Source organism: Emys orbicularis, chromosome 2, assembly GCF_028017835.1.
Source record: "Emys orbicularis isolate rEmyOrb1 chromosome 2, rEmyOrb1.hap1, whole genome shotgun sequence".
Lineage (NCBI taxonomy): Eukaryota > Metazoa > Chordata > Testudines > Emydidae > Emys > Emys orbicularis.
Genome location: NC_088684.1, coordinates 285,040,688 through 285,184,866, shown reverse-complemented (window position 1 = coordinate 285,184,866; position 144,179 = coordinate 285,040,688). Strand labels below are relative to the sequence as shown.

At 42.9% G+C, this 144,179-nt stretch overlaps 1 protein-coding gene across 1 annotated transcript; it reads left to right on the top strand.

Moving 5' to 3' along the window:
* The first annotated feature begins 38,156 nt into the window (after positions 1 to 38,156).
* LOC135873865 (sodium channel protein type 5 subunit alpha-like) lies at positions 38,157 to 142,928 on the top strand. Its single transcript, XM_065398475.1, is given in 27 exon segments — positions 38,157 to 38,399; positions 39,662 to 39,780; positions 40,436 to 40,558; positions 43,383 to 43,511; positions 50,448 to 50,539; positions 51,531 to 51,752; positions 63,484 to 63,547; positions 66,246 to 66,387; positions 67,326 to 67,523; positions 68,888 to 69,070; positions 69,889 to 70,080; positions 70,082 to 70,123; positions 71,321 to 71,447; positions 77,387 to 77,625; positions 77,986 to 78,180; positions 80,616 to 80,969; positions 84,582 to 85,025; positions 98,241 to 98,361; positions 114,001 to 114,155; positions 122,672 to 122,845; positions 123,385 to 123,507; positions 128,130 to 128,408; positions 129,190 to 129,247; positions 137,896 to 138,033; positions 138,696 to 138,796; positions 139,194 to 139,464; positions 141,703 to 142,928. Coding segments are annotated over 27 exon segments (5,754 nt in total).
* Positions 142,929 to 144,179: the final 1,251 nt, after the last annotated feature.

The following is a 144,179-nucleotide window of genomic DNA, read 5'->3' as shown; positions in this document are numbered from 1 at the left end:
CAGGTTCCAGCCGCTAGCCCTGATTGGCTCCTCCAATAAACCTTCCCCTAATTGGCTGGCACTACAAGCCTTTTCCTTATGGGCTACCTCCTGTGCAGCCTCACCGGGGTTGCTTTAACCCTTTACATACCAATGGGGGGCAGCCGCCCCATCACACTGCTACTGAAAAGCGAATTGCAGAGAAACTTGCAAGGAGTATCCCACAGGTGTACAGCGATCAGCTGGGTGACAAAGAAAAGGGTTGGCTTCAGTTTGACTGACAAGCTTACAAAAAGGAGTATGATATCTATGGCACTCTTCCTCCAGAACACATTGGAGAAAGAGGAGGATCTTACCCTTACTACAGGAAGCACAGGTTAGAGTCTTCAGAAGTGAGTTACGGCTTCTTTTTAAGATAAGAAATGCTTTATGTTGAGGTCTCTGGCTTTGGTCTGTCCTTCCTCAGTGACCAGTAATAATGCGTTCTTCTGTTTTAAAGATCAGAGAGCTATTATGGGCAGAACTTCCACTGAATAATTAAACAGCAGTGGTGTATGGGGAAAAAGGTTAATTATGAGTTGCAAAGTTCAAGTAACATTGACTATGAATATATATATTGTTATGGGACCAGATTATTAGCTGAGTTCAATTAAATTGTGGGTTGTATCTGCTGTACCTTCCTTTCTTTGTGTGAAATTCACCCCAGGACCTAGAGTCTGCACAACATCCTGTGCATCACTCAGGCCTTGGCTACACTCGGGACTTCACAGCGCTGCTGCTGTGAAGCGCGAGTGTAGTCGCGCCGCCAGCGCTGCGAGAGAGCTCTCGCAGCGCTGTATGTACTCCACCTCTCCGAGGGGAATAGCTTGCAGCACTGCGAGCAAGCGTGCAGCGCTGCAGGCTCTGATTACACTGGCGCTTTATAGCGCTGTACTCGCTGAGCTCGGGGGTGTTTTTTCACACCCCTGAGCGCAGCAAGTTGCAGCGCTGTACAGCGTAAGTGTAGCCAAGGCCTTCAGGCCAATGGATAAGTTGCAACATTGCATAAAGCTCACGTGTGAACTGCCGTGATCCTGCTGCTACCATGTACAGGACTGTCCCTCATTGCACAGTTAAGGCATTTTATGGTCTGCTCTAAATTAGGCCAGCTGCAAGTATCTTCAGGTGAGTCAAAACTACAGCCAGTGATTGATTGGGGTTCAGGGACATTCCAACCACGCTGCTTTTTTCCACATTTGTATTGCAGAAGTGCCTAGAGGCCTCAGCCAGATTGGGACCTATTGTGCTAGGCACCATACAAACACATACTAAATGACAGGCTCTGCCCCAAAGAGCTTAAACACTAAAAGACAAGACAAAACAGGTGGATGAGAATAACAAAGAGGAGGTCAGGGCAGGGGAGGTGAGGTAACAAAAATCATAGGAAAGACATATTTCTTAGTTGGAAACAGAAATAATCACTTGCTTACTTGTTTTTTCCCCCCCAGCTATGCTGGCAGCAGGAAGGAGGAGCAGCATAAGATCCTCTGAACTAATTTTCTGCCACCTGAGGATCCCCTTTGCTGGGAATGATCTTGGACTGGATCTATGGGATCAGATAGTGAGGTGCAAAACGGCTTTATCCCATGTGAGAATTTCTCCAAGAATCGCCACTTGGTGAATGAAAGGAGGAATTAATAGAGTGTGTTGTTATTCATGAGAATGTCCATAGAAGTTACGACCAGATCAGTTTGTCATATTCAGAAAACACCCAGCACAGTCCTGGAGCGTGTTGAGAGTTTGTTGGATACAGGTGGCTCTCAAGATCAGGTTGTGCTACAGGGCGGGATTCGCATGGTCTGATTCTGCAACTTGCTGAGTATTCTCAGTTCACCATAACAAGGCCATCATTTACCATACATATTTACAGCAGGAAATAAATGCAGTGTCTCAGATACTGCTGAGTGGTAATGCTTAACATAAGAACCCGCATACTGGGTCAAACCAAAGGTCCATCTAGCCCAGTATCCTGTCTTCTGACAGTGGCCAATGCCAGGTGCCCCTGAGGGAATGAACAGAACAGACAATCATCAAGTGGCCCATTCCCAGCTTCTGGCAATGCTTAGCAAATTTGCAGCTGGAAGCAGGTTTGGGGGACTGTGAGTGAAATGGGAGGAAATCTAAAGTAAGGATGTGCATGGCAAAGGACATTAGAGGAATCTACATAGGGCAGGAAGGAATATACAGGTCAGAAGTAGGTGAGGAAGGAAGTTTGGGGCATTGTTCTTGTGGTAGGAGGCTGGGGAAAGACTGCAGTTTGGAAGGCCTTTTGGGAAACTGTTCTTTGGATGAAAGAGTATTTGCAACTGGGAAGGAAGTTTGGGGCATTGGGATGGGAGGGAATATGCAGTTGGGAGGTGGGTTGGGCCCCCTGGATCATAAATGCAAATGCTAAATGTTCTCATTTCATTTTCTGTTTTGTTTTCTATACATTTATAGTACTGAACGAAGGGAAGATAATCTTTCAATGTAGTGCCATTCCTGCCTGGTGTATATATAATCCTTTCCATCCAGTCAGAAAAGCAGCAATTAAAATTTTGGTGTATTCATATCCTTTCAGTTGACTGTCCTCCTTCTGCATTGTATGATACAAGCTGATGTGGGTATGAGTTTATCTGGCTCTCCTTTGAGTGATTTTGCACCTGTACATTCCACGATAGGTGTATGTGTACCCAGTACACTCACGTCGGAAACTTTTGCTAGTAGTGCTGTGGAGCATTGCACATGCTACATCAACATGCTCTCAGCTCTCTCCCTCTCTCTCTCCCTTTCTTCTCACTGTCTGGCAAGGATTAGAACTTCCTGTTTTTCTTTGAGTCATAGTTCTTAGCTTGTGTTTTTCAAGAGTTGTTTAGGTTTGTTTAGACTGTAAATTTAGTCCCTTAGTGGGGTTTTTTTTGTTTCGTATAACCAGGGAAGAGAGAGCATGGATACAACTTCTCTGCACTTCATGGATCCCCAGCTGCCCATAGCAGCCTTTTTGGGCCATAGGCAGCCAGATACAACTGATAGCTTGCCTTAGGCTGCTCTAAGTTTTACCAGTGGCTGAAGTGGTCTCTGGCCAGCCCTAGGGTTGCAACAGTGACATAAACTCACCTTGTCCCCATGAACCTTGTGGTATTATGCAAAGCACGTTTTAACCAGACTAAATAATCTGGCTATTGGGTCAACCAAAAGAATCAGAGCAATTATTTTGCAAAGCACCAGCAGCTTTATCTGTTTTGCTGTTAAAAACTCTTGAAGGGACAGAAGAGAAACTGGGACCTGGACCCCAAGTACTTACTTAGGTTAACCAACTGATAAGTTGATGGTCCAGTCAGGATCAGAAGGGACTAGTGTTAGCAGTGACACATTTTGGATATGATGCTGTTGAAGAGAAGTTCTACAGGAATGAGACTGTTTAGTAGATTGTTAGAAACAAATAAATTAAAAGCATAGAGAAGAAACCACGAAGTATTTGAAGAGAAGCTGGAAGGGAGCGAAATGCTGTAGTTAAAGGAATTAGTCTCACCCTTTAATGCAACTTTTGAAATTTCTTGAGTTTCTTTCTATTAAAGCACAAGTTGCTTGCTTTTTTTTTAAACTTTACCTGTTACATTCTAATTTGATGTAAAATTTGTGATCCTTGCTTTTATATTTTTTTTTTCTATTTTTAGATTTGAGTTGCTGGTTCTGCTATAATGTGAGTTCTTCAGGAAGGGGCCGTGTGTATCTTGGTGCGTTGTGTAAATCACTGTGTAAGCTTATGGTGCAGTATAAATGCTGCATAAGACATCAGAGCCTCATTCAGACACAGAGTCCTGTGGAATTTTGTGGAATATTTGATTCAAATCTGTAATGCGCAGAAAATTAGATTTGGTTTGAGTTCAGTCAATATTTACAAAGTAGTAGTAGTTTGCTTAAAATTTTGTCATATCTGCAAACTTTTCAAAATTTATAAATAAGCTTTAGTAGTAACATCTTTCGGAGTGTAAACTATTTGGGCCAGCCCTGTTTTTTCCAGGTTCATGTATCAGATAGTGAACCTGCAAGCAGGCATCTTGCCAAATCAGATTGATATTAGCAGGGCTTGACTCTGTTTGGGCCTTATCTGCTGTACCTTCCTTTCTTTGTGTGAAATTCACCCCAGGACCTAGAGTCTGCACAACATCCTGTGCATCACTTAAGGCCAATGGATAAGTTGCAAAGTTGCATAAAGCTTTTTATACCAGGCCTCATGTCTCAGGTGCTCTCTTTCTACTACACCCCAGTGGTAGGCACCATGGGCTCTGATGACCTTAGGGGGAGCAGTGTGACTCATCTTCCATCAGGAGGGCAGATTTAATCTCAGTCAAATCCTCAGCTTGTTGCTTCAGCTCACCATAATCACCTAAAGCATAACAATAAGCACATAATACATTATTTAATAATAAGAATTGTGGCTAAACAGCACTTATGCACAGTCTTCAATAGTTGTTTGCATCCATTTAGGAATCTGAGACGATGCCAAGTGATATCAAAGATGCAATTCGCTTCCCTCTATGTAATACAAAGGGTGACGGATTAGAGTGTGCAAATTACCAAGGGATCTCCTGTCTGTCTAATCCAGGTAAAGCCTTGGCAAGAGTCCTCAATCAGCTTCTACAACACTGTGTCAAATTTCTTTGTGAGAGGCACTTGGATACCTCGGTGATAAGTGCTTTATAAATGCTTGGATTCTCTGTCACTGAGTGGTTTCAGAGTACCACTGATGTGTTTTTTATTTTCTTCCAACTCCAGAAAAGGTAAGTGAAGAATAACTAACATCATGCAGTAAAGGTAAAATAATAGCTGTGATTTTATTATTTATTGTTTTCCACTGTTCAGTTTTTAGGTCCTCTTCAGCTGAGTACTATTTAATATTCTCAGTTATTTGATATTCAGCTGAATACAGTACTACAATACGTAAATTAAAATTTAGCTGATAAACATGAGGAGAGAGAAGGGCATTATGAACGTTTTCATGTGGGAAGTACCTGTCCCTTACTTTGAGCTTGGTTTTCTCGAGGCCATAGAATAAGGCCAAATCCCCATGTCATGATATTTGCAGGGAAGGCAGCTTACTCACTCCACCTTCTGGAGCTAGAGATCATAGAAGCGTTTTACTGTTCCTGGCCTCTTACATCTTAAAGTGTCCCATGAAATGCAATGATTAATTCTAAAGTCCTTGATCGCCTGAGAGGAGGAAGGATGGCATCTCACTGTCCCCAAACACTGAGAAAAGGGGGAGAGGTCTCAAAAATCCTACAAGGAGACTTACAGACCTACCAGTCCTTTCTCTGATGGCAGGACCAGCACTCCTACCAGCTGCGTATAGCAGTCCAGTATCGATGAGTGGACCCTGAAAGCCTTTGGAGGACCTTGCTTTTTGAGACCAGATGTTAAAGGGAAATAGAAAACCACAGGGACACCCAATCATTTCAAGAAGACCTGACACTAGATAGAAGGGGATAATAATGCGTGGATACTAGTGAGGAAAAGTCAAATGGCTTGTAGTGCTGGGGCTGTTGGTTTTTTTTTTTTTTTTAAGGATAATTCAGATAAGCATTCAATTCTTAGATGCTTACCTGTGCCTGAACTCTAAATCTTTGGAAGTTTCCCCATCATCAAGTATAGTCCGGTTAATAAGCTATTTAATTAGAAAAACAAGGGTAAATGTACCTGTATATGTGTGTGCATGCACATTTGTATAATGTGTATTTATAATGTGTGTGTGTGTGTATATCTATTTATATACATATTCAGATAGAGATTTGCCGTAGATTTAAACTCCAGTAAATAGCTCTCATGAATGGTCCCTGTTGAAATGTAATGGAGCCTTCAAATCACCAATGTTGAGTCAATTTGAATTTCTGGTGAGGATAGAAATGTTAGTTTTAAATACTAGTAACTCAGGACTTCACACAGTTTGTTGGAAAATGATTGTAGCTGACAAAGTACAGATATTTTTAGTGTTAAGAACCTAACAAATTTCAGAAACAAGAACAGACCTTATAGCTCAACAGGTCACAATCTTCTGGTTCCATCAGTTAAAAATAGTGAAGTTGTGGATATCATCAGAAAAGAGGGTAAAATGAATGCTGAAACAAATCCTAGATATCTTCCATTTTGTTTGTTGGTTTTAAAAATGATTTTTAGGAATGTTTTCCAAGAGGCAGTTGGAGGCATTCCTTTTAGCAGAGTCTAATTATGCACTGGCTTCATCTTAACAATATCTATCAAAGTGTCTCGGATGCTTTCATGTTTGCAATATATTGCTTTGTCAGACCCCTGAGAAGGGAAGATTCGGGCACCCCAGAGTTATCTTCTTAAGTAGGTGTTGAGCAAATTACCCCATTACATTTCGGCATGCATTAGTCCATTACAGAGCTGGAGATTCCTTTGTGTAACCAATTGGTTCCAATGTGTACTTATACTAGTCATTTACTGTAATCCCATAAAGAGCATTCCTATTATCCTGTATTTAAAAGATAATGAATTTTACAGGAGTGTTATTTTTAAAAAATCATTTGATAAAAGGAAATATTATCTTCTATTTGGCAAAAGCAATTAACTGATTCTTTAATAACACTAAACCCAATTATTTGGTGGCATGGAGGACATTTTTTCTTAATTTTTTAAAACTTGTGTTTAGCTGTCTAACAATAAATGTAGTTACTTACGAACAAGAAAAATCTGCATTTCTTGATTTCAATGTTAGAACAATCATGCACTGAGGAGGCAAATGACTTCATGACTATGTAATCTAATTGGTTTTTTCCATCTCTTTCATAAGAACATAAGAACATAAGAACGGCCGAACCGGGTCAGACCAAAGGTCCATCTAGCCCAGTATCCTGTCTACCGACAGTGGCCAATGCCAGGTGCCCCAGAGGGAGTGGACCAACAGGCAATGATCAAGTGATCTCTCTCCTGCCATCCAACTCCATCCTCTGACAAACAGAGGCTAGGGACACCATTCCTTACCCGTCCTGGCTAATAGCCATTAATGGACTTAACCACCATGAATTTATCCAGTTCTCTTTTAAACGCTGTTATAGTCCTAGCCTTCACAACCTCCTCAGGTAAGGAGTTCCACAAGTTGACTGTGCGCTGTGTGAAGAAGAACTTCCTTGTATTTGTTTTAAACCTGCTGCCTATTAATTTCATTTGGTGACCCCTAGTTCTTGTATTATGGGAATAAGTAAATAACTTTTCCTTATCCACTTTCTCCACATCACTCATGATTTTATATACCTCTATCATATCCCCCCTTAGTCTCCTATTTTCCAAGCTGAAGAGTCCTAGCTTCTTTAATCTCTCCTCATATGGGACCTGTTCCAAATCCCTAATCATTTTAGTTGCCCTTTTCTGAACCTTTTCTAGTGCCAGTATATCTTTTTTGAGATGAGGAGACCACATCTGTACGCAGTATTCGAGATGTGGGCGTACCATCGATTTATATAAGGGCAATAATATATTCTCAGTCTTATTCTCTATCCCCTTTTTAATGATCCCTAACATCCTGTTTGCTTTTTTGACCGCCTCTGCACACTGCACGGACATCTTCAGAGAACTATCCACGATGACTCCAAGATCTTTTTCCTGACTTCTTGTAGCTAAATTAGCCCCCATTATATTGTATGTATAGTTGGGGTTATTTTTTCCAATGTGCATTACTTTACATTTATCCACATTAAATTTCATTTGCCATTTTGTTGCCCAGTCACTTAGTTTTGTGAGATCTTTTTGAAGTTCATCACAGTCTGCTTTGGTCTTAACTATCTTGAGCAGTTTAGTATCCTCTGCAAACTTTGCCACCTCACTGTTTACCCCTTTCTCCAGATCATTTATAAATAAGTTGAATAGGATTGGTCCGAGGACTGACCCTTGGGGAACACCACTAGTTACCCCTCTCCATTCTGAGAATTTACCATTAATTCCTACCCTTTGTTCCCTGTCTTTTAACCAGTTCTCAATCCATGAAAGAACCTTCCCTTTTATCCCATGACAATTTAATTTACATAAGAGCGTTTGGTGAGGGACCTTGTCAAAGACTTTCTGGAAATCTAAGTACACTATGTCCACTGGATCCCCCTTGTCCACATGTTTGTTGACCCCTTCAAAGAACTCTAATAGATTAGTAAGACACGATTTCCCTTTACAGAAACCATGTTGACTATTGCTCAACAGTTTGTTTTTCTATGTGTCTGACAATTTTATTCTTAACTATTGTTTCGACTAATTTGCCCAGTACCGACGTTAGACTTACCAGTCTGTAATTGCCGGGATCACCTCTAGAGCCTTTTTAAAATATTGGCGTTACATTAGCTAACTTCTAGTCATTGGGTACAGAAGCCGATTTAAAGGACAGGTTAAAACCTTAGTTAATAGTTCCGCAACTTCACATTTGAATTCTTTCAGAACTTTTGGGTGAATGCCATCTGGTCCCGGTGACTTGTTAATGTTAAGTTTATCAATTAATTCCAAAACCTCTGATTCTTTTAGAAAAGCCCAGTTATCCTTTTCATTGTCTTTTTTCTCACCTAGAGCATTTCATTCTTGGATGTTAAGTATGGCAAAGAGGCACACATAACTCCCACATACTGTCATTGCAGTTATCCATGATTGATTCATCTTGTATAAGAGGTGTACAGCAATGAGATTTTCCTCTGGAAAGAAGTAGATCTTTTTGTAGCATAATTTTGTATGGATTATGTTCTGAAATTTTTAATTCCTTTTGCAGTCTCTTGACTTGAATGGGAGCAGGATCTGGCATATGTAATATGTCTCTCTCATATTATATCTATCTATCTAATATGAGACACACATACTTGGACTGGTAAGACCAACTGCATCTAAACAACCAGCCATAGTTATCTATTCGGTTGGGACTTACTGTGATTCCCAAAATACGTTCATCTTAGAATGAGTGGGTGCAGCTGCAGTATCATTATTTGAGTTAGTTACATATTTAGTTTTAAAACTACCATAAAATGGTGCACAGGTGAGAATTTCAAACGGAGGGTTTTACGTGCAGGAAAAGTGTCAGGTGTGATCAGTGCTCAGATTGAGTGAAAAATGAAACTATTTATGAAATAAGGAACTTATTGAATGCTGTCCAACTCCCTCATATTAATACTGTTGCATCTGAGTGGGAGGAGGGGATACAGAATATATCTTCATATGGTTCTAAATCAAAATATGCATGGGAACAAAATACTAGTACAAATTAGACATATCAAGGAGGAAGGAAACCTGCTTTTATGGCGGGTTAATATAAAAGTGAAAAATAATTTGTTATCTTCATTTAACCTAAACAGTATTCTCTCTTCCATTCAGAAATATAAAGTATCTGCTCCCTCTTCTTAAGTCTTCTTTTATCTCCCTAAATTTTCTATTCCTATTCCTCCTCCTCACCTGAGTTAGAGGGCTTTAACAGAAATGTTAATACAACTACAGCATTAACGAGGACAAGAAGATTTGACCTCCCTAATTTTGAAATATGAATTGAGTACTTTCTATACTGGGCCTCACAGTCTTGGTTAAAATCTTTGAAATTTGGCTTTATTCTCCTCTCACTTATATAAGCATGAATCGATATTAACTCCATTTAATTTAATGAAGTTACACCATTGTAAAACTAGTGAAACTGAGGAGTGAATCAAGGCCATTATTTTGTTAAGTGGAGGAGTAATTTTTTCCTCATGTATGCAATAGAGAATGAATAAATCATATAAATTAAATGTACAGAGCTTGACTCCCCACTCGTTTACTTTGGGATTATGCTGATTTACACTTGAATTACATTGGTGGGAAACTGATTCACCACTGGGTTACTCCAATCTCACAGGCAGTGAAGGTCAAATAGTGTTTCCTCTGCCCACCCTCTCCTCACTTCATAGTAAAATCAAAATCCATCCAAATTTTTATGAAAGTCAGATGTTGTCTACTGTGAGCCTGTTCTCTTCTCATGAAGATCATAGAGGCAGATAAAACTCTTGACTTAATTGAAGGTACTCGTGATAATTCCACCCAAGTGAGAGAGTAATCAGGCTTCTGTGTTTTCATAGATTCATAGATTCTAGGACTGGAAGGGACCTCGAGAGGTCATCGAGTCCAGTCCCCTGCCCACATGGCAGGACCAAATACTGTCTAGACCATCCCTGATAGACATTTATCTAACCTACTCTTAAATATCTCCAGAGATGGAGATTCCACAACCTCCCTAGGCAATTTATTCCAGTGTTTAACCACCCTGACAGTTAGGAACTTTTTCCTAATGTCCAACCTAGACCTCCCTTGCTGCAGTTTAAGCCCATTGCTTCTTGTTCTATCCTCAGAGGCTAAGGTGAACAAGTTTTCTCCCTCCTCCTTATGACACCCTTTTAGATACCTGAAAACTGCTATCATGTCCCCTCTCAGTCTTCTCTTTTCCAAACTAAACAAACCCAATTCTTTCAGCCTTCCTTCATAGGTCATGTTCTCAAGACCTTTAATCATTCTTGTTGCTCTTCTCTGGACCCTTTCCAATTTCTCCACATCTTTCTTGAAATGCGGTGCCCAGAACTGGACACAATACTCCAGCTGAGGCCTAACCAGAGCAGAGTAGAGTATGCTTCTTCATAAAAAGAAAAAAAAAAAAAACCCTACAATTTGGTTATACATTTTCCTGAGGGTGCTATTAGAATGGTTTCTTAGTAATGTGTGTGTTTTTGTTTGATTAAGTCAATAAATAAATCAAAGACTAAACAGCCAATGACTGATATTGTCAGGGCAAACCCGTAGATTTACTTAATCCTAGTTGGTACTAGCAATGCTCACTTCACTACTGTAACTCAACATTGTTTAGTTAGACCACCAAGAGGAGAAAAATGGAACTTCTACTTAGGTAGATGATAAGCAAATTTTCCTGCTGTTTGAAATGTGCATTAGACCATTTAGCTGAAGATTACTGTATATAACAGAATGGTTTCAATATGAACTTACAATGGAAGTCATTTCCTGTTATTCTGTAATACCAACTATCCATTTAAGAGTTTGGATTTTACATCAGTGCAATTTCTTATTTAATTCTCTGATAGAAGGAAATGAGAATCCTTTATACTAGCTCTTTATTTTGACAAAGATGCCAATTAACTACTTTATACAATTAGACTCCACTATTATGTGGACTGAAAAATGGCTTGGATTTTCCTCTTAAAGGAAAACCACAATATAATGTATTATAAAAGCTATTCTAGTCTCTGTAAAAACAATGAGGAGTCCTTGTGGCACCTTAGAGACTAACAAATTTATTTGGGCATAAGCTTTTGTGGGCTAAAACCCACTTTATGAGATGCAAGGAGTGGAAAATACAATAGGCAGGTATAAATACAGAGCACATGAAAAGATGGGAGTTGCCTTACCAAGTGGGGGGGGGGGGGGGTCAGTGCTAACAAGTCAATTCAATTAAGGTGGAAGTGGCCTGTTCTCAACAGTTGACAGGAAGTGGTGAATCCCAAGGGAGGAAAAATCACTTTTGTAGTGCTGATGAGGCCAATGTAATCAAGGTGGCCCATTTCAAACAGTTGACAAGAAGGTGAGAGTATCAGCAGAGAGAAATTACAAAAACTAATTGTTGTTTTTGATGATACAAACTAACAGGGCTACCACTCTGAAATCTAGTCTCTGTGTAATTATAAATCACTGCAAATCACATAGGGCTATAATTCCTCTGGGAATGAACCTCCCAGCTTGGTCACACAGATTTCTGGTGGTGTAGGGCTCATGCTCGCATGCTAAAAATAGCTGTGTAGGTGGTGGTTTGAAGTAAGGTCTTGGGCTGGAGCTTGGGCTCTGAATCTGAGCAGCAGCAGCATGTATATAGCCATTTTTAGTGCGCTAGTGTGAGCCCTGCTACCACAAGTCTGTGGACCTGGGACTAGCAGGCTTACTCCCAGATGCAGTGAAGACATACTCTAAATGCTTTTGTAAATCATTCCCCAGCCTTTAAAATGGGTGAGGAATCCCCTTTTAAGTTGATGCTTATTATGCTAACCTTGACTTATGAGTGTTTCCCCATGGTACAGCAGCCCTCTTTCCCCCAAGGGGTGTGCAGAGTTCAGTGAGGAGGCTGGAAGTTGTGTGGATAGACCGGATCCCTGTAATGTCAGGACCCTATGTATTTTGGGTGGAATCTCTGTGCCAGTTCTATGGGATTGAAGGCAACTCCCACAACAACATTGAACAGAACAATAAGGTGGAACATCTGTGATATCAGACTCACTGAGTTTTCTGTTTTCTACAAGGAATAACCCACATGGGGTACAGTTTGATCCTTTATTTGCTCTGTTTTAAATGTGAATTCAAACTTTGTTTGAAGAACTTTCTATTTCACTTAAACTACTGTGCTATGATATGCCCACAGAAGTTGCAAAATCCCATTTTTGCCAGATATCTCTCTTAGAAATTAGAAATTCCAGTGTTTGCAAGTAAGAAGCTCTTTGTTTTTATTTTAAATGTAGGTATACCTGTTACAGTATCCAAGAGTTTTCTTGATTAAATATTATACAGTTCTACAGTGAAAGCCTGAAATCTGTCAAAGAATTGTAAATGGAAATGTTGGACATAACAGTGGAAGAGAAAGAACATAGTATTGAAAACTCCCATTTCTGAAAGTTACTTGAGAAACTATACCTTACATTTTACTAAAACTTTCCACATATACCTCATCTCTCAAGTATTACAACCTCACCTTCCGCATAAAGTCTAATTGCTCTAGTTATGACTGCTGTATCTTTGTGAGACAAAGAACATGACATAATTGTGGTTTATTTCATGATCAGAATGTTCACATCTTTCCAGATATAGCTCATGCTAACCAATCCTACTGTATATCCTTAAAAATGGATTTTATTGAAATAGAATTTACTATGATGTTTCTCGCTAATGTCTAGGCTATCTGGAAAGACCTGAAGTTTATCTTTAAGGATTTTGATGCCATATTTTTCAGAACTGCTTGCAAACGCTTTCAGTGAGGTGCATGTCTAATTTGCTCTCACAGTTAGCACAGTTGCATTCACAACTTTAGTAATTGCAGGAGCAAATGACTAGTTAGACACGGTTACAATAGTGATGAGAGTCATATAAAAACCTAGATAGGTAGTGTGTGCGGTTGATCCACTTATGTGTAATTCCCCATTTTCTTATTATACCTACTCCTTGTTAGTTCTAAAATTAAATTGTAAATTCTTCATAGCAGGAACTTTCTATCCATACTACGAAGTGCCTAACTTGCTGTAAAAAATTTAATACAACAGATAAACTGTATATACAACCATCAGCAAACATAAGGAATTAAACTGTCAGATTAAAGAGAACTAGAAACTGGAATTCCTCGGTACTAGAATAATAAATGTTTTTTAAAATCTCTGTTCATTACCCCAAGGTTCTTGCTACACTAGGGAGGACAATAATTACGAGGCCTTTGAATCCAGTCATTTCAATTGAATATGTGGTTTTCTTGTAATTCACACTATTTAACGTGTAATAGGTGCTATCCTTTTTAGATGGTGAACAAATATAATATATAACAGTGAAATGTTTCTCTTATTTAAGTATTAATTTATCTTGGATTCTGATATCCATTAAGAGCCACCCAGTATTTATTTTGGCTATTTAGATTAAGCCATTTTCTATGCCCTATCCACTCTAAGGTATATTGCTTAGTCTTTTAGTGCTTTTGGATCACCTTTATGTAGTTGCACTCTGCACTCATTATTATTTTGCAAAGCCTATCCAAATGTTTTCTTTCCATAGTGGAAATCTTTTTTGCCACCTCTTGTTTTTGCAAGGATAAGTTTATCAAAGCAGCATTTACATTCTCCACATTTCAGTTTTCATTAACCCTAACATACATTTCCTGCTAGCCTTGTTTCAATGGTACATGCTTCCTCCCTTCATTTACCATCATAATTATTTATTTGAGGTCTAAGATTCTTCTCTTTTTACACTGATGGCGGGGAGAAAAACAAGGTGGAAGTAGAGTGGGAGAGCATAGAAATGGGGAGTCAAAGTGCTCACACACTATGGTTGGGGATTCAAAAGATGAGCTTGGGTGAAACAAGTCAAGGTGGGAAAGGGTCGAATCAAAAGATCAGTTGCTGCTCATGATCTTCTCCTCCTAAATCTGGTGGATTTCCAAAAGAGAACTGCATTGGAGTTAATTCTGCAACAGATAGCATTAAATCTTGATCCACATTTCTAATCCCTTTGGTGGATGGGGCACAGGTGGACAGGGCATAGGTGCAATGGAGAGAGAAAATGACATTGTAGCGCATGGGTGGCTGTGCTGCCAGGAGGTAGAGGAATGCCAGGAATTATTGCAGAAGGGAAAAGCTTGCCTGGAAGTGGACCAGGGTTTTTTCACATTTCCACTCTACTTTTCACACAGATTCTGATGATCAGTGGGCGATTGTGGCTCACAGGCCTGTCCTTTCCAGAAGACTTTAAATATCTCACCCTTTGAGAGGATCATGTGACTCTCATTCTTTGAGGTGAAACTTATGGAGGTTTAAATGTTGCTTAGTTTTCCCCTTCTAATGGGTAGTTCCTAGGGATGGATAATTCAGCACCTAGTTTTTTCCTTCAAAATATGCACAAATAGAGAAATACAGATGTAATGAAACATGATAAAGTATATGTTCTTTAAAAATGTATTGGAACATCTTTTAATTATTAAGAGCTAGCTTGTTTATTTCAACACAGTCTTGAGAAAGAAGTGGTGAGTAATGTGCCCCCCCCCAGATGGATTCCTGGAATGCAGAGTGACTGAGACATGAACGTCTGAGTTTCTTGTCTTCCCCAGCTTGCATGGAGATTGTAGTAATTCTCTGCTGCCTATACCAGTAACACATTCCAATACGCCTTCTCCAGCTCAGCAGCACTGACCTGGGAGGAGGGTAGGGTGAAGCCAAAGTTGCTATTCTTCAGTCCACTCCTCACCCCCATGTGCAAGGGGATGGTAGTTGGCACACACAGGCTGATTTTTAAAGGTGTTTAGGCATTTAAAGATGTGGATAGGTGCCTAGTGGTATTTTCAAAAGTTTCTGGGTGCATAAATGGTATTTATTTCAATGAAACAAGGTGGCTGAGGTAATGTCTTTTATTGGACCAAATTCTGTCGGTGAGAGACAAGCTTTTGAACTTACACAGAGCTTTTCTTCAGATCTGGGAAAGCTACTTACGGTATCACGGTTAAATACAAGGTGGAACAGATGGGCGATAACGTGGTAGGAGACTATTCAAGATGAAGTGGGAGTTAACATTTCTGCAGTCATAGAACAAAGGTTTAATCAGGTATAAATTGTTGTAATGACCCATAAAACCAGTGTCTTCATTGAATCCATGATTTTTAGTCTTTAACAAAGTTACAAATTTAAGTTCTCAGGCTTGTCTTTTGAAGGTATTGTGTAGGTTGCCTTTGAGGATGAGGACAGAGAGAGCAGATATGGAGTGATCGCTTGTGAATAGTGTTCGCCCATGGGTGATGTTTTTGTCTTTTATTATTTTTCTGTGTGAGTTCATTTGAGAGAGTAATGATAGTCTCATTTCACCCACATATTTGTTATTGGGACATCTAGTGCACTGGATGAGGCACACCACATGTTCTGATCAGCATGTGTAGGACCAATGGTTCTTGAAAGGTGTGTTGTGAGGGGTATTGATCATCATAGCAGTGGGGATATGTCTGCAGCTTTTGCATCTTGTTATGGCAGGGTCTAGTGCTGCTTTGAGTTGGGTGTCTGTGGGGAGCTTGCTTATGATGATGAGCTTGGTGATGCAGGGGGTTGTTTGAAGGCCAGAAAAAAAGGGGGGTTGGGAAAGATTCCCCCCCCCCAAGATGTGGTCCTCATTGAGTATGGGTAGTAATTGGTTAATGATACCTCATATGGGTTCCACTGAGGGGTGGCAGGTTATAGTTTAGGGCAGTGGTGGGCAACGTGTGGCCCGTCAGGGTAATCCGCTGGCGGGCCGCAAGACACTGTTTACATTGACCAGCTGCCCGCAGGTCCCAGTGGCTGCGGTTCGCCGTACCCAGCCAATGGGAGCTGCGGGAAGCGGTGGTCAGCACATCCCTGCAGCCTGCGCCGCTTCCCACAGCTCCCATTGGCTGGAAACGGCGAACCGTGGCCACTGGGACCTGCGGGCAGCTGTGCCTGCGGATGGCCAACATAAACACTGTCTCGCGGCCCGCCAGCAGATTACCCTGACGGGCCACCTGCGGGCTGCAGGTTGCCTACCACTGGTTTAGGGTGTGCAGTCAGAGGGCTCTTTTTCCTCCCCTGTATTGAAGCAGGTTCTCTTGGGGTATTTGGATAGCCCATTCCATGATGTGATCTACTTCTTTGATGGAGTGTCCTTCTTTGATAAAGGCGGTTTTCAATGTGTTAAGGCATGTATCACAGACTTTCTCCTCAGTGCATATTCTGTGATATCTGAATGCCTGGCTGTAGATAACAGACTTCTTGGTGTGACTGGGTTGGCTATTGGATGTGTGAATGCAAGTGTGGTGATCTATGGATTTCTTGTATATAGTTGTCTGTAAGGTTCCATTATTGAATGTGATAGTGGCATCCAGGAAGTTGATGCTCGTGTGGGAGTGTTCTAGAGAGAGTTTGATGGTTGAGTGCTAGTTGGTGAAGCTGTGGTGGAAATCTGTGAGGGGGCTTAGTCATCGGTCCAGAGGATGAAAATATTGTCAGTGCATCTCAGGTATAACACTTGTTTTGTGGTGCATTTGTCCAGAAATTCTTTCTTGAGGTGGCCCATGAAGAGGTTGGCATATTGGGGGGCTATCCTAGTACACATGACCCTACCCATGGTTTGGACAAAGTGTGTGTTTGCTATTGAATATAAAATTGTTTTGGGTGAGGTTGAAATGGATGAGTTTGGGGCGCTACCATTACGTAAGAGTTGTGGATCTGGAGTATCATCATGATACACCTGCCTTAGCTGTTGTCACTGTCTCCTAAGTGGCCCATTCATACTCATCTCTCACACAGATCTTGCTGGTTTTGTGAAACAATGTGCTAGATTAGGAGGACCAAGAAGGACCAAACCATGAGCATCAGTGTCAGAAAACTAAGACTTAAAGAAGGAATGAAACAGAATATGTCCAAGCATGTTGCAAGGTTATGTTGGAAGCCCCAGGAGTTTTCTTCACCACCTCTACAGAAGCTGCCAAAATAGCTATTCACAGTGGTAAATTGTGTCATTAGCCCTGACTGCCTGTAGTCCACAGCAGAACCAAGCACTGCATTCTCCATTGTTAAATATTGCTCACATTTTGAAAGGCTTCGATATGGTCCCTTATGATGACATCCAGTTACCAGATTGCTTTCTTCCTTAGGTCAGCATATCCTATTATTTCCTCTGTTTATCAGACACCCTGAAGGAGACCTCATCCAAGACCTGTGAATCAGCCCCCACTTGTTGTTTTTGGTATGAGAGAGTCAAGAGAATGTGGGTCTTCTTCTGACTTAGTGCTTCATCTGGAGAAGAAATCTTCCTTTTCCCTTAAAACATGTAGTAGTCTGACCAATGCTGAAATAATCCACTCTGGATGCACTGGACCTGGCCAACTACGGCTCAGGATAAAACCTTCCATTCCTGAGTGAGCTTATTGAAAAACAAGCCAAAAGTTGCTTCAAGCTCATCTAGCCAAAGCCAATATCCTAGGCCCTGAATAATACAAATTCAGGCCAGGACATTTATGACCGAAACAGTGAGGCACTAATGGATAGTCTCTTGCTGATGATGGATCGAGGTCAGATCTCCATTCTCATATTCTGTAGCCCAGTCTCCCACAATTCTGAAATGTATGGACTATTCCCCTCCTATCTATGGTTTCTAGAGGCTGTTCAAGGCAGTAGCAAAACCTGTGATAGCCGTGCTCCATTCTCTGGCCTGCAATCAGATCTTCTGCCTCCATGGCAGCAGTCAAGTGGCAGTTCATTTTGCCCTGACCTTTTTTTGCCAGCTTATTATCCATTTTGGGGGAGGGCAGTCGTGAGCAGCCTTTCTTCACCCTCTTCTGAATCAAATATTTAACGGTGTGGTCTCAGCCACTCAGAGCTGGCACATCTCCCTGCCAGACGCCTCTGCCCCTGCTCATGCATGGCAGAACTTTTGTGCAAACACCACACTAAACTCAAGCAGTGTTCTGTTTGAGACCGCTTTTGCAGGCTCTTCAAATCACAAATTGTGCCCTGCCTTTTCTCAGTCAGCTGACCCTTGCATTGCTAGGGCACAGAACTCTGAATCAGGCAAGCATGTTGGATTTCCCCCTCCCCCCAAGAAGCCACGATTCCGATACAGAAAGAAAAGCCTGAGCTGGAGATGCAGAGCAGAGCGGAAAGAGACTCCAAAGATGAGGAGGACTTGTCTTTCATCTAGTCCCGGGTGTAAGTTCTGGGGCAGAACAGGACCAAAAAAAAAAAACCCTTAAGGGGGCTCCAGGTCCTCCTCCAAAGTCTAGAATGGGTCCTAAATTCCCTGGGGGAGAAGTAGGAGACATACTAATCTCCCCTTCTTCCCAGCATGAATCAGACAACTCCAGTAATGAAAGCCTATCCCCCAGGATGCGGAAGTGGGAGCCAGAATGGAAGAACACTGAGGGAGACATATCTAGAGGTCTCAAGGTGTTGCATAAAGTGAGACACATAGGACCATACCCGGGCCACAGCTGGGCAGCAAAACTTACCAAGTGGGCCAACAAGGCTAAAGAAGTCCAAGAAGAGCAAAAAGAAAAGAGGTGTTTGTCCCCTGACTCAGATACATCCTTTTCTGCTGAGGAAGGGGAGCTCTCAGATTGAGGCTCTGAGCAGGACATGGGAAAAAATGTAACAAAAGTTTCTCCCCCCTGAAATGTTTGGAACCATGTGCAAAAAGTTTGCATCTACAATCCATATCCAACTTGAGTAGGCACTAGACAACAAAACTACAGTGAAATACCTGCCTTCTAAATCCTCACCTGAGACAGCAATCTCATTGCAATCATCCTTTGAGGATGTGATCAGAGAGGAATGGGAAGGTTAAATACATAAGCAGGCATGCGCTTAGATATTTCAAGTTGGAAGAGTTAAAAAAAATTCACATTACAGATATTCTAAAGGTAGATTCTGCAATAACATCGCTAGCAAAAGATATGGTAATTCCATCAAAAGGGGATTTCTTTCCCAAAAATCCAGATGATAGAAATGTGGAAACCACCCTTAGAAGGGTCTTCGAGGCTTCATCATCCACCCTTAATTGCATCCCTGGAGCCTGCATTCTTCTCAAGAGCCACAATGTACTGGCTGGGTGACCTAAAGGCTGTGAAGGACAGAGACCATCCTGACATCTGGTCTACACTTAAGAAAATGTCCCTAGCAAAAGCTTTTGTGGCAGCTGCCTCAGTGGATGCAATGAGATTTTCAATCAGTGCCGTGACATCTAGCTCAGCAGCCAGACACCATATCTGGCTTCACCCCTGGCAGATAGATGCTCACGCCAAATGAATTCTGTGTTCATCTAAATGAACAGGCTCTTGTCTCTGGGGAAAAATCTAGGCAAAAGAGTGGCAGAAAGTGGTGCCAAACCGAAACAGTCCATCCCCACTCCAATCAGTGCTCTAAGGAGGAACTACAAATTTTGCCACAGACAAAAATGTTCCTTTCATCCATCCATCCTCAGAAAGGTACTAGAGGAAAGATTACAGGTATACCAGGGAAAACCCTGGAACTGGGGAAGGGGTGCAAAAGTCTCTGAGAGCTCACTGTGATACAGTGAATGTGTTTCCACCAAGACCGGAATCTAGGAGGCAGAAATTCCCACTTCTCAGAAGAATGGTCTTGATTGACCACAGACAAGCAGTGTTTAATTTGTGTTAGGGATTACCAAGGCTAAGCCCCGGCACCTTGAGGCTCAACAGTTCATAGCCCAGGCACCTCTGAGCTTGCTGCATCAGTTATGAATGTAAAAAAATTGCTTGAGCTCCAGCACCTAAATGCTTGAGCCCTGGCACCTCTTTCATTACAAATTAAGCACTGCAGACCAGTGAGTGAGAGAGGGAGTGAGTCGCAGATACTCCCTCAAACTAACGACCCCACCACATCACTTCTTTATCCAATCCCCCATCTTGAACAACCACATTGAACGTGAGCTGGTGTTAAACAAAATCTCACATCTCCTGGATATAGGAGCAATAGAAAGGGTTCCCTCAGAAGAAAGATTCTTCAGACTATATTCCATTTTTGTCATTATTCAGAAGCATATGGAGGGAGTGGGGCAGTGGGAGGGGGGAAGGTTAGAGCATTCCTGGATCTCAAGTGAGGTCAGCAAATGGATGAAGTAAACCATTATGGATGGAGACTTTCAGTGGTAGCATCCCTATTCTTGCTGCTTGCTTCTGCAACCTTTAAGTACTACAAAGCTACATTTTTTTTCAATTGCCATGATATTTTTTTCTCTAACTTGAATCTTATTCTTTCAATATACTTTTCAGACTTGGCATTTTGTACTATTTGGACTAATGCATAAGGAGATGGAATAAAATATTCATATATGGAAGTGTTTACAGTCAAAGTGTTTGCAGTACAGACAGGGCGAGCCCACTAGATGCAGAGAAGAGTTTATAAAACAGATTTTGTCTTTGTATTTCCTACCCACTTTATTCAGATTCAGTGCAAACAGTCTGTTTTTCTGTCAAAGACACACTCTCATTTCTGCATGGATAGAATAATATGTTAAAGGAATACTCTGCTAGGAACCTCCCCAACTCTTTGCTTACTCGGGCTACAGCCTTTCCCATGAGATCTCATAAAATCACATCTAAACTCTCCTCCCTCTCTCCTTTCCCCACATATACACACCCCACATGACAATAACACACTCTCTGGAATAAGAGCTTAGCCAGGGTGAAGAGGAATTGCTTATGAGGGAAATAGAGAAGGTGATACCATGAGAGAATTTTCTGATCCTCTGGAGATAACTGGACTGAAACTTTTTTTCTCTTTGAATATAACCTTTGTTTAGAAGATGTGGAAAAGAATGTAAGTCTTACACGCTTAATACACTCTTGTTTCTTCTTGACAACAGGAAGATAAATGCTGGGAACTTTTATCTGCTTAAGAGGAATTCAGGAAGCTAAGCAAAACCTTTCCTCAAGGTGAGTAGTTTGTACAAGACATTAACAGTGAATAGGAGTTAAAGAAAATGTGAATATTTACTTCTCATCTAAGAAGAGAAATGGCATTTTTCCTACTCCAATTTTGGTGTATTTTATGTCTGTGATTTCAGATGATGTGGATAAATTAGGGACAAAGATAACATATACAAGAAGTAGTAGATGGATCAATAATTTTGTATGTGCTCTTATGCTGAGATACTAGATGCATGACTGTTATAAAATAAAGATTCCTTTTGTATATGTTTTACTTCAGAATCCAAGGGCTTCATACAATCTGCAATTATTTCAATAAATTAAAGTTTGATACCTCATTATCTTATCTGAAAATGAATAGGTTTATTTTATTTCATGTTAAACTGACTGAATAACCTTTATATACTGAAAGTGGAAAAAGAATAAATCTTAACATTCTTTAGCCATCTAAACCAAAAGAGAACAAGAAAAGAAGTGGGGCTACTATGCAGTGAGGATGGGGAATAGAGAGGAAGGATAATCAAAGTATGGGCCAAAACATAAACGAATATCTTGCCTCAATTTTCAATAAGGGTGATGATGTATAACATGGGGGCAAAGGCAGAATGGTGAATGGGAATGAATGTATAAAAACTTAAAATTTCCACATCTGAGGTGGAAGCAAAACTCAAAGATCTTAATGAGCTCCAGTCAGGGAGATCATCTCCATCCCAGAATACTGGAAGAATTGGCACATGAAATAGCCAATCCAGGAACAAGGATTATTAATATATCTATCAAATTGAGGAAGGTACAATATGAGTGGAGAATAGCAAATTCAGTACCTATATTTAAGAAAAAAATGTTTTGGGCATTTACAGGCCTGATAATCTGATCTGAATACCATGCAAGGTTTTAGAACTAATTTTGAAGGAAAAAATAGTCAAAGACATGAAGATAAATGGAATAAAATGTCGCATGTGTTTACCAAAAATAGATTGTGCCAGACTTAATTGATATCTATCGTTGATAAGATAACTGATTTTTTTAGACAAGGGAAATCAGTAGATGCAATCTATCTGGACTTTAGTAAAGCATTTGACACAGTAACACATGGAACATTATTAAACTGGAAAAGATGGGGATTAGTACATGAATTGGTAGATAGATAAGGAACTGTCTAAAAGGGAGATGCCAACAGGTTGTGCTGAAAGGAGACGTATTGAATTTGAGGGAGGTTACTAGTGGAGTTTCTCAAGGATTTGTCTTGAGACCAGTCTTATTTAATACTTTCATTAATGATCTTGGGACTGAAAGTAGGAATGGACTATCAAAAGTTGCTAATGAGACAAAGTTGGAAGGCATTATCAATACAGAGGAGGATTAGAATATTCTAGAGGAAGAACTGGATGACCTTGAGGCCTGGAGTAATAAAAATTGAATGAAATGTAACAATATAAAGTACAAAGTCATGCAGTTAGGGACTAATAAGAATTTCTGTTATGAGTGCCTATCAGTTGGAAATGATAGAGGAGGAGAAAGACTTGGGTGTATTAATCGATTGCAGAATGACTGAGCCACCAATGTTATATGGCCATGAAAAATAAAAATGCAATCCTAGGATGTATCAGGTGAGGTATTTCCAATAGAGATAGAGAAATATGAATGCCATTGTACAAGACACTGGTAAGACCTCATCTGAAATATTATGTACAATTCTTATCACCCATGTTCAAGAAAGAAGAATTCAAACTGAAAAATATACAGAGAAGGGCTACGAGGATGATCAGAAGAATGGGGAGTCTACCTTAGGAGAGGAGACTCAAAGAGCTTTGCTTGTTTTAGCCCAGCAAAAAAACAAAACAAAAATAAACAAACAAACAAAAACACTGACGGGATATGATTTCTCTCTATAAATACATCAGGGGGTAAACCAGAGAGGAAGAAGAGCTATTTTAGCTAAAGGACAATGTTAGTGTAAGAACAAATGAGTACAAATTGGCCATGAATATATTTAGGCTGGAAATTAGAAGGTTTCTAATCCTCCACGGGGTGAGACTCTGGGACAGCCTCCCAATATAAGTAAGGCAAATAACCTAAACCAGTTTTAAGATGAAGTTTAAGTTTATGAACTGGGTTATATGATGGGGTTGCCTGCGATAGTAGGGGACTGGACTTAATGACCTGGGAGGCCCCTTCCAGTCACATGTCCCTACTTTAGGGTGGATTTTTTTTTTTAATCAGAAACTTAATTCAGTCTATGTTTTGTTTGTCAAACCAAAAACACTGAATTGGGAGACTTGGAGGATGATGTTTACAGATTGTGGTTTTATCAAGATGACCTGCAGGGCAGTGACTCCAATGAGCCCAGCATTGGTGGAGAAATAAATTAAATAATGGTGAAGCCAAGAGGAAAGCGTCTGAGAATAAACTGGATAGGTGGTGGGATTTGAGCGGGAAAGTGAAGATAAAGTCTTGAAACACATCTAACTGACAGACGCAGGTCTCTTTCCTTTTATCTAGTAGGAGGGATGAAAGGTCGCAAGGTTTGTGTTTGGGGTAGCTAATGGAGCATTTATCCCTATAGCGGAGGCATGTATATATTCAGCTCACCACAGGAACAATGGATAAATCTCTGGAAAGATAGTATTAAGTGGAATAGAAGACTTTGTCAGTCCTAACAACAAGTATGCCTGTAGATGTACCTAACTTGAAGACTTTCAGAGCTGACTGTCATTGGAGCTCCGTTTATGGAGCTTGTGTGCATTTCATAGTCTTAAGTGTTTTGTACTGCTAAATCCTGAATTGTTTTTCAAATGTGATTTTTAACAGATTATTTTCTGGGATGAGGGAGATCAAATGTTTATTTTTAGTCTTGGCTTTTTGCCTAGAATAAGTAAGGCAGGTGGAGACCTGGCAAGCTGGGCCTGGGGAAGCTGCAGCGGTGCCAGCGCGTGCTCCCTCCCAGCCCTCCGGGGCTGGAGAGGCTGCAGCGGCGCCGTGCCATCCATGCACGCTGGCCCATGGGGCCCCCCAAAGCACAGGGCCCAGAGCGGTCGCCCTGATTCGCCGTACCCTAGGGACGGCTCTGCCTAGAGCACTGGTCCTTGACCTATTTACCATTGAGGGCCGCATATGCAACTCTATGTGTTATGTGGGCTGCATCCACACAATAGATACACTACCTGTACATCTACACACCAAAAAAAGGTTTGGTATTTGTTATATGAGAGCAATAGGATTCAAATCAATATATACCACTACCTTGATATAACGCTGTCCTCGGGAGCCAAAAAATCTTACCGCGTTATAGGTGAAACCGCGTTATATCGAACTTCCTTTGATCCACCGGAGTGCGCAGCCCCGCCCCCTCGGAGCACTGCTTTACCGCGTTATATCCGAATTCGTGTTATATCGGGTCGTGTTATATCGAGGTAGCGGTGTATTACCTTTTATTTCAACGTGGGCAAATATCTATCAAGAGCATTTTAAATTAGCAAAATAAGTTAACATTAACTATTAAAATTAATTAATTTTACTGTCTGGATGGCATGGCATGATGTATTCCCACCCTGACTTCTGCGCGGTTGGGCTGAGCGCCCAGAGAGCTCGACTGCAGAGCCTGCCTACAAAGGTGGAGAGCCCTGCCTAGTGCAGAGCTCCCTCCCATGCATCCAGCTCCCCAGACTGCCCCTCCCCAGCCAGGGAATGCTCTCCATCACCCAAACACCTTGGGACTGTCTCCCCATCATCCAGACACCCCCCCCAACACTGGGTTGGAACAGCAGAGACAGGGCAGAATGGCACCCCAGGGACTGTCCCTCCAGAATCAAGTCCACCACCCAGGGACTGCCCCCCAGCAGCCCCCATCAACTGCCCCCAGCACCCCAAGGACAGGCCCCCAGCACTCAACCTCCCCATCCAGAGACTGTGTCCAGTGGTGCAAGTGGAATCCATTTCTTACCGGTATGGGGGGCACGTGACCTCTTCATGGGACCCTCCACATGACTCTGCCCTGCCCCCAGCCCGGGGCCCCCACACTCTCATCCCCTCCCCATAATCCATCCCCCTTACTTGGGGGGAGGGACCTCTGTCATCCTCCTGCTGCGACTTTGGAACCGCAGCAGTGAAAGGAGCAGAACGTGGGGCCACCAGGAGGCCCCATGCCCACAGCTCCTCGGGCGCAGCTGTACCACCCCAGCCCTTCCACGCAGGGTCTCCTACATCTGTACAGCAGCCAGCCCCGCTGGTGGACAGGGCTGGGGAAGTACAGTAGCCGCACCGGAGGAGCTGCCGCTGTGAGGCCGCCCGGTGGCCCCACGTTCTGCTCCTTTCCCCGCTGCAGTTCCTGGGAGAGCTCTGTGCTTCAGGGCTCTTCCGGGAACCACAGTGGGGAAAGGAGCAAAACGCTGGCAGCTCCTCCATCGGCTGGGCTGTTCCACCCCCAGCCCTGTCCTACGGCGCGGCTGCTGCTGGGAACCAGAGGAGACGCAGCTCTGTGGAAGGGCAGGGGACAGGGCTGGGGGTTCTGTCCTGTAGTTCAGGGCTCTCCCGGGAACCTCAGCGGGGAAAGGAGCAGAACATGGGGCCACCGGGCAGCCCCACACCCTCAGCTCCTCCGCCACTGTCTTGCTGGGATATAATTGAAGAATTTTGAATATACTATATATTTCTTGAATCCTGTGAGTGTTAAATACTGATAAGTTTTTACTTAGCAAAAGTTTAGCTACCTTAGAACTCCCCATGAGTGAAAACTATATTTTAGAAATGCTTCTTCTCCCCTTGAAGTCAATAGGAGTTTTGCCACTGTCATCTGTGACAGCAAGATCAAGCCTTTACTTCCTGTGTAGCACCTAACAGTTGCTCAGAGGTCAAGACATTTGCACAAAAATCTGGACCAGAAAGCACACTCTGGCTTGGATTCCCAACTCTGGCCAAGGCACCATCAGCAGGGATTCCAGAGTCCTTTTTGAACCCTACCCCCAATTTTAGGCCAGCCAGGTCCTGCCTGGTCCCTACCCATATATTAGAATACTTTTGCACTAGCTGCTAATAGTCCTCAGGAGAGGATAATATAACAATATTAAATTTAAAGAATTTTTTGCATTTTGAAGGGTGTTTGCTCTCCCCTCCTCTAATATGTTAATAAAGTCTTCAACAAAACAACAACATTAACTGTGAGGAGGCATTTTAAATAATTTTTTAAAAGCCTTTGAGACTGGTAGACTTTTATGGAAGCATTTGTGCTGATGAGCTTTGTGTAATATTTGGCAAATAGCAAAGCAAATGTTGTATTCCCTGTGTGCATTGTACAGAAATGGTGTCATTTCATACATCATTCACAACTCTCATTATCAATACCACAACATCTGAATTATCCTGAACAACAAATAACAAACATGGGTTTGGACTTTAATACATCAGAGCAGGTTTCATTTTAATTTCACAACATTACAGGCTGCACTGATTTCCAAGTCACATACATAATACAAAGTTGTATGTATACAAAGTTGAATGTTAGATATATTGGCCCTGATTCAGGAAAGCACTTAAGCATATGCTTTCCAGAACAGGGGTGTATTTAAGCGTGTACTTAAGTGTTTTTCCTAAACTGGGGCCACTGGCACACATCTCATCCCCCTACATTGGAAAAAAGCTTTCAATTACCAAACAAATTCAACTGCCCAGAACTTTTGATTTGATTTTTTTTTCTCCCTTTGTTTTGGTTTTGTGCCTGACTCTGTACAGTTTCATCCTCCTAGCCTGGTGTTAAAGGCTACAGTTCTAGAATGAAATGCAGCCAACTTTCAAAAAACTGAAATGGTGAAATAGTCATATTATTGATGACCAGGAAGGTTATTTTGGAACACAAGATCTGCAGTTTCTTTACCAGAGCAATCGGGCAACACTACCAGAATATACTGGGGAATCTTCCTGTGGTGTATTCAAAACTATGTTAAAATTGCAAGCTGTCAGTTTAAGTTTCAAGGTGTTTTCTGGTCCTCTTTACAGGCTAAGGGTCTCTGTAGGGAATCACGTGAGCTGGGTCTTCAGCAGTTACTCTGCAAAGATTTCAGCCTAGAACAAGGTGGGTTGAGTTAGACGCCCTTGCCTTAGGGAGCAGCCTGTTTTGTTTCTCTCTGTTTGGTTCTTGTGTGTTAGGGTTCTGGATGCTAAGAAATAAAGGAGTGTTACATTGCAACCTTTCAGAAAGAGTATTTTATATATTTATTATATAAGTTATATCTAACTTCTCTGAATGTATACTGAGCATAATACTTGCCACTGTCCATTTTATATTTATATTTTTTATTAATTTTTTCAAATACAACAAATATACCAAAATACAAGATTCATTATAATACACAAAGTAAGTAAGGAGGGCTAGGATCTGTCTTCAGGGTCTGCATTAATCACAGACCACAAAAAAGTCAGAACAACTTGCTTTGAATTTTTCAGGCATACCCCTTCTGCTGAATGGCAGTCATTCATTAGCTGTGAGAACAGTCATATCACTGAGCCAGGCATCAGTGTTTGGTGGGCATAGACTTTTCCATTTTTGTAGGATTAATTTTTTAGTAACCAAAGCTGCACATTGGAACCATGCCATCTTATTACCAGGTAACCTTCAGGTATCAGGAATATATCCAAGAATGAAACTTAAGGGGGTGGGCTCCAACTTGCATCCAGTATCAAATTGGTCATTTGATCCATCTCAAACCAGAAATTCTTGATACAGGGGAGCTCCCTAAACATATGACTTAATGCAGCATCAAAGGAGTTACATTTCCAACAGTTGTCAGCATTTCTGAGGCCCATTACCACTAGCCTTTATGGGAACCAGTAGATTTAAAAAAAGTGTCTTTTGGTGAATAAGCCATAGTCACAGATCTGTAGTTGATTTAACACTAGATACAATTGTATTCCATTGGGTCTGAGATAGCTGTGTATCCAAATCTCTATTCTAAACAACTCTCAAATTATGGAAGAGATTTTTGGGCCAGAAAATCATAGAAGGATAGCGTTTGCTGAGTAAATCCACGAAGTTTTCTCCAAAATAACAAAAGTTCTGGAATTTTGGAGCTCGCAGTGCTCCCAGGCAGGGATGAGGGGAAAGCAGTGGACGTGTTATTCCTTGACTTTAGCAAAGCTTTTGATATGGTCTCCCACAGTATTCTTGCCAGCAAGTTAAAGTAGTATGGGCTGGATGAATGGACTATAAGGTGGATAGAAAGCTGGCTATATCGTCGGGTTCAACGGGTAGTGATCAATGGCTCCCATGTCTAGTTGGCAGCCGGTATCAAGCGGCGTGCCCCAACGGTCGGTCCTGGGGCCGGTTTTGTTCAATATCTTCTAGGCTGGTAACTATAACACCTATACAAAACTTGAATGAATGATTGTGTGAATGAATATATATATATATATATATATATATATATATATATATATATATATATATATATATATATATGTGTGTGTGTGTGTATAAGGAATAAGTAGTGATAGGAATAAGTAGTCAAACAACATTGTTTACTTTTATCTTTTGCTTTATTATTATATTTACAATAAATGTGGCATCTTTGCCTTATCCCTCTTAATAAGATCCTGCTGGTTTTTATTCTATTGGTATAACACACCTTCATTCCCACCCGCAACCTGATTTCCTTGTTGTGAACGCTGCTAATCAGCGCAAGCAGCAAGGTTTCCAAGGGCCCTCCCCCAAAACAGGGAGGCTAAAAAACTCGACCTTTTTGAGAGAGAGGTCTATTCTATGGGTGGGTTGCAACTCCAAATTTCCAGCCAACAGGCCATCGTCAGTCGGTACCCTTATAATACCTGTTCGGCAATGGCAAAATTTGCAGAGCTCCTCCCCCTAGACTCCCAGGCTGAGTTTTCAGTCTGGTTGAAGAGGGCAGGCTAATCTCCTGAGCTTCCCTCCAGGCTGGACACTGCTGATGCCACCATGAGAAGGGGCTCCTGGCTCCAGGTCTCTGTTCTCCCGTATAAGGTCCAGCAGACCTTACAGGATCTCCCCTTTGAAGGTGTGACTCTGTTTTCTGAGAAGACAGATAAAAGGCTACATAGCCTGAAAGACTCTAGAGCCACCCTCAAATCCTTGGGCCTACACACACCCGCCACGTAGCGGAAGCATTTCAGGCCTCAACCCCCTCTGCAGTTCTACCAACAGAACTGACAGGACAGCTCTCAGAGGAGGAATAGGAGCGGCAGAAAAAGGCCGCACCCGTCCTCAAGCCAGGGCTCTGGCCAACCCAAGCCACTTTCTGGCCCCAAACTGGCCTTTTGAAGGTGCGGTCGAGGACGACGCACCAGAACAAGAACTGGATCTACCCTGCCTTACCTTTTTGTCTCGACTATCCCCTTTCTACCCCCTTTCATGATCCCGTATCACTTTGGACCGCTGGGTGCTCTGCACGATAGAGAGGGGATACTCCTTCCAATTTTGTGTCCTCCCGCCCTTCCACCCCCCTTCCCCATCCCTATACAGGAGGTGCACTTGCTCCTTTCGCTAGGGGCAGTGGAAGAGGTTCCTCAGGAGCAGAAGAGCAAAGTCTTCTATTCCTGGTATTTCCTAATACCGAAAGCCAAGGGCAGGCTCAGACCCATCCTAGACCTGGGAGAACTCAACAGGTTTGTGAAGAAACTCAAGTTCCGTATGATCTCTGTGACCTCCATTATCCCTTTATAGGATCCAGGAGACTGATTTGCCACCCACCCTCGACTTGAAGGACACATACTTTTACATAGCAATAACTCCGTCCTACAGAATATACCCCAGGTTTGTGGTGAACGGCACCCACGACTAGTTCACAGTCCTCCCGTTCGGCCTGTTAGCGGCACCTCGAGTGTTCACCAAGTGCATAGCACTTGTGGCTGCGTTCCTGCGCAGGTGACAGGTGCAGGTGTTCCTGTACCTCAACGATTGGCTGATCAAGAGCCGATCCAGGGCTCAAGTGGAGGCACAAGTCAACTTTATAAGACTGACGTTCGATGAACTGGGCTTTCTTCTCAATATGGATGTAGTGCCCCATCTCCACCCGGTTACCTTCTTTAATGCCAATCTGCTTACAGGTTTTGATGGACAGGTCTGGGTTCTTCTGGATCCTGCCACCCACTCAGCAGGGTGTATCTTCTTTATTTTTTCCTATGAATTTATTTGGCGGTGCCTCCACCCCCCTCGCTCCTTCCTGGCATGGTCACCAGGGCAGCTTGGGAGGAAAATTCTAACCATAGGGTAATCTCCACTTATTTGCCAGATAGTTGGAGACTTCCAAGAAATAACCCAAACACATGCAATATATTCAACACAATAATTATATTAAGCAAGAGACAAATATAACAGGGTAAAACACTATTGTTAGGGTTACCGGTGCCCACGCTGTTAATACCTGTGACTTTCCCCAGTCATGTGACTTGATGTAGCAAATGTAAGATTAGTGTCCCGTTGGTTCGCGTACTTTGTTGGGGCCCTTGATGACCTATGACCACAAAATTCTTCTCTGCAGTGGTTTAGCAGTGTGAGTGACTGGGTTCAGTACAGCCCAAAGGACTCACAAGTGGGAGAGAGTGGTAAATCCCTCCATAGGTTTAGGTTTAATATGCAGCAGGTTGTAAAATCCCCAAACCCTCACTCCCTGGCTTGAGGACACAGTTCAGGGAGCAGGGGGTCCCCCAAAAAACTTCCCTAACTAACTAAAAGATGGTGCACTCATAAACTCCATGAATTATCCTCCGGTTCAGGGATGACTCTGGACTCCTCAGTCACTGCAGAGGGGCTGATCACTGCTGGCAGGGTTCCTCTTCAGGCAGGAATCAGGCTGCTTTGGTCCCAGGATTTCCCCTCACCACAAAGGGGTGCAGGTTACACAACTGTACTAAAATCCAAACTGTAGTCTACTAGCCCAGCATCCAGACACATACACAGCAAGCAGCAGCCCTGAACTAGCAAACAGAGCAGAGCTGACCATGTGGTGACTGGTCTCACCTAGGGAGCTGGAGGGATAACTCAGCCTGGCTGGGGGAGTTTCCCAGCAAAACTCTACAAACTGGGAATCATCAGTGGAGAAGGAAAAGCCCAGTTGAGGGATCTTGCTTTCAGGTCCGTAGAGGCCAGTTTTCAGGGGGAACCCTGCATGCAGGTCTAGGACTCACCAGCTCCCCACACAGCCAGTCCTGCCCTTGCCCTGGCTAGCTACAGACTGACTCCAAAATGGCTTCTCCCCTTTCCTGAACTCCCTGGGAGGGGCATCTCACTCCCTATTGGTTGCCGGGCAGACTCTGAGTTTGCCTTGGCTCCCCCTCCCTGAGCTGCCAGCAGACAGAGCCCCAGGAATCTAGGTAATCTCCTTGTGGGTTACATGGAGAAACTGACTCTGTTCAGCGGATAGAGTTCCTAGGGGCAGTACTGGATTCAACACAGGAAGCGAGGTTTCGGGCTCTGAATGACATCATTCGAAGTCTCAGGCAGTTTCCCACCACCATGGCAAGAAATTGCCTGAGACTGCTAGGACACATGGCGGCTTGTACCTATGTAGTACAGCATGCCAGACTCAGACTTCGACCGCTTCAGTCGTGGCTGGCATTAGTGTACCGGCCAGTCTGGGACAGTTTGGACAGGATAGTAACCCTGCCTTGCCCGGTACTAGACTGCCTCCTGTGGCGGCATGACACCAGGGGAGGGATAGCTCAGTGGTTTGAGCATTGGCCTGCTAAACCCAGGGTTGTGAGCTCAATCCTTGAGGGGGCTATTTAGGGATCTGGGGCAAAATCGGTACTTGGTCCTGCTAATGAAGGCAGGGGACTGGACTCATTGACCTTTCAAGGTCCCTTCCAGTTCTATGGGATAGGTATATCTCCATATATTATTATTATTCATATTATGTGCAAGGATCCCCTTCACCAGCCCTCAGCTGTCCCTCTCGCTAGTGACGGATTTGTTAGCTCTGGGCTAGGGAGCACATTTGGGAGAACTCGGAACACAAAGCCTCTGGTGTCAGGTGGAGCTCAGACTTTCCAAGCCCACTTGATAGGGGGATGTGTATCAGTTATGACAGACAAAACTGGCCCCACCAACACTGGTACTCATCATTCCTGGAAATGTCCGTGGAAGCCCCAGTCACCTTGCCACTCTTCCCAGTCTTACTAACTCAGGATTACAGCTGTCTCCAACACCCGAACCTCAAGTCGCTGCACCTCACGGAGTAGAAACTCCATGGATGAATCCAATGGAGTTCTCTTGCTCAGACCTGGTTAGACAAGTCCTTCTTGGCAGTAGGAAGCCTTCCACCAGGGTTAACTACCTTGCCAAGTGGAAGAGATTTTCAATCTGGTCGGCGCAGCACTGTTCTTCCCCAACGCTCACCCCCGTGCCACTTATATTAGACCAGGGGTGGGCAAACTACGGCTTGCGGGACACATTCGGCCTGCGGGACTGTCCTGCCTGGCCCGTGAGCTCCCGGCCCCTCCCCTGCAGCCATGCCGGCAGCGCTCTGGGCAGCGGGGCTGCGAGCTCCTGCCGAGCAGAGCAGCAGCATGTCTAGCTCCGGCATGGCGGCACGGCATGGTAAGGGGGCCAAGACCGGGGGGGGAGGATTTGGATAAGGGGTGGGGATCCCAGGGGGCAGTCAGGGGACAGGGAGCAGGGGGTGGTTGGATGGGACAGAGGTTCTGCGGGGGGGGGTGTCAAGGGAGGGAGAACAGGGGGGGTTGGATAGGCGTGGGGTCCCGGGGGCCTGTCAGGGGGCGGGGGTGTGAATAGGGATCAGGGGATGGGGAACAAGGGTCGGGTGACTGGGAGCAGGGGCCTTGGATGGGGTGGGGGGTCCCGAGAGGTGGCGGTTAGGAGACAAGGAGCAGGGGCAGTTGGATGGGTTGCAGGTTCTGAGGAGGGCAGTCAGGGGGCGGGAAGTGGGAGGGGCGCTGTTTGGGGTGGCACAGCCTTCCCTACCTGGCCCTCCATACAGTTTTGTAACCCCAATGTAGCCCTCGGGCCAAAAAGTTTGCCCACCCCTGTATTAGACTATCTCCTTTGTCCATTTCAAGCTGCAGAGGCTATCCATGTTATTAATAAGGGTTACTTTGGCCACCATCTCTGCCTTTCATCCAGGAGCAGAGAGCTTCTTGGTCTCTGCTAACCCTATGGTCAGTTGTTTCCTTAAAGGTCTCGACAGGCTATACCCACAGGTCCAACAGCCGGTCCCAGCTTGGGACCTCAATCTGGTCCTTTCCAGACTCATGGGACTGCCCTCTGAACAATGTGGCAATGTGCTCCCTGCTCTATCTCTCTTACAAAGTAGCGTTTCTGGCAGCGATAACCTCAGCCAGAAGGGTATCTGAGCTCAAGGCCCTGACATCAGAGCCCCCCTTACACTGTGTTCTATAAGGACAGAGGTGGTGCTTCAGAGGGAATGAACAGAACAGGCAATCATCGAATGATCCATCTCTTGTCATCCATTCCCAGATTCTGGCAAACAGAGGTTAGGGACACTCAGATCATGGGGTTGCATTCTTGCCCACCCTGGCTAATAGTCATTGATGGACCTATCTTCCATTAACTTATCTAGTTCTTTTTTGAACCCTGTTATTATTTTGGCCTTTACAACATCCCTTGGCAATGAGTTCCACAGGTTCATTGTGCGTTTTGTGAAAAAGTACTTCCTTACGTTTGTTTTAAACCTGCTGCCTATTAATTTCATTGAGTGACCCCCCTAGTTCTTTTGTTATGTGAAGGAGTAAATAACATTTCCTTATTCACTTTCTCCATGCCAGTCAAGATTTTATAGACTTCTATCATATCCCCTCTTAGTTGTCTCTTTTCCGAGCTGAAAAGTCCCCAAATTTTTAATCTCTCCTCTTATGGAAGCTGCTCCATACCCCTAATCATTTTTGTTGCCCTTCTCTGTACCATTTCCAATTGTACTATATCTTTCTTGAGATGCGGTCACCAGATCTGCATGCAGTATTCAAGATGTGGACGTACCATGGATTTATATAGATGCATTATGATATTTTCTGTCTTATTATCTGTCCCTTTCCTAATAGTTCCTAATATTCTGTTAGCTTTTTTGACTGCTGCTGCACATTCAATGGACATTTTCAGAGAACTGTCTACAAAGGCATCACAATCTCTTTCTTGAGTGGTAACAGCTAATTTAGACCCTATAATTTTGTATGAATAGTTGGGATTATGTTTCCAATGTGTGCTACTCTGCATTTATCAACATTGAATTTCACTTGCCATTTTGTTGCCGGGTCACCCAGTTTTGGGAGATCCCTTTGTAACTCTTTGCAGTCTGTTTGGGTTTACCTATCTTAAGTAATTTTGTATTATCTGAAAATTTTGCCACCTCACTGTTTACCCCCTTTTCCAGATCATTTATGACTATATTGCACAGCACTGGCCCCTGTACAGACCCCCTAGGGGACATTTATTCCAATCCTTTGTTTCTTACCTCTTAATCAGTTACTGATCCATGAGAGGACTTTCCATGATTTCCCTTTACAAAAGCCATGTTGAATCTTCCCCAGAAAATCATGTTCATCTATATCCACTGCGTAGTTGGGTGTTCATACCCTGGGAGCCTAAAAGGCATACATACGGGAGCCTGGTGAGTTATAGCAATAGTACCAATGCCACAATCAGTGACAGAATTTGTCAGGTCTTGTGCTATTAAGAAATAGTCCAATCCTGAATATGTTGAATGAGCTTCAGGGAAAAAACAATCTAGTCTCTGGCCATAGGATTTCCCAATCTCCACACATTTCGTTAGCCTAAATCAGCCTGTAGCAAGGGGGCGTTACCTCCCTCAGAGACTGACAAGGAGGGACGGCCATGCAGCTCACACAGCCATGTATGTATGAAATGTTAGTGTTCGTATGCAATGTTGGAGATGATTTATATAGAAATGGGTCTAGTTTTGCTAAAATCTCCAGCTATAATAATAGGATGATGGCCTTGTTATTTTTATTTGACCTTCAGAGCTCAAGCAACCTGCATCCACCTTGGCCACAGAGCTGTATAACAATATTGCCAGCAGTGAACTATTACTACTGCTCATTGGGGTAAGATGTGTTTTACTGTTTTCTGATTGACAGCTCTCTGTAATTATTCCCATACTGCTGTGAGGCAGAATGCTATAGCAAGCAGTAGTACAGATGCTCTTCCCACTTCACTTTTGAAAATGGAAATTAGGCTCTGCAATCACTTAAACACTTTTGAAAATGTTGCGCTCTGTGGATAGAAGATTGAATTACTTTTATCTTGCTTGTTGACTCTTTGCTTGCATAACCTAATTAAGCAAAAAGCCATAACAATATTGGTTCATGCCTCCGAGGCACAGTGAGTTAAAGAGCTTTCAATTTTAGCTTTTATAAGAAAAATACCTCAAATGCCTTTAGTTTTACATGACCAGTATTGATAAAGGCGGGATATGTATAATATTTTGTGTTACATATGTTTTAACTAGTTTTACTATGCTTTCTGGTCTATCTTTATGTCTCGTAGTGTTTTTCTTTTTCTTTTTGTTTTTTAAGTGCCTGGAAAACCAGAATTGATGTTGCAAGGGCAGCTGGACATAAGGAGAAAAGCTGAATATACCCTTTTCCCTCTTGAGCCTACCCCTTTTCTCTCAGCACTCCCTACTCTGTGCTGACAGCTTAGGTTGCCTTTACATTTTTGCTTTGTATGCCCCCTTTACAGGAGATGGAGATAGAACACTGGTATCAACTGGCTCTAAGGTAGTTGGAGTTTGGCAGTTGGGCTCTGACTGTTAGTTCTTAGAATGCCAGACCCTTGCTGTCCATCCATTTCGGGGAAGTGGACTCAGATTGGAGGGAGGGGACAGCAAGAGGGAACTGCCAGGGAATAGAGCTTCAAGGAAGGAACCTGTTATCTCCTTTTCAGGAAAGCAGATTTGCTACTCTTTGGTAGAAATAATGGAGAGAAAGAAACAAGAAAAGAATGTAGAATCGACAAATACGCAGGATAGGAATATGGGCTGAATTCACCATTGGCATAAGTGGACCTAAGTTCCCATTAACTTCAGTAGGAGTTGGATCTACTTACGCCAGGACTGAACTTTGTTCAATAAATATAGGAAAACAGGACACACAGAGTGGGTCTTATGCATTTTCGTCTCTCAGACACAGATACCATCAAGAGGCTACATGGAAAAAGGAAACCATGACTTGAAAGAAACAAACAACAGAATAATTTACAAAGTGATTTGTTGTAAATAAAAGAAAGCCATGTAATTTAAATGTGTGTTTTTTGGAGACATTCTGTACAGTGTAGACGAAGGCTAAAACAGGGGGTTATCTGGCAGTTACAGTTCTTCACCCCATTGTCCAGCAGCTTTATGATCCTGCATCAGAACATTAATATCACCCTACAGGTTGTAATCAACTCCAGCATAAGTACTTGTGAGAAATTTCCATATAGCATTTGTCACAAAGTTCAGTGTGAGGTAGTGGGACCCAGCAAGCTGTGACTCAGTTCTCCATACCATAAACATGGGACTGCTTGGCTCTCCCTTCATTAGAGAGTCTGACTTTTGGTGGTGGTGGGTTATAACTAGAAAATGGCATGAAACAATCCAATCATTGTTTAACAACACTGAAAATGTTATTGTCTGTTTACTACATATTGTAATAGAGTGTGCTCTGTAGTTTGTAACATCATATTCCTATCTGGTCATTGCTGCTGGAAAATAAACCTATTAGCTTGCCAGTATTTGCAATGATTAAAATTGATTTTCTTACATAGGAACTTTGACTTTTGTAAAAAAGATAAGTTATTTGATCTGGGAGGGGGTATTTTGGGGGGTTTTGGTTATTTTTGGATACTTGGTCTTGCTCTAGTTACCACACAATGATATCGGAGATGCTGCATTGTTTCAAATGCTCTCTTAATTGTTAGCAGATATTGTTGTTATTGGTAACCTTCATAGTTATAGCACTTGGAAGAAAATTATTGGTTTCCTGTGTACTGTTATGCTGCATCTCTTCAGGGCATCTTTCAAAGCCTAAATATTCATCCAGGGTTTCTTTGTGGGTCTGAGCAGAGTGGAGAGGTTGTCTATTTCTGTGGAGTTGTGGGTGTTCAGTATTCTTGAACAGTGTGTTTTTCTCAATTGTTTTGTAATATGTGCTTTAACTATTGATGTTGCATGTGCTTAGCATGTTAAGTACACTGCACAAAATGTATAGGTATACTAATGAGTAAGTGTGAACAGTAAATAATGCTGTTCAATTTAGTTACTATGTTTCCATGTTAAGATCTCTGGATAATTCTAGGTGTAATGTATTTTACATTTTAGAAGTATCCATTACTTTTAAGTTAGATGTGTAAGACTTCCTTTCTTTTTCTCTTCTGTTACTTCTTAAGGTTGTAAGAGTTACAAGTACCATGGAGGCTATGTCTTTAATCCGAGCAGGGAGCTCTTTGCAGCGCTTATCAGTAAAGATTCTGGAGAATGTAACTGACAGATTTCAAGAAAAATAATGTGTTAAGTCCTCCTTGGCTGGAAGGACTGTGGCTGAGATGCAAGGCCTCTAGGGCATGTTGAGAGTTTAAAGGAAGAAAAATATATTAGGAGGCGCTCATAGATATGGTTGATCATCCCTAGATCTCTGGAAAATTATTCTGTCAAGAAGTGCTGGTCACCCACAACTCCATTTCATCTATAATATATATCTAAATCCTATCAGTTACATGTAATCTAAAAATAAAACCCTGTAACTTATCAATCAGGAATATAGTGCAATTTACCCCCCACCCCCCATTTTTCTCTAAGGCTGACTGCTACAAAAGTGGAAATACTTACAAGACAATTGGAAAGCTAAATGAGGTTGTTTGTCGTTGACAGCTTACCTTTTTGGTAGTCACTTATCTTGATTCTTCTTTTTTAGTTATTTCCACTACTAGGAGTAAAATCTACTGCAGGAGGAAAAGGATGAAAAGATGGCTGACTTTTCACTACCGTGTTCTAACCATTTCCGCCAGTTCACTCGTGAATCTTTAGCTGCTATTGAGAAGCGAATTGCTGCCAACAAGAAATACAAAGACCACCAACCTAAAGAGAAACCTCGTCCCCAACTTGACCTGCAGGTTTTCCAAAAGCTGCCTACTCTCTATGGGAATCCTCCTCATGAGCTTGTTGGGAAACCACTGGAGGATCTTGACCCTTATTACAATGATCACAAGGTTAGAGACAGCTTGTGCCGAGGGATCTGATTTCATCCCTCCTTGATCATTTGTCAATAGGGAGCCTTTTCTGGTTTAGGAGTCAGAGTGCTAAATTTGGCAGTGCTTCCTTTGAATGATTATATTAAGACAGTTGTATTCAATCAAGTTATAATAAAAAAAAAAGACATCATACTTTGATCACTATGTGATCATGTAATAAAACCTTAGTTTTAAACTCTACTAATCATAGAGAATGAAATTCATCAGCATGAGGCATGTGCACCATTTACATTAGGGGTGGGCAAATGTTTTGGAGACCCAAATGGAGTTATTGGTTTTTATCTAAAGTATCTTCAAGCCTACTAGACCTATATGTAGGCTGAATCAAAGCCACTACATTACATGCTGCCTCTCACTCTATAGGCTGCTAATAATCAGAACCACTTAATACAGTCTCTTTCCCTATGTTACAAATTTTAATAAGGAAATACACCTCTACCTCGATATAACGCTGTCCTCGGGAGCCAAAAAATCTTACCATGTTATAGATGAAACCACATTATATCGAACTTGCTTTGATCCACCGGAGTGCGCAGCCCCGCCCCCCCAGAGCACTGCTTTACTGCGTTATACCCGAATTTGTGTTATATATCGGGTCGTGTTATATCGAGGTAGCGGTGTACTGCCTGTAAGTATACATTTTTTTTCAAACCACCAGTTCTTCCAAGTACAAAATGATTTTTAGAATATATTTTAGATTTTAAAACATGAACCCAGATCTCTCATATCCCGGGCTATTGGCTAGGATGAGTTCCCTAACCCCCAGGCTATTGGCTATACTAGGATGGCTTGCTCTAATTCTCTTTGTTTAAATAATTAAATATCATTGGCACCGAGACTTGTGTCCATGTCTCATGCATTCCAGGTGGGTGCCATGACCACTGGGCAATAAAGTCAGTCTCCCTCTAGCCCAAATACTATTTAATTATTTCTACAAAGTGGAACAGCTCCAACAGGAGGGAGTGAGCAAGGGAGACAAGCTAACTGTAGACGCATTGTTAGGACATTCTACTCAAAGCTAGAGGTAACAAACAAAAGGTAACAAACAAGAATTACGAGGAATCTTTCAGTATAAACAAACAAACAAAAAGAAAGTCAACCATCAAACTTTTACACATAATTATTTGCAGTTCTGCCAACAATACAAACCCTCAGTGTCCACAGTTCACTTTCTGGAGAAGTTTCATTAATTAAGATTATCTCTGTTTTTTTTCTTAAAGACATTTATGGTACTGAACAAAAGGAAAACAATCTTCCGATTTACTGCCACACGTGCCTTGTGTATACTTAGCCCTTTTAATCCGATCAGAAGAGCAGTGATTAAAATTTCGGTACATTCATATCCTTTCAGTTAGTTTTACTTAGTCTAGATTTTTTTATAATGGGTATGAAATAATATGGGTGTAATACTGACTGTGTCATATGTAGAACATATCCTGGATCTAGTCTGTTTCTAAAAGCAATAGTGCACCCGTTTCAGATAATTGTGAATTATTTTAGAAATGACTGTTATTGGTATCTGAAACAGGAAGTGTACAGGGATCCACCTACAGGAAGGAAGGATGGAAACCAGGTAATAGAGGGCCTAATTCTGATCTCACTTATACCTGTGATTAATGCCATTAAAGTCAATGGGCTTGGTTCACTGGGGTGTTTCACCAGTTTTATGCTGCAAAGTTATGCTGGAGTAAAACTGGAGTATCACAGTGGTGAATCAGACCCAAGGGTCTTGATCCAGCCACTGTGGAGATCTAAATACCACCAGTCACGCAGAGCCCTGCAAGGGTGTCCTGCATATCTTGCAGAGGTGTGTGTGATCTTAAGCTCACTCTTGCTGCAGTAAACAGGCCTCAGTGAAGAGGTGGTGCACATGGCTGTGCAACAGTGCAGGGAGGGTGATTCTGTTGAAGATCATCATGGTTTAAACATTTTTTGTATTAGTGGAATGTTTTGTTTACACTGTAATGTTCTTTACCTTAACTCCTGTTACTTACATTGTTCACTATTTTTATTATGTGCACTATTTTAACCAATTGTGTCTTCATGGCTGTATTTGAGACTCCTAGGAAGTCTAATTCTAAGTCATCTTTACCTTCTTCATGGAACAAGTATGTCGAGTAAGTATTTCTGTAGGAATTTATTTTTCCTAATTCTCTAGTTCTAGTTAATTATTTAATTGGTCTAATCTTGTAGTCCTCACACAAGATAATGTCATGTTGGTGTCATTAGGAATTTTGCTTGTGTAAGAATTTCAGGATTACTGCTTTGTGTATATAGGGCCATCTTCTGCTTTCATTTGCTGTACTATAAATCCAGAGTAACTCTTTGGAGTCGCTCTGGATTTTCAGTGGGGTAAATGAAAGCAGAATCAGCCATTTAGTGCCAAAAAAGTGCTAAGTTCTTTTCATTATCTTTTGTCCACATTTAATTGTTCTAAATCCTAAAGTCCTTCCTTAATTTTTACACATTTTTTTTACTGAGGCAAGTCTCCAGTCAATGTCATTGTTGACTAAGAGAGGATAAAGAACAGGAGTACTTGTGGCACCTTAGAGACTAACAAATTTATTAGAGCATAAGCTTTCGTGGGCTACAACCCACTTCTTCGGATGCATGTAGAGTGAAACATATATTGAGGAGATATATATACACACACATACAGAGAGCATGAACAGGTGGGAGTTGTCTTACCAACTCTGAGAGGCCAATTAAGTAAGAGAAAAAAAACTTTTGAAGTGATAATCAAGATGGCTCAGTACAGACAGTTTGATAAGAAGCAAGTTGCTTCTTATCTCTCATACAGAGAGCATGAACAGGTGGGAGTTGTCTTACCAACTCTGAGAGGCCAATTAAGTAAGAGAAAAAAAACTTTTGAAGTGATAATCAAGATGGCTCAGTACAGACAGTTTGATAAGAAGCAACTTGCTTCTTATCAAACTGTCTGTACTGAGCCATCTTGATTATCACTTCAAACGTTTTTTTTCTCTTACTTAATTGGCCTCTCAGAGTTGGTAAGACAACTCCCACCTGTTCATGCTCTCTGTATGTGTGTGTATATATATCTCCTCAATATATGTTTCACTCTACATGCATCAGAAGAAGTGGGTTGTAGCCCACGAAAGCTTATGCTCTAATAAATTTGTTAGTCTCTAAGGTGCCACAAGTACTCCTGTTCTTTTTGCGGATACAGACTAACACGGCTGCTACTCTGAAACCTAAGAGAGGATAAGATCTTGAAATCCTTACTGAATTCGTTTCTGTAATGTTGATTTGTGCACTATTTGCTTTAATAAAATAATCTGTCAGATGCTTCTTGCCTGTGGAACTTTGTTAATAAGGGGCCTTTTCTTCAGCATTGGCCAGATCTCGCAATTTTATCACAAATATCAAAATATTTAGTGTTTTTTTTTCTTAAAGCCTCAACTCCTGATGTCATGTGAAAACCTGAGAATCTCAAACTTCATTTAAAGAAAAGTGTAAACTTCTATCCCTCCCAGTTTCAAAGTTTGAAAACGTGAACCCTAACAACCCCAACATTCACGGCAAAGAACCCACAACCTATTACTTTAAACATTTGTTTTAAGCCAATCACATGACTTGTTGGGGCCTGACTCATGATTTTCAAACACGCTGAGTTGACAATACTGAGTACTCCAATGAGCTCTGTGCAGGAACACATGTTTTCAGGGGCCTGGGACAAAATCTGAAACTGAGCTTCCCCGCCCCCCCCAATCCTTCTAAACAAATATCACTGAGGTGAGGCCCTGGGACATGGGCCGGGGGGAGGGGGGGAGTGTTGGAGAGTGAGCCTTCCCTGCAGTCACCCTGCAGCAGTGTCTCCTCTCCCTCTGGGCATTGCAACCTGGCATGCAGGGTCACAATGCCATTCACTCAAGTTTGGAGCACCAGTCAGTTTGGGTACCCTCTCAAACAGAGGGCTTGTGTCAAACTAGCCCTTTTGCCCCTCTTTGGGCAGCCTCTATGGGGTTGGCGCTCTGTGCCTGCATGAATCCCATTAACATCAGTGCATCTCCCTGTGGGTGCAGGGTTCTGCCTTTGTGGAACACGATGCAGGATCAACATCTAAATTAGTAACTTCACTCTACCAGATCATCGACTTTGCTAACTGTAATATCTAAATAAAACTTTGTGATTTTAATATATATCCCCATTTGAAAACTAGTGTACATCAATATGTTTATCTGCAAGGGGGTCAGAATTTAGACAAAGTAATATATGCTATGGTAATTCAAATGTTTCCCCCTCCCCAGTAAAAAGGGCTACATTGCTGTCAAATAATTCCTGAACATATTTTCTGAATACCAAATACCTTTAAAATTATCTAAGGAGATCTCAATCTTGCTGAAATAAGTGCACTCAGAAAAGCCAGGAGAGCTTTTACTGCTAGTTTCCATTTTAAAGAAAATGCTGCCTTTAAAATTAAAGTCCTGTAAATTTGTATTTCTGTGAGCTTTTTTTCAACATTCTTTAAAGAAAGTGCTACCAGATGCACAAAGTGAACAATATAAAATGCACTGAGCAGCCACTTTGGCATCTTGAACCAGTGAAGATATGGATTATTGTCAAAAAAACTAAAAGTGGACAGTGATTTGGGGTGGTTCAAATTAGGGATGCCCAACCTGAGTCACTTTAAAATTGTAGCAAACAAAAAATGGTCACACGTAAGCAAGTATACCGCAAACACAGATATTGATAGCCACATGCAGACTGCTGGTAGCTAATATTTCAAGTTGCCTGTAGGAGATAAGTCCTGATCCAGTACCCATTGAAATCAATGGGAGCCTTTCCATTAACTTCATTTGGGGGCACTGGGTCAGGTTCTTGGGCAAAGAGACAGCTCAAAGTGAGTAAACTGCATGTGCCACATACCCTCCTCCATTAATTGCTAGTGTTCTCACATTTCTTGGACACTTTACTCCCCAGGTACACTTTCACTGGCATTTACACTTTTGAAGTATTGATAAAAATATTGGCAAGAGGATTCTGTCTGAATGAATTCACTTTCCTTCGAGATCCGTGGAATTGGTTTGATATCAGTGTCATTGCTATGGCGTAAGTAAGAACATGTATATTTTAAAAGGCTATTATGAAGTTTAAATTATTTTTGCTTGTGTTTATTTTCTCTAGAACTTTTCACTAAGGTTTTGTACTGTGCCCTTAAGACACAACATTGTAAGGAGTGATAACTGTATCTAGTGCTCTTGTATTCCCTTTGTTGTATGGTATACGGGATATCAACAGCATGCCAATCCCACAAAAAGAGGGTAAGGGGATTGTACAGAGGGTAAAGATAGAAACATATATGATATATTCAATGCCATCATTTAGCCATCAGTGGCCCCTATTTGTGAAATAGGAAAAGGGTCTGACCTGACAGGAAGTGAGATGTAATATCTATACTGTCATGAAGTATCTGTGTGCCACATATGTGCAGACATCAGGGTAGTCAATGGATTAAATCTGGGATCAGCATCACCAAAAACAGTGTGAGCTTGAACTTTCTGCAATTAGAAAGCAATACAATCAAATTAATTAAGCCACTGTATTACAGGCTCCTCCTATCACACAAGCTTGCCAAGAAGGTCTGCAATCCACAGGAGTTCAAGACCCATATGGGATGTCAAATTTTTCTGTCACTTTCTTTTACAGCATAAGTAACAAGGGGGAGGCAGAAATTGTTACTCCAGGGTTTGATTACTCCCAACTTGCCTGAGTGATGAGAGTTCCAAAGAAAGTGGGCCTTTCAGTCCCTTGTATCTTCATTTCATTTTGTCACAATAAGGCAATAACCAGACAATACTATCATCCATAGTATTTCCAGGTATTTCACTGTAGATAGTATGAAGTGTACTCCATACCAACAGTGACAAGAGCTACTCCCTGCAGAGTTCCTCTGAGCTGTCTGCACAGACAGCTTCTCATTCACTGTGCTCCCAGTGACAACACACTGACTGCAGCCCAGTCAGCAGAGGTGAGATGAGGAACTTCCTACCACACACGGAGACAGCCTCAGGACTTTACAGTTCCATTAAATCCATAGGTCCCTTTTACTAATTCCCAGGACACTATTGACAACCATTCTCAGGGAAGTGTCACCAGCCAAGGCCATGGGTCATGCCACAGTTTCCCCTGTTGGCTATGTAAGTCAGTCCCGAGTCAGACTTCACCTTCAATAACTCCTTGTTCAAGGAAGGACTTTATTCATTAATCACCATTAAATTAAAATACAGAATTCCAGGCTTCAGTTTTCCTCATCAGAGGATGATCTTTCTCACCGTCTCTAATCAGTAATTTGTCATCAGCCCCTCTTGCTTTCCAGACTTTGCTGCTCCACTCCCATCCACTCTGGAGTACAGTCTCGTGTTCTGCTATTTCTCAATGGAGAGCTAATGTCTTAGATACTTACTTCCTCTTCAGGGTGTCTCTGTCAGCACACTCTTTATCTTCCTGCATCCTTCCCAGGCTCAAAATGTAAACCTCTCTGGTCCAGAGGCAGATATCAACTCTGTTCCTGGACCTTGCTGATTGACTAGCTCCCCAGTGTCTCCCTTCTCCCGTGATTCTGACAGTTCTCTTTGGGCTCTTACTGTCTAAGCTGCCATTCAGGGCTTGTCTCTACAGCAGCCTATTTCACCTCCTGTTGGTTCCTCCAGCCTGTTGCAGTCACAGAGCTTCGCTAGAGAGCTTCCTCTTTTTACTGTTCTAGCAGTCTCTGCCAGTGAAGACGTGACTCATTGTAAAGTCTCCAACTCTACCTCCCACTTGGTTGAAAGAACAACAGGTGTGTGGGTGGGTAGGTGAACACGCGTGAGTGTGTGTGTGTGTGTGTGTGTGTGTGTGTGTGTGTGTCAGACAGAGAGAGAGGTGAGAAGCAGAGGTAGCAATAGGCAGGGCTGAGAATCATAGAATATCGGGGTTGGAAGGGACCTCAGGAGGTCATCTAGTCCAACCCCCTGCTCAAAGCAGGACCAATTCCCTAAATCATCCCAGCCAGGGCTTCTTCAAGCCTGACCTTAAAAACCTCTAAGGAAGTAGATTCCACTACCTCCCTAGGTAACCCATTCCAGTGCTTCACCACCCTTCTAGTGAAAAAGTTTTTCCTAATATCCAACCTAAACCTCCTTCACTGCAACTTGAAACCGTTACTCCTTGTTCTGTCATCTGGTACCACTGAGAACAGTCTAGATCAGGGGTCGGCAACCTTTGAGAAGTGGCGTGCCAAGTCTTCATTAATTTAAGCTTTTGCGTGCCAGTAATAAATTTTACATTTACAGGGGCCCCCAGATGGAACCCCAGGCTGGCAGCGGGCTGAGCGGGGCCAGCGGCCAGGACTCCAGCTGGCAGGGGGCCGGGTGGCTGGAACCCCAGACCATCAGAGGGGTGGCGGACAGAACCCCAGACCGGCAGCGGCTCACCCGCTGCCGGTCTGGGGTTCTGCCAGCTCCTGCCAGCCGGGGTCCCGTCCGCCGGCCCCGCTCAGCCCGCTGCCGGCCTGGGGTTCCGTTCACCCAGGCTGGCAATGGGCTGAGTGGGGCCAGTGGCAGGAGCCAGCGGAACACCAGACTGGCAGCAGGTGAGCTGCTGCTGGTCTGGGGTTCTGTCCGCCACCCCGCTCAGCCCGCCGCCGGTCGGAGGTTCCGTCCACTGGCTCCTGCCAGCCAGGGTGCCGACCGCCGGTCCTGCTCAGATCGCGGCCGGCCTGGGGTTCCGTTCACTCAGGCTGGCAGAGCTCTGAGCGGGGCCGGCGGCCTGGACCCCGGCTGGCAGCAGCGTGCCAGTAAAAATCTGCTCGTGTGCCGCCTTTGGCACGCGTGCCGCAGGTTGCCGACCCCTGGTCTAAATCCATCCTCTTTGGAACCCTCTTTCAGGTAGTTGATAGCAGCTATCAAATCCCCCCCCGCATTCTTCTCTTCTGCAGACTAAACAATCCCAGTTCCCTCAGCCTCGCCTCATAAGTCATGTGCTCTAGACCCCTAATCATTTTTGTTGCCCTCCGCTGGACTCTTTCCAATTTTTCCACATCCTTCTTGTAGTGTGGGGTCCAAAACTGGACACAGTACCCCAGATGAGGCCTCACCAATGCCGAATAGAGGGGAATGATCACGTCCCTCGATCTGCTGGCAATGCCCCTACTTATACAGCCCAAAAATGCCATTAGCCTTCTTGGCAACAAGGGGAACACTGTTGACTCATATCCAGCTTCTCATCCACTGTAACCCCTAGGTCCTTTTCTGCAGAACTGCTGCCCAGCCACTCGGTCCCTAGTCTGTAGCAGTGCATGGGATTCTTCCATCCTAAGTGCAGGACTCTGCACTTGTCCTTGTTGAACCTCATCAGATTTCTTTTGGCCCAATCCTCTAATTTGTCCAGGTCCCTCTGTATGCTATCCCTACCCTCCAGTGTATCTACCACTCCTCCCAGTTTAGTGTCATCAGCAAACTTGCTGAGGGTGCAGTCCACGCCATCCTCCAGATCATTAATGAATATATTGAACAAAACCGGCCCCAGGACCGACCCTTAGAGCACTCCGCTTGATACCTGCTGCCAACTAGAGATGGAGCCATTGATCACTACCCATTGAGCCCGACGATCTAGCCAGCTTTCTATCCACCTTATAGTCCATTCATCCAGCCCATACTTTTTTAACTTGCCAGCAACAATACTGTGGGAGACGGTATCAAAAGCAATAACATGTCCACTGCTTTCCCCTCATCCACAGAGCCAGTTATCTCGTCATAGAAGGCAATTAGGTTAGTCAGGCATGACCATTCCTGATCACTTTCCTCTCCTCTAAGTGCATCAGAATTGATTCCTTGAGGACCTGCTCCATGATTTTTCCAGGGACTGGCCTGTAGTTCCCCAGATCCTCCTCCTTCCCTTTTTTAAAGATGGGCACTACATTAGCCTTTTTCCAGTCATCTGGGACCTCCCCCGATTGCCATGAGTTTTCAACGATAATGGCCAATGGCTCTGCAATCACATCCGCTAACTCCTTTAGCACCCTCGGATGCAGCGCATGCAGCCCCATGGACTTGTACTCATCCAGCTTTTCTAAATAGTTCTGAACCACTTCTTTCTCCACAGAGGGCTGGTCACCTCCTCCCCATGCTGTGCTGCCCAGTGCAGTAGTCTGGGAGCTGACCTTGTTTGTGAAGTCAGAGGCAAAAAAGCATTGAGTACATTAGCTTTTTCCACATCCTCTGTCACTAGATTGCCTCCCTCATTCAGTAAGGGGCCCACACTTTCCTTGACTTCCTTCTTGTTGCTAACATACCTGAAGAAACCCTTCTTGTTACTCTTAACATCTCTTGCTAGCTGCAACTCTAAGTGTGATTTGGCCTTCCTGATTTCACTCCTGCATGCCTGAGCAATATTTTTATACTCCTCCCTGGTCATTTGTCCAATCTTCCACTTCTTGTAAGCTTCTTTTTAGTGTTTAAGATCAGCAAGGATTTCACTGTTAAGCCAAGCTGGTCACCTGCCATATTTACTATTCTTTCTACACATCAGGATGGTTTGTTCCTGCAACCTCAATAAGGATTCTTTAAAATACAGCCAGCTCTCCTGGACTCCTTTTCCCCTCATGTTATTCTCCCAGGGGATCCTGCCCATCAGTTTCCTGACGGAGTCAAAGTCTGCTTTTCTGAAGTCCAGGGTCCGAATTCTGCTGCTCTCCTTTCTTCCTTGTGTCAGGATCCTGAACTCGACCATCCCAGGTTCCCATCCACTTTTGCTTCCCCTACTAATTCTTCCCTGTTTGTGAGCAGCAGGTCAAGAAGAGCTCTGCCCATAGTTGGTTCCTCCAGCACTTGCACCAGGAATTGTCCCCTACACTTTCCAAAAACTTCCTGGATTGTCTGCACCGCTGTATTGCTCTTCCAGCAGATATCAGGGTGATTGAAGTCCCCCATGAAAACCAGGGCCTGTGATCTAGTAACTTCTGTTAATTGCCAGAAGAAATCCTCATCCACCTCATTCCCCTGGTCTGGTGGTCTATAGCAGACTCCCACCATATCACCCTGGTTGCTCACACTTCTAAACTTAATCTAGAGACTTTCAGGTTTTTCTGCAGTTTCATACTGGAGCTCTGAGCAGTCATACTGCTCTCTTACATACAGTGCAACTCCTCCACCTTTTCTGCCCTGCCTGTCCTTCCTGAACAGTTTATATCCATCCATGACAGTACTCCAGTCATGTGATTTATCCCACCAGGTCTCTGTTATTCCAATCACATCATAATTCCTTGACTGTGCCAGGACTTCCAGTTCTCCCTGCTTGTTTCCCAGGCTTCTTGCATTTGTGTATAGGCACTTAAGATAACTCGCATTCCACTTCCCCACTTACCTCAGGGCTTTGGTCTCCTTCCCCCGGTGAACCTAGTTTAAAGCCCTCCTCACTAGGTTAACCAGCCTGCTTGCGAAGATGCTCTTCCCTCTCTTCGTTAAGTGGAGCCCGTCTCTGCCTAGCACGCCTTCTTCTTGGAACACCATCCCATGGTCAAAGAATCCAAAGCCTTCTCTCCAACACCACCTGTGTAGCCATTCATTGACTTCCACGATTCGAGATCTCTACCCGGGCCTTTTCCTCCACAGGGAGGATGGACGAGAACACCACTTGCGCCTCAAACTCCTTTATCTTTCTTCCCAGAGCCATGTAGTTTGCAATGATCTGCTCAAGATCATTCTTGGCAGTATCATTGGTGCCCAGGTGGAGAAGCAGGAAGGGGTAGCAATCCGAGGGCTTGATGAGTCTTGGCAGTCTCTCCATCACATCGTGAATCCTAGCTCCTGGCAAGCAGCACACTTCTCAGTTTTCCCAGTTGGGACAGCAGATAGATGACTCAGTCCCCCTGAGGAGAGAGTCCCCGACCACCACCACTCACCTCCTTTTCTTGGGAGCGGTGGTCGGATATCTCCCATCCCTAGGACAGTGCATCTCATGCCTTCCAATCGGTGGAGTCTCCCTTCCCTCAGATGTATCATCTAGTCCACTCTCCGCATTAGTACCTGTGGAGAGAACATGAAAACGGTTGCTCACCTGTATCTGCATTGCTGGTACATGGACACTCCTCTTTCTTCTTCTGGAGGTCACATGCTTCCAAATTTCTTCACCATCCTTCTGTCCCCACTGCGCAGCCTGCTCTGATTCTTCAGAATGTTGTGCCCATAGAAGCATATCCTGACGTCCGTCCAGGAAATCTTCATTTTCTCTTATGCAATGCAGGATTGATACTTGTTTCTCCAGACCTCGAACCTTCTCTTCCAATATGGAGACCAGCTTGTACTTTGTACAGACAAAGTCGCTTCTGTCCTGTGGAAGAAAGACAAACATGGCACATCCTATGCAGGGCACAACAGCTGATCACTCACCATCCATATTACCTTCCTTCTAAGAAAGAAAGAAGACCCAAAGGCTGTGTGTGTGTGTGTGTGTGTGTGTGTGTGTGTAAGATTTGTTTTGTGGATTGGACTGTTTGAGCTGTACTCTGGGAATAGAAGAGACTATTACAGGGTGGAATTGATTCATTTTCTTATAGTGAGGAGAACTGAGGGATTTTTTCCAGGGAGGAACCGTGATGTAGGAGGAATTGATGGATTTATTGTGACCTAGGGAGGAGGCAAACTTTGAAGTATTACTTGGGAATTTGATCAAAAGTAATTATTTTCTCCTTCCTCTGGCCAAAATATTTTTAATAAATATTTTTAATAATTTCTGTGTTGCTGTTTTTGGCTAAATTTAGAAGTTCATGGTATTGTGGGATGTTGGCATCATTCATAACCAAGCCCTAATTTATAAGTATGTGCTATTTGAAGTAATCAGGAAATTGATCCTTGATACATAATACTCAGGATGAGCCCTTGACATTGGGTTTGTTAATGCTCAAGATATTATATGCTCAGAAGGGTTAGCAATTAAGAAAAGTTGTATAAAATATGTCCACGGTTCATTCAATTCAGTAGCATATTTTGTCATGTCTTGATTTTACAGATATGCAGGGGAGTTTAGTAATATAGGCAATGTTTCGATCCTTCGTACATTCAGGGTTCTGAGAGCTTTAAAAACTATTTCAATACTCCCAGGTAAGAAGCCCAGATTTTTGAATATTTTCTGCCAACTGGATTCTCTCCTCCAACCATTTCTTTGGTTTTGCAGGTCTTTTGTCTTTTCTTATCTGAGTGACTTTGTGTTACAGAAACAACTGAATTTGTGGATGTGGGTGACGTCTCAGGATTGTTGGCCCAGTCAGAATAATTTAAGCACTGGAAACAAAAGATTTCAGGTGCCATCTGTTGGAGCAAAATATCTTTTCACAAACCTAGTACTTGTCTCTTGGGTGCACTGGAAACAATCTGCCATTTTATTTATTTTGATTGTTCATGTCTTTAAGCATTTTGCTTGATTTTTATAATATGTGTTATACAGAAGGCTGTTCTAATTGTTCTTGTTTATCATTGTTTTAACTGTGCAATGTCCTTAAAGACTCAGCAGACTTCTGCTTTATAATTAATATTTATTATTATTGGGTCAAATCCTGTTCAGTTTTTACTCATTCCTTAATCAGGCAAATCAATTAGGCATTTGCTGGTTAACAGCTATAATCAAATTGAATATGATTGATGGATCTGGTCCATTGGTCTCTTTCTGGTCCCCTTGTATTATTTTTCTGCATGCATCTAGTGTTTACAAGTCCTCCCAAGGTAGCATCATTGCAAATTTAATTAGCAGGATATTTATTCCCTTTTTTAGATTATGAAAGTCAGATTCTCCCTGGTCCTTGCATGGATGAGGGAACAATTCATGCAGGAAGGACAAAAGGAGCCTTTCCCCCTCCACACACTCCATACTCCCTACAAAAGTGCTAGGGACAATTGCTTAGACTAGATGAAAAACATCTTTTCTTACTTTCATTACTTTTGTTTCATCTGGACTATGTTTGTATTGAAAAGATACATGAACACTGGCCAAGTAACTATGAACTTGTGGCTGCTGTATGTTGTTTTGACTCTCAAAAAGAATGATACATGTGTTTCAGTTTTTTAGTCCTTATACTGCTGAATTTTATCTCTCTAGGACTGAAGGTCATCGTAGGTACACTTATTCAGTCTATTAAGAAACTTGCTGATGTGATGATCCTGACTGCTTTCTGCTTGAGTGTCTTTGCCCTCATAGGCCTCCAGCTCTTTAAAGGCAATTTGAGACATAAGTGTGTCAGGAATTTTAACTCCACCAATGGAACTATTTATTTGGATGACAAAAAATGGGGCTCCTTTGATGAGTTTATTAATGATTCAGGTATGTTGTCCTCTTGTTTCCTTTTAAGATGGTAGATTTTATATATCTTTTGACTCCTGCACTGCAAAATATATTGAAAATACAGATGAACTACAACCACAGCGCAGTGTTAGTCTTTGAAATGCCAGAGTGGTTTGCAAAGGTCCAGGGATGATTTCTGCTATTGGTGCTACAATTCCTTTCTTTTTTTTCACCATCAACCCATTATTGGAAACAATAGTCATCTGTGTTTCCCAGTATGATACCATAGTAACTGAAATGAACATTAGCTCATTCTCTGACGTAATTTACAGAAGTTCGGCCTTGTACAGTGTACTAAGCAGTTATATACATACTGTTTGCTGTACATTTAAGAAGTCTACAGATTTATGTCTTTTGATATGGACTGTGAACAGTTTCAGCTGAACTAAATATTCAGCTAAAATGTGTGTTTTCCTTATAAATAAGTTGTATATCTCTTTATTCCATATGTGTTTCTTGACTACAATTAGTGCTGAAAATATGGATGAATAGAACAGATATCTGAAAACACAAACAAAGCGTCTTCAGAGGAAAGAAAAAATGTAGGTGCATCAAGGGAAGAAAGAGCTTTCTGAAGAAAAAATATCTCAAAATACATGAGAGAAACAACATGAGAAAAATCTTCTGCATGTACTGAATCTGGGGAAAGTTTCACCAGTGAGTGAAATCTCCAAATACACCAGGAAATTTAGACGCAGGAGGAACTATCAATAAGCACTGTGTGTGGAGAAAACTGTACTTGTAAAGGAGAGGTTAAAATACACAAAAGAATCCACCCAGGAGGGATGCCTTTTGCATGCACTGAATGTGAAAGATTTACTGAGATGGGATCTCTCAAAACTCACCAAAGAATTCAGTCAGGAGAAAAATTATTTATATGTATCAGATGTAGGGAAAACTTTAATGGTAAGGGAATTCTCAAAACCCACTGGAAAAATCCACACAGGAACCAAGTCATTTACAAGCATGGAATATAGGAAGGCAATCTCTAAAAATACTAATGAATTCACACAGGAGAGAGATCTTTTTCATGCAATGGATGTGTAAAAGCTTTGACTACAAAGAGGAATTTCAAAATACACAAGAGGAATAACATGAAACAGAAACTACCGACCTAACCCTCATTTTTTTTCTTTTAATTTTAAATGTTCCTTTACAAACATTAACTTTGCTGTGTTGGACATAATTTATATTTCATTGTAGGATACACATTTGTGATTCATAGTGTTGCCCCTCCCCTGAGGTGTGGCTCAAGCCTCCCCGGGGATGCTTACTACTTAGAGTGGCTTCTCCCTTCTCCTTGCATGGGTTGGTCCTGGGCTCTTTATTGTGATGTCTGGTGCCTCCACCCAAGGTGACTCTTCACTGTGCCCAGGGCACAAGGGGTGCTGTCTTTTCGAAAAACGACTAATGCTGCTAATGGCAAAGGAGTATAAAATCCACTACATAATGGCAGAATAAAGCACATCTACACAAAGCAGAGCAAAGAAATGACACACCCCGAAATTATAATATAACAAAGGAGGTCTTTATTCAGAGCAGGAAAATGGCATCTGGGAAAGGAAAGCCTTAGGGTTAACTTATAAGTACTAACACATCAACAAATTTCCCACCTCCCAGCACTCACTACTCTTCTCAAACCACAGCTCCCTCCGTGGCATCTTCCCAGCCAGATGGCATGCTAAGGTTGAGTCCAGAGACAAGTGCTGCAGTGCTGTGAACATTGGCCAGCATAAACAAACAAAAAAGGATCCTCTTAGAGTGTCTTCACCTCTGGAAGGGGCAAGGTCATCTCCTGGCTCTTTAGTCTGGAGTTCTGGGGGGTCTTGGCTGGCCTTTGGTAGACAGTGCTGAGTTGGATCTCTCACACTGTACACACTGCTGTGGATAGGGGTGGAACTGCCTGAAACCATGCACTAGATCCCATGGCAGTTCAATTCCCTTTCCGGGGAGTGGGAGTTAGAGACTTCCTGAGCTGCTGTTCTACTTTTTCAGCTCCTTGTCCTCCCTCCACTGCTTCCCTCCTACTGTATGTTAAACTTGGTCATTTTATGTTATCTTAAAATAAATTGTAATTTTGGGGCCGCAGAGTAGCACAATTTTGGGGGCTAGAGCAGTGCAAAGCAACCAAAGTCTGTTCTAGGTCCAGTACTATTAAATATTTTCATTAACAACTTGGATATTGAAGTGGAGAGCACTTCAGATGACAGAATTAGAATTCAAAATGATCATAGTAAATTGGAGAATTGGTATGAAATCAGTAAGATGAAAGTCAATAAAGTTAAGTGAAAAGTATGACACTTAGGAAGAAAAAAATGAACAAATACAAAATGGGAAATAACTGGCTAAGCAGCAGTACTGCAGAAAAGTAGCTGGGGGGTTACAGTAGATCACAATTGAATATAAGCCAACAGTGTGATGCTGTTCCAAAAAAGTAAAATGTCATTCGGCGATGTATTAACAAGTATATTGTATGTAAGACATGGGAGGTAATTGTCCCACTCTTCTTGGCACTGGTGAGGCCTCAGTTGGAGTACTGTGTCTGGTTTTGTACACCACGCTTTAAGTAAGACGTAAACAAATTGGAGAGGGTCCAGAGGAGAGCAACAAAAATGATGATAGGTTTGGAAAACATGATCTATGAGGAAAGATTGAAAGAATTGGGTATCAATGGTTGTTAACCAGGATGGGCAGGAATGGTGTCCCTAGCCTCTGTTTGCCAGAAGCCTGGGAATGAGCGACAGGGGATGGATCACTTGATGATTACCTGTTCTTTCATTCCCTGTGGGGCACCTAGCACTGGCCACTGTCGGAAGACAAGATACTGGGCTAGATGGACCTTTGGTCTAACCCAGTAGGGCCCTTCTTGTGTTCTTATGTTTTGTCTAGAGAAGAGAAGGCTGAGGGGGTATGTGTGCTAACAGTCTTCAAATATGTAAAAGATTTTACAGTGAGGATGGTGATCAATTGTTCTCCATGTCCACTGAGCGTAGGACAAGAATTAATCGGATTAGTTTTCAACAATAGAAATTCAGGTTAGATATTACGAAAAGCTTTCTAACTATAAGGATAGTTAAGCAGTGCAATAGGTTTCTTGAGAAGGTTGTGGAATCCCCATCCTTGGAAACTTATAAGAACAGGTTAGATCAGAGGTTCCCCAACTTTGGGGCATGCCCCCCTAGGAGGGTGCGGAGGAATGTTCGGAGGGCGCAATGGGGCCTGGGCTAGCCCCCGCAGGGGGGTGGGGAAGGAGCACCAACTAGTCCCACCTGACCCCTAGCCATGCCCCGGCTCCCAGCCCCGCCCCCAGCCTTGGCCCCCGGCCATGGCTCTGTTCCTGGCCGTGGCCCCAGACCCACTCCCAGCTCCAGCCTCAGCCCCCTTACCCCTATTCGTTTTCCTCCTCACCCCTCACCCCCGAGCCGTGGCCCTGCTGCTAGCCCCAGCTCCCCAGGATGGCGTGACCCTGAAAAGTTTGGGGACCACTGGGTTAGACAAACACATGTCAGGGATAGTCTTGATATATTTTATCCTGCCTCAGCATGGGGAAATGGACTTGATGACCTCTTGAAGTCCCTTCCAGCCCTATATTTCTATGATTCTGTATTGGTGAATCTGGCCCTTAACTTGCAATTGACAAGAGGGCTATATTAGTGAGACTGGTACTGTATGAAGGGGATTAGAAATAGTCCAGTCTCCGAGTCTCAATATCTCTGCACTTTAAGGGCTTCCCCTGAGTTCCTGCCTGAGTTCTCCAGCACTTCTACCTCAATGTGCAGTAAAGCCAAAGTAGCAGTGCCTTTCAAGCACTGATGCTCATGCCAACATCCAAACATAGAATCTTTAAGGAGCAGTGACAATTAAACCATGTAATCTACCAGTGAGAACTGTTGTGTCCAGTCTCCTTCATATGACTGAGTCATTACAATCAATAGAATTGTTGCATGCAGATTAGCTGCAGAAAAGGGTGGTGATAGATTGAGTGCATCTTGGTACAGGAAAGTATATGGTACTGAAGGACATTCAACTGTTAGGGGAGCTGGAATCTCCTTTACTTTCTGTTGGGCTAAATATTCAGTCCTCAGTATGGATGCCCAGTGTTTTCTCAGTACTGAGCTCCTCCGTAGAACTCACTGCTAGACTTACATTAGAACCTATCATTCCACCTTCAGCAGCCCCTCCCTTAGAGGTGAAATGTTCATACTCATCCTGTGAGTCTCAGCACAGTGGGGAAGGATTCCATACTTATTCCCCAAGAATCCCTTCTTATGAATTTTATGAATTTGAGAGGGAATCCAGGACTTCATGTAGACCTAGACACCATAAAGTTTGAGGATGCACATATTCTGGTACCTTTTCCCGTGGCCCCCAGTCCTTATATGACTAATGTACCACCATGGCCATATTGGAACTATTGGGGTCCTTATAGTATAAGGCATAACTCCCATGCACTAACCTCCAGGAAGATATCCTCCTTCCCTGTTCAGAGGCAAAACCCTATGATGCCTCAGATGACACCATTGGATCTTCAAACAACAGAGGAACTTTCTGAGGAGGAACAACCTCAGACTGAAGATCTACAAGTATCTGACTATTTTGTCCTTGTCTTCAAGTGAGGTAGTGATCCCCTTTATTTTATCTCATCTGAATGACTACAAGAGCTTCCAAGAACTGCTGAAGCAGATAGCTGAGTCCTCCCAGAATCCATTAGCAGAGATGCAGGAGTCCCACAGAAACTGTTGGACATTCTCCATGCCACAGTGCCAAAGTTTGTGGCACTCCCCATTAAGGAGGTTTCATTGGACCATGCCAGAAATATTTGGCAAACACTTTTGTGTTGATCACTTTCACCTCAAAGAAAGCTGACAAAAGATTTCAGGTGCCATCTGTTGGAGCAAAATATCTTTTCACAAACCTAGTACTTGTCTCTTGGGTGATTGTGGCAGATAATGAGAAAAACAGACAATGCCAACCAAGAATGACTCCTAGTGAAAAGGAACCAAAATGGCTAGATTTCATTGGTCATAAATGTTTCTCATCTGCTAGTTTAAAATTCAGAATTTCAAAGTATCAGAAATAGTTAGCATACACCTCTACCCCGCTATAACGTGACCAGATATAACATGGGTTCGCATATAGCGCGGTAGCAGCGGGGCTCCAGTGGCGCTTTAAAGGGTCCGGGGCTCTGGCTGCTGCGGGGAGCCCCAGGCCCTTTAAATCACCGCCGGAGCCCCGCTGCTGCTACCCCAGGGTTGCGGCAGTGGGGCTCAGCTGGCGATTTAAAGGGCCCGGGCTCCCCACAGCTGCCAGAGCCTGGCGCTCTTTAAATCACCACTGGAGCCCTGCCGCTGCTACCCCGGGGCTGCAGCAGCGGGGCTCGCCGGCGATTTAAAGGGCCCGGGGCTCCGGCTGCTGCGGGGAGTCCTGGGCCCTTTAAATCACCGCCGCAGCCCTGCCACCGCTACCCTTATATAACGGCGTTTCACCAATAATGTAGTCGTGGCTCCCCACGACCACATTATATCGGGGTAGAGGTGTATTATGGTTTTCTCAACTTGGTTGAGAAACTATGGTTTACAACAAATGTATGGATTATGTTTATAAGCTTCCAAAATAAAATAGGGAGGAGTTTAAATCCTTAGTTTTGGCAGGATAACTGATTGCTAGAATGTCCTTATAGGCAGCTCTGGAAACTGTTAAGTCTGCTTCATCAACTAGGCAACATCAGTAGTTATGAAGTGGATGTCTTGTCTCCAAAGTTCAGGCATTCCAACAGAGGTTCAATTAACTGTGGAAGATCTTCCCTTTGTGGTTCAGACCTTTTCAACCCTAAAACCAATGGCACTCTCCACATGTTGAAAGGTCCCCAAGCCACACTTTGCTCTCTTATAGTGTATACATCTGCAACCAAAAGAAAACCAAGGAGACCTCAGAGGTATTCTAAACAGAGAACATCATATGCATTTTCTTTTCCCAGAGAAAAACAACTCCATAAAAAGAGGAAGTGTTTCCAAAGAGAAGAGTTTCTGCATCAGCCACCTCTCAATTCTACCCTGAACCTAGAAACATCGTTTTGACAGGTTGGTCGAGATTCACACCACAACCGTTTTAATAGATCTAGACCCTTCTTCCACTCCATTTGGGAACCATCTACACTTCTTCCCAAAATTATGGGACTCTCTAACAGACTGCAGGAGACTGAAGATGTCTCAGTACATTAGTCCATACAGTCCCATTCTGCACTTGCCCCTCACCCCCTTCTGATGCCTTTTCAGGGACCCCTTTCATAGATTCATAGATTCATAGATTCATAGATTCTAGGACTGGAAGGGACCTCGAGAGGTCATCGAGTCCAGTCCCCTGCCCGCATGGCAGGACCAAATACTGTCTAGACGATCCCTGATAGACATTTATCTAACCTACTCTTAAATATCTCCAGAGATGGAGATTCCACAACCTCCCTAGGCAATTTATTCCAGTGTTTAACCACCCTGACAGTTAGGAACTTTTCCCTAATGTCCAACCTAGACCTCCCTTGATGCAGTTTAAGCCCATTGCTTCTTGTTCTATCCTCAGAGGCTAAGGTGAACAAGTTTTCTCCCTCCTCCTTATGACACCCTTTTAGATACCTGAAAACTGCTATCATGTCCCCTCTCAGTCTTCTCTTTTCCAAACTAAACAAACCCAATTCTTTCAGCCTTCCTTCATAGGTCATGTTCTCAAGACCTTTAATCATTCTTGTTGCTCTTCTCTGGACCCTTTCCAATTTCTCCACATCTTTCTTGAAATGCGGTACCCAGAATAGGACACAATACTCCAGCTGAGGCCTAACCAGAGCAGAGTAGAGCGGAAGAATGACTTCTCGTGTCTTGCTCACAACACACCTGTTAATACATCCCAGAATCATGTTTGCTTTTTTTGCAACAGCATCACACTGTTGACTCATATTTAGCTTGTGGTCCGCTATAACCCCTAGATCCCTTTCTGCCGTACTCCTTCCTAGACAGTCTCTTCCCATTCTGTATGTGTGAAACTGATTTTTTCTTCCTAAGTGGAGCACTTTGCATTTGTCTTTGTTAAACTTCATCCTGTTTAACTCAGACCATTTCTCCAATTTGTCCAGATCATTTTGAATTATGACCCTGTCCTCCAAAGCAGTTGCAATCCCTCCCAGTTTGGTATCATCCGCAAACTTAATAAGCGTACTTTCTATGCCAATATCTAAGTCGTTAATGAAGATATTGAACAGAGCCGGTCCCAAAACAGACCCCTGCGGAACCCCACTCGTTATGCCTTTCCAGCAGGATTGGGAACCATTAATAACAACTCTCTGAGTACGGTTATCCAGCCAGTTATGCACCCACCTTATAGTAGCCCCATCTAAATTGTATTTGCCTAGTTTGTCGATAAGAATATCATGCGAGACCGTATCAAATGCCTTACTAAAGTCCAGGTATACCACATCCACAGCTTCTCCCTTATCCACAAGACTCGTTATCCTATCAAAGAAAGCTATCAGATTGGTTTGACATGATTTGTTCTTTACAAATCCATGCTGGCTGTTCCCTATCACCTTAACACCTTCCAAGTGTTTGCAGATGATTTCCTTAATTACTTGCTCCATTATCTTCCCTGGCACAGAAGTTAAACTAACTGGTCTGTAGTTTCCTGGGTTGTTTTTATTTCCCTTTTTATAGATGGGCACTATATTTGCCCTTTTCCAGTCTTCTGGAATCTCTCCCGTCTCCCATGATTTTCCAAAGATAATAGCTAGAGGCTCAGATACCTCCTCTATTAGCTCCTTGAGTATTCTAGGATGCATTTCATCAGGCCCTGGTGACTTGCAGGCATCTAACTTTTCTAAATGATTTTTAACTTGTTCTTTTTTTATTTTATCTGCTAAACCTACCCCCTTCCCATTAGCATTCACTATGTTAGGCATTCCTTCAGACTTCTCGGTGAAGACCGAAACAAAGAAGTCATTAAGCATCTCTGCCATTTCCAAGTTTCCTGTTACTGTTTCTCCCTCTTCACTAAGCAGTGGGCCTACCCTGTCTTTGGTCTTCCTCTTGCTTCTAATGTATTGATAAAAAGTCTTCTTGTTCCCCTTTATTCCCGTAGCTAGTTTGAGCTCATTTTGTGCCTTTGCCTTTCTAATCTTGCCCCTGCATTCCTGTGTTGTTTGCCTATATTCATCCTTTGTAATCTGTCCTAGTTTCCATTTTTTGTATGACTCCTTTTTATTTTTTAGATCATGCAAGATCTCGTGGTTAAGCCAAGGTGGTCTTTTGCCACATTTTCTATCTTTCCTAACCAGCGGAATAGCTTGCTTTTGGGCCCTTAATAGTGTCCCTTTGAAAAACTGCCAACTCTCCTCAGTTGTTTTTCCCCTCAGTCTTGATTCCCATGGGACCTTACCTATCAGCTCTCTGAGCTTACCAAAATCTGCCTTCCTGAAATCCATTGTCTCTATTTTGCTGTACTCCCTTCTACCCTTCCTTAGAATTGCAAACTCTATGATTTCATGATCACTTTCACCCAAGCTGCCTTCTACTTTCAAATTCTCAACGAGTTCCTCCCTATTTGTTAAAATCAAGTCTAGAACAGCTTCCCCCCTAGTAGCTTTTTCAACCTTCTGAAATAAAAAGTTGTCTGCAATGCAGTCCAAGAATTTGTTGGATAGTCTGTGCCCTGCTGTGTTATTTTCCCAACACAGAAAATATATATATATATATAACACAGAAAGTATATCCGGATAGTTGAAGTCCCCCATCACCACCAAATCTTGGGCTTTGGATGATTTTGTTAGTTGTTTAAAAAAAGCCTCATCCACCTCTTCCACCTGGTTAGGTGGCCTGTAGTAGACTCCTAGCATGACATCACCCTTGTTTTTTACCCCTTTTAGCCTAACCCAGAGACTCTCAACACTTCCATCTCCTATGTCCATCTCTACCTACCAAGTTTCATGAGAGACTATTACAGCAGGAACTTGAAACACTTCTGTCTCTCAGAGCAATAGAAGAGGATCTACAGGAATGCAAAAAGAAAAGTTTCTGCTCGAGTTAGTACCTTATAGTAAAGAAGAAGGAGAGAATGGAATCCAATTTTGGATTTGAGAGGGCTCAACATTTTCATACACCATTTTAAATGCAAACTGTCACATTAGTCTTCATAATTCCATCTCTAGATCCACAAGACTGGTTTGCAGCTTGTGACCTTCAGGTTGCCTTCTTCCATATTTCCATTCATCTGGCACACAAAAAATGCTTAAATTTCCAGATGGGACAGTACAATACACTACTGTATCAGCAGAGACCCTTTGCTCTCTCTTTATAACCAAAGATGCAGTATTCACCAAGGTCTTAACAGTAGTTGCTGCTCATATAAGAAATCAGTGTTAGACAGAGCCTGTCTTCCCCAAGACAAATTTCAAACCATGTCTAGTCTTATTACTCAACTTCAAACAAATCTACAGATAATAGTAAGGACTTGTGTAAGTCTACTCAGACACCTGGTTTCCAGAAGGTTCACTGTGCTGAATGCCAGAGTACACCTAGGCTGCATGCAGGGTTGGCTAAAATCAGTGTATGCACCAAGTTGAGTCCTCAAGATGTTCTTTCCTCACTGAACTGGTGGAAAGATCTTGTGACAGATGCATCACTTCTGGGATGGGGAATACATCTGGATCACATGGCAAGTGGACTCTTGAGAAGACTCTTTTACATATAAACTTATTGGAATTCAGTGGTTTACAAGGCATGGAATTCTTACCTCTGATTAAGGATTGTCTACCCAAATTATGACCAACAACATGACTCATGTTTTATAAAAAGAGAGAGGTTGGGGGGAAGGAAGCATGATCATCCTGCCTTATGCCAAGAGGTGGTTTGATTATGGATTGATGCATTTGACACTAGATATCTCTAACTGCAGTTCACCTTCCAGGTCTGCTAACATTCTGGCAGACAATTTGAGCAGGCATTTCTCCTCAGATCATGACTGGACAAAGTTCCTTTGATTCCCAGGGTACTCGGAAAGATCAAGCAAGGCACTGCCAGTGTCATCTAGATAGCTCCCACCTGGCTGAGGTAGTTTTGGTACCTGGAGCTGGTACTATTACTGATCCTTTCTCTAAGACCTTTACTTCAAACAGCAGATGTGATATCCCAAGACAATGGGAACATCCGTCGTCCATCTCATTGCATGGCTAATGGATGGGTGTCAGATATAGAAAGATCTTTTTTTTTTCAGATGTCCTGAACATTCTGATAAATAGTAGAAAAAAATCCACCAGAGAAATCTACACTCCTAAGCAGAAAAGATTTACAACAGGGTACATATAGTACCAGTTATGCCCTGTTAACAGAAAGATACCTATCTTGGGCTATTTACTATCTCTAAGGAACTCTGGACTTTTGATTAGTTCTGATAAAGTACACGTGGCAGCCACCACTGCATATCACCCTCCTATTGAAGACAGTAAAGTCTCTTCCCACCCCCTGTCTAAATTCCTCAGAGACCTAAGGTTTTTCTACCAGTAAAGAAACCTCCCCTATCTTCCCAGAACCTTAGTGAATTGCTTGTAAGTTTGGTGGACCCTCCATTCCAACCCCAAGCAACATGTAGCGATTACATCAGCTTGTAGAATTGGTGAGATACAGGGACTCATGGCAGGTTTTCCCTACTGATAAGGTGTCTCTTAGGCCAGATCCCAAATTCCTTTCCAAGGTAGTTTTCAGAATTGCATTTAAATCAAATGATTCATCTATCTGTATTCTTTCCAAAACCACATTCTAACCAGGGAGAGTCCAGATTACATACCCTGGATGTTAGCAGGTCCCTAGTCTTTTATTTGCAAAGGACAAAGTCCTTCAGAACTTCCCCAAGACAGTTGATATCATTTCCTGACACAATGAAGGCCAACCAATTCCTGCCCAGAGATTATCTCAATGGGTTTTGGGGTGAATTCGACTTTATTATGTTTTAGGTAGTTTATGCTGCTTGGGCACTGGCAGCCTCTTCTGCATCCTTGCAAAGTATTCCCATTTTGGATCTGTCCAGCAGCTACTTGGGGTTTAGTACATACTTTTATCAAGCATCCTTCCATAGTGGAAGCATCCATGTTGTTCACTTCTTTTGGAAAATGTGCTGAAGTCTCTGTTTAGGTAGACTCCGAATACCCACCTACTCATATCATATCACTGCTTGGGAATTGCCAAAAAAGTATATATATAGGGAGAAACACTCAACGAAGAAAGAAGTTTTACTTGTACAGTAACTGGAGTTCTTCAAGATGTGTTGTCCATATAGATATTCTATGACCTGCCGTCCTTTCCCACTACTACAGAATCCTATTACATGTGGATTCTGTGGTTGCAAAGGAACTGTCAGGTGGGCGTACACTGCCCTTGATGCCCCTCATACAGGATCACAAGGACATTCAGGGCACATGTGCAGACCTAATGGCCAAAAGACTCCAATCTCCAGTGCATGGGATGCATGCGAACCAAGAGTGGAAAAATACACACACACCCCTACCTACCTACCTACCAGTTATTGTACAGGTAAGTAAACACATGTCAAATTTACCCTTTGTGTCTATGTGCCCTTGCCAATATTTATTTCACTGGATATTTATCATGTCATATTAATCTAGGAGGTACATGTTAAAAAGTATTTTGAATGTATTATGCTTTCATTTTTCATGTAGAAAATGTTTTCAAGAAGAATGGCACCAAGGATCCCTTATTGTGTGGCAACAGCTCAGATGCTGGGTAAGTGCAGTTAACTTTTCTTGGTTCTGAACTTTTTTCTTTGCTTCAATACTTTTGGCTTAGCTCAGCCCACCCAGTGACTAATGTGAAGAGCAAATTTCAAGTTCCTAAAGACAACAGTAATAGGAACAAGGATAATACAAATATAACAAATAATAAGACAGTTTAATGAATGACAGGGGATAGAGTTCGAGCCCATGGTTTCTATACTCAGATCTAAATTCTTCCTAGGCCTTCTGGCAGATGTTCTTGCAATTACTTTAACTTTTTTCTCAGAAATGTATTTAATACACTTCCATTTAGTGAATTAAATTTCAAAAGAATGAGAGGTGGAGACGGAAGTAGGGTTAACTTCCGTGTTTTCTAGTAGGGATAGGTGCATCATTTCAGAAAAAAATAAAATTTAACCCAAATCTGTTCCTACCCTAAGGGTGTAGAAGGAGAGGACCGACAAATAGGTTGGGGAGGCTCAGCTGCACTTCCTCTCCTCTATCCAGGACATCAGACAGGATTTAAAGGGTCAGGGACAAGATATAGAGATTTTTTTGTCTCTTGATAATGCAAGAAACTCCAGCCCCCTCACAAATTTCAACTCTGCAGGAAGGAGGCAGAGTCTCTCCCCTTTCACTCACCATAAGAGGAGGAGGAGAAGTGAGGATGCCAGGGGGAAAGGAAGAGCTTGTGGGGGATGTGGGCAGATGTAGGGGCAGAATTGATGGGGTGCAGCAGATGTGGGGTTGTGGGGGCACACTGATCTAGGGTCTGGGTGTGGGCTGTAGGGCTGATCTGATGTTGTAGCTGGGGGACAGGCAGAATTGATGTGTCAATGAGATGTGGGAACTCTGAGGACAGGATTAATTTAATACAGGCATAGAAATGTAAATCTGGACGGGCCTCCATCCCTCCACGCTGAGGCGGTACCAAGTAAACCTTGATTATCCCTGACAGGTGTTTGTCCAGCCTAGTCTTAAAAACCATCAATGACGGGGATTCCACAGCCTCCTTTGGTGTAACCTATTGCAGTACTTTACTATCCTTATAGTTTGAATTTTTTTCCTAATATCTAACCTAAATCTCCCTTGCTGTATTACCCCCAAAATCAGACTCCAGGCACCCTCACAATGGCCTGCCTATATCAGTAACCCACTTGTCAATTTGTCTGTTTTGATGGGTGGAACGGGGTGGCCCGCCCTAGAGGAATTGCCGGGGTTTTACTAAGGGTTTCTCTCTGACCCTTAGAGAACTCCCCAGGGTAGACTAACTCTGTTGACCCTTGGGAGGACACAGATACAGCCTTCCGATTGAAGGATTGACACTCAGGCAGTAATTCTTCAAAAAACAAAATAATCTTAATTTAATATACCAATATTCCCTGATACAATAAACCTTAAAAGCATATTTCAAGAAACAAAATACAAATCCCATTAGCACATGTATGCATATCAAAGTACCCAATACTGCAATACAATGCAGTTGGAAATAGCTTTTAAGTGGTTACATTCTACATGTGGTGATCAATCACATGTAGAATGCTGACAGCAAGTTCTTACCTAAAAAATTAAAATTGTATACATAGTAACAAACATACATACACAACATCCAACTTTATCATCTCTGGCATACACACTCCTATGTCTTGGTTCCTTATACTATGTTCATCATGCTTACTTCTCTATAGTTTTCTTTCCCTCGAATCTGACTACAGTCCTTTTGCTCTGTCACGACTTCTCAGCTGTCACTGCTGCCGCAGCTCTCCCTTCTTCTGTGATTTCAGCTCTCTTCTGATCTTCTTTCTTCTTCTTCTGTTTCTCCAGAATCCCCAGTCGACAACACTCAGACGTTTAGTAGGTTCTAGTCTCAAGATCAGGCCCAGTGTTGTTAGAATTACTGTTAAATTGGGAACCCCGACGTGCACAGTTGCAACACTTACACTTAGAAAAACTTTGAATTTGCAATAGTTTCATTAGCACAGTTAGCAAAATCACAAACACTCCATGGAGCAAGATAGATAGAGAGAATACAGAATGAGATCTGAGCATCCATAAATTCACACCATCCCTCGCAAAAGCACCTGAAGTGTTAGTCATCCTCCTCATGATTGTCAGCCTGTCATCTCCCAAGGCACGTAGGCTCGGAAACAGCTTTTATAATATGTTACGCTGATGCAACTCTGCCTATTGCATATTCAGTCAGCCTCTGACTAGTTCAGAGTCTAAAGATAACCTTAGTTCACAGTGTAAAAGGCAGAAGGTAGGGATAGGTCCTCTAAACAGTTACTCCAGCACCAATTCTCCCAATGATTTCAATCAGACTATGCACATGTGTAACTCCGCAGAATTGGGGCTGTGTTTAAGACAAGATCCACTAAAAGAAGCAGAGGAAATGTTAACTTAAAATGGGAAATAATACTATCTGTATACAAAATAATATTTAACATATTTTTGTGTACGTGTGTTTTTGTATTTCTCTCTCTGCCCTTCCACTCTATGGCCCTCTTTCCCAACAAAATATTGTAGGGGTGTGGAGGATATTTGCTTAGCATGGGTTAGTGTTTGCAGGTCTCACGGAAGAAGTGAGTCCTTATATCTCAGTTGTAGTATAACTGAGTGTATAATCTGAGTTTTCACAGGAACTGAAGCTATTTGCCTTTAAATTTGGACATTTTAAGTTTTCATCACTTTTTATTATTCATCTGTAGCTCCTGTCCAGATAAATATGTATGTCTCAAAGTTGGGGAAAATCCTGATTTTAACTACACAAGTTTTGATACATTTGGCTGGGCCTTTCTTTCCTTGTTCCGCCTGATGACACAAGATTACTGGGAGCGTCTCTATCAACAGGTATCAGATTTACTTAATTCAAATATTAAATAAAGCAGTAATGTAGTTGGATAAATGTATAAAGTATTTAAAGTAAAAAGAGAGGAAAAGAAGTCTTAAAATGAAATGATGGGCATAAGTCACAGAATAAGTGACTATACTATGCACATCCATATGATGAGAGTACTACAGCTAACTCACGATACAAAGCTTCTGCTTCTTTCAATTAAGAATTTTTACAAGGAAATTAAACATCATGAAAAACACTTAATAGCTTGTTATATGATGGGTCAATAAGTGCAAAGCAGAAGATTTTACTAGCCTGGAGGAAAGATTCAAAACATGCTACATATATATCCCTCAAAAGGGGGACCACAAGGGACTGTGAGTGATAACATAATACAAAGCTTTGCACCTCTGAATCTGACTAAAACTCTTCCTATTTGATGGCTGTTTGGCAAGAGCATAGCCTCTCTGTACTGCGGTGTTTGCCAGACTTCCTGCAAGGGGACAACAAAATGCTTCCACAGTCCTTTAAACTAACCCTAATGCGCTGCAGTCCCAGGGAGTGTAGTGCAGCAGAAGGGGACTGAGATGTCACCATGCACTGCTCCAGTAGCACAACAGAGCCTTCCCCTCAGATGCGCAGCTCCCTTTCTGTTCACCCAAACTCAGCTCTACTGGCCACTATCAGGAAGGTCATTAGGGCTCATTGAGGGCGGTATAGGAAGTGGGAAAGGAAGCCCAAATAGGCTGTGGGGGTTTAAAGGTTTTTTTAAAGCATTTTATTCAGGAATATGGAAATGTGACCAAGGTTTTTAAAAATACCTTAAAATAATATTTACTACTTTCATATAGTGCTTTACATCTTCAATATGCTTTACGAGCATTAACTAATCTAATTACACTAGAAGTGTCATGTCAGACTCCTTACTTTAGTGTGTACTTTGTGCTTACAGACTCTCAGAGCTTCTGGGAAGATCTACATACTCTTTTTTGTGCTGGTCATCTTTGTGGGCTCATTTTATCTGATCAACTTGATCCTGGCTGTAGTGACTATGGCATATGAAGAGCAGAACAAAGCTACTATTGCTGAAACTGAGGCAAAGGAAAGGAAGTTTCAGGAAGCCATGGAACTGTTGAAAAAAGAGCAAGAGGTCCATAAACTATTCCCTTGTTAATGTTTGGCACTCTCCATTTACAATATACACCTCTATCCCAATATAACGCTGTCCTCGGGAGCCAAAAAATCTTACCGCGTTATAGATGAAACCGCGTTATATCGAACTTGCTTTGATCCGCTAGAGCGTGCAGCCCCGCCCCCCCGGAGCGCTGCTTTACCGCGTTATATCCGAATTCATGTTATACTGGGTCGCGTTATATCGGGGTAGAGGTGTATAACATTTGTAGCGGAATTTATCAGTCCCTCCTTATCTTTGAGTGTGTATAAACAATGACACTGTGATCACTGATGAGAACAGGTGCCGGCTACTATCTTATTCAAAGTTATCAGAGTCCTTTCTAGGGCAAATAGAAACAATTCCTCACTCATAAATAGTACGTGTGAGTAGTGAACATAAAAATGCAACATTAGTTCTTGGTACTGTAAGCAAAATAGTATTGTAAAGGCTGACGGGTCTAAAATTCCACCAACCTATAGTTTCCATAAGGACACATGAATGTTGTTGGTTTTTTATTCCATTTCTCAGCTGGCCCATTCTTGTGGGTAGGCTGGGTATTGAAACATACAATAATTCTATTCTTTGACTGCTTTAGAGTTTGATCCTAAGCCAATTGGAGACAATGAAAAGACTCCAATTGACTTCAATGGATCAGGCTCCTAGAGAGCAGGATTCTTGTATATTTGAAATATCGCTGAAAACACAGATTGGAGTGATGACAGCAGACCACTGTGTGACTGCGATCCTGAAGATACCCAACAGAGAAGTATCAGAGGGGTAGCCGTGTTAGTCTGGATCTGTAAAAGCAGCAAAGAGTCCTGTGGCACCTTATAGACTAACAGACGTATTGGAGCATGAGCTTTCGTGGGTGAATACCCACTTCATCGGATGCATGTATCCCAATAAGTGGGTATTCACCCACGAAAACAGAGAAGTTGTGATTTTCAGTGTTTAAGTCCTCATTTTGGGAAGTGGATAGATGTGCTAATACTCAAATTTTAAACTGATTCTGTACAATCTGTAATATGTACCCAGAAAAATAGGAGTTAAGTGGTATGAATGATCCAAAGTTTTATATTTTGCCTCTGACAGGGGGAGTATCTGTTTGCACACAAACACTGCATGTAACCAATTGCTCAATTCTCTATATGGAGTGGGAAATCCTTCCTAATACCTTCAGTGATCAGCTTGCACTAGAAACATGAAGTTAGTATTTTAACCATCTATATGAAATGATAATTGTTAACAAGAATTATAGAGCACAGCAGTAGTTTTCCCTTACTGATATCCTAACTCTGTATCTAGAGTATCAGCTATGTTTTTTGTTTGTTTACTTTTAGGCATTGGCTGCTAAAGGAAATGATACAAAGTCACTTTGCTCCTTTGAAATGTCACCTTTACCCTCCAAAGAAGTCAAAGATAGAAGCAATAGGAGAAATAAAAATATGTCCTTAGGGAGAGAAGATTATGGGGAAGATCAAAAAGTTCCCAAATCACAGTCCAATAGCCGTCAACAAAACTTGGTAATTAATTATCTAAATCGAAAATCCTTATAGCTTTGTCAGTTTTAGAACAGAAATTGCTCAAAAGCACAAACACAATCCCATTAAGAAATAGAATGCTGTATTTATAGATATAAGCTAGCATCTGCTTCTTTGGTCTTTAAAACTAAATCTCTTTTCAGCTGAGAAAGAAGCAGATAACATTTCAATGCAAAAGGAAAACTTCTGAGAAAGTTATGTGTGAATGAAAACAGAGAAGATGTAATGAAAGTGAGGCATCGACATGCACTGAAGCATTTTGCTATAACAAATATTTTCATGAACATTTAAAATATATGTAGCTTAAAAATATGTTAACATTCTGTGTAATACTGGGAAATTAAAAAAAATACATTGGAACTGGAATTTAATTAACATTCCATAACAGACTTTTGCATTGATGCAGCTGCACCACTGTAGCGCGTCTGGTGAAGACGCTATATGCTGATGGGAGAGCGCTCTCCTGTCAGCATAATTACTCCACCTCCATGAGAGGCGGAAGCTATGTCGGCAGGAGAGCATCTCCCACTGACATAGTGCCGGTGTGGGAAGAGCTTAAATCACTGTAACTTGCATCGCTCAGGGGGCTGTCTTCACACCCCAAGCGACGTAAGTTAGATTGACTTAAGCAGTAGTGTAGACCTGCCCTAAATTAAATCATTGTATGAGTAACTTTATTTAATGTTGGACTTACAAACCTTCCATGGTTGATTGAGGTACTAAAAATCTTTATCATTCTCAAGAAACATATTGCACGATGCTATACCATTTTTCCCTTTTTCATTTTTTGGGACTTTTAGGTTCTCCTTGCACTTACTTGTGGTCCCAGTGCAAACCAAATGAAATGCAGGCTCAGCCATGGAAGCATATTCAATTTCCAGTTAGCTGGCAGAGACATTGGCTCCAAAACTGATTTTGGTGATGATGAGATCTTCAGTGTTTTGGAAAATGAAATCCAAGGCAGGTCACTATTGATGACACCTATGTTGATGACAACCAAGTGTGCAAAGTTAAATGAGCCATAATTATGACTCTGCTACTCCAAATTAGAACTGGCAAAATTTCTAGTTTGTGTGAAATTAGATATTTCAAAATTTGGTTAGATGTGGACCAAACCCAAATTTTTTGAAATTTCCCATTCATTGGAAATTCTGTAAAATGTTTGTTTTGGAAATACCAACACTTGGTATTTCCAAAATGAGATATGTGCCCTGGGACTCTAGCAGCTGCTGACTGAAAATAACATGATTCATGTAAATTTCAGTCAGCAGCTGCCAGGGATCCCATGGTTCCTGGGAAGCCCCACCATGTGAACTGCTCCGGCCAGGGACCCTAAGGCTTCTAGACTCCCAGGCCAGCTGTCTCCCCAGACTGTCTGACTCTCAGGGAAGCTGGCTCACCAGGTTGTCGGATTTGTGCAGCCTGTGAGCTAGTTGGTATGGGAGTCTAGAAGCCCTGGGGTCCCTGCCCCCAGGGCAGTCCACATGGTGAGGCTTCCCAAGAGCTACAGAATGTGGAAGTCCCGCATCTCTGGCCCTGGGACAGTACACATAGTGGAGTTGCGCAGAACTATGAACACCAGAAGCCTGGGGTCCCCAGAAGTTCACTAGACAATCTGGCAGGAATCAGCTAGTCTGTGGTTCATTGAGCCTGACATGTTTCAAACTTATCTCTTGAGGAGTAAAAACTTTCTAGGTCTGGTCTCTGCCCAGAGGTGATTTTTTTTTTTTAATATGAAAAATTTGAGAAAAAACAGAGCATCCATTTTTTGAGTATGAAAAAGAAACACTACAGATTAGTTCAGGATAGGAAAGGCAAAATATTGTAATCAAAGAGAAGTTTTAGATGGACAGAATCTCATTAACCAATCTGAAGTTTGTTCATAATACTGGAAGGCAAATACCCAGGGTGACCAGACAGCAAGTGTGAAAAATCGGTACGGGGGTGGGGGATAATTGGAGCCTATATAAGAAAAAGACCCAAAAATCATGGCTGTTCCTATAAAATCGGGACATCTGGTCACCCTACAAATACCCTGGGAACTGTCATGGCCACAAGGGAGTCAGGCCTTTATTTTTTAACCCATTCTAAATGGCTATTATTTCCTATAGAAGAGGCCCATTTATTTCACTGCATGTCATCATTCATATTAATGTCCATGGCTATCCCTGTCTAATTGTTTCCTCACTTTGTACTCTTTATGTTACTAACCATGTTTACTTCTTTAAACAGACCCCTGTATGTGATGAAGTGAGCAAGAAGCATTTGCCTCATCATCTGTCAGTGGACTATTTTAATGAGCCACTACAAAGACAAAGGGCAACTGGGGCAGTCAGTACCATTACCTGTGTCCTGGAGGGTAAGTTATTTCTCATCATTTTTTAATTCAAACCTAAGCATATGTTGATATGAAAGATCAAAACAAACAAACAAAAAAACAGGCGGCGGGGGGGGGGGGAGGGTGGCGGAGAATAGAGCCTTTGCAAATGCTTCAGTTAGGAAATGCCAGAATAAATGTTCTGTGCATCCTTAATTTGGCTCCCTTGTGAATATATACAGTATTATGATTTTATACCTGTCTTTCTAGATGGGTCCTATCTTTAAAAAGGATAACAAAGAGGAGCCAGGGGATTGTAGTCCAGTCAGCCTAACTTGGATACCTGGAAAGATATTGAAACAAATTATTAAACATTTTGTAAGCACCTAGTGGATAATAAGGTTATAAGGAATAGCCAGCATGGATTTGTTAAGAATAAATCATCTCAAACCAGCCTAATTTCCTCCTTTGATGGGGCTACTGGCCTAGCGGATAGGGGAGAAGCAGAAGATGTGATATATCTTGATTTTTTAGTATGTTTTTTGACACAGTCCCACATGACATTCTCATAAGCAAACTTGGGAAATGTGTACTAGATGAAATTACTATAAGGTGGGTGCAAAACTTGTTGAAAGATCATACTCAAAGGCTATGTCTACACTGCACATCACTGGTGGCAGTGTGTAGGGTATGTATAGCTACACTCCACAGAGAAAAGCATGTTGCGATGTGAAAGGCTCTGGCAGGAGAGGCAGTGGGGAAAAGCTGTGGCAGAGGGGAGCTGCCAGAGTCTTTCTCCGCTGTCTCCTCGCACCAGAGCTTTTTCCTGCTGCTGGAGCCTTTCCGTGCAGTGGGGAAAGACTCTGGTAGTGGGTAGACCGCAGGACACTACACTGCTAAAAATAGCAGCGTAGATGGAGGAGGCACTGTTTGGGTAGAAAGGTACATACCTGGGTACATACCTGGGTTCAGGCCGTATTTTACTCACCAAAGCAGTGCATCTCTGTCTACACTACTGTTTATATCTATGCTAGGGCAGAATGCAGTGTGTTGTACTTTACACACTGCCATAAGGAGCATGTAGTGTAGACGTATCCAAAGAGTAGTTATCAATATGTTGCTGGCAAACTGGATGAGAGGGATATATCTAGTGGGACCCCACAAGGATCTGTCCTTGGTCTGTTACTATTTCATATTTTCATAAATTACTTGGATAATGGAGTGCAAGGTATACTTAAAAAATTTGTGGAGGGCATCAAGGTAGGAGGGGTTTTTAGCACTTTGGAGGACAGGATTAGAATTCGAAACAACCTTGACAAATTGGAGAACTGGTTTGAAATCAAGATGAAATTCAATAAAGACAAGTGAAAAGTACTGCAGTAAGGAAGAAAAAAATAAAATGCACAAAAAGCAAAATGGGGAATAAGTGGCTAGATGGTAATACCACTTAAAGGATCTGAGAGTTACAGTGGATCACAAATGGAATATGAGTCAACAATGTGATGAAGTTGCAAAAAAAGCTAACGTCATTCTGGGGTGTATTAACAGGAGTGTTGTATGTAAGACCCAGGAAGTAATTGTTCCACTCTACTCAGCACAGGAGTTGCCTCAGCTGGAGTATTGTGTCCAGTTCTAAATTTAAAAAAGATGTGGACAAGTTGGAGTAGGTCCAGTGGACCAACAAAAATGATACAAGGTTTAGAAATCCTTCCACTATGGCATGATGCTTGGTAAAAGTATGTACTGAAACTCAAGTAGTTGCTATACAGATATCCAAAATGGGGATGTTTGCAAGGAAGTAGCAGAGGCTGCCTGTGCCCTAGTAAAATGGGCTCTAACATTGGCTGGAGGATCTAAACTAGCTAACTCATAACCAAGTCTAATATGCCCCAAAGCCTATTTAGATAATCTCTGAGCAGAAATTGGTTGGCACACTTCCCATTATAAGACCCTATTTAACTTTCTCATCACTTTGCCAAACTTTCACCATACAGACTGAAGTTTTACATGCTGGTTGTGTGCTTCAGGCTGAGCATTTCTGTGAAATTTCAGCCAAAAGGGTTTATCCATATCCAAGAACCATGCTAGGAAAAAATATGTTGTTTTTCCCATGTTAAAAAATCCTGGCAGCCTTTCTTTTGAGAAGCTTTACCACCCATATGCTTTGAAGCATGGGCCTGAAATTGGATAGGAGGTGGCCTTTAGGGTGGGGAGGAGATTGGTACTGGTTCAGGGAGGAGACTGGGAGCTGGGGAGGGAAATGGAGAAGTGATACTGGGAGCCAATGTGTTTGGGGAGACTGAGATGAGACAAGGCGATGGTGGGGGAGATTAGGATTGGCTTGGCAAGGAAATTGAAACTAGGAACCAGTGAGGGAGAAAGAAGTGGTCTGGTAGGGGAGAGACATCTGATAAGGAGTCAGAGTTTGGGGGAAGAACTGGAGTGTACTGGGACTGGGATGAGAAGTCCCTGAAGTGAAGAATAGGATTGGCTAGGTGAGAACAATGGGGCTGGGAGGAGGAGCCAGAGTTCCTGTCAATTTACTGTCTTGCTGAATTACAGAGCAGAAGGAATCAACCTTGGGGGTAAGGGATGGGCAGAAGAATTTGTGCCCTCTAGAGCACATTCCCTTCCAGAGCCTGGAATGGAGCTCGAGATTCCTCTGCTGTCAGCAAATGTCTCTGAAACGCACTGGCAAAATGTCTCATCCATCTCTGGTGCTAGGCCACGTAGAGGATAACAACCTACTATTGCTGGTCGCATGAATGCTACTCAGAAGAAATATATTCTGTCCCTGCTTCTGCCACAGAGTTCCTGTCTGATGTCAGTCAAGTCACCTAAACTAGTCTTTTCACAGGTGTTCACTAATTGTGTTTTCCTTACTTTCTGGCTGCCTGACTTGAGACCCTGGGTTCTGATTTTCAGAAGTAGTGAGCACACTTAGCTGCCACTGCATTCATTGGGAGCTGTGTTTTGAACATATGTAATAATAATTCTAAACCTTTCCTCATCACATATTTTTGACAGGTTTCCATGCCCCATGCCATGATATTGTACCAATTAGAACTGTGCACCACCCCTCCTTTTGTCCTGACCACTTTTTGTCAATTGAATTGGCCATATGGTGTTGGAAGCCCTATATCCCCTCTTCTCCCACTTCCAGGGCTCCTATGTATGAACATTTTTGGCTCCATCATCCATTTTGGGGGGAATTATTTTTAAAATATTATTTACTATACCCTTCTGGGAAGTATTAAAAGTAAATCATAGAATTATAGGACTAGAAGGGACCTCAAGACATCATATAGTCCAGGCCCCTGCACTCATGGCAGGACTAAGTATTATCTAAACCATCCCTGACAGGTGTTTGTCTAACCTGCTCTTTAAAATTTCCAATGATGGAGATTCCACAACCTCCCCAGGCAATTTATTCCAGTGCTTAACCACCCTGACAGCTAGGAAATTTTTCCTAATGTCCAGCCTCACAACACACCTGCTAATACATCCCAGAATGATGTTTACTTTTTTGCAACAGTGTTACACTGTTGATTCATATTTAGCTTGTGATCCACTATGACCCCCAGATCCCTTTTTGCAGTGCTCCTTCCTAGGCAATCATTTCCCATTTTGTATGTGTGCAACTGGTTGTTCCTTCCTAAGTGGAGTAGTTTGCATTTGTCCTTATTGAATTTCATCTTATTTACTTCAGACCATTTCTCCAGTTTGTCCAGATCATTTGGAGTTTTAATCCTGTCCGCCAAAGTACTTGCAACCCCTCCCAGCTTGGTATCATCCACAAACTTGATAAGTGTACTCTTTATGCCATTATCTAAATAATTGACGAAGATATTGAACAGAACTGGACCCAGAACTGATCCCTGCACTTGATATGCCCTTACAGCTTGACTGTTTACCACTGATAACTATTCTATGGGAACGGTTTTCCAAACAGTTATGCACCCACCTTATGGTGACTCCATCTAGGTTTTATTTCCCTAGTTTGTTTATGAGAAGAGCATGCGAGACAGTATCAAAAGCCTTACTAAGTCACAATATTCCACATCTACTGCTTCCCCCATCCACAAGGCTTGTTACCCTGTCGAAGAATGTATACATATAGATTTCACATAGATTACCCTCCCCCAACACACATACATGCACTCAGAAAAATGCTGTGTAGCAAGTCCAATAGTGCTCCATGTATGCTATTAATTACCCTGTACTTGTGGATTTATGTTAGCTCTGGAATGATGTTTTCAGTGATGCACATCTTGGTAGCGCATTGTGTGATTATCATACATTCAGTAAGACAGTCAATTAACAGAAATCATATCCATACCTATAACACATACCTAATCTATACAGAGACAAATCTATTATCTGAACGTGACCCCATATGCCTGAACATCATGCAGTACATATCACAACGTCAGTATAATATCTGTATTACAATATATATTGCATTTGGTGCCAGGCCATCCTACAAAGTCTGTCAAGAAGCAATGTTCCCACATTAATACACCTCTATCCCGATATAACACTGTCCTCGGGAGCCAAAAAATCTTACCGCATTATAGGTGAAACCGTGTTATATCGAACTTGCTTTGATGCACTGGAGCACGCAGCCCGCCTCCCCCCCCGGAGCTCTGCTTTACCGCATTATATCTGAATTTGTGTTACATCGGGTCACGTTATATCGGGGTAGAGGTGTATTTGCTGCCAGCCCATGTGCAAATTGGAAAAGAGTTCCTATTCTGCTTTTGGAGGGGAGGACACACTATATCTATGTATCTCCTGAAGTGTATGAGATTTGACTGTGGCCACTTCTCTTTTTAGAAAGACAATGTTCATCTTTCTTCAGCATACTCATAAAGTGAGTAAGCCATGTATACAAGAGTGTTCTTCCATCTGCTTATGATGGAAAAATAGGCTAGCAGCTGTTTGGTGTAATTTAACACCGAGCCTTTTAAAAAAAAAAATAGTGCAACTTATATCTTTTACTCAGATGCATTCCATACACCAGATGGAAAAATCATACCCCTATTTTTTCCATTACTCAATGAGATCCTCGGAGATAGCTGTTTACCTTACTTCCAGTTTCAATAACCCTGTCCAAATCTACTGGCAGTTTGGAGCTTAATAAATGTTGCCTATGTGTTTGTATTGAGTTTTGCGTCTGGTATTTAGTCTTTAAGTGACCTGAAACCTTTGCAAAATACAGGAGCGTTTACATGTGCATGTGAATTAGACCTAGCCAAAATGTAATTGTAATACTGTTTCACTTTGGCACTAATCAGTCACTGAGCTGTTTGTCGCATTCAGCATGGTTATTAGTGATATTGCACACAAAATGTATTCTATATGAGTGGGGGAGAAAGCACAAAGTAGTTTTAATTTTTATATTTCTTGGTGAATCAGAAAGCAAGGTGTCACTCCAGTCATATTTTTCCAGTGTTGTAGACAATAGGAATGTATGTCTAAGATGAATAAGGTTCTGATTAAAAGCCCATTGAAATTCAGTGGATTTTGAATTAGGCCTTGTCTGAAGAGAATGAGTTTAAATATGAATTCACTGATCTGGGGTTTGTTTAAAAAAATGAATGGAAGACTGAGAGAGTGCCTTATATAGAAAATGAATGATATGATTGTAAAAAGTCTCAAGAAGATGTGATGGGGTTTGGGTTTCATTTTTCTGTGCTTTCATTAGTTGTGGTTCTTCTCTTGCCACATAGGACAACACTAATTACCTGAGGGGTAGCCGTGTTAGTCTGAATCTGTAAAAAGCAACAGAGGGTCCTGTGGCACCTTTAAGACTAACAGAAGTATTGGGAGCATAAGCTTTCGTGGGTAAGAACCTCACTTCTTCCTTACCCACGAAAGCTTATGCTCCCAATACTTCTGTTAGTCTTAAAGGTGCCACAGGACCCTCTGTTGCTTTTTACTAATTACCTGGTTATTGCTTTGTTTTCTTTGTCGTTTGTAAATTGAAGAATCGCAACAGAAATGCCCTCCCTGCTTGAAGGACTTTGCCCTAAAATATCTTATTTGGGACTGTTGTCCACTGTGGTTGAGAATCAAGAAAAAGGTGACAATTTTAGTAATGGATCCATTTACTGACCTCACTATCACTCTTTGCATCGTGATGAATACTATCTTCATGGCACTGGAGCACTATAAGATGACAGGAAGTTTAAAATTCATGCTTGACGTAGGCAACAAGGTAAGTGAATTCTGACATTCACTATCAAGAATGAATTTATGTATATTTCTACCCAGGATAAAAATAATGGTAGTAAGAAAGATTCATTTATTCATTCTTTGTCTGTTAATTTCCGGGATCTGAGATTCTCAAATGTTACTCTTGTTTCGCAGTTGTTCTAAACATCCTTTAAAATAAGAGCAGACAAGGCTAGGATTTTTGTTGACAATCCGTTATGATATACATGATACAAGTAGGGTTTGCTGTTCACTTTACTGATGTACCTATATCTATGCTACTATATTTGTGGGAGGGTGGTCTAGAGAGATGTGCTCACAGAACCATTTAGGCAAACATGACTTACTGTTTCTTTTGTCACAGGTCTTTACTGGAATTTTTACTGCAGAAGTGATCTTGAAAATCATTGCTCTAGATCCCTACTACTATTTTCAGCAGCGCTGGAATATTTTTGACAGCATAATTGTCACCATAAGCTTAATTGACCTGAGTGTATACACCAAAGCTAAAGAAAGAAAAGAACGGGGAAACATGTTAGTTTTACGTTCCTTCAAACTGGTAATGGCTCATATATATTCAGTCTCATAAAACTTTTTGCATGAATACAATAGAGAGGATTTCAGTTCCCCCATTCAGTGCAATTTCTGCAGCCTCATATTAGGAACTGGAAACTCATTTTGTCTAATTTCAAACCCATTTAAAAGTTTGACAAACAAATATAGCATTTGTATTTCACCGTGAGATGATTTAAAAACATGGACTGAAAGGAGTAAAAGAAAAATCCAGTGTTAAAATGTAGTTAATGTTGGAGCAGAGAATGAAAAACAAATTCAGAGAAACTGAGAAAGAAGAAATGGAGGAGAAAAAATGTAATAAAGACATATTTATACTGTATAATCACCATACACTTGTGCTATCCTGGATTTTAGGGAGGTGGTTGGTTTATCTATTCATACACTATATCACAGTCTTCTTTTTAGTTAGAAACACTTTCTAAAAAAACAAATAAAACAACCTTGGGGAAAGTGTGATTTTTTTTAATTTAAAGTGAAAATGGTTTGCAAACTCAATTTTTTTTTTATTTTTTTTATTTTTTTTTTTTTGGTAAATCCTACAAACCCCTGAAATAGCATTTCAGGTTCGTGAAATCTTCAAAATGCATATTTCCCCATCCTTACCTCATTTCAGTTTGGAATGGAAAGTTGCAGTTCTTCGTATTAACTATTGCAACAGCAACTGCTATATCATCTCCAGCAACAATATTTAGTATTGTCAACTAGTTCCTTCTCCTGTGATGTACTTTTGCAAGTTGTTCTTCTGCCTGTCTGAGACCATCACAACAGGCAGCTTCTGAGGAGAAAGTGTTGTCAAAATTAAAGGAATGGCTGAAAAGAAAAGCAAATCATGTGACAAATTCTACATAACTTTTGAAAAGATAGGCATCTGAATAAGGAAGTTTTTCAACACTCAAGCATGTAACTTTACACACATCAAGAGACTTGGAGTTACTCTTGTGTGTAACTATTCACAGGTTTGGGGCCTATGTGATGGATTGGATGGACAAAGGAGGATATAACATGCATTCTCATTTAAATGTTTTTGGGATGTCTCCTAAACACCAATTTAGGACAGGCATCCCTGTTCCAGAAAGCCCTTAAGCATGTGTTTAACTGACAAACACATACTTAAATCCATCCCTATTCAAGAAAGCACTTAAGTGTCAGCTCAAGTGCTTTCCTGAATTGGGATTTTAGCTGGTATTTGTGATTTGTTTGAAGGTATCTCACTTTCTCCCAATGCACAAACAGAGATGTATTGTGTCTATATGTAAACTATATAGGCACACATTTTCCCATTTATTTATTTCCCCCTTTGCTCTACCAGTCTACTGTTGCCACTTTGTCAATCATAATTGTTACTGGTTCCTCTTTGTGGTAATTTTTTTCTTTTTGATTAATTAGGATTTCTGAGAAAGTTCCCATAAGAATTTTATCCTTCAAGATTGGAGATCTATCATAACATTTATCTTTGAAGAAAATTACTTACCTTTTATTATTTTCTGAATGCATTGTACTGTGGTTATAATAGATCATCATTCACCAGCTCAGAATTATAAGATGTTATTGTTTTTACCATTTTATTTTCAAAATGGCAAGGAACTGACTATTTAAAAGATTACAGGCCGTGGAACCTGACATTTGCCAGAGGCAGAGATCCCAAGAGTCATGAGATGTTATAACTTCTATAAATACAAAGAACAAGAATTACAGATAAGTAGTTACCTTTCTGCATCAGCACGTAGACGCTGATCGAGCAAAGTCCTTTAATCACATGCTTAATTTTAAGCATGTAAGAAGAGCCATTGAAGTCACATGCTTAAAATTAAGCATGTACTTTATGTGGCTTGCTTGTTTAGTGTCTGTGATACTGTGGTGATGGATGCTATACAAACTTAAGATAGATCCTTGGCCTGATTTACAGAGGTGCTGAACAGCTATGATTCCTATTTAAGTCAATGGGAATTGTGGGTGCTCAGCACCTCTAAAATTCAGGACATTTGCATGTAAATATTTGGTTATTGAAAATGGAAATAAAGTACAGATTATGATAAACAGGAATTTAAGTTCTGATTCTAGAAGATGTGAAAATGCAGGAAGAAGGAAATGCAACAACTTGCTTGCCTGAGAAACTCACAATGGAAGGTGGTAATAAATTGCTACTGGTGGTATGGTAAACATTTACGTTATGGAATTGTGCAAAGACCACAACCAGGATTGTGGCATCATTGTGCTAAAAGACACAGAGATATAACATATATACAAATCAGTAGTCTATATTACATTGATCATATACTGACTTAAAATACCCTACATTTCATAGTGTTTGAGTAGTTTGAAATGTCTGCATAATGTTTTTAACCATTTTTAAACAGTGCAAAATGAAGACTATCTAATCTTCTGTTGTCTAATGCTATGTTTTTTGTTTATACACAGCTGAGGGTCTTCAAACTGGCAAAGTCCTGGACAACTTTGAATACACTTATTAAAATCATTGGTAACTCAGTGAGTGCCATGGGTAACCTTACCCTGGTTCTGGCAATTATAGTCTTTATTTTTGCTGTAGTAGGAACGCAACTTTTTGGTAAAAGCTACAAAGAACATTGCTGTAAAATAAGTGACGATTGCAAGCCACGTTGGCATATGATGGATTTTTTCCACTCATTCCTTATTATATTCCGAATTCTGTGTGGAGAATGGCTTGAAACCATGTGGGATTGTATGGTGGTAGCTGGGCAACCATTATGCCTTATTGTCTTCTTGCTGACCATGGTGATAGGAAACCTAGTGGTGAGTTTCCAGATATGTTTCTATTTTTATTGCCTGTACAGTATACAATATACTGACTTATAGAGATAAGGTAGGTGAGGTAATGTTTTTTATTGGACCAACTTCTGTTGAGGAGAGAGACAAGCTTTGGACCGTATACAGAGCTCTTCCTCAGGTCTGGATTTAGCAGACCTGAAGAAGAGCTCTGTGAAAATTCAAAAGCTTGTCTCTCTCACCAACAGAAGTTGGTCCAGTAAAAGATATTACCTCACCCACCTTATCTCTCTAATATCCTGGGACCAACATGGCTACAAAACACTGCATAATCTACTGACTTGTCTTTCTATGAATGGTAGGTTTCCAAGAGATGGTGGTAAAGGGGCCACCCCATGTCAATTATGCTCTAGTAAATCCCCTGTTTGTCTTTCACCTGTGGAACTTGTGTTCATATTTAAAGTAAGACACTTTTTCAATATTGCATCACTGAACCTTTTCACAGACCAATATTCATTCCAATGAGGAACAATTTTCTAACAGAAAAAAATAATCACTAAGGGCTGAATCATAGAATCATAGAATATCAGGGTTGGAAGGGACCTCAGGAGGTCATCTAGTCCAACCCCCTGCTCAAAGCAGGACCAATTCCCAACTAAATCATCCCAGCCACTAAGGGCTGAATGCTCAAAAGGAGTTAGGCTCCAAATGTCTACTTAGGCTCCTAACTTCTATTGAAATTGAAGTTATTGATTAATAGTTACCATTGATTTCAATAGGAGTTAGATGCCTAAATAGAAAGTAGGGACCTAACTCCTTTTGAGAACGCAGCCCTGTGTTTGCATATCACAACCTGTTTTTTGTTTAAGAATTTGTTTCTTTACTGAGTTCTTTGCAGGCAATCCCTGGGCCCACACATGAACCCACTGAAATCAGGATTCTGCCAGAACATAGCTCAATGCAGGATCATAGTTCAGTTCTCTTTAGATGCAAGACATCGGATCTGCTTCTCCTCTTTCTTATAGTAGGCTAAATCAGAAGTAAATACACTAAAATCAGTGTTATTGCCCTACTGTAAAAGTAGAGTTGCTGAGAGAAAACTAACTCGCAGATGAAATTTTCGTTTTGAATTACTTTTGTCGGCTTTCTGCGAATCAGTGGAATCTCTTGTTTGTTTGTTTTTAAACAAATATTAAGATGTGAACATTGTATTTTGTGTGGGAATAATAAAAACCTTAATCTGGAAGTGAGTTTAAAAGTACATATCAGTAATTTAAGAGCCCCAAACATTATAAGGATGTTTTAATTTATCCCCCAAACAAGCATTACAAACCCAGGATATTCAGAGATAATGAAAAACATCAGCCTAGCATGTTTACATGGCATCCTCCCATGCATACTCCCACATTTGCAAGCATAGTGCAAAATTAAATATATAAAAAAGACTCATAAGGGGATACAAGACCTGATTCTTCTTTTGCTTACATCAATGTCAGGAGTTACTCCATTGGAGGAAGTGCGAGGAGGATCATGACCAAAGATTCTCATTTTACGTTTTAAAATAGTAGATTGGAGCTGGCAGTGATCTCTTTTAAAGAGAAGCTTAATGCAATAAAGCCAGAAATGCACTGGAGACTGGGAATGAGAAAAGGGAAGGGGGAAGTGGACAGGGTAATTTGGGTTCCACCAGTGGAATCTGGGTTGTGGGAGCTGCCAGTCTCTCTGGTGGAAGTCTGCTTGGAAGATGCGAGGCTCATGGCTGATCCGCACAGCTCTAAATGTGGGCAGGAGAGAATCAGGATGGATGACGGACATGTTAATCAGTGCATCTGCTTCCTACAGAGCTCCTAGGGAGTCGTGGATGGAACTTAAAGCTGTCAGAAATCTTTTGTGGCAGCAGGGTGAGGGGATGTATGGTACCCACCTGGGGATGACTGTCTCTCCGAAAGCAAAGCATCATAAATAATCAGGGGGCTCTGTTCAGCTAAAGAATGTCCAGCAGGGGACTTGATAACCAGCTACTAGCACCCGAAGGGTTTAAACACCAAGGAAGGGGTAGAGTTATTTAGTGTGGGTTTTGGACCCAATGCAAATCCGAAGCAGCTCCACTCAGGTCTGGTGGCGTTTCACCTAAGAAAACCATCGTGAAACTAAAATCAGGCCCTCACTATTCTTTACTATGCTGAATCTGTGCTCTTAGCCTAATACAGGGGGTGATAGTTCTACTGTACAAATCATCTCCAGCTTCCTTTTGCCAATTCTGGCCAGCTAAAGGAACAGTGCCCCCATAATTATGTATATCAGTAACTTTTGTAATTATCTCCCCCTCAAGGAATTGATGGAATGTTGTGATACACCAACTTTTTTTCTTTTACACCACTTGGAAGTGCTCCTAGGAGACTGTGACTCTGAGGCAAACATTAAAGGTTCTTCAGTTGCTAGGCCTCATAAGCTGCAGAACCTGGTGGGTCCCAATATGCACTTGGTGAATTGCCTCCAAATGCCATACTCTTCCCAGTTCCCTCAGACACACTGTCTCCCAGACCCTCTTCTCACCAACATCTTTCCAGCTGCCATAAAATCTTCCCTCCTTCAATTGACTTGATTTCTCGACTCATCCATCACAGCTGATACTACTAGAATTTATTCCCAGACAAAAAATGTTAAGCAGGAGGGTGCATAACAGTGATTTAAAGGTAATAAACAGTGTAAGAATGTTGAAATCATCCCCAAAACAAACTTTCTAAATAGAATGTTCAGAATTCAGGATAAACTTAAAGGAAATCTAAACATATTAAGATATGGAAATGCACAGTTAATGCACCCAAACAACCTAACTCTTTCCTATAGTGATGCCAGGCAATAACTATAAAAATCATTGATGCATTTTAATGCTTGTTGTTCCAGATTAGATTAAAGTGATTTTAAAAGACGTGTTAGATTTGTTTAATCTTTTTTCCCCCCTCCACGTATCACTACAGGGTCAAGGAAGGCTCTTTGTGTGCTGTACCTGGGCGTTCCATGTTTCAAGATTTATCTCTGCCAAGTTTTGCGTAGATAGATAATACATGAATTGAAAACATTTAAGACAAAAAGGGCTGACTGAGAGTGCTAAATTTTTTATGTAGTTTTAACTCATGTTAATGGATTTACTTGTAAATGCTCAGACAATTCATTCAATACTCAAAGAGTAAATGCTGTAATTTTGGGGGAAGATGCAGAGTATTCTTCATACAAATACAAAAAGTTTAAATTCTTGTTTGAAGAGCAAAACTGCACTCAACCTTAATTATATAGTCATGACCACAATTTATTATTAATTTACCATTACTACTATTAACATTTTAAAACATGTTGCAGTAAAATTGTGTGATTTTCATATACAGGCCTGTATTACAGAAAAGATCAGTTTTTATGCCACAAAAATATGTTTTTTATTTTTTGGAGGATCATGAAAACATACCCTTATGAGAGCGAAATATGTTCCATGAAAAATTATTTTATGAACAGTAATTTTGTTTTGTCTTAAGGTTGATGCATTAAGAACAAATTGTTTAGAAACTGACTAATCTTCAAGCGTCCTATTTAAATTTCAAAATTATATTGCCATGATTTTCTTTTCACTTCAATTATTTTCAGGTTCTCAACCTGTTCATTGCACTACTGCTGAACTCCTTCAGTGCTGACAACCTCCAAGCACCCGAAGATGATGCAGAGATGAACAACCTTCAGATTGCATTTGCTCGGATCCACAAAGGACTTCGCTTGCTGAAACACGCAACATGGGATTACTGTTGTGGAAAGCTCTGGCAATCAAAGAAAATCACCAAAAAGAAAATGAAATTGGCTGCTGAGAACACATGTGTGGAGATTGGGAAAGAAGGGAAGAATTGTAAAGAAAATCACAGTGACAATGTGACTGAGAAGAATGGAGAGAAATGCTCTGTTAGCATTCTTGAAGATTTTATCACCAACCCCAACATGTTTGTCTGCGTCCCTATTGCTGAAGCAGAATCTGATAGTGAGGACTATGAAGATGATAATAATTCAAGTAAATTCACAGAAATGGAATACAGTAAACAGGTAAGAAGCCTATTCAGGAGAAGATGTTTGAGACTACAGGCTCTTTAATGGAGCTGGCAAAGGCATAGCATGATCCAGCTGCAGGAAGATGAATTTAGAAAAATTCAAGAGAACTAAAGTGTAATTTTTCAAAAGTGAGGGTAATTACCCATTGGAAGAATTTACCAAGAAGTATGGTCAATTTTCCATCTCTTGGAGTCCCTGTGGGTCTTCCACTTCAGGTATAAGGGCATCCCGGCGACATCGATTAGAGATTTACAGTAGCAGTGTCAGCGCGGGTCGCAGGATGCCATTGGTGCCACGTCTAGCGTACACACAACCCGAGCCCTCCAGTTCCTTCTCAACTGTCCTCAGCTGAAGACAGAGCCCTGGGGCAGTGTTCATCACTCTTCCAAACCTTTCAGAAAAAAATAATATAATTAGTTAGTTAGTCATATAGAAAGTTATAGTTAATGTAGCGTTAGTTTTTATTAACCCCCCCTTTGCCAAAAAAGTTTACTTTTTATGTTTATCCTCCCCACACTGGGGGAGAGGGGGTTAACCATTAAGATGCCTGGCTCCCCAGGCTTTAAGCAATGCGGCTCCTGCCACGAAGCAATGCCCATTTCGGACTAACACTCTTTGTGTGTTCATGTTCTTGGGGAGGCGCACATCCCACAAAAATGCGCCCACTGTAGCAATCTGAAAGCGAGAGCCCAGCATGACCAGGATCTCAGACTCAAAATGATCTTGATGGAGAAATCTCTCCAAACTGAGCCAGACCAACGGACCTTCTCTCCGGGTACGCCCCCTACAGGGACAGGAGACATGCCTTCCTCTAAAAGACTAAGGAAAAGGGCGCAGAAGTCTCTGAAGAGAGCACCGCAGAAACAATGGTGGTCTCCTGCCAGGTTGCTGTTTAAGTGGGTCGCCAAAGCCAGGACATCCCATTGGAGGAAGTGCAGACAAACCAACACAAGCTTGTACAAATCTTACAAGCTGCATCTACTTCCAAAATCACCCTGCCCATCAATGATGCGTTTTTGGAACCAGCAGAGAGAGTCTGGCAAACACTGGCCTCAATTTGGCCGACATGCAAAAGGGCAGATAGAAAGTATTACATCCCTGCCAAAGGGATGAACTTCCTGTTCTCACACTTGCCTCCCAACTCCTTGGTGGTTGACACTGCTAATAAGCGGGGCAAACAACAACAGTTTAGATCGACCCCACAAGAGGCTTGACCTCTTTGGATGAAAAATTTATTCCTCAGTGACATTACGATTCTGGGTCGCCAACTGTTCGGCTTTGCTGGCCAAATACAATTATGATAATTATTGGAAACATAGGTTGTTCACAGCGGTGCTCCCCATGGAGAAACAATCACAATTTCAGGCCATTGTAAGTGAGGGTCAACTCATAGCTAAAACAGCCCTCCTAGCATCTTTGGATGTCGTGGACGCAGCAGCCAGAACCACGTCCATAGTCATTTGCCAGGCATCCTGGTTACAATCCTCTGGCATACCTAAAGAACTCCAAACCTATCATTCAACCAAGAGAAGCTATTTTCAAACAAGACTGATGAGGTCCTCCACTCAATGAAAGATTCTCGAGCCACTCTTCGCACTTTAGGGATCTACACTCCACCTGCTAAGAAAAGACGATACCAGCTTTATTGGAGGAACAGGGATTCCTCTTCCAACCGATGACAACAGCGTCAATACAAGAACCAATGATATCACCAAGGTTGCAGTGACAGAGAGCACCTCAAGCTCAACCATAGACTTCTCAGTCGGCTCCGCCCAGGCCACAATTTTGCAGTTTTGGTTGAGGGTCTAGATGACCTCCCTCACCAAGCAGCACTTTCACCTGATCCGTCCCCATGCTTTGGGCACTGCCTTCACCCATTCTACCACATCTGGGCATCAATAACCACAGACCAATTGGTGTTAGAGATTGTAAATCGGGGTATACCATCCCCTTTACCTCCCGACTACCTCCCCTCCCCATCTCTCTTCAGGGACCCTTCTCACGAGCACCTGTTATGACAAGAAGTCGATCATCTTCTACAACTAGGTGCTGTGGAACGAGTGCCTTTGCAATACAGGGGGAAAGGGTTCTACTCCCACTACTTCTTGACACAGAAGAAGAATGGGGGATGGAGACCTATCTTGGATCTCAGAAAACTCAACAAGGTCATACACACTCAAAAGTTCAAGATGGTGACACTGGGCACGATACTTCCAGTACTGCAAAAGGGGGACTGGTTTTCAGCCCTCGACCTCCAAGATGCTTATTTTAATATTACCATATACCCTTCTCACAGGAAATTCCTGTGTTTCACAGTAGAACACAAACACTTCCAAGAGTTTTCTCCAAAAACCTAGCAGTAGTAGTGGCACATCTATGCAAACCGGGAATAATGATTTTCGCTTACCAGGACAATTGCCTTTTCAAAGGCCCAATTTAACAAGAAGCACTGGACTCAGTCCAGATGATGATTGCACAATTCAGGGATCTAGGGCTACAGATAAGTGAATGAAAATCCACTCTAATCCCTGTCCAACAACTGGACTTCGTCGGGGCACATCTCGATGCCATAGAAGCCAAGGCATTTCTGCTCCTGAACAGATTCACAACTCTGACAAACCTTATCTCTGAGGTACAATTCAGCACCCAAATACCGGCTCATACTGTCCAGCAATTGCTAGGACACATGGCAGCCACAACATTTGTGGTACAACATGCAAGACTACATATGTGCTGCCTACAGGGCTGGTTGAGCTCAGTATACACACCCAGCAAGCACAGCCTACACAAGCGTCTGACAGTACCACCCCATATCTTGGACTCTACACTGGTGGACAACACCAGAAAATGTTTGCATGGGCATCCCATTCCAACAGGAACCCCCATTAATAGTAATCATGATTGATGCTTCGCTGCTAGGCTGGGGCACCCACATGCATCAGCATATGGTTCAAGGCAAATGGTCTCTTGCCGAGACTCATCATATCAATCTACTAGAGCTATGCACGGTCCACAATGCCTGCAGACATTAGTGCTGTGGAGGCCATCAACGTTACTGTAATTGATGGAATGTTGTGATAAACCAACTTTTTTTATAGAAGTCGGTTTTTTAGAAATCATTTTTATACAGTCGATTGTGTGTGTCCCCACACAAAATGCTCTAAGTGCATTAAGTCGGCGGACTGCGTCCACAGTATCGAGGCTAGCATCGACTTCCAGAGCGTTGCACTGTGGGTAGCTATCCCGCAGTCTCCGCCGCCCATTGGAATTCTGGGTTGAGATCCCAATGCCTGATGGGGCAAAAACAGTGTCGCAGGTGGTTCTGGGTACATGTCTTCAGGCTCCCCCTCCCTCCCTCCGTGAAAGCAACAGCAGACAATCATTTTGTGCCTTTTTTCCTGGGTTACCTGTGCAGACGCCATACCACGGCAAGCATGGAGCCCGCTCAGCTCACCGTCACCATACGTCTCCTGGGTGCTGGCAGACATGGGACTGCATTGCTACACAGCAGCAGCTCATTGCCTTTTGGCAGCAGACGGTGCATTACGACTGGTAGCTGTCGTCGTCATACTCCTGGGTGCTTGTAGAGGAGCGGACTCACCCGGCGGCGCCTCCTGCTGGTCTCTTCTGGGAATTAGCTCTTCCAGTGTCCTGGAGCGCCCTCTGCAGGCCAGTGATCCGCCTATCCTCTGGCCCCCGTGTCCCTCCCTGGACCCCAGTGCCCTTTTACCTGGGATGCTGCCCCCTAGCAGTAACCCCTCAGTCTTAGGGTCTCCCCTCCCCAGGGAACCCCCACCCACTATTCCCACCTCGCCTCAGTATAAGGCTACTGCCAGTCATCGTCTAGCCCCACACCCTGGGGCAGACTGCAGTATCAGCCTACTCACCACTGGCAAGGTTGGGTTTGGACCTGCTGCCTTGGCCTACCCCTGGGCTGCCCTCTGCAACCCCTAGTACCCCTTGGCCTTCTGCTAGGCCGCAGCCTGGGGCTTTCCAGGATGGGGCTTTCCAGGATGGAGCTCCGCAGCTCCTCAGCCTGTCCCCAACCTGCTCCACTCAGGTACCCTGTCTCTAGCTCCCTGCAGCCAGGCCCTTCTCTCTCTGAATGCAGAGAGAGACCTCTGAGCTCCTGGCTCCCAGCCTTTATATACAGGCCAGCTGTGGCCTGGTTGGGGCGTGGCCCGGCTGCAGCCGCTTCCCCAATCAGCCCAGCTTTTAGAGCTGTAGCCCTCTTTCAGGGCTGGTTTCAAGCCCTTCAGGGCAGGAGCGGGTGTCCATCCCGCTACAGTGCTCTTTTAGCCGACCTCGGTGAGGTCGGTCAGGGGCGCCTTGGCAAACATGGGAGTGACTCAGCCACGTCATTCCCTTTTTAAGTTTCATCTCCTGGAGACTCAGTCCTGCCGGCAGTCGTACTGCACCGTCTTCTGGCGAGCAGCCAGGAGATGACGATGGCTAGCAATCATAATGCAGCATCTTCTGCCGAGCACCCAGGAGATGACGATGGCTAGCAGTCGTACTGCACCGTCTGCTGCCAGCCTAAGATGTAAAAGATAGATGGAGTGGATCAAAACATGAAATAGACCCGATTTGTTTTGTATTCATTTTCTCCCCCCTTCCTCCCTCCCTCCTTCCCTCTGTGAAATCAACGGCCTGCTAAACCCAGGGTTTTGAGTTCAATCCTTGAGGGGGCCATTCTGTGTGACAGTTGTTTGTGTTTCTCCTTGATGCAAAACCACCCTCTTCGTTGATTTTAATTCCCTGTAAGCCGTGTCATCAGTTGCCCCTCCCTCCGTCAGAGCAACGGCAGACAATCGTTTCGCGCCTTTTTTCAGCGCAGACGCTATAGCACTGGGATCATGGAGCCCGCGCAGATCACCGCGGCAATTATGAGCACTGTAACACCACGCGCATTATCCTGCAGTATATGCAGAACCAGAACCTGCAAAAGCAAAACCAGGCGAGGAGGCGACGGTAGCGCGGTGACGAGAGTGATGAGGACATGGACATAGACTTCTCACAAAGTATGGGCCCCAGCAATGTGCACATCATGGTGTTAATGGGGCAAGTTCATGCCATGGAACGCCGATTCTGGGCCCGGGAAACAAGCACAGACTGGTGGGACCACATAGTGTTGCAGGTCTGGGACGATTCCCAATGGCTGCGAAACTTTCACATGCGTAAGGGCACTTTCATGGAACTTTGTGACTTGCTTTCCCCTGCCCTGAAGCGCCAGAATACCAAGATGAGAGCAGCCCTCACAGTTGAGAAGTGAGTGGCGATAGCCCTGTGGAAGCTTGCAACGCCAGACAGCTACCGGTCAGTCGGGCATCAATTTGGAGTGGGCAAATCTACTGTGGGGACTGCTGTGATCCAAGTAGCCAACGCAATCAAAGAGCTGCTGATATCAAGGGTAGTGACTCTGGGAAATGTGCAGGCCATAGTGGATGGCTTTGCTGCAATGGGATTCCCTAACTGTGGTGGGGCGATAGACGGAACCCATATCCCTATCTTGGCACCGGAGCACCAAGCCAGCGAGTACATAAACCGAAAGGGGTACTTTTCAATGGTGCTGCAAGCACTGGTGGATCACAAGGGATGTTTCACCAACAACAACGTGGGATGGCCGGGAAAGGTACATGACGCTCGCATCTTCAAGAACTCTGGTCTGTTTCAAAAGCTGCAGGAAGGGACTTTCTTTCCAGACCAGAAAATAACCGTTGGGAATGTTGAAATGCCTATAGTTATCCTTGGGGACCCAGCCTGCCCCTTAATGCCATGGTTCATGAAGCCATACTCAGGCAGCCTGGATAGTAGTCAGGAGCTGTTCAACTATAGGCTGAGCAAGTGCAGAATGGTGGTAGAATGTGCATTTGGATGTTTAAAAGTGGGGTGGCGCAGTTTACTGACTCGGATAGACCTCAGCGAAACCATTGTTATTACTGCTTGCTGTGCGCTCCACAATATCTGTGAGAGTAAGGGGGAGACGTTTATGGCGGGGTGGGAGGTTGAGGCAAATCGCCTGGCTGCTGATTACACGCAGCCAGACACCAGGGCGGTTAGAAGAGTACAGGAGAGCGCGGTGTGCATTAGAGAAGCTTTGAAAACCAGTTTCATGACTGGCCAGGCTACGGTGTGAAAGTTATGTTTTGTTTCTCCTTGATGAACCCCGCCCCCCCTTGGTTCACTCTACTTCCCTGTAAGCTAACCACCCTCCCCTCCCCCCTTCGATCACCGCTTGCAGAGGCAATAAAGTCATTGTTGCTTCACATTCATGCATTCTTTATTAATTCATCACACAAATAGGGGGATAACTGCCAAGGTAGCCTGGGAGGGGTGAGAGAGGAGGGAAGCACCAGGTGGGGTGGGGGAGGAGGGAAGGACAAGGCCACACTGCACTTTAAAACTTAAAAACTTTAAAACTTATTGAATGCCAACCTTCTGTTGCTTGGGCAATCCTCTGGGGTGGAGTGGCTGGGTGGCCAGAGGCCCTCCCACCGCGTTCTTGGGCGTCTGGGTGAGGAGGCTATGGAACTTGGGGAGGAGGGCTGTTGGTTACACAGGGGCTGTAGCGGCAGTCTGTGCTCCTGCTGCCTTTCCTGCAGCTCAGCCATACGCTGGAGCATATGAATTTGATCCTCCAGCAGCCTGAGCATTGACTCCTGCCTTCTGTCAGCAAGCTGACACCACCTATCATCTTCAGCCCGCCACTTACTCTCTTCAGCCCGCCACCTCTCCTCGCGTTCATATTGTGCTTTCCTGCATTCTGACATTGTCTGCCTCCACGCATTCTGCTGTGCTCTGTCAGTGTGGGAGGACAGCATGAGCTCAGAGAACATTTCATCCCGAGTGCGTTTTTTTCGCCTTCTAATCTTCGCTAGCCCCTGGGAAGGAGAAACATATGCAGCTGGTGGAGGGGAAAAAAGGGAGAGGGGTAGTTAAAAAGAACAATGGGTTTATAGTTTATAGAACAATGGGTACACTCTTTCACGGTAAACCTTGCTGTTAACATTACATAGCACATGTGTTTTCGTTACAAGGTCGCATTTTGCCTCTTACTGAGGGAGGGCCTGCCAGTTTGGTGTGAGAGATCACTCACGCAGGGCCGCGCAACAGAACTCGGCTTGCAGGCAGCCATGGTAAGCCACAGTCTTTTGGGTTCTTTAACCTTCATAACATGTGGGAATGGTTTCAAACAGCAGCGCCCTCATTTCCCATACCAAGCGGCCGTTGGGTTGGCCATTTAAAATGGGTTGGCAATTTAAAAGGAGGGGCTGCGGTTTCCGGGTTAACGTGCAGCACAAACCCAACTAACCCCACACACACACCCAATTCTCTGGGATGATGGCTTCACCCCTCCCCCCACCGCGTGGCTAACAGCGGGGAACATTTCTGTTCAGCCACAGGCAAACAGCCCAGCAGGAACGGGCACCTCTGAATGTCGGCTTAATAAAACCACCCTATTTCAACATGAATGATATCACTCTCCTGAGGATAACACAGAGAGATAAAGAACGGATGTTGTTTGAATTCCAGCAAACACCGGGACCATACGCTGCAATGCTTTGTTCTGCAATGATTCCGACTACATGCTACTGGCCTGGCGTGGTAAATTGTCCTACCATGGAGGACGGAATAAGGCTGCCCTCCCCAGAAACCTTTTGCAAAGGCTTTGGGAGTACATCCAGAAGAGCTTTCTGGAGATGTCCCTGGAGGATTTCCGCTCCATCCCCAGACACGTTAACAGACTTTTCCAGTAGCTGTACTGGCCGCGAATGCCAGGGCAAATTAATCATTAAACATGCTTGCTTTTAAACCATGTCTAATATTTACAAAGGTACACTCACCAGAGGTCCCTTCTCCACCTTCAGGGTCCGGGAGCCCGCCTTGGGTGGGTTCGGGGGTTACTGGCTCCAGGTCCAGGGTGAGAAACAGATCCTGGCTGTTGGGGAAACTGGTTTCTCCGCTTCCTTGCTGTGAGCTATCTTCAACCTCCTCATCATCATCTTCCTCGTCCCCAAAACCCACTTCCGTGTTGCGTCCTACTCCATTGACGGAGTCAAAGCACAGGGTTGGGGTACTGGTGGCTGAACCCCCTAGAATGGCATTCAGCTCATCATAGAAGCGGCATGTTTGGGGCTGTGACCCGGAGCGGCCATTTGCCTCTCTGTTTTTTTGGTAGGCTTGCCTGAGCTCCTTAATTTTCACGCAGCACTGCTGCAAGTCCCTGTTATAGCCTCTGTCCTTCATGCCCTTGGAGATTTTTTCAAATGTTTTGGCATTTTGTTTACTGGAACCGAGTTCAGCTAGCACGGATTCGTCTCCCCATACAGCGATCAGATCCCATACCTCCCGTTCGGTCCATGCTGGAGCTCTTTTGCGATTCTGGGACTCCATGGTCACCTCTGCTGATGAGCTCTGCATGGTCATCTCTACTGATCAGCTCGCCACACTGGCCAAACAGGAAATGAAATTCAAAAGTTCGCGGGACTTTTCCTGTCTACCTAGCCAGTGCATCTGAGTTGAGAGCACTGTCCAGAGCGGTCACAATGGAGCACTGTCGAATTGCGCCAACACTACCCCAAATTCGAGCCGGCAAGGCCGATTTCAGCGCTAATCCCCTCGTCGGGGGTGGAGTAAAGAAATCGATTTTAAGAGCCCTTTAAGTTGAAAAAAAGGGCTTCGTCGTGTGGACGGGTGCAGGGTTAAATCGAGGTAACGCTGCTAAATTCGACCTAAACTCATAGTGTAGGCCAGGCCTAAGACTCTAAAATGTTCCCCTTCTGGTCCTGAAGGCTGCTACATATTTATACTGAGTTCCTCACTAAGTCCAGATGCAAAGATTCCCATTGACATCAGTATGCTTTGGATCAGGCCTGGCTAAACTGTGGGTTCCATAATTTATTTTAGGTCACCGATGAAAACTTTCCCCCCCTTTGTTTCTTTCTGTAAAAATAGAGATACTGAAAATGAGCAGTTTAAGGTGCTTTGTGTTCCATTTGGAGAGTTCTACTTTAAAATTATGTGTGCCATCCTTCTGCCACCAAAAAGAGAAAATAAAATAAACACATCTAAAATTATCTTCAGCAGGAAAACCACCTGAGACAGAGGGAAGAACAATGTAAAAGACCGGGAGCTTGGTGTAAAGGATCTGAGATTTCCTCTGAAGACTTAAGTGAGTTTAACATAGATAAACAATGGAAGGCTGGATCATCATCTCTACTACAAAAAGAGGTAACACTGTGTTCATATCTAACATGGAATCACCAACATTAGTTGATTTCTTTTATATCTGTTTCATTTTTTCAGAATCTTATAAAGATCATTAATCAAGAAATAAATTTGTACTTTAAATTTTGTATTTATTACCCTATTTTGTGTTAATGCACAAGAACTCTCTAATTTACTAGTCATAGAATCATAGAAGATTAGAGTTGGACGAGACCTCAGGAGGTCATCTAGTCCAACCCCCTGCTCAAAGCAGGACCAACCCCAACTAAATCATCCCAGCCAGGGCTTTGTCAAGCCAGGCCTTAAAAACCTCTAAGGATGGAGATTCCACCACCTCCCTAGTGCTTCACCACCCTCCTAGTGAAATAGATTTTCCTACTATCCAACCTAGACCTCCCCCACTGCAACTTGAGACCATTGCTTCTTGTTCTGTCATCTGCCATCACTAAGAAGAAGCCTAGCTCCATCCTCTTTGGAACCCCTCCCCCCACTTCAGATAGTTGAAAGCTGCTATCAAATCCCCCCTCACTCTTCTTTTCTGCAGACTAAATAAGCCCAGGTCCTTCAGCCTCTCCTTATAAGTCATGTGCCCCAGCCTCCTAATCCTTTTCGTTGCCCTCTGCTGGACTCTCTCCAATTTGTCCACATCCTTTCTGTAGTGGGGGGCCCAAAACTGGATGCAGTACTCCAGATTTGGCCTCACCAGTGCCAAATAGAGAAGAATAATCACTTCCCTTGATCTGCTGGCAATACTCCTACTAATGCAGCCCAATATACTGTTAGCCTTCTTGGCAACAAGGGCACACTGTTGATCATATCCAGCTTCTTGTCCACTGTAATCCTCAAGTCCTTTTCTGCAGAACTGCCGGTTAGCCAGTTGGTCCCCAGCCTGTAGCTGTGCATATGATTCTACCATCCTAAGTGCAGGACTCTGCACTTGTCCTTGTTGAACCTCATCAGATTTTTTTTGGCACTGTCTTCCAATTTGTCTAGGTCACTCTGGACCCTATCCATATCCTCCAGCATATCAACCTCTCCCTCCAGCTTAGTGTCATCCTCAAACTTGCTGAGGGCGCAATCCATTGTATCATCCAGATCATTAATGAAGATGTTGAACAAAATCGGCCCCAGAACCAACCCATGGGGCACTCCGCTTGATACCTGCTACCAACTACACCAAGCCATTGATCACTACCCATTGAGCCCGAAGATCTAGCCAGCTTTCTATCCACTTTATAGTCCATTAACCCAATCCATACTTCTTTAACTTGCTGGCAAGAATACTGTGGGAGACCATATCAAAAGCTTTGCTAAAGTCAAGGTATGTCATGTCCACTGCTTTCCCCATATCCACAGAGCCAGTTATCTCATCATAGAAGGCAATCAGGTTTGTCAGGCATGACTTGCCCTTGGTGAATCCATGTTGACTGTTCCTGATCACCTTCCTCTCCTCCAAGTGCTTCAAAATTGATTTCTTGAGGACCTGTTCCATGATTTTTCCGGGGACTGAGGTGAGGCTGACCGGTCTGTAGTTCCCTGGATTCTCCTTCTTCCCTTTTTTAAAGATGGGCACTATATTTGCCTTTTTCCAATCGTCCGGGACCTCCCCCAATCACCACGAGTTTTCAGAGATAATGGCCAGTGGCTCTGCAATCACATCAGCCAACTCCTCTGCACTCTCGGATGCATTGTATCTGGCCCCATGCACTTGTGCCTGTCCAGCTTTTCTAAATAGTCCTTAACCTGTTCTTTCACCATTGAGGGCTGCTCACCTCCTCCCCATACCATGCTGCCCAGTGCAGCAGTCTGGGAGCTGATGTTGTCCGTGAAAACCAAGGCAAAAAAAGCATTGAGTACTTCAGCTTTTTCCATATCATCTGTCACTAGGTTGCCTCCCTCATTCAGTGAAGGTCCCACACTTTCCCTGACCACCTTCTTGTTGCTAACATACCTGTAGAAACCCTTTTTGTTACCCTTCGCATCCCTTGCTAGCTGCAATTCCGGTTGTGTTATGAGAGTCCCCAGATATCTTAGCCACATAGGTGTTCACAATTGCATCATAACATCACTAATAAATTTAGCTGCATTCGTTGTATTTAGCTTGAAGTATTCTGTCTCACTGGTGAAGGATAGAGTAAGTGGATTTCAGTGAATGGAAATGGCACAATGCTGTATTTCTAAATATTGATATAAAACATTAATAGGAAGAGAAATAGTCCTGAGTTACTGAAACAATGTGAAATCATTTTATTCAAAAAGATCACTATAAAATTAACATTGCCTACTGTATTTTTCTTGAAATCTGAATTATTGAAATAAAAAGGTGTTAAAAGATTATCCCAGAAAATTCTGGTGTGTCCAGTGTGTTCTTTCTATTTGAATTGGAAGAACTTCAAGTGAATGCTGTATATGTAATCATGAGTATTCTGCTTTGAAAATTGCTCCGTCGGTCAGAGAAAGGAAACATACCATGTGTCCTGTGAGCCCAATCAAAACAGCTCAAATTTCAAACACAGAATATTTTAAATGAATTGCTCACAAATAAACTAAAGTCCAATGATTATTCACAGAAATATTTTGGAGAGTAATTTTGAACAATGAATATATACAGTTTGGAAACAGTAAAAATAATTGAATAAATTATTAGTTATGAGTTATTCACACATCTCTAGTGGTGTGATATCCTAAATATACTGAATTAGGATGGAAGTCTATACCAGTCGTGATGGGGCAAGGCCAGATGGCTACAGTAAAGTAGTGAGGAACAGGTATGTTAGCACCAGGCTAAACAAATCCCTGGTACCATGGTAACCAAATGGCAGTTGCTCCAGGTTAATCAAGACACCTGGGGCCAATTAAGATCCTTCTAGAAGGCAGTGGAGATAACTAGATTGATTGGGACACCCGAAGCCAATCAAGGACTGTCTGGAACTAGTTAAAAGCCTCCCAGTTAGTCAGTGTGGTGTGGGTGTCAGGAGCTATAGGAGGGAGCTTGCTGTTGGAGGAATGAAGTAGTATGAATCCATATCAGGTGCAAGGAAGGAGACCCTGAAGTAATTGTGAAGAAGATATTGAGTGGGGGCTGCTGTGGGGAAGTAGCCCAGGGAATTGTACATGTCCTATTTCCAAAAAGTCAGCTTCCATAGCTGCTAATTTTAGGGTCTCTGGGCTGGAGCCTGGAGTAGAGGGCGGGCCTGGGCTCCCCCCTCCCCTCCCTGATTAATCACTGATACTGGAAGACAACAGAGACTGTGCCAGGGAGGGTTGTTTCTCCTCACCTCCCTTGCTGGCTTATGATGAAAATGGCTCAGTAGACTGTGACCCTTGTCTCTAGAGAGAGAAGGGCTATGTGGAGGGTCACAGTGAGCCTCTGAGGTTAGCAAAATCTGTCAGGAAACGCAGGACCACCGAGCCAAGGACAGAACTTTGTCACACAGTAAAGAATACATGATGTGATTACATATTCTATTTCATGTAAACTGCCATGGGCATTTCATAGTTTCATTCTGAACAGAAAGTTTTAGAGCTCTACAAAGTAGTCCTTTGATGAAATTATATTTTCATGTTTTGCCTTCTCTATTTTTTTCATGAGTTGTCCTCTGTTTTAATTGTTTTCAGCCCTAGCTAGTAGAGTGTTTTAAAGCCTATCCATGTTTGAAAACCACATGTACTTAAATGCAGAAAAATTGGAATCATTCCCATTTGTGAGCTCTACTACAGTGATTAATCTGGTTCCTTTAAATATAACTTTGACTTCTGTTTGAATTGATGTGGAGATATTTCAGGGATCACATACACTGTAAAGCAGGAGGCCATTCCAGGACTGCCATGTTATTAGTAAGTACTGTACCCAACTAAGTTTTAGTTTTTTGAATATTTCCCTTAATTATAACTGTTCACCAATGTACTTATTCAGTTTATTTTAAAGCACAATGACTGCATTAAGGGAAAATTGATGCATTGTCTTTTCTTGTGTAGCAGCTTGATGACATCAGCTGTTCTGAAGGCAGCACAGTGGATCTGACAAATCCTGAGGAGCTTCTGAAACAGATCCCTGAGCTGGCTGAATACTTAAAGAAACCTGATAACTGTTTTCCAGAAGGTAAGGCTCTGCTGATTTCAGTATGACTAGGAAGTAAGAAGAACAGCCCACAGTAACCTGTTCTCCTAGCTAATGCTGAGACACTCATGCACTCAACACCAAGGCACTCTGTCTATTTGCAGAGTATTTAATGCTAAAAATACTTTAATAATACATAATTACGTTGTACTTGTGTAGCACTTTTCATCCATAGATCTTAGTAATAGTGAAAACATACGAGAAATAGGCAGAGAGAACTTGTTAGTGTTTGGCTGAATTTCTCTAGGATGGTAAGCCTGGAGGCCCACTTTAAATTGCTGTATAGCTTTTTAGCTTTACAAGTTTATTTCATGCCAATATTTGTGCTCAATGCGTTTTTAAATTTTCAAAGCTGGCTCCTTGTAGTGAAAACTATCCATAACAAGATTATTGTGGTTGTCGCTAGAGGAAAAGTTAAATTTATTAACATTTCCTTCAAACCCTTATATCAATTATTACTCTGAACAAAGGATAGTCTCCCCCTGTCTGTAGTAGATGTAATGGTATACCACATGTCAACAAGGTCAGTTCACAGTTGGATTAATTTCCTTCTGGGTTACAATTCCATATAACTATAAAGGAATAGAGTTCCTGGATAATTAACTCTTTGATTTTAGAAAGCCTGACAGTATTCAGATCCCTTTCCCACAGCGTTCTCGCTCCTTGTCACTTGCATTAGCTGACATGCTGTTTCTTCCTACTGGGTGGGGAGCACTATCATAGGGTGTCTAGACATCCAGATAGGGAGAATCAGAGGAGACAACCAGCTATAGCACAAGACCATTCCCATCTATCTCCTCAGCAAAAGGAGTTTATTGAAGAGCAAGAGATGGGACCAGATGAGGAAACACCACCACCAGCAAATATATCTTACTCTTTGTCTGATGAGACAAGAATGCCTTGTCCTCTTGCCTTTTGAGATGACTTCAGACATTTCAAGAGAGTAGCTGAGATTTTACAAATTTCATTGGAGGTTCAGGAAACCCACCATCAACTGGTATTTATACTCCACACCATTCCCTAAGGCAAAGTAATTCCACCAATAAGTGAAGCCTTTCTTGAACCACCTAAAACATCCCCCAGCGACTGCACCTCCAATCTGCAAGAGTGCAGACAAAAAATGTTGTCTGTGAAAGAGACAGAATACCTATTTGCACACCCAACGCTGAATTTGTTGGTGATGGATGCTCTGAATGAGCTAAATAAGCAACACCACTCCAAGACTATCTCATGCTAAGGACCAGAAATGTTTGAATTTATTAGGCTGAAAGAGTTATTTTTTTGGCTTCTCTGCAATTTAGAGTGGCAAATTATCAAGCTCTCATTGCTAAATACAATTATCTCAATAATAATAATTCACATCTTTTATTGAATATTTTAGTAACAAAAAGGAGAGTTTTAGGCAATTATTGTGGAGGGTCAGCTTATTTCCAAAGCATCACTGCAAGCTTAATTGGATGTGGCAGTTAGTGTCCTGTTGTATGGCAACAGCACTAGTGATAAACTGGGCATTGCGGCTGCAATCCTAAAAGAGGTCCAGAATACTGTGTAGAATATCTCATTTGATGGAACAAAACTGCTTAGTGATACCATGGACAAACCTCTCCACTTGCAGGAGTCAGGAAAGGATTTCTCCTTATTATGTTAGTTGATCTCCTCCCTCTGAAGCATCAGGAATGGCCATGGCTGAAGATGGGACATTGGAAAGGGAGCGCCAAGACTCTGAGGTTGCACTGAGCACTCTCTCTCTCCGGTGCGTGCCTGGTGGGTTCTTGCTGACATGCCCAGGGTCTAATTGATTGCCATACATGGAGTCAGAAAGGAATTTTCCTCCAGGTCAGATTGGCAGTGACCGTGGGGTTTTTTGACCTTCCTCTGCAATGGGGTGTAATGGTAATTTGCCAGCATTAATTGGGTATATCTCAGTTAATCATTTCCCTGCCACTGCAGGGGCCTTAGGCATTGGTGCACCTTGGTGCCTCCTATTTTCTGCCTGTGGCACATAATAGTTTAGTCTCCTTTGGGCAGTAATACTTTGGTCTAATTTCTGTTGTTAGATTGTGGGCACTGGGTGGCGTTGATGGCCTGTGATATACGGGAACTCAGACTAGGTAACTTGATGGGTCCCTTTGGCCTCAAACCATGACTGTGACACTCTTTTTTGAGGGCAATGCTTCCTTCACTCAGAATTTATACTCCTGCTAACAAAAGAAAATACAGCAGGTCACAGACATACCAAATCTCATCCAGTTCAATTTCCAACCTATCACAGGGCATCGTAGCCACCTAGAAAGAGATCTAAGTTCCAGAAGAATAGACCTTCCACCTCTGCAACTGCAACAACACAGTCTTCCACATCTGGCAAGCACTCATTTTGTATGCAGTGTTGTTGTAGCTGTGTCAGTCCCAGGATAATAGAGAGACAAGATGGGTGAGGTAATATCTTTTATTGTACTAACTTCTGCTAGTGAGAGAGATGAGCTTTCAAGCTACATAGAGCTCTTCCTCAGGCAGTTGGTGACCCGAGGAAGAGCTCTGTGTAGCTTGAAAATTTGACTCTCACCAGCAGAAATTGGTCCAATAAAAGATATTACCTCACCTAACATTGGTTGAGAGCTGTGAACCACTTCACTGTTTGGATTTACAGCTGCATTACCCTTCTACTTCACTCTTCCCACCATTTGGAGGCCATCTTTCCCTTTACAAAGACTCATGGGAAAGTTTATATCAGACAAATGGGCATTAGAAGTGATAATCCATTCCTCCACCCCACCCACTTTCCTTGTCCCTTTTCAGGGACCCCCCTCACAAGAAGCTTTTTAAGAAAGGAGGTAGAATCTCTTCTACAACTAGAAGATCTAGAACCAGTTCTATTCCCCTATGTGGGAAGGGTTTTTTACTCAAAATGCTTCTTAGTGTCCAAGAAGGTAGGGTGGAGACCTATTTTGGACTTCAGAATACTGAACACCTTCATCAAGACACAGAGATTCAGGATGGTTACCTACGCAGCAACAATAACAGTAGATCCAAGGGACTGGTTTGCAGACCTTGACCTCCAGAATGAATATTTTCTTATAGCAAAGTGATTGACCATGATCACTTTCAGCATTGTGTACTTCCATTTGGCTTTTTGATTGTCCCCAAGGTTTTCATGGAAGTTCTATCAGTAGTAGCAGCCTACCTAAGATATTTAGGAGTTCAAGTCTCCCTTTACCTAGATGACTGGCTCCTCAAGGTTGATCTTATGACAAAGTACAGTCAGCAATAAACAAGGCAATAACCTTATTCAAGACTCTAGGGTTAAAACTCAACAATGGAAAGTCAACTTTGATACCCATTCAGCTCATTGAGTTTATAAGAACCAACTTGGACTCCAAAACTGCCAGAGGTTACTTATCAGGGGACAGGTTTGATACAAAGTCAAGCCTCATTTTCCAACTGCACTTGAGTCCACACAAAACAGCAAGTACATGTTGAGTTGTTATGGCTACATGTACATTTGTAACACTTCATGCCAGATTGCATCTTCAATGCCTTAAAACATTGTTAAAGAGTGCTTATATACCCAAAAACACAGTCTAAACAGGTCACTGTGAGTTTCTTAGAGGGTTCTTGACTTGCTCAGTTGGTGGAAGGATCCAAAAAAGGTGTGCATTGGCGTACCTTTTATTCTTTCCCACTCACCTTACCCATGCAGACTATAGTGACAAATGCCTTTGTAATATTCTGGGGTGCTCATCTTCTGGACCATGTGATCAGAATCATGACAGATGACAAGGCGACCATAGTTTACATAAATCATCAATGAGGAATGAGATCTTTCTCCCTATGTACAGAAGCAGGGAAGCTAGAGAATTGGTGCATAAGCCATCAGATTACCATTTTGTCTGTATACTTATTGGGTCTGCAGAACACTACAGCAGACAAAGTAGACATTTCCTGTGGGATCACGAATAGGAGCTGAACCATTCAGTGTTTTACAGAATATTTGCTAGCTGGGTACTGTTTTAGGGGAAGTCTAGGTCACAGTTTTGTAGAGGATGAATTCCTCATAACATGGTGTGGGAGTTTGGCTTATACCTATTCTCCCATTCGGTGTTGCTTTTGAAGGTACTGAAAAAGATAAAGAAAGAAAAGGTGAGAGTCATTCTTATAGCACCAGCATGTCCAAGACAAACATAGTTCCCAGACCTTATTAATGTCTTAACTGTCACTTCATTTGCCATTGATGCCCAAATTGCTGACTCAGGACTCTCCATTCCAGTCTTAGAATCATAGATTAGGGTTGGAAGAGACCTCAGGAGGTCATCTAGTCCAACCCCCTGCTCAAAGCAGGATTAATCCCCAACCAAATCCCCAAATGGCCCCCTCAAGGATTGAACTCATAACCCTGGAATTAGCAGGCCAATGCTCAAACCACTGAGCTATCCCTCCCCCCTCCCTGTCTGATCCCTCTCAAAATATGTTTGCTAAGCATAGAGATGAACTGTACTGCAGAATTGCAAAACATTGGTGAACAGCAGAAAACCATCCACAAAGAAATCTTACCTTGAGAAATGGAAGAGGTTTCAGTCTTGGTGTATATGTGGCGGCTTTTCTCCTTCCAATTCTGAATTACCACATTTATTATATTACCTTTGGAGCTTAAAGATCTTTTAAATCCAGTGATCACCTAGTCTGATTTCCTATGTAACACAGGCAGTAGAACATCCCCAAAATAATTCCTTGAGCACATCTTTTAGAAAAAAACAATTTTGATTTAAAAATTGTCAATGATCGAGAATCCACCATGATCCTTGATAAATTGTTTCAATGGTTAAGTACTCTCACTGTTCAAAATTTACATGTTATTTCCAGTCTCAAATTGTCTAGTTTCAAATTCCAGCCATTGGGTCATGTTATACTGTTCTCTGCTAGATAGAAGAGCCCATTATTAAATATTTGTTCCCATGTAGATACATATACACTCTAATCAAGTCACCCCTTAACCTTCTCTTTGTTATGCTAAATCAGGGGTTCTCAACCTATTTATCATTGTAGGCTGCATATGCGGCCCACAAAGTTTTACCTGGGCCACAGGTTGAGAACCACAATGCCCCTCACCTAACCCTCCCCCCCCCCCGCACATACACAAACCCCTATGCTCAGCGCCCTCAATGACTACAGGGAGTCAAGGGTCCACCAAAGTCTGAGTGAGGTGTCAAGACAAGGGTCGAAGCTGGAGTCAGAGTGAGGGAGTCAAGCCAGGGTCGAGCCGGAGATAGAGTAAAGGGTAGGGCAGAGGATCAGGGACCTAGAGCGAGGAAGGAACACAGGAACTGGGGGTGTTGGAGGCCCAGCTCAGCTGTGCGCTAAAGGCCATGGGCTCCGGGATGCTGGTTGCCCTGCCGTGTGGCAAGCTCCCGGCTCCCGGCAGCCCTTCCGTGGAGCAGGGACCTAGAGCAAGGAAGGAACACAGGAACTGGGGGTGTTGGAGGATCTGGAATAAGGAGGGCAGGAACCCTGACCAGGCTGGAAGGAAGGGCTCAGGAATCAGCTGAATAGGCAGGGTCCAAAGTGGCAGCCAGCAAGGGATTCACCTACTAGCTCAAACAACTTCCTGTGCCTCCTTCTGGCTTAAGTAGTGCGTCTGAGCCAATTGGTGGGGCTGGATGTTTTTCCAGTCAGGAGCTTCATAGGTGGAGCCCTTGCTGAGCGCTGGATGGTGGCTGTGGTCTGAGCACTACCTGGGGACCTATGGGCCTGGGTTCAAGATCCATGATTTCCTCACAAAGTACTCTCTGCTACCTCAAAGGGCTAGCAGAACAAAACTAAGAACTGTTTAATAGATAATAAGACAGTGAAGGAGCTTTGGACAGAGAGGATTCCGACTCAGACCGTGCAGCAATGAGAAGGAACTGGAGAAGTGGTAGGTGTGCACCTCCCATTATACCATGGTACTGAGCAAGAGGAGTTCCAGAGCACAGGAATAAACTCACAAGATTTTCCTGTTTCAGGCACATTAGGTGGAATACACATAGGGACCAGTACTCAAAGAAGAATCAGCACTTCAGTTGATTTTACTATTTAGGAAAATGGAGGATGAATAAGTACAAACAAGTTTGAGTAATGTGCTGAGATTGAAAGAAACTTTTCCTGATATTCATCCTCCATTTTCCACTTTGCCATTAAATTATTCTCTAGGATATCTGCTATAAAATCAAACAATAGAGTGAGTGTGTACGTGTGTGTGTGTGTATATGTGTGTTTATAATTCTTAATTTGACTCTTTCTCTCTTCCCAACAACCTTTGTATGCTGCTTTGTCTGTTTAGGCCCCAATCCTGCAAACACTTACACACATACTTAACTGTAAGCAGGTAAGTAGACTTCCAGTGGGCTACTCACCTTCTTCCAGTTAAGATCATGCATAAGCTAGAAGTAGTTTATGATCCTGCAACAAATTTTTAATCCATATGATCTCATATCCCATGGCATTTAAATTAATATTCTAAGTAGGATTTTGTGTGGTACTATACTTTAGCATTCTTTGTAATTATGTTATGCATGATGGATTGTTGTGGATTTTATGTAATTCCACTGGAATTTAGCATGGACTAGTTCTGTATCCCCTCTATCTAGACAATTTCAGTTCAAAAACAGGAAAATTATTACAAACCAGATCCTCAGGTCTAGCCAAGTTACTCTCAGCATAGGACCCAAGGTGGGGAAAGAAAAGGTGACTATCCTCATGGTAGCCGGGGCCAGTTCTGCCCCAGCATAAATTAGAGCAGTCTCTACCTTGTTCTGACCTGTAGGCTTCTCTAATCTCTGCCCACAGCAATGGCCTCCAATGAGCCGTTCTGCTGTCTGGAGATTACTGGAGTGCAAAGCACTTCTAAGCCCGGTACATGCCTGTCAGGGTTCCCTCCCCACTCTGAACTTTAGGGTACAGACGTGGGGACCTGCATGAAGATCCCCTAAGCTTATTTCTACCAGTTTAGGTTAAAAACTCCCCAATTCCTTGGATTAAGTAACGCTGCCACCACCAAGTGATTTAAACAAACATTTAGGGAGGGCCACTTGGAGCACTACCTTCCCCAAATATCCCCCTAAGCCTCTACACCCCCTTTCCTGGGGAGGCTTGAGAATAATATCCTCACAAATTGGTACAGGTGAAGACAGACCCAAACCCTTGGATCTTAAAACAATGAAAAAACAATCAGGTTCTTAAAAGAAGAATTTTAATTAAAGAAAAGGTAAAAGAATTACCTTTGTAAAATCAGGATGGTAAGTACTTTACAGAATAACAAAAGACTCAAGAACATAGAGGATCTCCCCTCTAGGCAAAACCTTAAAGTTACAAATCCAGAGACAAAACGTCCCTCTAGACAAGGAAAATCACAAGCCAAAATAAAAGTAAGCTAACGCATTTCCTTATTATTACTTACTAATTCTAATTGAATTGGATTGCTTGCCTTCTTGATCTGTCTCCGGCAAGCACACAGAACAGACAGACCAAGAACAGACAAAACAAAAGCTTTCCCCCCTCCCCAGATTTGAAAGTATCTTGTCCTCTTGTCCCCTTTTGGTCAGGTGCCAGCTAGGTTACCTGAGCTTCTTAACCCTTTACAGGTAAAAGGATTTTGTGCCTCTGGCCAGGAGGGATTTTATAGTACTGTATACAGAAAGGTGGTTACCCTTCCCTTTATATTTATGACAATGCCTCATGAGATGGGGAAGGATGAGCTGGTGCAGAGCTGGCTATGTCACTTCTATAGGAGACAGGGATTCCTCTAATCTGGGGAACCTCCAGCTTCCCTGTCAGAGATTGACCCAAAGGGACCTGACCGGGGCCAAGGATCTGGCCATATATTTTCAGTTCATAGCCAAAAGAAAGTATAAATTCCCATTTAAAGCAGCATTGGGAAGTAGGAACGTTTCCAAATATATCAGACTAGCACATCAAACTATTTACTTTGTGTAAATATTGTATTCTCTTTTTTATTTTCAGTTTTTCCAGGATATCATTATCCTTGTGCATTCTACTGCAACCATTTCCATTACAAGCAATTCAGCTATATTACAGTCAATTAACATTAATTTACAGTCTAAATCACAAGCATGACACCAGAATACTATTAGCTTTATTTGTCTCCACCCTGAAGCTACAGTATGAATCTGTTGTTAAAAAAACACAGTAATTTTAGTAGGAGGAGATACCATTAACCTGCCTCATTATGGATTTTTGGTCAAAATTCAGGAATGGAAGAGATGGGGAGTCAGAAGCAGTTGGAAGGGAAATAAAGATAGGGTACTTACTGTGTACGGTATCTGGAGTTTTTCAGGATGTTTTTTTCCTCTGGGTGCTCCGCCATAGGTATGCATGTGCCTCAGATTGAGAGATTTTTGGTAGCAGTCTGTTCAGTCCACACATGCACCATAACTATCCTTGTGCCCTGTACTAAGGGTACATAGGGCCGTGCTGGACCAACTGCCACTCCAGTTACTTCCTTGCTGCAGAATCCAACCACAGCAAGGTTTCCAAAGGAGGTCAGGCAGTGAAGCACCCACAGGGACAAAACGTCTTGAAGAATTCCAGCTACTGTCCAAAGTAAGTAATTTCTCCCCCTTCTTCAAGTAAATTTCCTTATGGGTGCTTTGCTCTGTGTGACTCCTAGGTACAATCCCATCTAAGGAGGTGGGTATTCTGGAGGTCCATCTAACACTGGTTGAAGAACAGCTCCCTTGAAAGCAACACCTGCTGAAGTACTGTGCACTGTTGCATAGTGTTTAGAAAAGGTGTGAACAGACACCCAAGTGGCAACTTTACATATGTCCAAAATAGGAATATTTTTCAACAAGAAGCTGATTGTTACTTAGTGGAATGGGCCATAACAACTGAACGGCACTGAAAATTAGACGAGTAAAAGAGGGTCTTGGATTTTTTTTTTTAAAGTCTTTGGGTGGAGATAAGGGTTCCCCTCATCCAAGCTGTAAAGGAGATAAAAAGTCTAGGAAAAGGTCTAAAAGATTTTGTTCTTTCCAAGTGAAAGGCTAATGTCCTTCCAATATCCAGATGTAAACTAACATCTGCCCTAGAAGTAGGGTAAAACACTGGTAACTGTAACGGTCTCTGACTTTGACCCTTGCCTTGACTCCTTACCTTGTCTCTAGCTCCAGCCCCCGGCTCTCGTTCCGGGCTCCTGACTCCAACCTCTAGGCCTGACTGGCCATGCCTCAGTCCTCACATAGTTTTTCCCCACCTCAGAACCTTCCCTGTTCTCTCCCCTCGGAGAAAGCCTATGCCCAGAGATCAGGGATTAAAAAAACGTGTGTCCTGCCCTGCTCCTTCTCAGTCAGTAGTGATCCTGGGTGCAGCCTTTCCTGCCTTGGGGAAGCTTATATCTCCACCAACTGCAGCATCTGCTGCTCCTTCCCTCCCCAAACGTGAGAGGGATAAGAGCTTCAATTGAGGAAGTATCTCATGGAGAAAGCCATGAGATCCCAGTAGGATCCGGGCTGGGAAGACTTAGTGCAGCACCTCTCTGAGTATGAGCTCCAGAACAGAGGTCAAATCTACTAAGTCAAAGGACCCATTGTGTTGGCCCTTTCATGAGAGAAGGGGTACACTTAAAACACAGGACCAGATACACTTCCAAATCTGTTTCCAAAAGAAGGGATCCCTCCCTGACTCCTTCCAAATCAGATGAAACCTTGTGCTCGAATCCTAAAGACTTAGGCCTGCCTAAACCTCCCAACCACAAGGGTAAGGCATGCAGAAGCAAGGATCCACTGGTACTGACTCTGGTTCTGACTACTAAGCCAAAAGATCACCATCTGCTGGCACTGATCATCAGCTCCAGGCAGGAATCTTCTTCTCCAATGGTACTGACTCAACCCCATAAGGATCTGCCAACTGCTAAGCCTGTGGAAGTGCTGGATCTGCCCATACCAACTACTGGGACACCTTGTATTCTTGGATTAATTGAAACTTCTACCTTTCTGGATGGTATCTTCACATTCCCTACCCTCAATTTCCTCTTCTCCCAAGTCCAGTTCTTCTAAGGATGGTTCTGACACCAAAAGAGGAACCCACCTTGAGGAGAAGGAGCTACTCCCCTACTCTGTCCACAGGCTGCAGTCTACATCTCCCAGTATCACTGTTATCGCTGGATCCAACCTTCTGGTCAGCCGAATCTGACATCCAAGATGAGCAATCACCTCCACAAGGGAGATTAGCCCTGACAGAGCCTCTAGACTGTCTTGGACCCTCCCTCCACCCAGACACTATTACCCTCTGAGGGACCGATAGTACCCAATGGAGTCCTCCCCAACCAGCTTTCAAACCATCATACTGGCCCTACTGAGGCCCATGGGATCCCTATGCATGGCACCCTTGATCCATGCAAGAGTCTCACTGACTCTCTTCCCCTAGACAACACCAACCAGCTCCACCAGAGTATGCAGAAGAGGAAGATATTGAGCTGGAACCATGGTAGCAGCAGTACCAATAAGCATACAGGTCTGTCGCATCTTACACGCATTTAACATGCGCGATTTCAACTTTACGCAGTCGGCAAAAACAAAAAAAGAGAAAAATAACAATTTTAATACAGTACCTGTAGTGCGGGCGATTCCACCCGCCATTGAACTCCAATGTAATTTTGACTATACGCGGTTTTCGCTTTACGCGCTAACCGCAGAACGGAACCCCCGCGTAAGATGAGACAGACCTGTATCATCATTCTTACCTGATGAGGTTAGCATCCTATATTCGCCATCCCTGACTGATGACAACAGGCAATACCAAGAACTCTTGCGGAGGGTAGCGGCTGACCTCCAGATCCCACTTCAGCATAAGCTCCTGGGCATCCTGCAGCCTACTCGTCTCAATCAAGTGCCTCTCCCTCTAAATGAGGCCATCGTGGAACCTGCCAGGGTGATGTAGCACACACCTGCCTCTTGCACTGCTACACCTAAAGGGGCTGAAAGATATTTTGTACCTACCAAAAGTAGGGGAATTTTTGTTCACCCACCCTGCCCGCAACTACCTAGTTGTACAAGCAGCCATAGAAAGGTCCAGGCAGCAACATCTCAAGACTACCCCTGCAGACAAGGGTGCTTAATGCGTTGACCTTCTGGGGAAGAAGATATTCTCACCAACCAGCCTCCAGTTTAGAATTGCTAAGTACCAGGCTCTGCTAGCGAAGTATGATTTTACAAATTACTCCAAGTTCCTGAAGTTTAAGGAGAAACTCCCTCAGTGACAGAAGGTCCAATTTCATCCACATTGATGAGGGTAAACTGGTAGCAAAGACATAGTGGACATGGCTAATACCACGTCTAAAGCCATAGCAACTGTAAAAAAGTTATGCAGCGTGAATTGTGGCTTCACTCTTTGGGACTCTCAAGGGAGGTTCAGAATACCATCAAGGATCTTTCCTTCAAGTCTAATCTTTCTAACAAGAACACAGATGAATCCTTACACTCAATAAAGGACTCCAGGACAATCCTCCATTGCAATGAATAGAATAGAATATCAGGGTTGGAAGGGACCTCAGGAGGTCATCTAGTCCAACCCCCTGCTCAAAGCAGGACCAATCCCCAATTTTTGCCCCTAATCCCTAAATGGCCCCCTTAAGGATTGAACTCACAACCCTGGGTTTAGCAGGCCAATGCTCAAACCACTGAGCTATCCCTCCCCCCAAAGCTATCCCTCCCCCCAGAGCTATCCCTCCCCCAGATGGCATTTATTTCCCAGCCTGTAAGAGGAAATACTATAAACAGCTGTAGAAGCCAATTCCTCTCCCACTATCTTTCTACCACCTTCTCCATACAGACTGTGCTGCAAGTGCCAGAAGATCCGAGGACCAAAATATGTAGCCTCATCCACCTCGATATCAGCCACCCAACCTCATTCACCAGCAAAGGGTTACTTTTGCTGGGACATTCAAGCGTTGCAAACCATCACAGACACCATCCCCTGCTGCTTCCTAAGCCTTTAGTGGCTGCCTAGCATACTTCGCTGACAACTGGAGGGCCATAACAATGGACAAATGGGTACTAGATATCATGCACTCTGGCTACATCTAGTTTCTTTTCCAATCCCTCTTCAGAGACCACTCTCACAAGGAAATCCTCCATCAGGAGCCAGACTCTCTCCTCACAAGGGGCTATAGAGTGAGTGCTTCCTGCACATCGGGGGAAAGGGTCCTATTCCAAGTATTTCTTATTTCCCAAGACAAAGGGAGGATGGATACCAATTCTTGACTTATCAGCTAAATATTTTTATTTGCAAATTAAAATTCGTTTTGCTTCCATTGGCATCCATAATTCCCTCCCTCGAAAAAGATACAGGGCTTGCGGTTCTTGACATGAAAGATGCTTTACTTTCATGTGAACTTTCACCCATCCTACAGATTAGCACCTAGGGTCCTCACAAAGGTCTTTTCAGTGGTAGCAGCAGAGATGAGATGAAACGACTCCACCATCTTCCCATACCTAGACGACTGGCTCCTAACAGGCAGATGCAGTTGGGAATTTCACGTGGCAATCTTATACTTGGTCCATCTTCTGGCATCTTTGGGAATCTGCCTAAATATGGAGCGATCCACCTTGACTCACTCTCTCTAGGTGTGACCCTAGACTCAACCTCAGCAAGGGTCTGCCTCCATCTGGACAGATTCCAGGCTCTGAACAGCCTAATCAGACAAGTCACTCACAGACCTCGAACTACAGTCAAGGTCTGTCATTCCCTGCTAGGACACATGTCCCCTTGTACTTACGTAACACTATTCACCAAACTTCACCTCTGCTATCTACAGGCCTGGCTTTGGTCTGTTTACTTACCAGACAGATTTAGCATGAATCCCAAGATGACAATCCATGCCAATCCCTTCCTTCACCGGACTGAAAAATCCAGAGCAAATGCACTCCAAAGTACCTTTCCTCCCTTCCACACCCGACATGATTACAATATAGATGTATGCCTCATGGACTGGGATGCCTACATGGGTGACTGTACAACACAAGGTACATGGACACCTTGGGAGGACAGGATGCATATCAATTTCCTGGAAACAAGAGCAGTCAGAAAGGCCTGCAATGCATTCCTCCCACCTGTGCAGTCCTAACATGTCCAGATAATGTTGGACAACATGACTGTCTTTTACATAAACAAACAAGGAGGAGAAGTGGTACACTCATGGCATTGATATATCTGGAACCACGTCACACTCTCAGCGACATAATTCCCAGGCATACAAAACTTGCTGGCAGAGAATTTCAGTGGGTACTTCTCCACCGACCATGAGTGGGAGGTTACATAATTCTGTGCTCAACAAAATCTTCACTCATTGGGGAACACCATCTTCGGACCTTCAAGAAGAAAAAGAAATTCAACATATATAGGTCAGGATTCCAAGACCAGTACACTTCTGATACCCTCAGGTGGTCTACCTCAGGATATGCCTTTCCACCCATTTCATTACTACCCCAGGTTCTGCAGAAAATTTGCCACAACAAAGCATGAGTCATTCTCAGTGCACCCAACTGACCCAGGCAATTCTGGTTTCCAGACCTCCTGTGAATGTTAACCACTCCTCCCATCAGCATCTGACCCTTCCTGGATCTGCTAACTCAGGAGAACAGTGGGCTCAGATATCCCAACCTGGACTCTGTTCACCTCATGGCCTGGTATTTGGATGAGCTTTCATTTTCCAAGGCTGTTAGAACTATTCTCAATCACAGTAGAAAAAACTCCACCAGAAAATGTTATCTAGCTAAATGGAGGCATATCTCTACCTGGCTGCAACAAAACTAGTTGTCCCCATAGACTGCAGGTATTCCAGACTACCTCCTTACTCTCAAGACATCAGGCCTTTTTATTAGCTTGCTATAGATCAACCTAGCAGTGCCCAGTGCCTTTCACCATTGGGTAGAAAGCTACTCTGTTTTTACTCACTGATAACAACTAGATTCCTGAAGTGTCTCATTAGGATCTTCCCACCAACACTGTAATGGGATCTCAACCTTGTACTCTACTTACTAGGCCATGCTTTGAACCACTGGCCACATGCTCAGTATCCCACATGTCTATGAAGGTCACTTTCCTTATTGCTTTCATGTTGGCGAGAAGATAAGCTGGGGTCACTCATGGCCCACACTCCATACAGTACTTTTGATAAAGAGAAGGCATCTCTTCATCTCCATCTGAAATTTATTCCTAAATTAATTTCCAAGTTCCACATAAGTCAATCAATTTACTTGGCGGTTTTCTTTCCAAAACCTCATGCCTTCAGCAAGGAAAGGAGGCTTCACCTCTCTGTCAGATAAGCTTTGGCATTCTATCTGCAAAGAGTGAAACCAATTAGGAAAACCACTTAGATTATTAGTTGCTATAGCAGAATAAACACAGGGTCAAGCAATATTTGCTCAGAGACTCTAAGTGGATTTCTGGCTGTTTCCTCCTTGCTTTCAGTTAGCACAGTTCCCTGCCTTGAATGGGATGAGGACCCATTTCACTAGAGCATAGATTATTTCAGTAGCATGTCTCCGAGAAGTGCCTATGCTGAACATGTATAAGGCAGCAATCTGGAGTTGCGGCCACACCTTCACAAAGCATTAAGCTTTAGTCCAAGCCTCTTCTGCTGATTTCAGTCTTTGGAACAGCAATATTACAGAATCTATACCCTCTGCAGCTTTGCACCTCCTTCCTACTTGACTACTGCTTACCAGTCACCCACGTATGGAATGCATGTAGGACCAGCACTCAAAGAAGAAATGGAAACTACTTACCTGTAACTGGAGGTTCTTTGAGATGTGGCCCCTATATGTATTCCACTACCTGCCCTCGTTCCATTCTGCTTTGGATCATGACTGGATTTGTAGTAGAGAAGGAACTGGAGAGGTGGTCAGTCTGCACCTCCCCTTACACTTTGGATACTGAGCACAAGAATCTCCAGGATGCAAGGGTTGACCAATAGACTCTGCTCACAAGATTTTCCAGTCTCAGGTGCACTGTGCTCATGAGTACCCACATGTGGAATACAGATAGGGACCACATATCTCAAAAAACCTCCAGTTACAGTTAAGTAACCTCCATATCTTCTTTCAAGGTGTATGGTGGAAACCCAGTTGCTTTTTACATTTGAATCTAGAATGAATAAATGACTAGAAGTTAGAATGTAGGGAACAATAATACACTGTTAAGAAGGTGGACTAGATGACCCGACAGCTTGTCTTTATCTTTAATTTTTATGATGCAATAACTCCTTCTGCCAACTGCATTATCCTTCCATATTCCAGTGCTAACCATGCTGTTGAAAATGCTGGCAAAGCTATGAAATTCGTCATGTTATATTGCATTTGTTTTGTGAATCTGAACATCATCACTCTGAGGGTGTTGCCAGTGTTCTCAACAATATCTGTTGATCGGAAAGGTAGCTCACTAAACGGTGCAAGATATTCCTCATTGCTTAAAAATATTTTTGTAGTTTTGTTTTCAAAGGAAAACGGACAGAGAGATGAAACAGCAGAGACACAAGTTTAAGGTGATCAAGGACTTTCCCCTGAACCCAGAAATTTCTACAGCAGTCCTGGGTGTTCATGTACAGTTATTTACCATGTGTCCCTCTTTCAGGCTGTATTCAACGTTCCCCTTGCTGTTCAGTGAATACCACAAAGTTTCCAGGCAAAACATGGTGGAACCTGAGGAAAACATGCTACAAAATTGTTGAACACGACTGGTTTGAAAGCTTTATCATATTCATGATTCTGCTAAGCAGTGGAAGTCTGGTAAATTTAACTTACTCTCATATCAGGTTGAATTACAAATGATTTTTTAGCACAGGAAAGAGGGTGTATTTTCAAAGCTGATGGGGGAGAAGAAGAAGAAAACTGGCCTAGTAAAGGGCTAACTTATTTTTTATAATAATTAGAAAATACAGCAAGTTGAATGACAGAATGAGCAACTCTAACAAGCTGTGATGATTTCTATTCTGGTTGTATATTGGTTTTTCTGAAGCTTTGTCTGGCAGTTATTTCACACACAGAGACTATCATTTTTATGTTCATCATTAAGACCAAAGAGTCTTTCCTGGTGCTAATTCTCTTGGAACATGAAGCTGAATCTACTTTTGAACTAGATTTTTGTATCCATCTGAAAAAATACTCCCCTAAAAATTACTGAAAATAAAACTCCTCAGAACAGAAGTGTAGTGTGTCTGTGTGTAAAAGTTACAAGTTAGTAAGTTAGTGTAAATTAAATAAGTCTAAAGGGAGCTAGGTTTGTGTAACTTACATATTGAGGGGCCGGAAGATTTAATTAACTTTGTCTCCCTCTTGACTTACACTGTCTTAGACTTGGGATGCCCTGCACCTTTAAAAGGTTTGGTCACACTGCACTCAGTTGCAGAGCCTCACTTTTATGTTAGTTTCTGTTTTGCTGCCAAAACAATAAAGTGGTCAGCTGTATTTAAATTAGCAATCCCTAAGTCTATCTTCTTGTCTGCTGGTTCCAAATATAACATGGGAGCTTCTAACCCATGGCTGTCCAGTGCTCTTGCTGCCTGCCCAAGGAGAAAAAGTAACTAAATAATATTATTTTAAAAAGGAAAAAAAATAACTTTGAGGCACAAGGTAGCAGACTGAAGCTTTTGTCCCATGGGGACAGTGTCAGCCAGCCAGAAAAACAGGGAAAGTAGGCAAATAGGGCAGAACAAAGAAGGAAGCAGTTGCAGTTGCTGCTGAGCTGCCAGACACAGAGCAGTGAGGATGAAGCAGCCATCTTGGATGACCTCATGCAAGAAGACAGAGACAGCTTTAGCCTGCACTGAGGGTATACTGTCAGAGGGAGCCCAAGTACTGTCAAAGGAGTGATTCTGCTGTGTAAGCACACAGCCAGCAAAGGGAGATCAAGTACAGACAGTGCATGGTAAAAAAAAAAAAAAAAAAATCAGTGGAAAAGCAGATATCCAGGAGGGTGTGTAGTTCAACAGGACAGAAGTAAAATGGCAACTCTTCTGGGCAATGTTAGTGAATTTGAAGAGAACCGTGAATCATGAGTTGTGTACTTCAAGCATTTTGAGCAATTTGTGACCTGCAATTCCATTCCAGATGTACAATGAGTTTCAACCTTGCTGACAGAGATGGGTCCTAAGGCATACAGACTGCTGCATGATCTACTATATCCAGCTATGCCTGGAACTGCCACATATGCTGCAGTTACTGCAGCAATGCAGGAATATTTCTCTCCTACCCATCAATAATAGCAGAATAACAGCGGGTCCATCAGAGACATCAGGAAAGAGGAGTCAGTGAAACAGTTTGTTGCTCCTCTAAAGACAGTGCTCAGAGCATTGTCAGTGTGGACGAACATTAAGTGATGCCTTGTGTCACCAGTTTGTCTCTGGATTACACGACTAGATCCAGAAGAAGTTACTGACTACCTGTATATCAGTGTTACATTCAAGAAGACTATTGAGGTAGCTATTGCCATGGAAACCACAGAGGATTCTCTGGAATTTAGTGTGAACCAAGAGGTACATCTCATGAATTGGTGAGACAGAGGACCATGAGAATGCAAGTCATTTCTGTGTGGCCATTGTGCACAAACTGCACATGCTAAGAAGGATTGCTGGGCATATCTGGTCATTTGGAGAAAGTGCCAGGAGAAAGGAAACATTGTGGTTACCTGTTGCACTGTTCAACATCCAACAACACAGAGTAACCATCCATCCAAGAGCACATGTATGAAGACTGAACCTAAGAAAGTATAGAAGTTGGGAATTCATAATGTGGAAAAAGTCAAGAGCTCTAGTGGCACTGACCAAACCATAGCACTTCATGTGTTATTGGAAGCTGGAGAAAGAGATGTCATCTGGGTCACACCATTGATTGAGGGAGTTCCTACAAGAATGGAGCTTGGCATCAGAGCTGCCGTCGCATTGATTTCTGCATCTGCCATCACCAGACTTTTTCACAAGTTCCTCTGGAAGAAAACCTCTTCAGTTTTGAAGACTTTTATACCAGGGAAAAGTTAAGAGATACTCCTTGTATGTGATTGAAGTAAAGTATCCATCACTATTTGGCAGGACTTGGCTTGAGAAGCTCAAGGTGAATTGGACCAAGATCAAGGTGATCATAAAAGCATCTCAGAATCTTCAAGAAATACTGGACAGACACTCCAAAGTTTTTGAAAAAGAATTTGGACAGATAAGCAACATGTCAGAGACTTACCAGTGAACTTCAAACAGCCAGATGAAATATTGCAAGCTCAGAGTTGCACTTTATGTTCTGACGCCTCTGGTGGAAGTTCATTTGGACCGTTTAGTGAACATCGGAGTCGTTTTACACACAGTGAGTGGGCTACCCATTGTATCAGTGATCAAGAATGATGGCTCCATTCGAATTTGCAGAGATTTCAAAGTGACAGTGAATCCAGTTTTATGTGTAGATCAGTATCTACTTCCTTGTACCAAAGATTTGTTTGCTATTCTTAGTGGAAGACAGTGTTTCAGCAAATTGGATTTGTTTAATGCATACCTACAAATAGATTCATAGATGGATAGACTTTAAGGTCAGAAGGGACTGTCGTGATCATCTAGTCTGACCTCCTGCACATTGCAGGCCACTGACCCTCACCCACCCACTCCTGTAATAGACCCCTATCCTGTGGCTGAGTTACTGAAGTCCTCAAATTATGGTTTAAAAAATTCAAGTTACAGAGAATCCACCATTTACACAAGTTTAAACCTGCAATTGACCTCTGCCTCATGCCTCAGAGGAAGGCAAAAAATACCCAGTCTTTGCCAATCTGACCTAGGGGAAAATTCCTTCCCAACCCCTCATATGGCAATCAGTTAGACCCTGAGCATGTGGGAAAGACTCACCAGGCATATACCTGGGAAAGAATTCTCTGTAGTAACTAAGAGCCCTCCCTATCTAGTGCCCCATCTCTGGCAATTGGGGATTTTTGCCACATGCCATTGTAGACAGTCCCATCATACCATCCCCTCCCTAAATTTATCAAGCTCAATCTTGAAGCCAGTTAGATTTTTTGCCTCCACACTGCTCCCCTTGGAAGGCTGTTCCTGAACTTCACTGCTCAATGGTTAGAAACCTTCATCTAATTTTAAGCCTAAACTTGTTGCTGGCCAGTTTGTATCCATTTGTTTTTGTGTCCACATTGGTGCTTAACTTAAATAACTCCTCTCCGTCTCTGAAATGTATTTAGAGAGAGCAATCATATCTCCCTTCAAGCCAAGCTCTTTGAGTGTCCTCTCATAGGGTAGGTTTTCCATTCCTTAGATCATCCTAGTAGCCCTTTTCTGCACCTGTTCCAGTTTTAATTAATCTTTCTTAAACATGGGAGACCAGAATTGCACACAGTATTCCAGATGTGGTCTCACCAGTGCCTTCTATAATGGTACTAACACTTCCCTGCCTCTACTGGAAATACCTCTCCTGATGCATCCTAGGACTGCATTAGCCTTTTTCACAGCCACATCACATTGACAGCTTATAGTCATCCTGTGATCAACTAATACACCCAGGTCTTTCTCCTCCTCTGTCACTTCCAACTGATAAGTCCCAAATGTAGATCAATATGACATCTAACAAACATCTCACAATCAACATGGAAGAAAAAGCTTATTTTGCTATCAGTTGCCGTTAGGGAAGATGCCAATGTGATACCAGTTCTAGAAGGCCATGGATAAAATTCTGAAGGGACTGAATGGAAATCAGTGCTATTTGGACAACATCCTTGTTACAGGAAAGGAACAGCAAAGCAGGATCATCTTCAAAATTTGGATGCTGTCTTGCAACATTTGGAAGACAATGGAGTGAGAGTATGTCAAGACAAAGATGAGCTTTTTTTTCAAAGGTTTCAGAGTAGCAGCCGTGTTAGTCTGTATCCGCAAAAATAACAGGAGTACTTGTGGCACCTTAGAGACTAACAAATTTATTAGAGCATAAATTTGTTAGTCTCTAAGGTGCCACAAGTACTCCTGTTATTTTTTTTCAAACCTTCAGTTGAATACCTTTGGCATGGAATTGATGTGATGGGCTAAAGGAAATTGCCAAAGAAAGAGAAGGCAATTCTTCAAACACTACCGCCAGAGAACATGTCACAGTTGCATTCATTCTTAGGACTGCTAGGGTAAATTTCTGCCTAAACTGGTGACAGTATTTGCATCTTTGCAGGAACTGTTACAAACAATAAATGGAAATGGACTAAAGAATGTGTGTGTGCATTTAAGGAGGCAATGAAACTGTTGGGATCAGCCCAAGTTCTCACTTTGATGCCTCATTACCTTTGCAATTGGCTTCTTATGCGTCACCATATGGAGTGAATGGTGTTCTTTTCCATATTTTTGCTGACAACAGAAAGAAACCAATTGCCTTTGTTTCACAAACACTCACCACCCTTGAGAAGAACTATGTACAAACAGAGCAAGAAGCTCTCAGCATTATCATCAGAATTTGGATGTTCCATACCTGTCTGTATGGTAGACATTTTACCTTGCTAACAGATGACCACCCATTATTTTCAATTTTTGGACTGAAACGTGGCTCCATCATTAGCTGCTGTTCATCTGCAACAATGGGTGTTACTACTTTCAGCTGATTTCTATACTATTCAGTTATATAAAGGGACTCAGCATGGCAATGATGATGGGCTGTCATATCTGTCATGCCCAAGCTCCTGTCAATCCAAAGAAACTTCAGATGGAGTGTTTTATCTCAAATGTGAGGGATAGATTGCCTGTCAGTAGCACAAAGAAACTGTTAAGGATGATGTGCTTTCTCTTGTGAAGAGAATGGTACTACAAGGTACAGTGTTGGATCTTATGAATCCCCAGTTTACACAATTTGGGTCGTGTCAGCCTGAATTATCTGTGGATCAAGGTTGCATCTTATGGGGAATCTGAGTTATCCTTCCAAAATCAGTTCAGTCTCATGTTTTAGAAGCTCTTCATGATGGTCATTTTGGCACTGTATGGATGAAGGCTATAGTCTGGAGGTCTGTGTGGTGGCCAGGGGTAGATGACGACATTGAGAGGAAGGTGAAGTGCTGTACTACATGTCAGCAAATTCAGCATGATCCTGGCCCAGCATATTTACACCCTTGGTTGTGGCCTCAGATTACTTGGAGGACACATGTTCATGTGGACTTTGCTGGACCATTAGAACATTATATATATATATATATATATATATATATATATGGTCATAGTTGACACCCATTTGAAATGGCCAGTTTTCAGAATGCCTTCTAACACAGTTATCAAGACCATTGGACATCTTCACGCCTTGTTTAGTCAATTTTGTCTACTGTTACAGTTGGTGAGTGACAATGGACTTCTATTCTGTTCAGAAGAATTTCAGAGGTTCCTAGCATCAAATGGAATTCAGCACATATGTTCTGCTCCATACCATCTTGCTAAAAATGGACTAGTGGAACACTTTGTACGAACACTTAAGCAAGTTTATTTTGAGTCATCAGCAGAAATTGGACAATTTCTTGTTTGTCTGCAGGAGCACACCATGTGCTACTACCTTGCAGTCAACTGCAACTGTTTTTTTGAAGCAATCATTGGGTATCTTTTGGGACCTGCTATGTCCTGATGTTGCCTTATGTGTAATCAAATTCCATGCAAAGTGATTGATGACGTGAGGTTCGTCATTGTTCTTTTCAAATAGGAGATGTAATGTGGACTCACAACTACAGTTGTTGAGTGAAATGGATACTTGGGGAACTTGTGAAATGCATGAGACCTTTTTCCTTCATGGTTAAACTGTGTGATGGTACTTTGTGGAAATGACATCTGGCCCAGTTGCAGCCTCAACAAGTACCAGAATCCATGACTATTCCAGCAGGACTCTCTGCTCCTCTGATCAAGCCTCCTTCCATTCAACTCTTAATTTTCATGACTTGTTGGAACAAATTTTAGTACCGGACCCGGTTGATTCTGTACCACAGACTGTTCCTGTTGTACCAGACATTGCTTCCCCACCATCACCATGTTATCCCAAGAGAGTGCAAAAACCAGTGCTTGCACCTGAACTTATACATTGTTTAGTGTGACAAAGCTCTGTCCTTATCTCCGTGGGTCCCGCATTTCCTGGTGGATTTTGCTAGCCTCAGAGGCTCACTGTGACCCTTCACATAGCCCTTGTCTCTCTAGAGACAAGGGTCACAGCCTATTGAGCCATTTTCATCATAAGCCAGCGAGGGAGGTGAGAAGCTATCCTCCCTTGCACAGTCTCTGTCTCCCAGTCTCAGTGATTAATCAGGAGGGGCAAGGGGGGAGCCCGGGCCCGCCTTCTACTCTGGGCTCCAGCCCAGGGACCCTAATAGTATCAGCTATGGTAGCTGATCTTTTAGAAACAGGACGGGTACAATTCCCTGAGCTATTTCCCCACAGCAGCCCCCACTTCCTCAAGATCCACTTCATCCTTACCTCAGGGCCTCCTTCCTTGTGCCTGATATGGTGTGTACTGCTCAGTCTCTCCCACAGCGCAACTTCCTCCTACAGCTCCTGACATGCACACCTCACTGACTAACTTGGGAGGCTTTTAACTAGTTCCAGCCAGCCCTTGATTGGCTTCAGGTGTCCCAATCAACCTAGCTATCTCCACTGCTTTCTAGAAGGATCTTAATTGGCCCCAGGTGTCTTGATTAACCTGGAGCAACTGCCATTTGGTTACCATGGTACCAGGGATTTGTTTAGCCTGGGGCTAACATACCTGTTCCTCACTACTTTACTATAGCCATCTGGCCTTGCCCTGTCACATTAACTAGAGATGCTATTCCAAGGTAGAATAATCCCTTGCAATTTAAGAGTCTGCAGTAGTCCACCCACAATTTTTAGTTAGGTTATATAGTGTTTTATGTTATCCACATAAATGATAATGTATATATGTTTGGAAAGTATTTTAATGGAGGGTGGAGAAATGAGATATTCTGCACCTTTACATAGTTTGGTCACTCTGCACTCAGTTGCAGAGCCTCACTTTCATGTTAGCAAAAACGAGGAGATACAGACTAACACGGCTACCACTCTGAAACCTGTCACCATGCAAGTCACTTTCATGTTAGTTTCTGTTTTGTTAGCAGAACAGTAAAACCAGTACAGCAGACAGCCCCTCCCAGTCCTTATTCAAAGTAGCCATCCTTCAACAAAAAAACTTCAAAAACAGACTTCAAAGAGAAACTGCAGAGCTACAATTCATTTGCACATTTAACACCATTAATTTGGGCTTGAATAGGGACCGGGAGTAGCTGGCTCATTACAAAAGTAATTTTCCCTCTCTTGGTATTGACACCTCCTCATCAATTATTGGGAGTGGACCACATCCACCCTGACTGAATTAGGTCTTGTCATCACTGGTTCTCCACTTGTAAGGTAATTCCCTTCTCTTCATGTGTCAATATATTTATGCCCGCATCTGTAATTTCCATGCATCTGAAGAAGTGGGGTTTTTTACCCGCAAAAGCTTATGCCCAAATAAATCTGTTAGTCTTTAAGGTGCCACCGGACTCCTCGTTGTTTTTGTGATAGTTGTTCAGGTCTGTTTTTTACTGAGTCTATACCTATTTACACTTGTATCAGGGTTCTCGTAGAGACAGGGGGTGCAACTCCCAAACTTCCACATGTAACATATTCAGTATCTGAGGGACATCACATCTACTGCTGCTCCCTCTCAAAATTCTCCTTCTAAGATTCTGATTTATCTGGGGGTCTTCTTTATCTGAAGAAATATGTCAACTTTCCACAGGGGGTATGGCTAGAGCAGAAATGCACACACAGTTTTGATTAAGAACCTGCTCTTCGCTCGTTGAAATAATCAATTATGTGTGATTACGTCATCACTAAAAAAGTGACCACACACAATGTCCTTTCAGCTTTCATACCTGGAGGATTCATAGATGCTAATGTAATATATGGAGAAGCATAAAATATAGCAAAGTTGGCATTTCCATCGCTCATCTTCACTGACTTTGTATCTTCTCTTTTCCCATATCACTGTTGTCACACACATTTCTGCCAAAAATAGATTGCTGTGCCACAAAATACAAATTTACTACAGAAGTTCAACTGTATAATGGAGCAAGGACTCACTTTTTTTTTATGTATGGTAATATTTTGTAGCCCCTCCAAAGTGTCTAATGTCCATTTCATCATGATTACCTTCAGAGTGACTACTTTTGTGTAAAGTTAAACTCTTGTGTAACTGTACACAACATTACAATATTCCATTGAAATTCTGTAGAGTGGGTTTATATCTAAGCATTATTATTTCAGGCATTTGAAGATATACATCTTGAGAAAAGAAAAAACATTAAAATTATGTTGGAATTTTTTGATAAAATCTTCACTTACATCTTTGTCCTGGAGATGTTTCTGAAATGGGTGGCTTATGGCTTCAAGAAATATTTCACCAATGCCTGGTGTTGGCTTGACTTCCTAATTGTAGGTGTAAGTATTGCATTTGATCAGTTTTGCGGACTGGATTACGTAGTATAGAACACCAGAATGTTCACTTTTTTTTTTTTTTTTTGGATGTCCCAAATTGAGGCACCTTCATTTGAAGGAGAACTGATTTTTAGAAAGTACCGAGCACCTACCCTTTGAAAAACCAGACCTTTCAAAGTGTCTCAATTTGGGCAATAAAAATAGTCATTTTGTTAAAATTTTGGCGTCAAAATTCCTACAGCTTTAATAATCTAAGGTAACATTAGTAACACAGGTCAAGTATATTTGTTTTGTTAAAATAGATTGGGTGAAATCTTGGCACCCCTGAAATCGTTGAGTGTTTTATTATTAACTTCAGTGTGGCCTGCATTTCACTCGTTATTTTATACCTCTTACTGTCCCCTTAAGATGCATTTCTATTGTACTGTACAGGCTGCCATTTCATACTTTCACGGATAGGAGTTTGTAAGCATGAGAAAAAAGGGAAAAAAGAAAACCAGAAGGCAGGATTTTGCTAATATTTTTTGTCTCTCTCTGTTCAGGTCTCTTTAGCAAGCCTTATAGCCAGCTCACTTGGAAATACCAAAATTGGACCCATGAATTCCCTTAAAACCCTGAGAGCCTTGAGACCATTAAGGGCATTGTCACAATTTGAAGGGATGAGGGTAAGAGTAAATAAAGCAATCACTGAAGCCTCTCTGTGTGAACATCAAGCATGTAAAAGGATCCTATTTCATATGGGTTTGCTTTCATTATGGTGCTGCATAATAGTTAAGGTTACATTTGAGTTAAATGTTAAGAGGAGTTTGTTTTTAAAACTTTATTTTGTAAAAAAAAATCAAATCATGCTCAAAGTTTATATATATTTGGATTTTTCATGGTGGTTTGATGAACAATGAATTGAAACACAGAGAACAATAAGATTTCAAAAATCATTCCTTTTTGGCTGATTTTCACTGGATTTTCTCTTGAATTCAGACATAGAAACAGTCACAAAGTGTTTGAGGATTTTTTTTAAAATAATGAAGAAAAGTAGTCTTACACTTATAAATCTGGAAAATTTATAAGTAAATTTACAAAAAAAAAAAATCCTCTAATATACTTCAGTTTAAATCTGGAATGCCATAATTAGCTTGTAACCATATGACTTGTGTTCATTGTTTGTCCAAACATTTTCTTGTTCACTTTTGCATTTTCTTGGTGAATTAATATTTCTCCAGGAGTTCTCGTATCTGTTTATTTTTGTTTGATGATCTTACTAAGTCTGCAAAACTCCCATTGACTTCAATTGGACCAGGATTTGACCTGTAGTGATCTGGATTTGTTATTTTTGTATTTCCTTTTTATCATTACATGATTAGCAAATTATTATAATTGTATTCTATATCAGCAAGTGCACCACTAATACTGCAGATCACATGGCAACACACGATATGTAGGTTAGCAGTGTAATTAACATTTACAAATCCACCTAAGATTTCTGACGCAGACACACATAGCACGGTACCATATAATTTTTTCAATAAATGAAAGCAAAAACTATATTCGAAAACACAAAATCCTTAATTGTGCTAAGGAAAGGTATATCTATGTATTAATTATGTAATAATTATATAAACTCAGGAGACTGGTATTAAGATAGGGAGCCTATTATATCTATATCAAATTCAGATTCAATATATGTTTGTATGAACTAAAAGTCATTAATATCTATAGGATGTTCAATAAGTTGATGGCTCCATTCCTGTTTCTAAAGTAAAATTGTCTGCATTAAGGTAACAAAACCACCAGAACAATTGGAACCCTTGTTGATACTACTTGCAGAAAGGTCAAGAATTCAGTGAATGTGGAAACTGGAGATAAGTCCAACTCACAATATTCAGATCTGAACTTTCCCAGAGTTTGGAGAAGTTTAGACCAGAGATTATGGTTCAACCCATAAGAGAAAGACGCACCAACAGTGAAGTTTGAAACTGGATTAAGATTTCCTTAAAACTTACCACAGGTTGTTTAAAGGTTTTGGTTTAGACCCATCTCTAATGCAAACTAGATAATCTCCCCTCTCCCTCCTTCTTCCCCCAACATCGTAATTGCACTTCAAGGTTGAGACATTAGTTGGATACTATGGGGAAATTTGTGCTATCATTAACTAATCTACATACATGTTCTATGGATATAAGAATTCCATCTCCAGGCCTGCCAGTTCTGACCCTTTCACTAGCACTAAATTCACTAATTAATAATCATAATTAATAATGAAAATAATTTACCTTGGTCACTCACAATATGGTATTGTACACACTAGTGATAGAAAAAGCTGGGGATTCACCTGAGTGTCTAAAGTCATACTTTGCCCCCTGAATCTTATATGTTCACCTAACTACCATGACCCTTGCCTTCAGCATCTCTGGGTTACATTGCAAAAACTCACACTAACTGAAGCTAGTTGTGAAGGACACACTATACTGATTTACAATAACTGAGGATCTGATCCATACTGTGGCCTTCATGATTACCTGTTGTGAATGTGTAATGTCATTTTTCTGTGATATGTAGCGAAATGCAAAAGGGACAGAGAAATACTATATTAATAGTTTAGAAGAAAGTGAAATACTGTGATATGATGGAGAATAAGACCTGGCATTTTCATACTCCGTTTCAAAAATAGATAAAATTTCATTTTTGTGAATCAATGTCACTTTGTCTTAGGCTCAGAAATGTCAGAGAAAAAGAGAGAAAAAAAGGCTTGTGTCAGCAGAGAAGATCCTAATTTTGTTACAGGAGTGGGTGGGTGAGATTCTGTGGCCTGCGTTGTGCAGGGGGTCGGACTGGATGATCATAATGGTCCCTTCTGACCTTAAAGTCTATGATAGCATGAAAGAACTGAGCAGCAAACTCATTCAAATATAGACTGGAATTTATAGAAAGACTGTTAGATCATTGTATATGAATGCTAATGTGAGTCATTGGCATACAGTAGTAGCAAAAACTTAGTAATATAGTGGGAAAACAATTACATGTTGTGATAGAGGGTGTAAATGCATTTTAGATGTCTTTTATGTTAAGTCAAAGGCTTTTATATTTTACATGGCAGGAAGGCTTTGAATCCTGGATAAATGGTCCAAATCTGTCCTCAGTTAAAACTGTGCAATCCCTGTTGAATTCCACAGGAGTTGCACAGGGGTAGCTGAAGGCAGTTTTGTAACTAACATATCTACTGCTTTTCTTTGTTCTGCTAAGTATTATCTCCAAATCATCACCTATATGTGGGAAGATCCTACATAAGGAATTTGCCACTGCTCTTCCTATGGAAGAGCCAGGAGATCAGTTCCAGATCTTGGTAGATCCAGTGAAGGTGATGTCTGTCAGTGTGGGGGTCCTGTGTCTCTAGACAGGTTCCACAGCTGCTGCTTCCCCTCCCAGTCCTTTGGCCCCACAGCGTCAGTTGGAGAGCCTCTCTTGGGATAACGGGAAAGAAAGGAAAATGTGTTGTAGAAGTGGCATTCTATATACCTGTCTCTGGCAAGCTGTACTATCTGTATACTACAAGTCCGATGTGATATCTTTGTTGTCTGTTGGCCATAGAGGAAAGTTGATACGGGGGATTGTCAATCATCTGAACTGTCTATGGACAGTAAGATGTTGGTGTCTCTGATCTATAAAAGGGAAGTGAACCAAAAGATTATATACAATTGTCTGTAGGCCATTTGCGATTGGTGGTTCATGATGATTTGTAGTCCAGACTGGAAATTATGTGAAACAGGACAGGTAGAGATGAGGGTTTTTGGTGTATCAGTAAAGGCAGCATGAGGATATAGGGGTATAGTTAAGACAGCTTGTACAATCTTAACTACAGATTTGTCCTCTATTTATATAATCCCGGTGTTCTAAAAATGTTGTTCTGAATCAAGATATTTATTTATAACCTTAACATTATCATAAAGTTTTTGTCTGGGAAATGCTATAGTTTCTGCACAAACCATATAGACCTTGAAGGCTTTTCTGGGCATGTCAAACCCAGCAAGCACAAACTTGACTAGTACAATATTTGAGGTTTCTTTCCTGCTCTCTCCTCTAATTTGAAAGTTGTATGAAACTTGTAAGGAAACAAGAAAAGCTTGCCTGGGTTTGGGATTTGTTATGAATCTGAAATGTATTCACTGGAATATAGGGTGAGTGTCATGCTATACTTGCACTCAGTTTAGGACACTCCTACTCCACCCTCCCAATAAGCCCAGGCTCCCACTTTAACTTTAGCTATATCTTAGAGGGGATTCCCAGTAGCCTGCTTGACCGCTCTTTTTCAAAGTGTTGCCTTTGGGAAGCTAGCTTGCCCCACTGGCTGTGACCTGTGTGAAGGTAAAGGATCACCCATATCCTACTTTTGGGGGGTACTGGGTTCTACTCTGCCCTTTACTGGGCAATGAACAGAAGTTCCTGTCCTGAGCGGGAAGTGACAGCTTTGACATCTGTTTACTCTATGAGATCATTAGTAGAGGTTACTCCTTGAAACACCTAGCCAGATGTAATGAGATCCACTTTGGAAGTTAGTCTCCATCATGCATGAGTCAGAATGTGTAATTTATGCAAGTTGGTCACAATTTCTGCTATTTCCCCAGGAGAGATTATGGTAGATCTTATTTTTTCATACCAGTGGAACTTGTAAGTGTGCTCAAAACTTACATGCTGAATTGACACTTTCCAGGTTACTCTTGAATTGTGCAAAACTTCTCATGGAAGTTACAATATCTGCAGCAACCTTTACATATCTACCAGAGATTCATTATTGATCCTCTAATAACTAATTTTCCACACAACTTGAATAAATGTCATGCTGACATGAATAAAAACAGACCGCTATATTAATCCTCATGAAGAAATAATGTGTATTTAGAATCTTGTTCAAAAGAAAAAAAGGAAAAAAAAGGGAAGCTCCAAAAGTGAATATTCTACCATTGCATTCAAATACTTTATTGTTATTTAATAGTGCCCCCAAGTGCACTAGGTGTTTCACAGAAAACAAAAAACAGGTTCCTGTCCGGAAGAACTGACAATCGAAGGGCCTGATCCTGCCAACACTATAGATGTAAGAATCTTTACTCAAAATAGTTGCCACTTCAGTAGAAGTATTTATGAGCGTAAAGTTACTCATGTGTGTAACTGTTTGCTGAAATGACACGGGATTGCTTAGATTTTCAAAACAGTTGAATGTAGCAAATAGCTGTTTAAGGCTTTGCACATGTGAATACCTATAGTAACTGCATGTTTTTCTTTCATTTCTCCTAAGGTGGTTGTGAATGCCTTAGTAGGTGCCATCCCTTCCATCATGAACGTTGTGCTTGTCTGCCTCATTTTTTGGCTCGTTTTTAGTATCATGGGAGTGCACCTATTTGCAGGAAAATTTGGAAAATGCGTTAACTTGACTGAAGAAAAATCAGAATTAAATAAAAGTATTAAGAACAAACAGAATTGCACAGCCTATAATGACACACAAAAAATATATTGGACAAATGTTAAAGTCAACTTTGATAATGTTGGTTCTGGTTATCTGGCTCTTCTTCAGGTGGTAAGTTCTATTTTGCTGACTGGCACATTGTGGGGTGGGGTGGAATCAAGGTTTTTCCAGTTGCTTACCCACATCTGCAAGGAGTGGGAAGCAGTGGTCCTGCAGAGCCTGCTGTCCCATCCCCTCCCCATGTTCAGACTGGCAATATGGTTAGCCCATTCAGGGTCCCTTCCTCCAGTGTGTGCACATATAGTGTCCAGTGGTGAGCTACGAACTTATGATGTAACCATTTGAAAATGTGCTCCTCTGATTTGCAGCTATCTCCTGGGAAGATGGTATGAAATGTTTGTTATAATTTCATTAAACTAAATGCAAAATTCTCTCCTGCACTGAGTAAAGCTCAGTGCAGAAATGGGAAGTGGGGAGAGAGCATCAGTGGGCTGGTTCCAATTCACTGATTTGTTGTGATCAACCCCCACCCCAAAACAATTTACAGCTGTTGTCAGGCAGCTTTGTTTTTTGTCACTAGATTTGGATCCTTAATCAACTATAACTTATGGAGGACTGCTGTAGTGGAACGTCACTGCAACACATGTCCTCCTTGCCCCTGACATGCTTTCTACACTGGTACGGGTGAGGGGGGGTCGACACCTAGAGCCCAACTCTGTCACAAACATGTCAGTAAGGAGATCGCCTACACCAGAGGAATTCTGTGCTGGGCATTTGTGGACAGACTGTAGTCCCTTTGCACCATCTCAGAAGAACAAAGATATTGTAAACAGGCTAAACAATCTCATCCTCAAAGTTTAATATGATTTTAATAATTTTTCTGTTATTCTAGGCAACATTTAAAGGTTGGATGGACATTATGTATGCAGCAGTAGATTCACGAGGGGTAGGTCATGAAAATTAAAATGTTCTCTCTTGTAACCATCTCTCCAATTTTTACTTGTGTTTTGTAATTTTCATGCTTATTAGTGTTAGTGAACACAATGTGTAGATCTAGTCTGTTCATTGTTTTTTTGGTGCTATCTACTCACTGAGCTAAAATGGATGAGCATCCATTTAAAATAAATGGTCAAGCATTATTTATTTATTATTATTATTATATTTAATGTATGTATTACTGTGCCACCTAGAGACTCCAGTCAGGATTAAGGTTCCACTGCATTAGATGCTGTACAAACACAGAGGAAGATACAGTCCTGCATCCAAAGGACTTAAATTGAACAAAATTACCAGCATATCTTCTGAGGAAATGAATGAGCTCAAATGTAACCACATTCAAAAATAATTTTCTCGGGTTTATTTAAAACTTTGTTGCTTTTTTCCAACAGTAATAGAATAACTTTTCAACCAAAGGTTTAAATTGGAAGAACACATCTAGGCCAAGATTCTCAAAAGCAGAAGCTTGAAGTTAGGCTCCTAAATAAGATTTTCAAATGTTGGGCGCTCAACAGTTCTTCTTCGAGTGATTGCTCATGTGTATTCCACAATAGGTGTGCCTGCTCACCACGTGCACTGGTGCCGGAAGTTTTTCCCCTAGCAGTACCTGTGGGGGGGGAGCGCCCCCCGCGATCCCTGGAGTGGCGCCTGCCTGGCGCGGTATAAGGGGAGCTGCGCACTCCCCCCAACCTCAGTTCCTTCTTGTTGCCAGTGAACGTGCGTCGGAACTGCTCTGCTCCAGCTTTGCTGTAGCTTGTCCCCAGAACTGTTCTATCGTTCAGCGTTAGTACCTGTAGTTAGTTAGCTGTTTAGTTAGTCAGTGAGCCCGGGCCGGGGCATGCCCCACGCTCTGGGGTTTAAGTTGTGTGGCTCTTGTAGGCGTTCTATGCCAAGAAGTGACCCGCACGCAGACTTTTTGCGCTGCTTGGGAGAAACCCATATCAGCGAAAGGTGCAAGATTTGCAAGTCGTTTAAGCCTCGGACCAAAAGAGAGAGGGACATTAGGCTCCGGGCCATCCTGATGAAGTCGGCACTGACCCCGACCCCAGCACGCCACTCCGAACCAGTACCCGGCACCCCGGCATCGGTACGCGGTGACCCTCCGGTGCCATCGACCAGCCGGCACCATTCCCCGTCCATGGGTCACGCCAAGAGGGCCAGGAAGACTCCCTCTTTGCAGAGGCACCGAGGGAAGTCTGGGGACATAGGCTAGCCCCATGTCGGGCAGTCCTCGATCCCCACCAGGCCCCAGGCCTCCGACTCAAGTTGAACAGAGTACCCCGGCCCCTTCGGGACAGGCCTCTCCAGATGTCCGGATGCCGTCCACGCCTGAAGCCCTCCAGGCAGCCCAGGACGTCATGTCCATGCCGGTGCCCGGAGCACCACCGATGTCGGCCCCGCACTCCAGAGGCAAGCTGCCACTGGGATCTCCACAGTTGTCTCCAGCCCAGTACCGGTCTTGGTCAAGGGAACGTTCCCGACGCCAATCACCGCCCAGTGACCGCTCGAGGCAGAGTCCAGGTGGATTGCCCTCGACACTGACCAGACTGTCTGGCTGGGTCCCATCCGGCTGGGACTCGCAGCACCACTCGTCCTCAAGGAGCGAATATCAAGGGGACCGCGGCGTCATCGTCAGTCCTTATCTCGGAGAGGGGACCGCAGTCGGTCATGGCATGATCGTCGATGCCGTTCCCGCTCGGACTCCCGCTCCAAGTCTCCGCCAAGACATTGCAGCCCCGGGGGTCGATCGCCGTCGTCTCGCCTTCATGGGTCTGCCCGTCGAGGCCATTCGTGGAGCAGCTATTACCGTCGGTACCAGTCCTCCACGTCGAGGTCGCGGTCCTGTGGCCGTCATAGATCCTGGCACTGCCGCTTCTCCCGGTCCAGAGACATCAGCAGATCTTATGCCAGCCTGGTCTCCATTTGTTGCAGTCCTTCGATGGACCAGGCCAGCCAACCCAGACAGTCAGACCCGCCAGTGCCACAGCAGGTGCAGTGGCACCAAGCGTCATGGCAGGCCCAATGGTACCAGTGGGCACCATGGCCTCCGGCGCAGCCCCCAGTGGGAACCCGCTTGGTGGTCGGAGCTTCGGAAGCACTGTCGACCTCCCTCTCCAGACCCCCGAGAAAGGAGTTGGTGGGACGTACATCCTCGGTACCGTGCCCAGAGTCTGACCAGGTGGCGGACCCTCCGGTGCCAGCCGACACCCAGAGCACCGCACCAACCTCTTCGCCCCACCCGGAGGAGGCAATTGCAGCCCCGCCCCCCTCCGTCCCGCAGGAGGACTTCAGGGCCGACCAAGCACTCTTAAAGAGGGTGGCAGAAAGCCTACACCTCCAGGCAGAAGAGATGGAGGAGCCCTCAGACTCCCTGTTTAATGTATTGTCCCCATCGGCACCCCGCAGAGTGGCCTTGCCTCTCCATGAAGGGGTGGCTAAGATTTCAAATGTCCTGTGGCAAACTCTGGCCTCGTTGGTCCCCATCTCTAAAAAGGCGGAACGCAAGTACTTTGTACCCATTAAGGGGCATGAGTACTTGTATACCCACGCAGCACCCAACTCCCTGGTGGTCGAGTCAGTCAACCACAGGGAATGGCAGGGTCAGCCAGCCCCGACCCCAAAGAACAAAGACTCTCGGAGACTGGACTCTTTCGGAAGGAAAATTTATTCATCTTCGAGCTTCCAGTTACAAGTGGCGAACCATCAGGCTCTCCTGGGCCGGTACAAATTCAATCTGTGGGGCTCCCTGCCTAAGTTTGAGGACTCCCTCCAGGAGCGCGATTGGAAGGAGTTCAAGGTGCTAGTGGAGGAAGGGGCAGCGGCCGCTAGGGGGTACCTGCAGGCAGCCTCGGATGCTGTGGACACGGCTGCATGATCAATGGCCTCTGCAGTGTCCATGAGATGGGCGCCATGGCTCCTGCTCTCTGGGCTGTCCAGCAAGGCGCAGTCTTCCATTCAGGATCTCCCATTTGACGGGAAAGCTCTGTTTGTGGAGGAAACAGATACAAGGCTGCATGGCATGAAAGACTCCCGCACGACCCTCCAGACGCTGGGCCTCTATGTCCTGGCTCTGGCAAAACCTAAGTTCAAGCCGCAGCAAACTCCCGCCCAGGCCGCTCTTGAGAAGTACGATGCTGTCCATAAGAAGCAGCGGGACCATAAGAGATGCCCTCAGAGGCAGTTTCGGCCTACCCCCCCTGCCTGGATCCTCCAAGGGCAAGCAGGTAGGGAAAAGGCGTTTTTGACGGGACGCTCAGGGGCACCCCGCCAGTCCTCATCAGGGATCCACCCCCAATAAAGCTTCCCTTCTCCAACCGGCTGTGTGCTTTCCTCCCAGAATGGTCGCAGCTAAGCTTGGACCGATGGGTCCTCAACACCATCTCCCGGGGTTACACCCTCCAGTTTACTTCCTCCCCGCCCAACCACCCCGCCCCCATCCCTCTTGGGGGACCCCTTGCACGAAGCTCTGCTTGAGCAGGAGGTGGGGTGGCTCCTAGGACTAGGAGCGATAGAGGCGGTGCCCGAGGAGTTCATGGGCAAGGGGTATTACTCCCATTATTTCCTTATCCAGAAAGCCAAAGGGGGGCTCAGGCCCATCCTGGACCTCCGAGGTCTGAACCAGTACATGGTGAAGCTCAAGTTCCGCATGGTCTCCCTGGCCTCCATCATCCCCTCCCTGGATCCCGGGGACTGGTACACTGCCCTCGATCTACAGGACGCGTACTTCCAGATCCACATATTCAAGGGGCACAGGCGCTTCCTCCGTTTCGTGGTGGGACAGAATCATTGCCAATTCACGGTCCTCCCATTTGGTTTGTCCACTGCCCCTAGGGTGTTTACAAAATGCATGCTGGTGGTAGCGGCCTACCTCAGACGACGGGGGGTCCAGATATTTCCCTATCTGGATGATTGGCTCTTCAAGGGCACCTTCCAGTCACAGGTGAGGGATCACGTGGCGCTCCTCCTGTCCACGTGCACCGTCTTGGGCCTGTTGGTAAACAACACCAAGTCCATGTTAGTCACAATCCAACGCATAGAGTTTATTGGGCCGCTCCTGGATGCAGTGTCAGCCAGGGCCTGTCTCCTGCCAGACAGATTTGAGATCCTGAAAGACCTCATCGACTCGGTTCCCGGTGACAACAGCCAGGGTTTGCCTGCAACTCTTGGGTCACATGTCGGCGTGCACGTACGTGGTCCGTCACGACAGACTCAGGATGAGGCCCCTCCAGCTCTGGTTGGCCTCAAAGTTCTCCCAGGCCATGGACAGGATGGACAAAGTCTTCACCATGCCGGACTCTGTGATCGCCTCCCTACAGTGGTGGTCCACCCCAAACAACATGCTCCAAGGGGTCCCCTTCAGGGACAGGGCCCCGTTGTTGGAGCTGGTGTCCGATGCGTTGGACCTGGGTTGGGGGGGCCCATGTGGGGAACTTTCAAACCCAAGGCGTGTGGTCGGCTCAAGACCTGACTCTGCATATAAACGTCAAGGAGCTCAGGGTGGTGCAGCTGGCATGTATGGCCTTCCGCTCTCACCTGGAGGGCAAGGTAGTCAGGGTCCTCACAGACAACACGGCCTCGATGTTCTATATCAATAGGCAAGGCGGAGCCCGATCCTCTGCCGCGAAGCCCTAAGGCTGTGGGACTTTTGTATAGCCCACGACATCCATCTGAAGGCCTTCCACCTACCTGGTGCCAGGAACGAGAGGGCAGATCGCTTGAGCAGGGACTTTTCCTTGCAACACGAGTGGTCCCTCCACCCGGAAGTAACCCACCGGCTCTTCCGAAGGTGGGGAACTCCCCAGGTGGACCTATTCGCGAACCGGCAATGCCCCCCAGTTCTGCTCCGGGCGGGGGGGGGGGGCGGGCCTGGAGAGGGGCGCTATCTCCGATGCCTTTCTCCAGTCCTGGTCATGCCGGCTTCTCTACGCCTTTCCCCCGTTCCCTCTAATCAGCAGGGTCCTGGAGAAGATAAAGTCAGACAAGGCCCGGGTCCTCCTAATTGCCCCGGTGTGGCCCAGGTAGCATTGGTACAGGACCCTCATGGGCCTGGTGGTAGCTCCGCCGTTGCCACTCCGCCCGGACCTGCTCTCTCAGGACCAGGACCGTCTCCTCCATCCCAACCTAGCGGCTCTTTACCTCACAGCGTGGCTGCTCGGTGGTTAGGTGGAGAGGAAAGGACGTGCTCAGAGCAGGTTCAGCGCATCCGCCTCGAAAGTAGACAGCCCTCCACTCGCTGTGCTTATTTGGCGAAGTGGTCCCAGTTTTCTAGGTGGGCGGCTGACTGGAGTGTCTCCCCCGGTGACCGCCCCGATACAGCTTATCCTTGATTACCTCCTCCACCTGAGGGCCCAGGGCCTGGCACCCTCGTCAGTCAAGGTGCACCTGGCAGCCATATCGGCCTTCCATCCATCGGTGCAAGGGCACATGGTATTTTCCCGTGCTATGACTGGCCAGTTCCTTAAGGGTTTGGACCACCTTTTTCCGTATTCTAGACCCCCGGTCCCATAGTGGGACCTAAACCTGGTGTTGGCTCGTCTCACGGGGCCCCCGTTTGAACCACTGGCCACATGCTCCTGGTCTCACCTCTCATGGAAGGTGGCCTTCCTGGTTGCAATCACGTTGGCCAGGCGAGTCTTGGAGCTCAGGGCCCTGACCTCCGAGCCGCCGTACATGGTCTTTCATAAGGACACGGTTCAGCTCCACCCACACCGCTCATTCTTCCCAAAGGTGGTCTCCGCCTACCACATGGGTCAGGACATTTTTCTACCGGTCCTCTGCCCCAAGCCTCACGCGTCCAGTGAGGAGCGCAGTCTCCACACGCTCAATGTGCGGCGGGCTCTGGCTTTCTATCTCGAGCGGACTAAGCCGTTCAGAAAGTCCTCACAACTTATCGTCGCCTCGGCTGAGTGCGCGAGGGGCCAGCCAATTTCCACTCAGCGGCTTTCCAATTGGATCACTTCGTGCATCCGTTCCTGTTACAGGCTGGTGGGTGTCCCCCCACCACCCATTGTGAGGGCACACTCGACTCGGGCGCAGGTCTCCTTGGCTGCCTTCGTGGCCCACGTCCCCATCCAGGACATTTGTAGGGCCGCCACATGGTCTTCGGTTCACACGTTCACCTCGCACTGTGCGATCGTCCCCCAGACCAGGGATGACGCTGGGTTCGGCAGGGCTGTCCTCCATCCTGGGAACTTGTGAACTCCTACCCACCTCCAACAGATATAGCTTGGAATCACCTATTGCAGAATACACATGAGCAATCACTCGAAGAAGAAAAGACAGTTACCTTTTCTGTAACTGGTGTTCTTCGAGATGTGTTGCTCATGTCTATTCCACATCCCACCCTCCTTCCCCTCTGGCAAGAAGGAACTGAGGGTGGGGGGAGCGTGCAGCTCCCCTTATACTGCGCCAGGCAGGCACCACTACAGGGGTCACAGGGGCGCCCCCTCCCCCCCCGCCGAGTACTGCTAGGGGAAAAACTTCCGGCACCGGTGCATGTGGCATACATGCACACCTATTGTGGAATAGACATGAGCAACATATCTTGAAAAACACCAGTTACGGAAAAGGTAACTGTCTTTTCCCACCGACCTCAATCAAAGCTGTTGGTTGCTCCTCGATACCTTTGAAAATCATGCAAGTAAGATGTGATTCAACTCTCATTGAAGTCAATAAAGACTCCTGTTGACTAAGTCATGATATATATTTTAAACAGATGGTTAAAAAGAGAAACATTTTCCTATGTGCCCTTGCATGAAGACAGAAGTGCAACTCCTCTCACTCTCCTTAAAATAATTCATTCTTCAAGCTTTTAATTTCTTTGTCAGCAGCGTAAATGTAATGGGAGATATTGTCCTACAAGTTTCTTAGCACAAGTATAATCAACATCAGTGTCAGTTGCAGTCATCTCTTCCATACGTGGACAGAGAAGACCTTAAAGATTGCAGAGAAATCAAAACAATAATACCACTAAAATACATTGGGCCAAATTCACTGCCCATTTACTTCATTGACAACAGAAAATTTGGCATATTATTTTTAGAAGATATTTTCAGGTCACCAAGAAGGATAGTCAAGTGTTAGGAGAAACATTGCTTTCAGTAAAATTGTCATCCACATCTTCTGTGGTGTCCTTAGATTTAACAAAAAGAACAGGAGTACTTGTGGCACCTTAGAGACTAACAAATTTATTAGAGCATAAGCTTTCGTGGGCTACAACCCACTTCTTCGGATGCATCGTGGGTTGTAGCCCACGAAAGCTTATGCTCTAATAAATTTGTTAGTCTCTAAGGTGCCACAAGTACTCCTGTTCTTTTTGCGGATACAGACTAACACGGCTGCTACTCTGAAACCTTAGATTTAACTTTATCCAACAGTCACACTGCAGATTTTCTCTCCCTCTCCTGAAATGCACCCATGAAATGCAAGACTTATTTATTCCTGGGGGGATTCTGTGCCAAAAAATTCAAAATTCTGCATATTTTATTTGTCATAATAATACAGTATAATCACCCCAGTTTCAATTGTTTTGGTAATTTATTTAAACTACAATACAGAAAAAAGTCACAATAACTAGTCAGCATTTCCTAAACACATGAAAGCTAAGTTACAAACACTTGGTAGCATACCCAGCATTCCAGTTATAATCCTGGATTTTCATTTAAATTACATTACAGAACACCAAACAGCAAAAAAAAAAAAAAAAAAAAAAAGACTGTTATTTTAAATTGCCCAGACTTACATACATGAAAGTCATACAGTTTTGCTAATCATTGTCCTGGACCTGGCTGGGTATTTTCGGAAGTGCTTGGTTCTGATTGTCCTGGCATTTTATTGACTGGTTGGTAAATGTTTTATTTGCCCTCAAAGTCTTTTTTTTTTTTTTAATGGGTAAGTAAAATAAATCCTGAGCTGTAATCTAACCCCATTGTGCCACTTTGGCACAGGAAAAAAGTGAAAAAGCACATAGATCTTTCTAGCTGAAGATTTCCTTACTGTCATTTATAAGAAGGCTCCTTTACATCACATTGGCGATGTAACAGCCTTAAAACTTTTACAGGTTTTATGCTCCTGGGGGAATTGACTGAGAATGGGAACAGTTAACTAACAATAGGAACATTAACAATGTTACTACAGAGGCACACTTCTACATTTGTGCCTCCAGGACATAGCCAGCCTCCTGCATAATAAGCTCTACCCTTCCATGCCACAAGCTGCAGTCCCAAGAGAGAGGGACAGATTCTCTCTCTCTCTCATTGGCACGCACATACGCCTAGCCTCTCCCCCCCCACACCTCGCCAGTGATCCACCACACAGGCACGCACACCCAGCCACCCCCCAGCCCCTCTCCCCCATCTCTGAGGCTGCTCCAGGCACGCTGGAATACATGCACTGAATGAGCTACCAGAGAAGAGGCGAGTCGCCCGGCAGATATTTTTTTTAACTAGACAACTTTTTTTACGATTTGTAGTGATGTCGTAAATTTGATATCCTGCAATGAACTCTGCACGGGGGATCGAGGCACCGATTTCAAACTCATTCTAGGAACAGAGGCATATTGTTTTCAGTCATTTTTCATCTTGGTTATCATTTTTGCAGAAAGAAAAACAGCCAAAGAAGGAATATAATCTGTACATGTACCTCTATTTTGTGGTTTTCATCATCTTTGGATCTTTCTTCACACTGAATCTCTTTGTTGGTGTCATTATTGACAATTTTAACCAACAAAAGAAAAAGATAAGTATATTGGATATGTTTCCAGACCCCTGATATATCCCTTACATGCCGTCTTCAGTGTATAGGATGCCTGCTGTACACTGAATCTCTAAAACATTTATTTACATTTATTACATGGAACAGCATCAGTATTGAATTTAACTGAGGCAGCATTACAAGTGTAAGTGCTATGAAGAGCTTCCCCTTCGCCATTCCTTTCCCATGTTTCCCTCCATGTAGCTGTTGGCTCCAGAGGCAGCACTGATTCAAGAGGCTGTGAAGTCAGCTACACAGTCCCTTGAATGCTACTTCCCCTACCTCGGAGCTAAGCACTGTGGGACAGGGTCTGAGGAGCAGCTCTGGGATTGGGCAGTGCGCCAGAGCTGGTAAGGGCAGCAACAACAGGAGGTCCAGGGGCAGGGAACAAGTTGATCCTTCCCTCATGTGCCTAGTCATTTTCCTGCTTTCTGAGCCAGTGGAGTGCCACCACAGAACTTTTTAAAATGCATTTGGTCCCAGTTAGGTACTGTGAGAAGGGTTAGTAACAGCAAGAGATAAAAGGGCAGAAAAAGAAAGAAATGTTAGCTTCCAATATTTTAGACTTGCACGGCAAGGATGTTTTTTTATAAATTTAAAATTAAAATTTTCTCATCAATAGTAACAGTATCATTATCTCCATATACTTAGGTAGACAAGACATCTTTATGACAGAAGAACAGAGAAAATATTATAACGCAATGAAAAAACTGGGATCCAAGAAACCCCAAAAACCCATCCCAAGGCCATTGGTGAGACCACTTGAGTTCTTCCAACTAAAATATTTCTAATCAGTGAAAATCCATAGTAAAATTAACTTAATCCATCCAAAAATGTATTAATTATATATAATGTATTTGTTTCCACTGATGTTCAGAGAATGTTCATAGAAATTGCCAATGAAGGATTATAAAGAATACATATTTATGAAGTTCTTTGTAGTAATATTTACCATGGAATTGATTATCCTTCAGAATGGGAAGGAAATTATGCTATCATCTTTTATACTCTACCTTTCTCTAATATATCTATCTATAATGGAATTAAATAACATTGAAACATATAAAGACTGCTAGTAAGGAAATATGCATGCCTAAGCATGGCCACATTTTCATAACTAATACTAAATACTCTTTTTTCCCCCTGCAGAACAAATACCAAGGTTTTTTTTTTGACATTGTAACAAGCGAAGCCTTTGATATTATCATCATGATACTCATCTGCCTTAACATGATCACTATGATGGTGGAAACTGATGATCAAAGTATAAGGAAGACTGACATTCTTAACAAAATCAACATGTTCTTTGTTGCCATCTTTACTGTAGAATGCATCGTGAAATTGTTGGCTCTGAGACACTACTATTTCACTAATGGCTGGAACATATTTGATTTAAGTGTGGTCATTATGTCTGTTGTTGGTAGGTAAAAATATACCAACAAGCTCAGTAATAGCCCTTTATATTTCATCACCATATATTATTTTATATGTTTCCATGCCCCCCGTCCCTCCTGCTGCCATTTTGTTCCTCCCCCTTTCTGCTCTAGGAGTTGGCCATATGGTTTTGAAAGTCCACTCTGACGCTTTCTGGGTTCCCTAGGTATCACGTTTGGACCCATGTGCATTTTTGGCACCATTAGCCATTTTGAAAAAAGAATAATTTAATTTAACTGGAAACCATCAAAAAATGAATGAATAAATATAGATTTCATGCCTTTTCCTCATGTAAGAGGAATATATGCTTTTTTTATGCACTTAGTACATTTCTAAATAAAGTCTATTAATCATTCTACAAAGGATGCAAAGTATTAGTGACAGAGAAAAAGTATATCCTTAAAGTTTGTTACATGTTTAAAGGGCACAGTGTTTCTAGAGACACCTTTAGAAATGTCCAAGATGGCCTTTTGTGGAATTATTCATCATAGCACATTAAAAAGTCAGTTTATTAAATGCCAATAAAAAGGACCATATATGTAGATTTCTTTATCAAAGTTATTACAAAACCTATGCAAAATTATCAATTAGCCTTTTTTCCACCAGTCTTAAACATGTCTACTCCCCCACACTATTAGACATATTTGCAGTAGCAATAAGAGTAGTGGGACAAATGTATCCTAATCTCTTCCTCTTTCCCTTTCTACCTCCTCTGTGATGACATAAGGGTGAAAACAGACAAGCAAAGAAGTGGGTCCCTGTAAAGCCCATAATGATTAGGAGAATTTTAAAATGTATCTTCCCTAAAAGAGAAGTATTTCTCTATAGTGCATGTTGCTTCAAGGACTTCCCAGAAAATAGCAAAAATAAATAAGTAGACCTAAAGGGAGAACAAGAGAGAGAAAACTGTTCTTTTATCATGTGAAAAAAATGTATAGATATTTTCATAAAGTTTTGACCAAATGATGTTTAGAAGAGCACCTTTTTCTTTTTGTTGTCATATGAGACTACTTGGTGCTGCAATGGAACACTTTAGAAAGTCCAGAATAAGTTTAGCCTTTCGTTGCATAAGGACACCCCTGGACTAATCATCTGCAGGGATTGAATCTGGGACCTCTGGATCGAAAAGAATAGACTCTACTGCTAGTGAAAATGGACCTTCTCCATTAGTTTGGTGGCATTCTCAGACTAATATAGTCAAATCACAAGAGAGGGGCCAAAAGCCACACTGTTAGCATGGTGTCAAGTATCAAAGGGGTAGCCGTGTTAGTCTGGATCTGTAAAAGCATGAGCTTTCGTGGGTGAATACCCACTTCTTCGGATGCATGTAGTGGAAATTTCCAGGGGCAGGTATAAATATGCAAGCAAGAGTGAGTAAGGCTAGAGATAACGAGGTTAGTTCAATCAGGGAGGATGAGGCCCTCTTCTAGCAGTTGAGGTGTGAACACCAAGGGAGGAGAAACTGCTTTTGTAGAATGGCTAGCCAACTACAAAAGCAGTTTCTCCTCCCTTGGTGTTCACACCTCAACTGCTAGAAGAGAGCCTCATCCTCCCTGATTGAACTAACCTCGTTATCTCTAGCCTTACTCTTGCTTGCATATTTATACCTGCCCCTGGAAATTTCCACTACATGCATCCGAAGAAATGGGTATTCACCCACGAAAGCTCATGCTCCTATACGTCTGTTAGTCTATAAGGTGCCACAGGACTCTTTGCTACTGTTAGCATGGATTACACTTTTATTTACTTTATCTGTTTCTGTCTATCGTGCTTACATGGTTCTCATCTAGGCATCTGAGTGCCTATGATTCTGGTGTTATGTTTTGGTTTGTTATTTGAGCTTTGATTTTTTTTCAGCCTTTAGGACCAAATGTTAAAACACAGTCACATAACCTACACACCCAGTGGCTGTGCAAAATGCTGTACATAAAACACCTACTTACATGTACATGTGTGTTTTCCTTGTGCAGCAGCTCACAGATTTTGTGGGCACAACATACAATTCCATAAAGGTGTGTTACTTTTTTAACTTCTAAAGTTTTACAGATAAGCCATTAATCTTTTTTTTTAAATGTGTAAGTTTTCCTGTAAGAGTTGTCAGTGCTAGATCATCAACGCATTAATGTCAGGGAGATATCAGTTTTACGAAGAATATTATTTCTTTCAGTTACTAATTCAGAAGAAATTAGAAATTCTAACTGATTGATCCTTTTTTTTTCTTTAGGTACTCTGCTTTCTCACATTGTTAATGCATTTGAAAATTACTTCTCACCTACACTCTTCAGAGTCATTCGGTTGGCTCAGATTGGACGAATACTAAGACTTGTCCGAGCTGCCAAAGGAATTAGAACTCTCCTTTTTGCCTTAATGATGTCCCTTCCTGCTTTGTTCAACATTGGCCTCTTACTTTTTCTGGTCATGTTTATTTACGCCATTTTTGGCATGGCTAACTTTGCTTATGTTCAGTGGGAGAGTGGGATTGATGACATGTTCAACTTCCAAACCTTTGCTAATAGCATGCTCTGTCTCTTCCAAATGACAACATCTGCTGGCTGGGATGGTCTTCTCAGTCCTATTTTAAACACTGGACTTCCGTTTTGTGATCCAGACATACGAGATGTTGTGGGAGAATGTGGTAAACCTGTTGTGGGTATTATTTTCTTTGTAAGTTACATCATTATATCATTTCTCATTGTTGTAAACATGTATATAGCTGTTATTTTAGAGAACTTCAATGTTGCCACTGAGGAAAGTACAGATCCTGTGGGTGAAGATGACTTTGATATGTTTTATAAAATCTGGGAGAAGTTTGATCCTGAAGCAACTCAATTTATTGAGTATTCTGTACTTTCAAACTTTGCAGATGCTTTGGCAGAACCATTACGCGTAGCCAAACCAAACAAAATTGAGCTCATAGCAATGGACCTTCCCTTGGCCAGCGGAGATAGGATCCACTGTTTGGATATTTTGTTTGCTTTTACCAAACGGGTGCTAGGAGAATCTGGGGAAATGGACAAACTAAAAGAACAGACAGAGGAAAAGTTTATGGCTGCCAATCCATCCAGGTTTTTTCATGAACCAATCACAACCACGCTCAGACACAAAGAAGAGGAGGTTTCTGCCATTATTATCCAGAGGGCCTATAGGAGTCATTTGATTCAACGGTCCATGAAGCAGGCTTCTCTCTTATATCACAGAACTTGTGATGGTGACATCCTTGAAGATGCTTCACAGAAGGAAGGTCTCATTGCATTCATGATGAATGAAAATTATGGTAGGAATCTAGACAAGTCCGAGACTGTGTCTTCAACATCTTTCCCTCCATCCTATAACAGTGTCACTGGGGACACTAATGACAACCTACAGGTAAAGACGGCGGACTCTTCCAAATGTGATGTACCTATAGGTTGTCAGCTATCTCCAAACAAAGATAAAGAATCCATTGTTTAATAATTTGTTAATAATGCTTTAAAATATTCACAGAATATAATGATGTAAATATACAGCAACCGAAGCAGCCTTCTTTTTAAACATTAGTTGCAAAAGAAACAAGGGTTCTTCTACCCTTAACTATGGGAGTTCATAAGCTGTCACCTTTGACCCTGCTACATTCAACTTTACTCAATGTTTATATTTAGATATACCTAGGAAGTATCTGTGTAGAGTCATAACTGTTATATTGGTGGCAGTTGTGAATTAAGGCAGAATCCTTGGTATCTTGTTACTATGGCCCAGACACCGAGCTGATTAGAACTGCACTTTGCTTACTTCTGCTAACCGAACACCCACCCACTTAGATTGGTTTGCCTCATTATGGACCAAGTTCAAGAAGTGGAAAATAAGTTTCAAGATGTCTGGGAAAGAGGTGGGAGAAAATGTAATCGTTTGTGAGGGTTTTGAAGTAGGGAGGGGGGTAAAATATAGCGTAATTAACACTTTGATAATAAACCTGGTAGACTAATGACTCCCAATCTTTTCAGTTCTGTGACCCACATACCATAAACATAGCTATTGCATGACCCATTGATATGTCAAACTGTACTGGAACTCCTCCAATATGATGAATTTAAACAATAGCCATGGTATGTATACTATTGTAGTCAAGTTACTGCAGTATAATGACATAATAAATGTAATACTTAACATTCCAGAAACAGTAATGAATTACATTAGAATTTTTTTTTTTTTACACAAAACTGAACTGCTTTTCCTCTGGAATTATGAAGTTGGTATCTTTATCTTCATCATGTTTTCTTTCTAAAGATCTTTGTGACTCTTATGACATCATGATATCATTAGCCGGGACTTCTCCACAAAGAACTCTACACCTTGGCCTGCCTTCAGTCTCTTCTACCATGCTTGTAAATACTTATTTGAGATGCATGGGTTCATACTTTCTGTATGAACCATTTTGCTTTTCATTTACTGATTTGTCTTCCTTTCTGTTGCATTGTCAGGTATTCAGAGCCACAAGACCACTCAAGTCTCTCTCGACACTTACATTCCATATTTAAAACTGTTAATTGTATATGTAAATCACTTTTCAAGATAAGATTAAAAAAAAGTGGCAAGATTCATGTGACTATCAAGGGTGGTCCAGGGGAGGCACAGCTTTCCTTTCTTCCCCACAGTGTTTTCAGACAGAAAAGAAGCTTGGCTTTGTGGCTGAGGCACTAGACTGGGACTCTGATCTGGGTTCAG